At 34.2% G+C, this 144179-nt stretch overlaps 7 protein-coding genes and 1 non-coding gene across 11 annotated transcripts in view; 4 read left to right on the forward strand and 4 right to left on the reverse strand.

The window, feature by feature from the left end:
- LOC132627055 (pathogenesis-related thaumatin-like protein 3.5) overlaps positions 1-3033 on the reverse strand; it is a 4419-nt gene extending 1386 nt beyond the window's left edge. The window contains exons 1-2 of the mRNA XM_060342131.1: positions 2925-3033; positions 527-1193 (exon numbers count right to left, since the gene is read on the reverse strand). Of these exons, the coding sequence (XP_060198114.1) occupies positions 527-1193; positions 2925-2982 (725 nt within the window). The 5' untranslated portion in view covers positions 2983-3033. The remainder of the gene's footprint in view (positions 1-526; positions 1194-2924) is intronic.
- Positions 3034-45770: 42737 nt separating this feature from the next.
- Positions 45771-49599, forward strand: LOC132627056 (pathogenesis-related thaumatin-like protein 3.5). 2 transcript variants are annotated; one of them, XM_060342133.1, is made up of 3 exons: positions 45771-45850; positions 47524-48118; positions 48987-49599. In XM_060342133.1, the coding sequence occupies exons 1-3, from the start codon at positions 45793-45795 to the stop codon at positions 49120-49122; spliced, it is 789 nt and encodes a 262-aa protein (XP_060198116.1). In that variant the 5' UTR covers positions 45771-45792; the 3' UTR covers positions 49123-49599. The 2 variants fall into 2 exon arrangements, with proteins under 2 accessions (XP_060198116.1, XP_060198115.1); XM_060342132.1 differs by lacking the exon at positions 45771-45850 and having other exon boundaries at positions 45864-48118.
- Positions 49600-59909: 10310 nt separating this feature from the next.
- Positions 59910-64431, forward strand: LOC132627057 (uncharacterized). Its single transcript, XM_060342134.1, has 3 exons — positions 59910-60495; positions 61343-63453; positions 63535-64431. The coding sequence occupies exons 2-3, from the start codon at positions 62674-62676 to the stop codon at positions 64327-64329; spliced, it is 1575 nt and encodes a 524-aa protein (XP_060198117.1). The 5' UTR covers positions 59910-60495; positions 61343-62673; the 3' UTR covers positions 64330-64431.
- A 1668-nt stretch (positions 64432-66099) lies between these two features.
- LOC132628857 (uncharacterized) lies at positions 66100-70392 on the reverse strand. Its single transcript, XM_060344615.1, has 3 exons — positions 69631-70392; positions 67042-69587; positions 66100-66994 (listed from the first exon to the last, which is right to left on the reverse strand). The coding sequence occupies exons 1-3, from the start codon at positions 70390-70392 to the stop codon at positions 66100-66102; spliced, it is 4203 nt and encodes a 1400-aa protein (XP_060200598.1).
- Positions 70393-88922: 18530 nt separating this feature from the next.
- LOC132627058 (auxin transporter-like protein 3) lies at positions 88923-93908 on the reverse strand. The gene is made up of 8 exons (XM_060342135.1): positions 93644-93908; positions 93112-93297; positions 92517-92629; positions 92125-92308; positions 91461-91558; positions 90370-90577; positions 89641-89898; positions 88923-89394 (listed from the first exon to the last, which is right to left on the reverse strand). Exons 1-8 carry the CDS (start codon positions 93806-93808, stop codon positions 89200-89202), a joined length of 1407 nt encoding a protein of 468 aa, XP_060198118.1. The 5' UTR covers positions 93809-93908; the 3' UTR covers positions 88923-89199.
- Positions 93909-103784: 9876 nt separating this feature from the next.
- On the reverse strand, positions 103785-110833 carry LOC132627059 (ABC transporter F family member 4-like). Of its 2 annotated transcripts, none has more exons than XM_060342136.1 (3): positions 110679-110833; positions 109720-109796; positions 103785-106182 (listed from the first exon to the last, which is right to left on the reverse strand). In XM_060342136.1, the coding sequence occupies exon 3, from the start codon at positions 106168-106170 to the stop codon at positions 104005-104007; it is 2166 nt and encodes a 721-aa protein (XP_060198119.1). In that variant the 5' UTR covers positions 106171-106182; positions 109720-109796; positions 110679-110833; the 3' UTR covers positions 103785-104004. The 2 variants fall into 2 exon arrangements, with proteins under 2 accessions (XP_060198119.1, XP_060198120.1); XM_060342137.1 differs by having other exon boundaries at positions 103785-106185.
- A 10106-nt stretch (positions 110834-120939) lies between these two features.
- LOC132621864 (RHOMBOID-like protein 8) lies at positions 120940-125057 on the forward strand. 2 transcript variants are annotated; one of them, XM_060336333.1, is made up of 6 exons: positions 120940-121402; positions 122765-122928; positions 123007-123170; positions 123254-123519; positions 123663-123789; positions 124452-125057. In XM_060336333.1, the coding sequence occupies exons 1-6, from the start codon at positions 121083-121085 to the stop codon at positions 124572-124574; spliced, it is 1164 nt and encodes a 387-aa protein (XP_060192316.1). In that variant the 5' UTR covers positions 120940-121082; the 3' UTR covers positions 124575-125057. The 2 variants fall into 2 exon arrangements, with proteins under 2 accessions (XP_060192316.1, XP_060192324.1); XM_060336341.1 differs by having other exon boundaries at positions 124455-125057.
- Positions 125058-125617: 560 nt separating this feature from the next.
- On the forward strand, positions 125618-125690 carry TRNAR-UCU (transfer RNA arginine (anticodon UCU)). The gene has a single exon. It is a non-coding gene; the product is annotated as a tRNA-Arg (tRNA).
- Positions 125691-144179: the final 18489 nt, after the last annotated feature.

The following is a 144179-nucleotide window of genomic DNA, read 5'->3' on the forward strand; positions in this document are numbered from 1 at the left end:
GTAATAAGTCCTCTTTTGCATTTGTATCCCTAATTTTCCACTTCAATTGAAAAAATTAAATATCCTTAACAAAGAAAGGTAACTAGGATGTCTCTTTAGGATTAATGTATGTCCTTTATGTGTTTTCTTAATTATTCTTACGGTATGTATATAACACCTAGTAATCCTATGTCATGATTATAGTTTTCTGTTTTTGTGTATCCTGTTTGTTTGATTTTGATTTCAATTTATCAGTTTTATGTTTTATTGCTTTTGAGAATATGAATCAGTGTCAATGGAATCGCTTTTAATATTATACTAAAAAAACCGAATTGAAAAAATCGAAACCGAACCGAACCGAACTTTAAAAAACCGAAATCGAAAGAACCGAACCGAACTAGTTTGGTTCGGTGTTTGGTGTCCACCTTCAAAAAACCGAACCCGAAATAGCCAAACCGAAGTTTGATAAAGCCGAACCGAAAAGAAATCGTGAAAAGAAAGAGAAAAGTAAATTAAAAATAAGAGAAATGAGTTTATTTCAACATACCTTGAGGTGCAAAAGCCAATAACATAGTCGGTCCCTGAGCATGTAAAAATGCTAGTTGGATCATCATATGCATAACTATAAGCAGCGGGACAAACTTCCTTGAATTTCTTGGAATAAAACGTAGGTTGACAAGTCGTTGGATTTCCATAATTACCCCTACAACAATACTCATCTGTGTTAAAGACATCACAAGCACTCCTACATGCAACAACTTTTCCATTTTTCTTAACAGCAAGTTCCTTGGGGCAATTGTCTCTTAAATCACCATTACAACCAGCAACACTACAATTTCCTTTACCATTAAGTGGTGTAACGCTTATTGGCACGTTAAATCCATCGACAAGACTAACATCGTAAAAATCGAGTGAAGCAAGGGTAAATTCGGCAAGTGAAGCCGGGGTTTTTCCCGTACCCGAACATTTGAGAGATGGACCACAATCACCCGTTTGGCATGACCCCTTACCGTTTTTGTCAAAATTGCAACCTGTTCTACCCCAAATTCTGCCTTGAAAACCAACAGGTGCAGTGAAAATCATGGATTGACCCGGTTTTAGAGTAAATCCACCATCGTTGAAGTTGTCCCCTGGGAAAACACCTGGCCAAATCGTCTCTTTACAATGGTTTATTATGGTGAAAACTCTAGCAGACTCAGAGAATTTTATTACACCTGTCATACAAATTTAGAGTAAGTTGCTATGAAGTCTGGGGTGGACAGGTTTGGCATAATGCAGTAACGACTTTGGCTTAAATCCTGTATTTCTATTAAAAAGTTATTGAATATACATACAAATAATCTATTCGAACCCAGTAAATAAAATGAGTCGTGATTCAGAACCCTTAAATCAAAAATTCTAACTTCGCCTATGTGTGGAGTGATCTCGTTGAAAAAATTGAAAGATTATTGTTTCACGTATTGTTACGTGCACTTTCATAGAGTCGTGGACTCGTGGTTGCATATAATCATCATTTTCTTCGGTTGATTATAAGTTTTGGGATACTGATACACATATAATTATTTAGAATTACTTGTAAAGGATGTATAAAATTTGATAACAAACTAATAGTGTTACATGACATGCGCGAAAAAGATTATAACTATATGGTAAATGAGTATTCAGTTTTGAAACAATTTGAATAAATAAAGAAGAGGAGAAAACCAATGATTGCAACCGAAAGACGGAAAAAGATGGAAATGGGTATAAGCAATTAAGCATGCAGCTAGGTTCGCTAATTTCGAGAAAACGAGATCTCTTGCCCTCTTATAATTTGAATAGAATAAAATGACATTTTCAGAACTATTATGTGTTTTTTTTCCAGATCTGTTATGTATTAAAAAATGAAAATCTCTTCTAAAAAGGTAAAAAATATAAAAATATTTGTAAAGGGCTAAAAAACTATTTCTCTCCGCTAATTTCTATAGAGTTTCTACAAACAACATTCTTTTTTCACAAATTTGATTATCATACTACATATTTTAATATCTATAAGCATTTAACAGTAAACACAATTATTATTATTATATAGTAACTTGAGCTTATTAAATAAATTCATAAAGTTTAAGTTCTGAATCCATCCCGTATAATGAGTTTCGTTCTACCTCATTAGACGTTCCTTTACAATAAAAAAAAAGGGTGCACATTTCTTTAGTGCGTGTTGGAAGATGGTTTGTATAGTGCAACATATATATTCGTTTTTAGCTTTGGTTTTTTAACATTTTAATTTAGTAGAGGTCATGGGCATTAAAAGAATAAGACTAATTGTGGAATACTACTTTTTTAACTTTAACTTCAAATAGCTTATTTTTCCAAACTTCAACCATTTATCTATCAAATACCTTTTGAAAGTTTCTAAACCAAGCTTCACCAGTTCACAGTCCACATGGTACAATCTGATGATGGATTGATTCAAATGTAACACACAATTACATTTTCTTTTGTTAATTCAATAAATGTGTCAGATACTTGAAAAAGAATACGAAGAAAACCAAATAATTATTTTTTGGGTTTGGAAGGGGCAATAAGGGGCAGAAATGGATTTTTGGCCCTTTACAAACTTCTTTTAGTTTTATGACATTTTTACAAGAGATCTTCATTTAAACACATAAGAGATATGAAAGAGACATTTTCTTCTATTCAAATTGTAAGAGGTCAAGAGATCTTATTTCCTCAGGGCAATATAAATTCAGAAATTTTAATAAGAGAATTCAAAAAACTATTATAAGTGACAGAAAGCAATTTCTGAATCACCTTAACTACTGCAATAAAAGTTTCTCTTGTGTTAAGGCCGCAAAGGTACTAAAAAGTTTGTATTACTTACAGGTATAACTTTTTTGGGGAAGGGATTCAATTGAGGTAAAATAAACCGCTTAAGCTAGTAAATAGAAACATGAAAACACTACCTGATAAAAGAAATAAACTGAGCAAAACTCTTTGAAGAAGAACTAGATATGAAGCCATTGTCTTTTCCTTTTCTGTAAAACTTTGTTAGTTTTGCAAAACATACAGCAGTGGGTGAATGAATAAATAAGGTACGTAAAAGGAATGTGTATGAAAAGAGGCAAGTTGAGGTTAAAAATAAAATTAGAAAAAATTCCTTTTCCAAGTCTATGGCTTGAAGATTAATGAGATTCCATTCCATCCTTCAGCATATGGGAAGTACTCACCACTCATCAAGTGCTCCTTTTGCATCAAGTTAATGGACCATAATTAATATAATTATTACTTCCATATCTTGGCCTAATTGTTAATATTAATTAGTTTAACCTGATGCAAAGATAAAATTTCAAGAAATACAACATAGTCATCATCATCATGGGCGGCTGAAGGGTTAAGCATCTCAAGCAGTGCTTTAGGCACCATATTTTTGGGGCCCCATTTTTTTTAATAACAAGTTAATATGTTAAATTTTTCTTTAATTTTTTTTAAACGTTTTAAAGGAGAAAATGATTTTTTTCATTATAAAAAGAAAGGTGAGACCGTTGAACATAATTTGGAAAATGGTATGGTCCTTTCAGTAAATGTGTCCTTTTAGGAATCACTCTAAGTGCACACATTTTTGAACTTCTTATTCAGCCGATCATATAATTGAGCCATTTTTGAATGTCATATAACGGAAGGAGGACAAATTTAATCTAATAAGTGAAAGCAGGACATTTTGAACCCTTTCGAATACGTTAAGGACATTTTTGACCCTTTCCCGTCGAAAAAATTAAATTCACCTCGGCTTGGATTAGTAGTTCCTAAGTTTTCAAAGATGATAATTTTTTCATAAATCATCAAAATGGGTATTCAAACACTTCCTAATCAAGTCTTGAAATTCATGCAATTGTTTCATCTGCGACATTGACTGCTCTTAATCTTGAAATGAGTCAACAATTAGTAGATGTCTTAAAATCTTCTGCAATATGTTCCACTTCATCTGGGATCGCGTCAAGGTTGTATGGTGGAAACTAGGGGGTAGACTAACTACGTCACTAGCTAGAACAACACCCAAAAGTACAAATCAAGAATATATGAATTTTGATAAAAGTTTTAATTTTTGTCTTCGTATATTTTTAACTTAAAGGGCCCAATGGTGTGTTTGATATGGATTTTTTCCAATATTTGCTTGTTTGGTTGGTCAAAATGTATTGGAAAATATTTTTTCTAGGAAATAGATTCTTTAAAAATGAGGAATATAACTTCTAATGGAAGTAAAGAAAACAATTTCGATAACTGACATTGTATAATAATTGTCACCTCCCCATCAACTAACCCCCACCTCTTGACCATGCCCCCACCCCACCACCCCCACCTCCCAAACCCTGAATCCCCACTCTCCTCCTTGCTAGATTACATATAAATGCTCTTTAGATCATTTTTTTTTTTTGCTTATTTACCAAACACGAAAAAATAATTAAGAAACCTACTTATTTTCAATCCATGGAGAATATTTTCCTTCATACCAAAAACACCCTAAGTCTTGACCCAAACAGTCGAAGTAGGCGTTTGGCCATAGCAACCAAAAACTTTTTCCCTTTTTTTTTGGAATTTTGGAGTTGGAGTTGGAGTTGTGTTTGACCATAATTTTTGCAAATAGTATTTTTTTTTTGTTGAAATATACTTGTTTTGGTTGTGAAAAACAACAAGTTTTTCTTGTTTTCAAATTCCAAATACAACTTCAAGTTATATTTGTAATTTTCATGGCCAAACACTAATTTTTGAAAAAAGTGAAAAAAAATTCTGGAAAAAAGTGGATAGTTCTTATGGCCAAACGGGTCCTAAGCCCATTTGCACGAGTCTAACCCGTTTATGAAAATATGGACTTGGACTGTAGATTGAGCCTTAGCCCTTATGAATATAGTCCATGGGCTAGTTCATGGGCCCATCATCTTTACCCATATAATTCATAGGATATTAACAGAGATATATGTAATTAGACCCCTAATTAAAAAAAAAAAAAATATGCTCCTATTCGACTTTCAAAATATAGCAACAAAGATTTCATATAATATGTAAGGATTTCAAAAATCTTTCCTTTCTTCTTATCTTCTCTCGGATTTGTTAAACACAAAACATGAAGCATCATAGTCAGCCGCCGTCGATGAAGTGAAGCTTCAATTTAAAATGTTTGCAAAGTTGGAATCATTTTGACCGGGTGTAATTCCTAAAATCTTGAGAATATTTTGAGGAGCGTATATCTCAAGCTTGAGACGATTTGGTTAGGTTTTAGATCAATTTTAGATTGAATTTCGAAGTTGAAGAAGAACAATCTCATGTACATCATTTATATATCATATGTATATTACTTCTATATTTTATCTATTCCCCATGTATGTCATGTATATAATAATGTACGTTCCATATGACATTCTATAGGATATATACAATATATACATATGACATACAATGATTTACGTATGGCATACACAATATATAATAACATGAAGACAACACCCTATATGCACTAAAACCTGTTTCCTCTCATTTTCACACATTTTTGCCACACCACCAGAAACTACCATAACCATCAGTTATTCCACCCTGACAATGAAAAAAGCATTTTAATACCAAAAAAAAAAAAGAAGCAGTTTTGAATTTGCTAACCTCCATATGCGAGTTTCTAAGTTCAAAGATATCAACCTAAAGCTTCTTCAAATCAACAATTATCTCGTGCACATCATTTATATCATGTATATTGATGAAAATCTATGTGTAATATAGACGATATACACGCCTAGTAGTGATTCTAGACTTGAATCTGACTCCAAACTAGTCTAAATCACTTTCAATCTGACTGAAATTTTGTATACAACATCCTCCAGGTGTTCTCAACCAATTCGAAATAGACCCGGTCAAAACTATATAAAATGAGGGGAATTCTATACTGCATGCCAATTATGGCAAAAAATTTACCCGTTTTAGCCCATCTTTTTTTAATTACCCGCCATAGCCATTTTTTTCCTCTTCAGTTTTTTACTAGTCTTATACATTATTATACACTTTTATACAAGGTTTTTATATTGTCTACAGTAGATGTATAAAGTTATATATTGTTGTATAATATTGTATACTAGTCTTACACATTATTATAAACTTTTATACAAGGTGTATACATTGTCTGCGGTAGGTGTATAAAGTTGTATATTGTTGTATAAAGGTGAATATTCAAGTTGGGCCATGAAATGTTGGGCTGTAAGTTTGTAATTTTAAATATGAGCTACGAATATGTAATTTTGACCCATAAATTATTTATAAGTGAAATTGTCCCAAAAAATTATGGATGAGAAAGTAAACCAATCTTGGTCCTTAGACAGGGAAACAAAAGAGAAGGGCTAGGGCTTCTGTGGTAGGTCATGACCGTCGAGCCCAGTGAAGATGGCGATGGACTTTTTGGCTCATATGCATTGTTCAGTTCTCGATTTTGGAAGAGTTGGCTAATGAATGCCAATTATTTTGGCTACTATTGCCACGTCTAGTCCTTGGTTAATTTGGTGTCAATAGTTGTTAACATCGATATACATGTGTTGATGTCCCTACATATATTTGGTGCTAGGGGTGTGCTTTGTTTATGCTCAGAATGAACAGTCATGTGGATTAGGTAGTTTTTTACCGAGTGATTTAATTTTCTACGTAAAACTTTTTTCAACTATCTGATAATCGAACTAATGAACTAATTCAGACTCGTGTTGTGTGGAAGGGATAAGTATTCCTTATTAAGATTTTTTTTCTATTCACAGAAAAATCGAAAATTATGATTTAAGGGTGAAGGAATTACATTTATGTTTTCGGATCCCATAGAAGGTCTACGTCAACCTGTTACCTTTACTTGAACTCAACCTTGTTTCGTCGTCCGTCAAAAAACAAAGTATTTCTCTAATTAGATCTATTGTCGCAACTGAGTATTGATATGAATGATCTGTTATATGTGCCCTTAATAAAACTATCTTTTTCAATATAACCATGTCAAGCCTGTTTGTATGAATTAAGCTTATGAGCTAGATATTACTCTGCTCGTGAAAAATTGCTTCAAGAGCATATCAAGTTCATTACTTTTGTTTTGTTAATAAAGTCTGTTCCTCTCCGAAGCTGCTACGAAGACCAGAGATGAAGATTGTGTGCAATTGGAAAATATGTATATAAAGTCAGGCATACTTTTGCAGACATATTAGTTGTAAAGGAAAAGACTCCTTATCAAGCTATACAGTATCATCAACAGAACCTTTTAGATGTCTAACTATTCTCCAAATAATTTACAGAAAAAAGAGAAGAAGCTTGCAAAACAATTGTTAGTCGACAAATGCTAAGACAACTGACGGTACTAATATATTATGAACAAACGAAAAAAGAGGCCGCAACAGACAAATAATTAGTGAACTTCAGAGAGAGAGAAACATTTCCGATTTTGCTGTCGATTTAAAAGCTATTAGCTTTGATTTTTTTGTCCTCTTTCTTTTGTTTTTTTTTTTTAATTCGTACCTGATTGCCTTATATAAGTCACAAACAATTAGATATTGTCTATCAAGTAGCTTACATTATGTTTACATGCACTGCAGTTGAAGAACTCGGTAACGTGGCTTGAAGTTCCCCCCTAATTTCTACAACAAATTTTAAAGTAGGGTGTTATGTAATCAATTATTTGTTATATAATTATTAGTACTGTTAATTAATTAGGAGTATTACTACTTTATGGTATCTCGAATACTATCTTATTTCACCTTTATTAAGAGTCAAAAGTTCATTTTAGATTTTGTTTTAATCATTTTATGTAATTAGATATAATCCTAACTATCCTTCGTGTAATCTATAAATAAATTAAAAGGATGGTACTCAGGACATTTCTTGTAATATTAAATCATTTACAATGAAAAACTTTCTTCACCTTTCAAATTTTATGTACCAAAAGTTTAACTTAATACTCAAATTGACAAATTTGCTCTTTAATTAGCTAATGAGTTATAGTTGATTTTTAGTTAGATTTTATTGGATACTGATATGTATAATGAACTAAATCGTCGAATTTTCTATCGGATTGTATGACAAGACTGTTAATAGAAATTTCTCAAAATTATTTTCGCTATTCCATAATCCATGGTGCCGAATCATAAGTGGTGTATCTATCATCTGGGATACATCTTTTTTATATGAAACTAGAAAATTTGCCCGCGCTTTGCGTGGTTTTTAAATAAAATTTTAAAAAAACTAACCCAAAATCAATTTTTATTCTTCGATCAATGTTATATTCTCTATTCGTGTGATTCTTTTTGTCAAGAGTTCTTGTGTTGCTCGAATCTCCTAGCTACTTTTATGTTCTTTTTCTTTGTCATTATCCTTGTTTTGTAGATGTGTTCTTTTGTTTTATTCTCAGTGATATTAAGATGAATGAATGAAAATTTATTTTTCTACAAATTGAAGTTTGACATTTCGAGCAAAACAATATCTCTTCATATAAGAATGTCAAACTTTTATATAACTCATCCTATTGAAATATTAAATTCTAAAAGACAATTTAGTTTACTAACTCACACTTTATACATCTATCACTAGAATTACTTTTCTTTCCTTATCTTGCAATGCATAACTTCATCTACATAAATTTTGATCTAATATAATCTCAGAAAAATATATAATATATAAACCTTCCTTTGCTTATCAGCTTTGGTTTAATCTCCCATAATATCATATAATTATGCAGTAAATGTTGCTATTTTCAAACGTTTAAATCAAATAAATGAGAATTTCAAAACTCACATGAAGTTATTTAAATGAAATAAGGTAATTAAGAAATACTATCGTATGCACAGAAAAAGTCATCTATCTATGCTATTGTTGGGTTAGCAAGACTTGAAGCGTTTGAAATGTCAACGGTTTAGTTTTTAAGGTTGAACGTATCACAAACATACCTGTAAAAGAAAATTTCGAATGATGTGAGGGGTAGTTCCAAAATATCTGAATAGGAAAAGAAACTTGAAGAAAATATTCACACATATACAAAAAGAAAGCTAAATCTAGAGGAAAAATAAATATTTGAAGAAACTTAGAAGGCTTACTCCATAAAGAAGACAATATATGCAATCAAATATTTTCGGAAACAAGTATCCTGACAATCTTTAAAGACCCACCAATGCTTTCAATGTAACTCTATAGTGCCATTTCTCAATTACAAAAATTGTCAATCCGGCGTACCTTTTAATCATCCAACATACGTAGTAAGAATCTTCTAAAGCATCCTAAATTAGAGAAAGAACATCTCAATTATCCACAACACCAAATGCACAAATGCATGTATTTTTAGTCAAAATAGTGAGGGGAAGTTGGATAGAGCTGGTAATTAGTGAATATGAAGATGGTGAAAACATAAATTCTTGAGGATCAAATTTAACCGATAACTTATTTTTGCTTTGATTTCAGGTAATTAAATTGTTTATATACATTAATCTACATTTATTATAGGGGAAAGGCTTACCTGCATTCTTTTCTTTTTTCGGTGCTTTTAGACGTTTGGATTTCTTGACTCTACAAATTCTTTGTAAACAGCAGTGATCCTACTACATCTTGGTGCCAAAAAGAAACAATTGTTACGTTAATAAATCAACAAAAAACTTCATAATTGTCTGCTTTCAGTTTCTTTAGGAATAATTAAGAAAGAGTAATGTGCAATTGATGTAGCATGTAATAAATGAAAGAATGATGGGAAAAAGTTACCAGGGTATAGAACGTGTGTATGGAATTTAATGTTAAATAATGAATGACATAAAGAAGGTGGATTTAAATTATTTTTTCCAAATTTTTTGGACATCAAATAAGGTAAAAAAAATTCAAAAAAATGAGGAAAAAGATAAATAGAAATGGTGGCCATAGAGAGGTGTCACGTAAGATTGTTTATGCCTAGCTTTATATTATATATAGATTCTCTTTGAAACTTGGGATATATGTTAGCTTGAAAATTTGTTATGTTCACTGTAGTTTTGTAACGTTTCATCGGTATTAATATAATCATACCACAAAAAAAAAAGTAATTGTTCTTGAATATTACAAACATCTCAATTATGGGTAAATGACACATAAATAGAGTAAATGTTCAATGAAGAGAGAATATATTTTAAGACATAGATAAAGATAAAATATAAAAAACTCCTCCTTATTTATATTTTCTTCATAGGCGTCGAAGAAAAAGATGACAAATAATTTAAGTCGGATGGAGTAGATGGATATTGAATGTAAATACTATCATTTATTATATGTAAAGGCCTGTTGTTGCTGGTATAGTTATGCTTTTCCCCCATAATTTATTGTAAGGAGCACATAATTCCTCCGTTTTAATTTATTTGTCTGGTTTTGACTTGATATTGAGTTTAATTTTTTTTTTAAAATTTTGTGATTGTTAATTAAAGATATATAGAATGTATCAAAATACTTTTTAATCTTATGATCTTAAACATGTCATGTAAAGTTGACATTAAAGAGTTGTCAATTTTTTTTTTAAACCGGTTAAAAAAGAAAGTAAGAAAAATAAATTGAATCGGAGGGAGTAATACTTGATTTTTGTACTTTTGATCCTGCAAGTGTCGAGACTAAATCAAATAATCCAACCATCAGATTACACATTTTGCCTCACATCACATGTCATTTCCCTTACTTTTTATTCATGTCACTAAAGTTTATGTCCCAAGTGAACCTTATCCACATTGTTTTATAGATTTGCGTATACCCTCATTGAGGTTCTGTTATTCACAAACTTACAAAAGAGAGAGAAGGTGTCATTTGTTGGGTTGAATTATTCTCCTCAATTTGGAAGGTAATATAAACTCACTATTCCGAAAATGGGATAAAGTTACTTAAATATTTGTCCTTTTTCATTTGACCTGATTATGTATTTTTGCTCATCTTTTAAAAAATTAATAGATCGTCCTAAATGATTAATTCAACTTTCAACGTTTTGATTAATAGGAAACGGTAAAATTTTCCTCGTGCTATACAAAATTGAGTAAATTTACCTTTCCTCATATTTTTGGTCTAATTATATTGCTTATGTTGTTAGGAAAAAATTTCGTTTTTATCCTTGTTTTTTATGGAAGCTCCAATTTAAGTGTAATTTTAAACCTTAGTCATTAGAATGGTGACATGGCAAATCGGTAGAACTTCATGTTATATTCAACCTAACTATCTTATTTGATAATTCACAAACTTTATTGAGTTGTCATGATTTCAAGTTTTCACTCATGGTACCTCATCTACACTTATTCCATTTTTCTGTTATATGTACCTCTTATTTATTTATTTCATACTACTCGTGATACCTTTCTCCTTTATATATTTCATTTCACTCACGATAACTCTCTTTTACAATTTCAAAGCTAGATACTGAACAAATACATCTCAAAACGGTGGCATACAATTCATGACAAATGGGTAGGACTTCATGCTATATTTAACATATTTGTCCTGTTAGGTCTCGCTAAAAATACCAAATCGTCTGATCATTTCTCCGTTGAATCGAACCGTAGCTCGTTAAAAATAAAACCTTAGCTCGTAATACGTCGGACTTCTATATCAAGGGAATATATATTATTTGGGGTCAATACATAGATAACCCCTTATACTTGCAAATAAATTTCATTTAGACACTCTGACTAAGGCTTATCACACATAAAAAAGTGTCCTATAAGACACTTTCAGTTCAATTTTTTTCTCTACATGTATTAGGAGTTAAGTTAACCACATAAATTATATCATATCCTTTAAGTATACACATCAGCCTCAATTGGAATAGGTTTGAGGTTTTAACGGCTTATTGAGGCAACTACATATAATTAAAGGATGTGACATAATTTAAGTGTTTAACTTATCTATGTAATGAATGCTAGAGAACAAGCCAAAAAGTTTTTTTCAAAAATTAAATCAAAAGTGTCTAATAAAAGCACACTTATTATGCGTTCAAGTGCTCAATTGAAATACGCCTTAGTTTGAATGTTTAAATAGAATTTAGCGAAAATTTGATAAAGCTGTCTATTTATTAAGCCTACTAGTTTAGTGTACGCACTTTGCACGTGCTCCTTATATGTGAATATAAAATTTAAATAAATAATATACATAATACTAAATAATGTGTACCAGCAGTGGTATAACAATAAAGTTGAAATTGAAAATTGATTCATATTTTTCAAAACCAGAACCATTATAGCACATAACGTTTTTACATCTTTTTGGCATATGATCTCTCATTTTTTATATGTATTTCAATTTTCGGAAAAAGAACAATTATTTTGTGCTAATTACTGAGGAAAAATGGTTATATTTTGTTTTGAAATATGGTATTCATTGAGATGTTCCTTTTTATGTTATTATTTAATTCTTGCATATTTTAAAATATATCAGGGAGGCTTTAGTTGATGCTTAATGATTATGGATCGTAAAATGCATGGTTTGACAATAACACCAAATATGGCGAAGGTTTACTATATAAACACCAAATTAGCATTAGTTTGATAAATTATATTGAGAAGGAAAGAATTTATATAAGTAAATTTTATTTAAATTTAAATTTCTAAATATTAAAAGTTTTTATATAGTTCAAATAAAGAAAGATTTAATAATTAATGTTTAGTTGAATTTTAAAATCCTAAATATTCGAAACAAATTAAATTAGGATTGATGTAAGGTAAAATTATGTATATTTCGAATTCAAATACACACAAGAAAATTGATACAAAAACCAAAAAGGAATTGAAAGTGGGTGAACGGAAGAGAAAATGAAGAATCCTACTTCCGTACCCCAAGAAGAAATGTAATTGATTGATTTTTTAGGCAAGAGACAGTCTTGTTAGATTTTGCATTGATATAGAAAGTTACCAAATAAAAAAGGACACCAACTCCTGAAAGGAAATAAAAAGAACTCCTAATGTAGTTGATTTTGAAGTCCTGAATATTAAAAAAATAATCAAATTTTTATTCCTAAATATTAGAAAATTAATTAAATTACAATTATGTCTCTATTTTTAAAGGGTAAAAGGCCAACAACAATAACCCAAAATTAGAAAATCAACATATGATTGCGCACATTTTGATCAAGAGGTCAATTCAAAAATAAAAGTCGCACTTCTACTACGCATCATGAATTGATAGCGAGTTTGACTAACTGGAAAATACAATTCTCTCCGATGGAGTAAAATTAATGCATCTTAGTCAACAATTGAGCCATATATCCTCCAGTTAAACTATACATACATAACCCCTACTACACATCATCAATTGGCAGCGAATTTGACTAACTTGAAAATATGATTCTCTGCGATCGAAAAAAGAATGAATTTTTAAAAATATTTAACCAATAAAAAAACGAAAAAATATATTCATACTATCTTCACGTTATGGTTCATATAATCTGGAGAACATATAAATGTTAATATATTTAAGTTAATATATTTAACACTTTCATAATAAATAAGAAAATTAATTCCACCAATACTATGTAGTCACAAAGGTCATATATATGAAAGATACGCATGATTTTCAATTAGACAAAAAATCAATTCATAAATCATAACAAAGGGAAACGAAAGATACAAAACAAACAAAAATAAAAATAAATTAAAACAAAAATCCGAACTTTACACAAACCTGACCATGAACGCCTTAAAGCATTGATATTTGAATTATCTTATAGAGTAGATTACTAAAAAGTGGAGTCTCTCTCTACCCTAACTTCTTTGACTCTTTGCGCAGGTAGAATAGTATAAGTTATTGTAATCTATATTATATTAAAAGTGTGAAGGGCCTTAGAAAAGTTGATTGAACTTTTTGCCTTTCATTAAAAGATTCCGCAATAGACAAAATAGTAATTTACTATTTTCTTCAAATTATTATTTAATTATATTCTTGATATTTCACCTAACACTGATAGGAGCCCTTTCAAAATAAAAATTATATTATTTAAAATAGACATTTATTATTCACCTAATATTTAGGACTTCAAAACTATCTAAATCTTGGTTATTAAATTCTAGAAAGTCGTTGTGACATTACATGTAACTTAAAATTTTTCCTAATATTTAGCCTTTCTTTTAGGTATCCTATAAACTATTGATGTCCAAAAAAAAAAAAAAACTCTAAAAAATCAACGTGCACTTATATTTTTGGTATTTTGAATTCAACTAAAAATATGCCACTTTGACATTCCATTTATATAATTTCAAAAATTTAAATCGAAAAAGGAAAAATTGCTTTCAATTACTTTCCATCCAAGACTCCTATTCCTATAATTTTGTTGGCAAGTTTGTGTAAATAAAATAATAAGGTAAAGCCGTAGGACTGAAAGTAACTTTTTTGTTATTTCCATATATTTATTTTAAGGAATAAGAACTGTTATTGAGTACTATTTTCATATTTTGGTGGCAAATAAAATCCTATTAGGGTTAGAAAAGCGCATCTGCAAATAAAATCCTATTAGAGTTAGAAAAGTACATCTGTAAATCTATAAAAGAATTTTATCAATGGGTGAAATAATAGAGAAAGAAAACCTCCATAAGACTATGATCAACAATTTTTTTTTAAATGGTGTTCTTTTTCAATTATACAATTTTTTTATAATTTACATGTGTTAATATTGTATATGGTGGATAGATGTTTAATTAATGATCTGACTGTTTTCTTATTTTTTCATAGATTGGTTGATTCAAGTCACAAATTATATTGCTCCAGCCTGCTGATTCCGTCTACCTTGCTACCTAGCTCGAAGGCAGAAAAGGTTAGAGTTTTTTTGTAGTGTATTCTTTTTCATTGTTACCTTATTTAAATAATTTACATTTGGTTATAGTTGTATGGTTGATTCCATAACCCCCTGTTTGGATGGTGGTTTCCTGTGGTTCATTAATGTATGGTTTTGTATGAAATCATGTTTGTGTCCATTGTTCTTAAAATTATGTGGTATGATGTTGTAAACTCGTGGTTCATCCCACGGTTATATAACTATGAAAAGTCCCAATTTTTGTAACCACGGATTTGGTGGTTTTTCCGTGGTTACGTATTTCATTTTCCCACTATACCCCGCCCTCCACCATCCACCTCACCCCACCCCCACCCTACCACTCACCCCCTCCCCACCCCTGCTCCACTCTCCACCGTCCACCCCACTCCCACCCCCACCCCACCACTCACCCCCACCCCACCACTGCCCCACACTCCATCATCCGCCCCACCCCCACCCCACCCCTACCCTACCACCCACCTCCACCCTTATTCCAAAACCACCCACCTCACACCACCCCACCCCACAACCACTCACCCCACCTTACCACCCACTACCCCCATCCTCATCCCACAACAACCCACCTCACACCACCCACCCCTCCACCACCTACTACCTCTCACCACCACCCAACCGCACCCCTACAACCACTCACCCCCACCCTACCACCCATTACCCCTGCCCTCATCCCACAACCACCCACCTTTCCACCACCCTCGCTCACTACCTACTTATTTTTTAAAGTTTCTATTTTATTCTTTATCTGAATTTTATTAATATATATTGTCTAATTTCTAATTAAGAGTTAATGGTATTTTTGTAAACTTACAAGTTATTATACAGTACCATACAGTTAAACAAAACAATACAAATATTATTAAACCACAACAAACGATACAGTCTATCCAAACATTGTGTTTATTAATACAGTACAATACAATACAACACCATATGACTGTACCATACCATACTGTACATTAATGAACCATGGGAAACAACCATCCAAACAGAGGGTAATAAACAGTCTGCAAACATTGCACATCCAATCATTGTACTTCTTCTAACTGTCACTACCATTCGAGCCTACGCTATTGTCGTTAATCTCTTTGCCAGATTTTTTGTTAGAACAAGGATTAGAAATGTCATGGAGTTTTAAGGTATCCCTATATCTCCATATTAGTCAATGAAATTCTGTTTAGAGATTTTCGCGGATCACTTTAATTTTTGTTTAGATATTTGTAATATATACACCTCTAGGATATTGCTTTTTGTTGAGTTGTCTTCTTTTCTCATTTTTGCTTCATTAACTTCTATACACTTTTATATCTTTGAATAGTATAGTTTTTGGCTTCTATTTATGCCTTTTTGTTTTACAGTTTATAAAGCTTCTTCTTCTATTTGATTCCTTCATATTTATGTCCTTTTATTGAATGATTTTTGATTATTTTTTGTTTATTTTAGCTTATACAGATTTTTTCAGTGATTTGGTTGAATCATGCCACAATGTTAATGCTACAGTATATTTACTGATTGAGGAACAAATAAGGAGAATTGGAGATCGGAAAAAGGAAATGGTGGGCGGAGAGGTAAAAAATAATTGTTTCTATTTAACTATAATTTAAGCTAATAGTGACCCTTTTTCCTGTTATTGCAATCTTTGTAATCTTGAGTTTTTAATGAGTTATTTTCTTAGTAATTTATCTTGGTTAAGATATCATACTTCATCTTATGATAAGTTCAATCTTTTCGTTCTCTCCCCTAATCCAATATACTCATCCTAATTGTTGCTTTTATTTTGTTTGGATAATTTTAATGATAGATCTTTTTAGAAGTGTAAAGTTGCGCCGAGTAAGTTCCAAGCCGACAAGTTTCCATAATAAAATCTATATTTGGTTGTGTATTTATTGTCGTATATTTACATTTTATAGTTGGATCTACATATATCAAATGTTTTTCTTCTTTGTTACTGTTATTTTTGGTAACGCAGGATTTTTAGTTAATTTAGCCTCTCAGGTATATAATTGTTAAGGAATCTTCTTTTTAGAAAAAAAATATTTCCAGTACATAATTACCTAAAAATTATGGCATAAATCAACGAGCAGTAGTATCCTTCTGAAGAAATAAAGGAGAATCCAATAAAACAATCTCCGGTGAGTAAATTGATGTTCCAATAGGGCTAAAATAAGTAACATGGCTATAATGGCGGCACCAGTAGGGTTAGAATTTTTTGCCAAAATAAGTAACATGGCTATAATGGCGGCACCAGTAGTAGGGTTAGAAGTTTTTGCCAAAATAAGTAACATAATTTTTTTTCGGTCAAAGTCTTCTATTACTTGGACTCTGGAATTAACCCAAACAAATTTGTTTATAGAAGGAAATAAATAGATTGTGTCATAAAAGTAAACTCAAAAAAGGAAAAATTCTAGATGAAATAGAATTGGTTACATGCACCTATTAATTTTTTGTAAGTATCAATTGTCAGCACGTATGTTTTTATAAGGTAAAATGATTAAATATTAATTTGAAAAAAATTTGTAAATGACAGTTTTGTCTATTATAGAATCTTTTAATAAAGGGCAAAATGTTCAAACAATATTTTTAAGGCCCTTCATGCTTTTAATATAGTATAGATAAATTATTATTTGCCTTGTCCGTAAACCCATAGGCATAACATGCCTATTTTCGCAACATATGCAGAAACAAGAACAAAAATAAATACGAATCCCGTAGGAAGATACCACTAGCAATTTCAATAGGTGCAGCTTCTATTATCTGTTAGCTAGGTACTTATAATTAGAGGTAGAATTTTTTGTTACATAGAGAAAAGCCTACGAAAAGATGAAATTCTGGAAAGAGCGAGGAGACTACATCTTTTTCGCACTCATGTAAGTGAGTCAAAAAAGAACTTTCTTATTTTCAATTTGCTTTTTGAAGCAACTTTAGTCGGTAAATAAAGAAAAGATATACTTCTATATCACATGAGCCTAGCTGCCAAACTTATTTGACCATATTGTTAGAGATACACAACATCTAGACTTCAAGAATTAGCGGATAACATTGAAGTATTTGTATAGGATTGGGTTTGTATGAGCTGATAGTTTTAATATAAGAGTTTGTATTATATTAACCTATAACCATATAGGAATAGGAAGAGTAGTAGGACTCAATGTCTAGCAAGCATAAATATATATGCATCCTCTGTACACCGTAAAAATTAATGAGAGAATTGCTTTCTCTTTCACTGTTATCATATATTTCTTCATGGTATCAGAGCAGGACCCATCTTACCCGATGTGGGCCCCCAAATTAAATTTCCCACGCACCAGATGTCCAGTCGTGGGCGTGAGGTGGGGTGTTGAAGAATGAAAAAAGTTCCTCATCGATGGTTAATGAGATGGGTGGTCTCCTTATATGGACTTGGGCAATCCTCCCCTCATAAGCTAACTTTTGGAGTTGAGTTAGGCCAATGATCTCCATCTACCCTTCATAATCCACAGCTACACCAAGATCGCCCCTCTATATTCTCCAGACCACTTATCCCCTCTAATACACACCATATGCTCACTCGAGCAAAATCTACGACCTTATCCGACCCCTCTTTTCAGTCACTCTCACTAGCCGCTTCGCTACAGCCCGATACCACCGAACCCAAGACCATAAAAATATCCTTGTCCAAACCACATTAGCTCACTGCCATGCACGACGAGCTGCATGCCTTGCGCTCTAATAATACCTGGCAACTTGTACCCAATATCCTCAAATGAACGTTGTTGGATCACAATAGGCATTTAAGACGAAGTTGAAGGCAGATGGATCGGTTGAAAGATACAAAGCTTGGTTAGTCGCAAAGGGTTTTAACCAAATTAAAGGGGTAGACTTTGATGACAACTTCAGCCCCGTGGTAAAAGCCACAACCATCTGTATTGTTCTTGCAGTTGCTACCACTCTCAACTGGCCTATCAACCAACTAGACGTCAAGAATGCATTCCTACATGGTGATCTCAAGGAAGTAGTGTTCATGGAATAACCTCCGGGATTTATCGATCCCATTTTTCCTAACTATGTATGCAGGTTGAATAAAGCGTTCTACGAATTGAAACAAGCGCCCAAGGCTTGGTTTCACAAATTTAGCTCTCATCTTTTGCACCTTGGTTTCACTTACAGCAAGGCCGATTCTTCCTTTTTCATTTTGCAGTGCTCCCAAGGTACTCTTTTGCTCCAGCTATATGTTGATGACACACTCTTAACGAGCAACAACTCTTCTCTTCTACACGCCTTGATCAGCAACCTACAATCTCAGTTTGCTATGAAAGATATGGAGCCTCTCCATTATTTCCTCGGTATTGAAATTTCATGGTCTTCTCCTTAGCCAACAGAAGTATGCACGTGACATTCTGGAGCGTACCAAAATGGCATGTGCCCATGCTATTAACACACCCCTTGCTCAACAACATAGCCTACATGATATAGATGGTTCGCCAATCGATTCCTCGGAGTTTCAGAGTATAGTTTCCGCCCTTCAGTACCTCATCCTTACTCGACCAGACCTTGCGCATGCTGTGAACCTCCTCTGTCAGTTTATGCAAAACCCAGTCGAACATCATTGGACTGGGGTCAAACGAATGCTTCACTATTTGGTAGGAACCACTAAGTTTGGTCTCCGCATCACTGCTCAATCGTCTCTGAACCTTGTGGGCTTTTCGAACGCGAATTGGGGTGGTTGTCCCCTCACCAGACGCTCCCCGATAGGAATTTGTATTTTGCTTGGTTCTAACTGTGTATCTTGGGCTTCTAAAAAGCAACAAACGTTTGCCAAGTCAAGTGCTGAGGCAGAGTATCGCTCTTTGGCTTCTTTGGCTGCGGAACTCACCTGGATAACATACATTCTGCGGGATATTAACGTCTCATTGCTCATTCCTCTATTACTCTTCTCGGACAACATTTCAGCTCTTCACCTACCCGCAAATCCGGTGCTATATGCTCGTACTAAACACATCGAGATGGACTATCATTTTGTATGAGAAAAGATAGCTCAAGGTTCTATGGTTGCAAAATTTGTTCCCTCACAGCTACAAGTTGCGGATGTGTTCACCAAACCACTGACTAAAGGTCAGTTTCATTTCTTTCGATCCAAGCTCGAACTTGTCCCTCTCTCCACCTCCTGCGTGAGGGGGGATGTTAGAGATACACAACATCTAGACTCTAAGGATTAGCAGATAACATCGAAGTATTTGTATGGGATTGGATTTGTATGAGCTGATAGTTGTAATATAAGAGTTTGTATTATATTAACCTATAACCATATAGGAATAGGAAGAGTAGTAGGACTCAATGTCTAGCAACCATAAATATATATGCATCCTCTGTGTACACTGTAAAAATTAATCAGAGAATTGCTTTCTCTTTCACTGTTATCAAATATTTCTTCACATATCTTACCTTTTTATTTATGATGATGATGATCCATAGGGCCCTTAGAATCCCATCCAGATCACAAGTTGGTGGATTTCCCTGAAAAGGTTTTGATTTGTTACACATAAATCCCCAGGAGACTGATCAAATACTGAAAAGAAAAACAAATAATGCCTTGTTCCAAGTTAAAAGAGAAGATACATAAAACTTCCTCTTAACTTCTCCCAAAAACTCACTTTAGCAATTCAACTTTATAGATGTTTATATACCCGATTCTAAACAACTTTCAAGTGAGTTAAATATCGCCTTAATGACTGACGTGACAAATAAAAAAAATCTCAGTAAATAGCAAGAAATTGAATAGGAAAAACAAGTGGGCACCACTTTGTCTTCTCTGTTCCATTCCTTCCTCTTCGTGCGCACCACTGCAACCCCCAACCCCACCCCCTACCCCCTACCTTCTTCTTGTTCATCTATTTCCTTTCTCACCCCGAGAAATTCTTTTAGCTAATTTAAAGTAGTATATGAGTACGAATTTAAAGAGAAATAGGACAACTGAGTGCAAGAGAACAACAAAAGGGCAAAACACCCAGCCCACAAGACTCACTAGAAATAGGACGTTTTTCAACTAATATCACAAAAAATTAGAGCAACGTTTAAACGGTCAGTGAGCGACATCATAATAGAGCAAACATCAAGTGAGAGCAGCAACGGGAAAAAGAGAGGGAGGAGCGGCTTCGCCGGATCATTTTCTCTCTAGTAGATCCGGCCGGGGAGGACAAAAGTGGGCCTGGTGGCTATGTTAATGGTTGAGTTTCGTGGGAGATGGAGTCTCTGGCAAGGCCTGGCAGTGACGAGGGAAAGCAAACGGGCTGGGATTGTCGTGGGTCTTGATCGGATCTCAAAGAACAGGGAAGGGGAACTTGTGGAGTGTAGTGGTCGTGGTGTTTGGCTGAAGACAGCGGAGGAAACAACCGCTTAAAGAACCTCCACGGAGTAGAACTCGCCGGAGATCTCATCGGAGACAATGGGTAAAACAACAACTTAGAAAAACAAATGACGTGGGGGAAGAAAAAAGAAATGGAAAGTGAATTTGTTTACTATATTATGTGTCATCGGTCTGTCATTGTGATGACGCTTATGTGGCCTGCGTGTATATCACCTCCCGATCATGAAATTGGTATTGCACATGTAAGGCGATATTTAGTTCACTTGAAAGTTGTTTAGGGGTATATGGACCTGTAAAATTAAATTGTTAAAACGAGTTTTGGGAACAAGTTAAGTGGGGATTTTATGTATTTTCTCAAGTTAAAATGATCGATCATACCTCTGAATCAAAACTGTGTGTTTTTCCTTCTCTCATTTTTGTGTGGTAAAAAACAACTTATTGTACCATTTTTTATGCTTTTTGAACTTAACATGATATCGATTTTTGTCTAAATAATGTCATGACAAATAAATAAATAATAATAATTTTAAAAAAAACTGCATACCAACAGGTCGAACAGTCGAAGATTTGATACTTGGCTCAATTTCCAAGACTGAAAAGATACTTGGATTTATTGACAAATCAGTTGGTCTAAACACTTTGCAACCTGAATTCTATCGACCAAAATCTCAAAAGAAATTCATGTAACTATAGCCTATGCAATCTAAACATTATTATTGATCAATAACCTATTTTGGTCGATAACATATAGATTGTCTATCCTAATGATTTTGGTCAATCATTGAGAATTGTTAGGATTGATTTTAGAAGGCTAGATATGAAACTGTAGAATGTTTCGATTAATTTTGAATCAAAGATGTGTTAGTGAAATATGTACCCATCAAGTTATGATGATATGTGGCTAAATTTTAATAATTTGTCGACATTATTAGTCAAGGGAGATCCTTCAGGATAAGTGGGACCGCAAATCTTGTCGGATCGCCAGGATTTGTGACAAGACAAGTTTGCGATCCGCCATGATTTTGCTGCCAAGTACTAACCGCGAAGCTATTTTACAAAACTTTTTAAAATAAGGTCAAAACTTAATGCCCAAGTTTAGGAACCACTTACGTATGCTCGCCATTGAAAAAATTAAAAACAAAGCTGAAATATAAGAAAGTTATTTTATCTAACATATTTTCTTAAATATTTCTCATATTTAAAATAAGGTTGCAATCGACGTCAAAGACTCAAAGTTATTTCAGACTTGTTTGATTAAAAGAGATTTAATTAAAAAGACGAAAAGACCAATGACCTAATAATATGGCCTGCCCAATGTATAAGGTGTTCTGCATTTTTGAAGGTTAGCAAAACTTTCTTCTATTCAAAGACTTGCCTACTAAAATTTTAAAAAGTACTACTTCATATTTTTCTTTTGATTGGGTACAAATTACTTTACTACTATATATAAGGGAGAATTCCCATTTTTTGTAGTTGTTACACCCCGGAAATTTTCCGTTAACGTACAGTGAGTAGACTAACGAAGTGCATGACGTATACGATGTTTTAATAAGTAAGAAATAACGTTTGATGATTTTAAATAAGTTTTCAAAGACATTCGAGGTAGGAGATGAAAGTTGTTAAGGAAAGCAAGGTATATGTCGTGTGTCGGGAAGGATTTACGAGTATCGAATTAATGACGGCTTAATGATGTTTTGGAGAAGAGTTATAATGTCCCTTAGATTGTTAACGAGGTGTTAAACAAGTATCAAGAAGGTTCCATAAGGATTTGAGATCAAACGAGGTGACGAGAACAAAATCGGAGAAGAGACAGATTATACGACCGATTATACGGTTTGTATAATGGTCCGCAGAATCGTCACAGTGAAGGTCCCTCACTGATGGGATTATACGGTCACTTATACGGACTGTATAAAATTATACGGACCGTATAACGTGCCGTATAATGGTCACAGAATGAGTTGTTGATGGGGTGAATTGACGGTCACTTATACGGACCGTATAAAATTATACGGACCGTATAATGGTCACAGAATGAGTTGTTGATGGGGTGAATTGACGGTCACTTATACGGACCGTATAATGTGCCGTATAATTGACACAAAAAGAGATGGTTGCTGAAGCGATTTCACGGTCACTTATACGGACCGTGTAAGTTTATACGGACCGTATAAGTGTCCGTATAATTATGTTGGGACAGATTTTAAGTTTTTAAATAAGAGACCCGAGTTCATTATATTCATTTCATTTTCATTCTCCATAACTCAAGAGTTCTCTAGAACCTTTCACACACTTCATATACAAGAACCCAAGAGAGATTGATGATCAACTTCATCAAACCAACAAAATTAAGTGTGAGAAGCACATTAAAGTTCATCCAAGTCAAGAAATCCATGGGAAGTGGAACTAGGGTTTTGCTCAAGTGGAGTATTTCCACTTAAAGCTCATTCCCACACTATCAAAGGTAAGTTTTATGGTATTTACATGTTATTTAAGGTGTTGAAAAGTTGAAACACTTGGATTGTAGAAGGATATAGGAAATGGGTCATGAAAGTGGGAATAGTGCCATTTTTGAGTAGTGGTTTGGAATGAATCATGAACATTGATATGTTGTGATTGTAATTGCGTTACGAAGGATGTTAAGAGCATGATGGAAACATTATATGAGAATAAATGTAATGTTGTGCTATGATCATGATTATGGATGACCTTGAGAGGAAATTGTGGGGATTGGATAATGTTGAATTTGATAAAAGATATTGATGATGATATTATGAATGTTGCTATTGACGTTTGGGAGTTGATATATGATATGGAGAAAGTAGTATAAATAAAGGAGACGCTGCTCAATTTTCTCTAGCTTTAGTTCAAACACGCTTATGTCATCGATTATCTAATATGAGTATGAACTCTCTTGAAGGTAGAAACGTGAATATTGAAGGGGAGCGTTCAAGCGATAGAGTAGCTAAACGAAAAGGTATGTAAGGCTAACCCATTCCTTCTAAGGCATGAATCTTCCTAATTTTCCATAATCTTCCTAAACGAAGGAAATCTTGAGTCCATGACTACAGAAAGCTACTTACGCGCATGATAAAGAAAGGAGATACGATACGAGCATGTAAATGATGATGCTGAAATTAAGTATGAAGAATCTTAGAGTAATATAAAATGTCCATGAAGCTGATGATGCTAAGTATAGTTCCATTAATGATTTTCCTTGTGTACACTCACCTTAAAATGCTAGTCCCTCCAAGCTGAGATATGACAATTGTGATCACTCCATAATGTAGTCGGGGGTTCACGACCTCATGTCACCCCGACATAGCCATGGTTACCTTCACGTTTTAATGTAAGATTAATGATGAATGTATGATGATGTTAAGTTAAGACAAGACTATGATATGTATATGATATGTATGATAATGATAAGTTTATGTTGACTATATGATGATACGATCCCACCGCGCCTAATTGGCCGGACATGTCACCGCTAAGGCGGGCTGCTTGTTATTCCACCGTGCCCAAATGGTCGGACATGTCGCCGCTAAGGCGGGCTGCTTATGATTCTACCGCGCCTAGAAGGCCGTACATGATCACCACTAGTGGGCGGCATATGATGGTTACCCGGACGCAGGTTAACGATGATGATATATGTGTATGCGCGATATGGTAATGTATGTACTACGATTATGTATATGATATATGTATGAAATGTATCCCTCCTTGGAATTTACGCAGGTTACGACTTCATCTTATGACTTATGATTCCTCTATTATGTTCATTCATGCCTTACATATTCAGTACAATGTTCGTACTAACGTCCGTTTTCTTTGGACGCTGTGTTCATGCCCACAGGTAGACAGGGGGGGGGGGGGGGTGATCCAGACTCGTAGGAGCTATTAGTTGGCTTGAGGGCACTCCATTATTCCGGGGGTGCCATTGCCTTATTCTTTTGTGTATATATGTATATGTATTTTGGGCACGGCGGGGTCCTGTCCCGTCCATATGTCTAGTACTCTAGTAGAGGCTCGTAGATACGCATGTGTGGGTAGTATGGTCTCACGATGTTACTATTGTATTTATATTATTATTTTGATAGCCGAAGGGCTTTTGTGTATAAAAGTAATTATGTTTCCAAATGAAAAATGGTTTTCATGTGATTTGAGTATGAAATTAATGAATGAACGCTCAATGAGTATGATGAGTAATAGAATGAGTGGTGCTCGGTGGTTAGCCCCGGGTACCCGTCATGGCCCCTAGTCGGGTCGTGACAGTAGTCCTCACATGATTTTTTTTTCTCTTTTTACCCCTAATTGAAGTTTTTATGACTTTGTAAATGTTCACATATTTTTGTAGATTTTAAGAACTCTAAGGGCCTTTTTCATGCCACTAAATTGATGATGTCATGGATAAGATTATAGTGGTCCCTACACTCATACATATTTGAGTCTTTTTTTGTGGAAATATTATTAATTTGTTTTAAATAATGTTTTTCCTTAAAAATTTATTATAGACATGTAAAGAATTATCCTGTCATTCAAATTATATCTGAATATAGGCTTAATTGTTGAATTAAAATATTATTCTTATAATATTAAATATTATTTATTGATGTTATTTACTATTTATTATTTTAAATTTTCATTCGTCCGATTATACGTATGTTTTTTATATCCGTAATTTTGTGTCGTACATGCTGGCAAACACAAGTAATTAACAAATATTTCACTTAAAATAGGATTAAGTTTTAAATTAAAATATTAAACACAAATAACTTATATCATTGTTAAATACTTTTACAATGTATCAAAAATGTTAATTATAGCCCTTCCGAGTTCCGTCTCAATCAAAAAATGAATTCCGAAGTACGGTAGTTCAAAGAAAATACTATTTGATCTCCAAACAATAATAATACTAGAAAATTGCAAAAAGTATGTTTTTTAAATATAAAATTATTTTACAAAATTTTGGATAATCAATATTTTATATAATTTAGGACAAAATATTTAAGTTCGACTATTTCAAAAAATAGTTAATTAAATTAAGAAAGAGAAAAAATATTATTTTTAAACATTCATCTTTTGGAAGTAAAAGAAAGCTTAAAATATAAACAATTTAATTTTATTGACTTTTCAGTATTTTTTGTGTGGTTCAATTTGAAAAGAACATCTACAAAAGTATCTTTGCAGTATCAAGGTTTTTAATCATTTATATTTATTTGTAAGTTAACTTTATTGATATCATCATAAGACAATATTTTCGCATTAAATATTTTTTATATTAATTGGGTACTATAATATCTTTTGGTAAAAAATAAGTTTGTCAATATGGGCCAATTCGAAGAGAAAAATGAGATTAAGTTAACATATAAAAAGATTGTTTTGGATCATCAAAGACTTTAATCTTAATTCTTTTTAGTAAAATAGAAATTAGAAGAGCTTTCAATTGTTTTTTTTTTAAATAATATATAAATTAAGCAAATATTTTCAATTAACTTTCAGATATGTTTCTCTACTCTAATATTTTTAGAAGTCTTTCGAAAGTGTCAAACTGATATTACAAAAACAAAGAACCAAAAGCATTAAAAAAAATCAACAAATTGAATTTAAATGTCGGTAAGCCCGGGTCAAATGACACTAGTATAATGAGAGACACCCAAACTATGTCAGAGAAAAAGGAATGTGCAAAAAAGCTGTCGCACCCCACAGAAAAATAGATGGTTTGCCTCTAATGACAGACCTATCTTACCCGTGTTTATCATGTCAAAAAGCTCCAAACACTTAACATGAGATGTGGGGTTTGATTTTGACGAAGATGTAAAGATAGTGTGATTTTTACTTGGCTCTTTTCAACATGTCTCCAAAGAGAATACCTTTTGGCTTCTCGTATTTGGCGTTAGCGTTTACTAATTTCTGCGTCGTACTTCTTTGTCTATTTTGTGATAGTCATTTTGGATGAGAAGTAAGAAAGCAGTGACGAGTCAAAATACTTCTTGTTATATTTCTCCTCTCTGGGTTAGTGCAAACTAAATATCCTGATGAGAATATATAACGAGTAAAGTTGTTGTCATGTGATCAGGAGGTCAGGGGTTCAAGCCGTGAAAACAACCTCTCTCAGAAATGTAGGGTAAGGCTGCCTACAATAGACCCTTACGGTCCGGCCCTTGCCTGGACCCTGCGCATAGCGAGAGCTAAGTACACCGGGCTATCTTTTTTACACTGGGTATGTTTTTTTAGATAATTTGACGAAAAATTTGACAAATATTTCTATCAGTGTGCGCATTTTCAATATTTCATATCACATTTCTAGGCACACCTTCTTATTTACCTATGACGTCATGATGGATAGTAGAGGACTAATGGGAGCGGGTTAAGGACGAGCAAACTTCTAAAACTGACAAGTTTTAAAAAATAGGTGTATACTTTAGATAAATACAATATCGGAAAGTGAGAAGAAAACAAAATAATATGAGATAGAACACAACATCATATGTATTTGCATTTTTTAGGTAATGTTGAGTAGCTCAAGAGATAAGGATTAAGAGACTTTTAGGTTGGCAAGTTCCGAAAGAAGGGGCTGGTGCATAGTACACTTAGGAAAATCCCACAATGGAAAGTGAAAGAAAAATGAAGTTTATACAAATAAGAAATTGTATAAATTCACATTGTACACACGCTTTTGAATTCGATACGGAATAACTAAGAAACAAATATATGTGTGAATTTGTTGGGTCAAACGAATAATACGTATCATCGACTTGATATGAAAAATTAACCCCTAACATGCATAATATATAGGTATATTGACACTAATATCCAACTTTTAAGGATATTTTAACTATTTTAAGCCAAGTACAAAGCTTCATATTTAGCCGTAGTTTGCATAATGAAGTGTTGTAATTTCATTGAAAGGGAGTTAATATTTGATATTTATGAGCAGTAAGAGTTAGTATTTGATATTTATGAGTAAGAAGTTTGCCCAATTTGTTTGTTATACATAGAAATAGAAAAAAAAAAAAAAGACCTTACAACGATATCCTCAGTTGTTTACTGATTCAGGTATTTCCCGCTTCTTTTATTTTCTTCACTCGAGGACGAGCGACGATTCAATTGGTATATGATGTAATGACCCATTTGGTCGTTATAGTCCTTACGGCTTTTTCGCTCTTTCCCGAGCATTGATTAGCTCACTTTCGACCCGAGGGGACCATTGACACGCTTCCCGAGGTGTCTAGATCGGATTCGGGCAGCTTTTCCGTAATATAGGCTTAAAGTGAGAAAGAGTTGACCCAAAGTTGACTTTTGGGTAAGCGGACCTTTTTCAAAAATCTGTCGATTCCGAGAGGTCCGGATGATCGTTTTGAACTTGTATGTATATCTGGTTCGGTTCCCAATGCACTCGGATGCATTTGGGACTTGGGTGGGAAATGGAAATGAGGTATCGGGGGTTGACTCGGGCAACAAGACCTCCATTAGAAATCCCGAGGCCACGAGCGCGTTCATAGCGTATTTTTGTATGGGTCGGTGTATGTGGTTTGTGAGCAGATGGCCTCGGGAATGGTTCGGAATTTCGATTGAGACTTAGAAAAATTGGGGGCCTTCTGGTACATGGTGCCCGCATTGGCGGCACCAGTGTCGTCCCAGCGGCACCGCTGTTGCGGCGTGTTGGCCTCTGGGGCGACACTGTGTATCTCGTCCTAGACAGCTGGGGCGGCCTGGGGGTGCTAACAGCGGCGCCGCTGTTGCGGCCCCGTTACCGTCGTGGTGGTAACAGGCCTGTTATTTCATTAAGTGTGTTTTAAATAAGCCCTTAGTCTATCATTTATTACTATTTCGAAATTAGAGCTTTGGGGACTGTTCTTGGAGATATTTGGAGAAAACTCTTGGAGGTAAATCTTGCTAATCCCTTTACTTTTTCATTAAACTTAATCATCATAGATTCCTCTTTCCCTTAGTAATTCCTTAGTAATGGAAGATAAAAGTGGAGATAAAGAATGTTCTATCTAGGCTTATTAATGGTGAAATTGATGGGGTTTATGCTAGTTTTTGATAAATCTAAGCTTGTTAATCATCTATCTTCTATTTCTAGTGTTGAATTTCGGAATCAAAGAGTTAGGGTTTATACCCAAATTGGGGGTTTTGCTTCAAATCCCAAATTGGGTAAATCTATGAGTTAATTTAGCAACTAGTGGTTGGGTTATGATCACCTAGTGCTTAATTTGATATTTTGCTCCCGAATTTTCCATTTTGACCTTGTGAGCCTGTTTTTCCAAATTCTAGGGTTGGGTTTGACCTAAATTGAATGGTAGCAATATTAGTACCATTCTTCATGATTTCTAATCTAGATTTCAATTATGCCTAGACTATTTTGGTTCTGAGGCTCAGCGGAAGGGCAAGACGATAGAGTGATTTGTTGGTGTTGTTGTTCAGCCATCCAGGTAGGTTATGGCTTACCCATGGTGAGACTTCGTATAGCGAAGCATATATTTAGATGATATTGTCGGAGACAACACGTAAACCTTCGGGCATGAAGTTGGGATGGATATTATCTTAGGTTGGGCCCTGTTGTGTGTGTGGGACTAGCCATCCTGTTGTGTTTTGATTGATTGTTCTATTGTGTTGGCTTGATGCCACGTGTTGTTAGCAGATATTGACATCTGTTGTTGCATCTTGATTATGATGTTGTTGGCGTGCCCACTGTTGGTATTTGTGATTCAGATATATTGTTGGCGTACCCATTGTTGATACTTGTGATTTGGTTATATTGTTGGCGTACCCCTTTGTTGGTGCTTGTGATATTGAGCAGATTATTGATGTTGCCACATGCATTGCACACATTCTCATCCATTTATGATACACTGCTGATACCCTGATGATACTTGATGAAACACTGTGATGAGCTGGGCTCGGTTTTTACTTGAGTGACGTGAGAGGCTGATATCCGATGTTAGTTCCGAAATTGTTGATTGAATGAGTGCATGGACTCCGTGGGTCCCCCAGAGTGGTGCCGGTGAGAACACCCCTGTGGGCAAAGATCCGGGGTCGTACATCCCGTCTGTCTGTTGGGCAAAGATCCGGGACGGGTGGCACTTAGACTTTGCGAATCACTTTGGGTTGTGCTACCAAGATGTGGATATTTTCGTCCGGAGTACATGTGTACACAACATTTGCATGACATTGCATTGCATCCATACATTATAGCATTACATTGCACCATGATTTACTTTGAGATGTTTTAGTGTTGTACTTGTGATGTGGGATTCAGACTTGATATATTCATGACTTGGTACAATTAGGATTAGAGGCTCTACTTAGGTGAAGACGTGTACTTGGATTCGATTATGTTTGATTTATACTTGTTGGTTATCTGTCTATCTGGCTTTATTATCTGAATTGTGTTAACTATGCTTAGTCGGTCGATGATGCCCACTAGTACTGTTGTTTTGTGCTGGCCTGCAGTTGCTGCATTCCTTTATGAATGCAGAGTATCAGGTTGAATCTGCTTCCGTTACACGTGGCAGATAGTCACTTCAGCATTATCTTCGAGTTTTCAGGGTGATAATGTAACACTTCGTACTCTCATACTAAACCGTATCGGTAACATCCCGTAAGTTCGAGTTAGGTCCTAATGGGTAATATTGGTATTATAATGACATGTTAGTTATATGAATCCCTTCGGGATGATTTCGGGCGATAGATAGTCGTTTTGAAGTCAAACCAAAAAGTGAAATCCTTAAGGCCTTCTAAATCTGTTTAAATTTGAGACAATCTTCATTCATTGCCAGTTTTCGAGAATGTGCGTTAGTAATTTGAGAAAAGTTCCTTCTTGAAAGTTGTAGATAATTGAAATACATTTCCAACGGCATACTGCAGAGATCAAACGGACATCCGTAAAAAGAGTTATGGCTATTTTACTGAAGGTGGGAGAGCTGAATCTTCATTCATGGCCAGTTTTCGAGAATGTACGTTAGTAATTTGAGAAAACTTCCTTCTTAAAAGTTGTAGATAATTGAAATAAATTTCCAACCGTATATTGTGGAGATAAAACGGACATCCGTAAAAAGAGTTATGGCCATTTTACTGAAGGGTGGCAGAGGTGAATCTTCACTGGAAATTTCACCCAATGCACGCCCAAGGAGTATTAGACGTACTTTCAAGTCGGGCCGTACATCCTAGGACGTACATTGCCCGTTTTTGGCAGAAAACCCATTTAGAATGGGTATGGTCTTATTTTGTTCCCATTTTTCCTTCTCCCAAACCCTAAGGACGAAATTCTTCTCTCCCAAACTCAAGATACTCTAAGGTAAGCCATTCTAAGTCATTCCAAGTTAATTCTAACATGTACCAATGATTACTAATCAAGAATTCATCATTCCTAACCTAGGGTTTTCAAGAAAAGTCACATAAAGATCAAGATTCTAGCTTTTGGATTTCTTCTTCAAAATTCTAGTCTTTAATTCAAGTTTTTGAGCGATTAAGGTATGTAGAACTTCTATCCACGTGTGGGAATCTCTACGTTCTTCCCCACGCTCCGTTTCTTGATATCCATGAAGTTCAAATCCTAGGGCATTAAACCCAACATATTGGTAGCCCGTATTTATGTATTTATGAACATGAATTTTGTATCTATATTCGTTATTGTATTCCTAATCTTCCATTACGGTTATTAGGAATTCTATCTTATTCCATGAATCATGAATTCTTCCTCATGTGTTCTCATTATGTTTATATGAAGCTTCATGATTTTATCTAGTAAGTTACAAGCATGTTTTCAAGTTAATTATATAAGTAATTATTATTATTATTATTATTATTATTATCATTATTATTATTATTATTATTATTATTATTATTATTACTACTACTATTATTCATGAATCAAGAACATGTTTGCAAGACTATGACAAGTATCTCATGAAACCATGATCTCACAAGCTATCGTGATAATTCACATGTTTTGGGATTTGTTTAGTTAACCGAGAAGGCTCAATAAAGCCTGAAACTACGTAGCCACCGCAGGATAAGAGTTGTTAGCAAGGAGACAACACCTTCATTATGCAGTTTGGATCCTTACATGCTTATTATTATTATTTAAATCTCATATCCCTGGCAAGGTGTGAGTGTTCTGCTGGTAGGACGCAAGTACCAGATCATGTTGTCGGTTATACTATAGCATTCCCCACGTTACAAGCAGTTATATATACATGTATTTCCATTGGTTTACTGTTTTCAAACTTTACTCATGCTCATGTTCAGGTTATATTCAGTTTCAGTTCATGTCCTATACCTATATTGTGCCATGTTCTTCATTTCAGCAGGTTTTACGTACTAGTAATATTCACCATGTACTAACATCCCTTTTTGCTCGGGGGCCTGCACTTCATACACCTGCGCAGTAGGATCACCTCAGTTATCAGCTTATTGGTGAGCCCCACTTCTCTCGGGGTTCAACATGGTCTGCACTAGTATTCAGTTTATGGTAGTCCAGGGCCATGTCCTGGCAGTTAGTATTCAGACATGTTTTAGAGGTTTCATAGACAGATGTTAGTACACTGAGTCAATTGTGCTTTTATGTTTGCAGACTATTACGTTTTCATGATATGTCATGCTATGAGATTACTTCAACACTTTATTTCGCAATTATGCTTTCATGATTCATTTAAATTGCATCATATAGATTATGTTGTTTTGATGTCCATGTTGAAAATCAAGCTATGAGGTTTGCTCGGACACATGCAAGCAAGGCCCGAGTGTCGTGTTGCGCCCAGGCCATGGTTCGGGGCGTGACAAAGCTTTGTATCAGAGCCTAGGTTCAAGTGTCTTTAAGGAGTCTATGAAACCGTGTCCAGTAGGGTCACTTTTATATGTGTGAGGGCCCCATACATATAAATAGTTGACCACCAAGACATTTAGGGTTGTCTCACTTCCTTCATGCTCTAGATCGTGCATTTAGAACAGTATTTTCAGGATGCCTTTCTAATTCGTGTGTGTACGTATTTTCAGAAAATGCATGTGAAAAGAAAATACACCAAGAAGGCCACAGCCACTAGCTAGGGGGCTACTGTAGAAGCAACTCGCGAAGAGACCGTTTCAACTCAGACAGCAGCCCCAACCGCTCCTACAGTTACACCTCCTAGTGATTCGGATGGGGATGTTAAGAATGCTATCAACATGCTCATACAACTGGTAGCAGCTTAGGCCCAACGCCAGAAATCTGGGTCAAGCTCAGGGAATAATAGAGAGTCTTCTAAGACCAAGGATTTTCTCAGAATGAATCCCCAGTCTTTACGGAGACAAAGAAAGATGAGGACCCTCAGGACTACATTGATGCCCTTCAGAAAATTTTCAGGATTATGACAGTTACGGAAATCGAAGCAGCTACTTTTGGAGCTCATCAACTGCAGAGCATTGCTAACACCTGGTATGAATCTTGGGAATTGTCCCGAGGTGAGGATGCACCTGATGCTACATGGGATGAATTCACAAGTGCATTCCTGGACCACTTCATGCCAATAGAAGTTAGAGAAGCTAAGGCTGAGCAATTCCTGAAGCTTAAACATAATGGTAGGTCAGTTCAGGACTACTATTTAGAATTTATTAGTCTGGCCAAGCATGCTACAAATATGGTACTGGACATGAGGGCAAGAGTGAGGAGGTTTGTTGGGGGTCTTGATTCCCATTTGTATGATGGGGCCAATATTGCTGCACAGAATGGGGGGATGACTATCTCCAAGCTGGTTGCATTCGTATAAGGGAACGAGACAAGGCTGAAGGAGGAGGAAGTTTTGCAGAAAGAGAAAGACAAGGAGTTCAACAAGAGGTTCAAGTCTACCGGACAGTTCAGCGGTAATGGAAACAGAAAGTTCTTTAAGAACAGGTCAGCCGGACCTGCTCCGTCTACAGCAAGTGCTCTAGTTTTCAAGTTCAGGAAAGATAACCGTCAGCAGAATTTTAGGTCATCAGGTCCCCAGTCTTAGGCCAGTGTGACTCAGAGTAACTTCACCAATCCGATTTGTGCTAAGTGTGGGAAGAGGCACCCTAGGGAGTGCCACTCTGGATCAAATGTTTGCTATGGGTGCGGCCAGCTGGGCCATGTTCACCGAGATTTCCCTTCAGTTAGACAGGGCACATGAGGTAACTGGACTCAGTCAGTAAATTCGTCAGTTCCTCATAATAACTAGACTCAGGCAGGACATGCACCAGCTAGATCCGGAAACACAAGCGGTGGCCCAAACCGTTTGTATGCTTTGATCGGGCATCAGGATATCGATGCCCGTACTGATATTGTCATAGATATATTCACCGTTTTCAGTTTCGATGTTTATGCTCTTATGGACCTTGGATCCACCTTATGCTATGTCACCCCTTATATTGCTAAGAAATTTGGTATTGAACCCAAAAAGCTAAAAGAACCTTTTGAAGTGTCTACTCCAGTTGGTGAGTCAGTCATAGCCCGACGTGTATATAGGGGTTGTCCAGTCAGAGTCTATCACTATGTTGTTCCAGCTGACCTATCTGAGTTAGAAATGATAGATTTTGATGTAATCATGGGCATGGGCATGGACTGGTTATATTCATGTTATGCGTTAGTGGATTGTAGAACCAAAGCTGTAAATTTCAAGTTTCCTAATGAGCCAGTCTTAGAGTGGAAGGGTGATTCAGTAAGTCCTAAGGGTAGGTTTATTTCTTACCTCAAGGCAAGAAAAATGGTGTCTAAGGGTTATATCTATCATCTCGTTCGGGTTAGGGATTCAGCTTCCCAGACCCCAACTCTTCAGTCAGTCTTTGTTGTTAACGAGTTTCCAGAAGTCTTTCCCGGGGACCTTCCCGAAATTCCTCCTGATAGGGAAATTGATTTCACAATTGACCTACTCCCAGGTACGAAACCTATATCTATTCTACCTTATAGGATGGCTCCAGCTGAATTACGAGAGCTTAAGGCTCAACTCAAAGATCTTCTAGACAAGGGTTTTATCCGACCCAGTGTCTCTCCATGGGGTGCCCCAGTCCTTTTTGTTCGCAAGAAAGATGGTTCTTTGCGTATGTGCATTGACAATCGCCAGCTCAATAAAGTCACGATCAAGAACAAATACCCTCTTCCACGAATAAATGACTTATTTGATCAGCTTCAGGGTGCCCAATGTTACTCCAAGATAGATCTCCAATCACGTTACCATCAACTTAAGGTTAAGGGACAAGATATTTCTAAGACAGCCTTTAGAACCAGATATGGTCATTTCGAATTTTGTGTCATGTTTTTGGTTTGACCAATGCCCCAGCAACATTCATGGACCTCATGAATAGAGTCTTCAAGCCATATCTCGACCTCTTTGTCATTGTTTTCATAGATGATATCCTCATTTACTCCCGTAGTGAGGCCGAGCACGCAGAACACCTTCGTATAGTTCTTCAGATTCTCAAGGACCGTAAGTTATATGCAAAATTCTCTAAGTGTGAGTTCTGGTTCAAGTCAGTAGCCTTCTTAGGTCATGTGATTTCTGGTGAGGGTGTTCAGGTTGACTCTCAGAAGATTGAGGCCGTTATGAATTGGCCTAGACCCACATCAGTTTCAGATATCCGCAGTTTCTTGGGTCTAGCAGGCTATTACCGACGTTTCGTAGAGGGGTTTTCTTGTATTTCAGCACTATTGACCAAGTTGATGAAAAAGGAAGTTAAATTTCAGTGGTCAGATGCCTGTGAGCGCAACTTCGAGGAATTGAAAATGAGACTGACTTCTGCTAGAAGGAACTGAAGGGTTTGTAATTTATTGTGATGCTTTGGGAGTTGGTCTCGGATGTGTCTTAATGCAACATGGTAAGGTTGTAGCTTATGCATCTCGTCAGCTCAAGGTTCACGAAAAGAATTATCCGACTCATGACCTAGAGTTGGCAGCTGTAGTTTTTGCCCTTAAGATATGGCGTCATTATTTGTATGGAGTACATGTTGATATTTTCACATATCATAAGAGCCTGCAGTATATCTTCAAGCAAAGGGAGCTGAATCTTAGGCAAAGAAGATGGCTCGAATTGCTTAAGGATTATGATGTGGATATTCTCTATTATCTGGGGAAAGCGAATGTTGTAGCCGATGCTCTTAGTCGGCGTTATATGGGAAGTTTAGCCCACGTTGATGCAGACAAGAGAGTTATGACAAAAGAAGTTCATCGTTTGGCCAGTCTTGGAGTTCGACTTTTGGACTCCGAGGATGGTGGTGTGGTTGTTCAGAATAGACCTCTTTCCTCTTTGGTCGTTGAAGTCAAGGAGAAACAGTTTAATGATCCCTATTTGTTGTATCTAAAAGAGGGGATTCATAAGCATAAGACGACAGCTTTCGAATAGGGGGGGGGGGGAGATGATGGTACCTTGAGATACCGAGGTAGATTGTGTGTTCCAGATGTAGATGGGCTCAGAGACCAAATCATGTCAGAAGCTCACAACTACAGGTATTCCATTCACCCAGGTTCCACTAAGATGTATCATGATCTTAAAGAGATTTATTGTTGGAACGATATGAAGAAGAATGTGGCAGATTTTATAGCTAAATGTCCTAATAGTCAGCAAGTGAAGGCAGAACACCAGAGGCCTGGTAGCTTGGTTCAGAATATTGATATCCCTGTCTTGAAATGGGAAATGATCAATATGAATTTTGTATCAGTTCTACCTCGTTCAGCTAGGAGGCATGACTCTATTTGGGTGATCGTTGACCGACTTACTAAGTCGGCACACTTTTTACCAGTCAAAACAACAGATTCAGCAGGAGATTACGCCAAGTTGTATGTTAATGAAATTGTCAGATTGCATGGGACCCCAGTGTCCATTATTTCAGATTGTGGTGCTCAGTTCACAGCGAACTTCTGGAAATCCTTTCAGAAAGGATTGGGTACCAAGATGAACTTCAGTACGGCTTTTCATCCGTAGATAGATGGCCAGGCAAAGCGTACTGTTCAGACTCTTGAGGATATGTTGAGAGCATGTGTCCTAGATTTCAAAGGTAATTGGGATGATCACTTACCTCTTATTGAGTTTTCTTATAATAACAGTTATCATGCTAGCATTAGGATGGCACCGTTTGAAGCTCTGTATGGGCGAAGGTGTAGGTCACCGATTGGTTGGTTTGAAGTTGGTGAAGCAGAATTGTTAGGGCCAGATTTGGTTTATCAGGCTATGGAGAAAGTCAAGTTAATTCAAGAGCGTTTGAAAACGGCTCAAAGTCGCCAGAAGTCTTACACAGACGTGAGGCGAAGAGACTTAGAATTTCAAGTTGATGATTGGGTGTTCCTTAAAGTCTCACCCATGAAGGGTGTTATGAGATTTGGCAAGAAAGGCAAACTCAGTCCCAGATATATTGGACCTTACAGAATTCTGCGAAAGGTCAGTCTAGTAGCTTATGAACTTGAGTTGCCACAAGAGTTGGCTGTTGTACATCCAGTGTTTCATGTGTCCATGTTGAGGAAGTGTGTAGGAGACTCGTCGTTGGTTATTCCTGCTGATACTATAACAGTTAAGGATGGTTTGACCTATGAAGAGATCCCGGTAGCAATTCTTGATCGTTAGGTTCGCAAGTTGAGAACTAAGGAAGTGGCCTCAGTAAAAGTGTTATGGAGAAGTCAGAAAATTGAGGAAGCTACATGGGAAGCCGATGAGGATATGAAATCCAAGTACCCATTTTTTTTTAAGAGAAAGCAGAGAACTCTCAAGGTAACTTTCATACCCCATGTCATGTCATGTCCCGTGTTTCACGCTTATGTCATGTATCCAACGCTCATGTCTCATGCTTCAGTATTCATACTTCCATGTAATCACGTCATTTCATGTCCCATGTTTCATGTTATGTTCCTTCATGTTCGTGTATTCAAGCCAGGTCTAGTCCCAATCTTAACTACGACTCATTATTCGAGAACGAATGATCCCAAGAAGGAGATATTGTAACACTTCGTACTCTCATACTAAACCATATCGGTAACATCCCGTAAGTTCGAGTTAGGTCCTAATGGGTAATATTGGTATTATAATTACATGTTAGTTATATGAATCCTTTCAGGATGATTTAGGGCGATAGATAGTCGTTTTGAAGTCAAACCAAAAAGTGAAATCCTTAAGGCCTTCTAAATCTGTCTTAATCTGAGACAATCTTCATTCATTACCAGTTTTAGAGAATGTACGTTAGTAATTTGAGAAACCTTCCTTCTTAAAAGTTGTAGATAATTGAAATACCTTTCCAACGGTATATTACGAAGATCAAACGAACATCCGTACAAAGAGTTATGGTCATTTTACTGAAGGTGGCAGAGCTGAATCTTCATTCATGGCCAATTTTTAAGAATGTACGTTAGTAATTTGAGAAAACTTCCTTCTTTAAAGTTGTATATAATTAAAATACCTTTCCAACGGTATATTGTGGAGCTTAAACGGACATCCGTACAAAGAGTTATAGCCATTTTACTGAAGGGTGGCAGAACTGAATCTTCACTGGAAATTTCACCCAATGCACGCCCAAGGAGTATTAGACGTACTTTCAAGTCGGGCCGTACATCCTAGGACGTACATTGCCCGTTTTTGGCAGAAAACCCATTTAGAATGGGTATGGTCTTATTTTGTTCCCATTTTTCCTTCTCCCAAACCCTAAGGACGAAATTCTTCTCTCCCAAACTCAAGATACTCTAAGGTAAGCCATTCCAAGTTAATTCTAACATGTACCCATGATTACTAATCAAGAATTCATCATTCCTAACCTAGGGTTTTCAAGAAAAGCCACATAAAGATCAAGATTCTAGCTTTCGGAGTTCTTCTTCAAAATTCAAGTCTTTAATTCAAGTTTTGGAGTGATTAAGGTATGTAGAACTTCTATCCACGTGTGGGAATCTCTACGTTCTTCCCCACGCTCCGTTTCTTGATATCCATGAAGTTCAAATCCTAGGGCATTAAACCCAACATACTGGTAGCCCGTATTTATATATTTATGAACATGAATTTTGTATCTATATTCGTTATTATATTTCTAATCTTCCATTACGGTTATTAGGAACCCTATCTTAATCCATGAATCATGAATTCTTCCTCATGTGTTCTCATTATGTTTATATGAAGCTTCATGATTTTATCTAGCAAGTTACAAGCATGATTCGGGGCCCAGACCATGGTTTGGGGCATGACAGAGCATGGTCGTTCGCTGCCTTGAAGACTTTTCTATCATTATGTCCTATTCCTATTCAGAGACATAGATACTTTTATGTATTATTATTCCAGACATGTACTTATTCCCTTTAGATGCTCTTGCATTACTCAGACTAGACCTTGGGGGTATTATTATTTTTCCACACTATTCTCTCTCTATATATATATTATCGTGAGACTTACGTATTTGTTCTATTCCGTTGCTCGGTTTAATTATTTATGTCTTTATCTATTGTTGGGTTGAGGGTTCACTTACCGAGGTGGGAAGGTAAGTGCCCGCACGGCTTAGGCAAATTAGGTCGTGAAAATAATAGAGCAAACATCAAGTGAGAGCAGCAACGGGAAAAAGAGAGGGAGGAACGGCTTCGCCGGAGTCATTTTCTCTCTAGTAGATCCAGCCATGGAGGAACAAAAGTGGGCCTGATGGCTATGTTAATGGCTGAGTTTTGTCGGAGATGGAGTCTCCGGGGAGGCCTGGCAGTAACGAGGGAAAGCAAAAGGGTTGAGACTGTTGTGGGTCTTGATCGGATCTCAAAAAACAGGGAAGGGGAACTTGTGGAGTGTTGCGGTCGTGGTGCTTAGCCGAAGACAGCGGAGGAAACGGTCGCTTAAAGAACCTCCGCGAAGTAGAACTCGCCAGAGATCTCATCGGAGACAATGGATAAAACGGCAACTTAGAAAAAAATGACGTGGGGGAAGAAAAAAGAAATGGAAAGTGAATTTGTTTACTATCTGATGTGTCATCGGTGTGTCATTGCGATGACGCTTATGTGGCATGCGTGTATATCACCTCCCGATCATGAAACTGGTATTGCATGTGTAAGGCGATATTTAATTCACTTGAAAGTTGTTTAGGGGGTATATGGACCCGTAAAGTTAAATTGCTAAAGCGAGTTTTGGGAACAAGTTATGGGGGGATTTTATGTATTTTCTCAAGTTAAAATGATCGATCATACCTCTGATTCAAAACTGTGTGTTTTTCCTTCTCTCCTTTTTTGTGTGAAAAAAAAACAACTTATTGTACCATTTTTTATGCTTTTTGAACTTAACATGATATCGATTTTTGTCTAAATAATGTCATGAAAAATAAATAAATAATAATAATAATTTTAAAAAAAAAAACGGCATGCCAACTGGTCGAACCGTCGAAGATTTGATACTTGGCTCAATTTCAAAGACTTAAAAGATACTTGGATTTATTGACAAATCATTTGGTTTAAACACTTTGCAATCTGAATGCTATCGACCAAAATCTCAAAAGAAATTCATGTAACTATAGCCTATGCAATCTAAACATTATTATTGATCGATAACCTATTTTGGTCAATAACATACAGATTGTCTATCCTAATGATTTTGGTCAATCGTTGAGAATTGTTAGGATTGATATTAGAAGGTTGGATATCAAACTGTAGAATGTTTCGATTAATTCTGAATTAAAGATGTATTAGTGAAATATGTACCCATCAAGTTATGATGATATGCGGCTAAATTTTAATAATTTGTCGGCATTAGTAGTCAAGGGCAATCTTTCAGGATTAGTGGGACTGCAAATCTTGTTGGATCGCCAGGATTTGTGACAAGACAAGTTTGCGATCCGCCATGATTTTGCTGCCAAGTACTAACCGCGAAGCTATTTTACAAAACTTTTTAAAATAAGGTCAAAACTTAATACCCAAGTTTAGGAACCACTTACGTATACTCGCCATTGAAAAAATTAAAAACCAAGCTGAAATATAAGAAAGTTATTTTATCTAACATATTTTCTTAAATATTTCTCATATTTAAAAAAAGGTTAGCAATCGACGTCAAAGACTCAAAGTTATTTCAGACTTGTTAGACTAAAAGAGTTAATTAAATAGACGAAAACACTAATGATCTACTAATATGGCCTGCCCAATGTATAAGGTGTTCTGCATTTTTGAAGGTTAGCAAGACTTTCTTCTATTCAAAGACTTTGCCGACTAAAATTTTAAAAAGTACTACTTCATATTTTTCTTTTTATTGGGTACAAATACAATGAGAGACATGCAATCTATGTCAGAAAAAAAGGAATATGCAAAAAAGTTGTCGCACCCCACAGAAAAATGGAAGGTTTGCCCCTAATGATAGACCTAACTTACCAGTGTTTGTCATGTCAAAAAGCTCCAAACACTTAACATGAGATGTGGGGTTTGATTTTGACGAAGATGTAAAGATAGTGCGATTTTTACTTGGCTCTTTTCAACATGTCTCCAAAGATAATACCTTTTGGCTTTTCGTATTTGGCATTAATTTCTGCGTCGTACTTATTTGTCTATTTTGTGATAGTCATTTTGGATGAGAACTTGAGATGTAAGAAAGCGGTGACGAGTCAAAATACTTCCTATTATATTTCTCCTCTCTGGGTTAGTGCAAACTAAATATCTTGATGAGAATATGTAACGAGTAAAGTTGTTGTCATGTGATCAGGAGGTCAGGGGTTCAAGCCGTGGAAACAGCCTCTCGTAGAAATGTAGGGTAAGACTGCCTACAATAGACCCTTGTGGTCCGGGTCATAATTCCATAAATGGTCAGACTAATGAAACTTAATTTGGTGGTAAAATTAAGTAATCAAATTGGTTACAGAAGTTTTGTTTTTTTTGGTTACTTTTTACAAAGTAATCCTCTATTTTTTATCTTTTGGTTGTGAAGTGTAAAATATCTATAGATTAACTATAATGTTAACGGATCGGATGGTGTTTTGATTAAATTTGTTAACACTACGTACTAATAATAATATCTAACTATTGATTGGAGCAATGATATGAAGTTTTTCTTTGTTTTCTAATTTCACATACGGTGTCTACTATCCGCATTGAGGCCTCGATTAATCCAGAGAATCACGTCGCGTAAGGCCCATTTAAGGGGTAAGCGCTCTCTAATTGGATTTTTTTTCATATCCAAAACCCGAATCCGAGACCTCTGGTTAATAGTGGAGAGACCCTATCCATTTCACTACAACCCTTGTTGGTAATGATATGAAGTTAAAAGTTCATATCCTTATGTGAAAAAATGACTTCTGCAGTCAGATCAAGTTACCTCATGTTTTGCCTCAACTCACCAACCTAAGCTCTAATAAAAACAATTTCTTCAAACAACTTCAATATCCAAGAACCCATTGTCATCAATACAAACTCATAACAATTCAATCCTCTACATTCTTGCATTCATTCAGGCTCGTTTCCTCCGACGATTCATAAGGTTCAATGGGGGTAAATTATTTGGTTATTCACCTCTAGTTTACTAACAAATAATTCAATAGGTCCATTAAGATTATTGTAATTCACATTAAATTCTCAAGAACACTATTCATCATCTTACTCATTTTCTCAAAAATAATAATCATGCGGGTTTTATAAATCAACCTTCCAACCATTACAAAATATTATAAATACTTTTCTACTCATAATAAATGAGTTGAGTTGTTGAATTTACCTAGCTTCTTGAAGCTCAAAAATTCCAAGTTTGGATTTTTTGGTATTTTGAAAAATTTAGGTTGAAATGTGAAATTTATAACTTAAGGTGGAATTAGAATCAACATATAAATGAGTATAATTAACTCAAACACACAAAAATAACTTGCTTTTTTCGGTAGAACCTCTTTGGTGTTCTAATAAAAGAGATAACGAATAGTTTGATTTAGGAGGGAATGAGAGTAAGAGTCTTGGTATATATTTGACTCATATATTTAAGCGGAACACATCAAGTGGGGAGGGTCAATAAATGGTTATAATGAGTACCTTCTTATTTCTTAAAAATTTAACTTAAACTAAAAATTTCACTGTCACCAAAATTAAATGAAAAATCATTTAAATTTGTTGGGTGACTTTCTAAATGAATTATCAATAATTGAATGACTTTTGGGTTATAAAATAAAATTGAGTGTCTTTCTAAAAGAACTACCCTTAGTTGAGTGTATTATCTTCAATGTTAGACTTATCACATTCGTTAGTCACTGGTTTTATCCGGATATTCAACGATTCATAGCCAAATTCATTATAGAGGGAGTTGTGATTGTTTGAAGTTAGACCTTGTTTACACTTATTTTAATCTCAACCCTTTGCATGTTTCCAACTTTTCGTGGCTCCAACGCTTTTATTATATTCTAAATCATTCCTAAAACGTCTTGTATACTTCATATCATGTCCAAGTGATATCACCCATATTCAAAGTCGTCATTAACTCACAAAATGATTTTTTTTTTAATGACATAAGGGGTAGGGGAAGGGGAAAGAGAGAAGGGAATTACAACGTGGGGATTCGAACCATCACCAACAAGGTGAAAGTTTAGGTAGCCAACCAACTGAGCTACTAGATCCTTACAAAATAATATTTTTAATATCCGTTAACGCATTTTAAAATCTTAAACCTTACAAAATATTCAGGGTCAATACAAATCATTTGCAGTATGCGAAAAAATTGACATTATAGATTTAGAATAAAAATTTTAATGTATTTTTTTTTTTTGTTTCAAAGATATGTACTCTAAATATATTAGAAGTTGACAGTATAGGGAGTTACATGATTTATTGAAGTAGGCAAAAGATGGCTATCAAAAGTATACGAACTAAGGGGGCCTCCATTCAGATGGACGCTACAAGGGGAAAGCATATTGGGAAAAGGACATAAAGGATCGTCCGGCCCAAACTAATCCCACCGGATGGCCCATGTTTCTCCAAACCCAAAGAGTAGCCACCACGATCTTTTGTGGCGACTTTGATCGCCACTAAAAGTCCGCTGTAAAAAAAGGGACTATGTGTAGCGGCTTTAGTCACCACTAAAGATCAATTTTTTTGTTTTTGGTAAAAGCCACTGAAGATCAACTATGTATAGAAAATCTACCATACGTATAAAAAATGTATCATTGTTGTATAGAATATGTATCCCTACCCGTATATGTATAGAAAATATATCATAGGTTTTTATAATTGTTGTATAATTTGTGTATAATAAATGTATCATCAACGTATACTCACTAATCATACATATATTATGCATTAGTATGTACATTATACATTGATTATACACTAATGATTCACATATTATACATATTCCATACATAAAATGTATCATCAATGTATACTCACTAATCATACATATATTATACATTAGTATGTACATTATACATTGATTATACACTAATGATTCACATATGTATCGAAAATGTATATCTACAAAAAATGTATCATAGGTTTGTATCATTGTTGTGTAATTTGTGTTTAATAAATGTATCATCAACGTATACTCACTAATCATACATATATTATACATTAGTTATACATTGATTATACACTAATGATTCACATATTATACATATTCCATACATAAGTATAGAAAATGTATCATTGTTGTATAATTTATGTATAAACTGTATCATTCTTGTATAGAAAGTGTATCATCGTCTAGACCATGTATCATACATATATAATATATAAACTATATCATTCTTGTATAGAAAGTGTATATAAACTGTATCATTCTTGTATAGAAAGTGTATATAAACTGTATCATTCTTGTATAGAAAGTGTATATAAACTGTATCATTCTTGTATAAAAAGTGTATATATAATTCCAGCATATGTATATAAACTGTATCATTCTTGTATAGAAAGTGTATATAAATTATATCATAGAAAGTTTATATATAATTCCAACATATGTATATAAACTGTATCATTCTTGTATTGAAAGTGTATCATACGTATAAAAAATATATCATAAATATAAGTATAGAAACCGTATCATCGTTGTATAGAATATGTATAGAAAACGTATCATACGTATACAAACTGTATCATTATGTATAATAAATGTATAATTAACGTATAATTTATGTTTAATAAATGTATAATTAATGTACACTTACTAATTTTATTAGTTTGTAGTTGATATATTTTAGTTTGTAGTTGATATATTTTAGTTTGTTAAGTTTTTGATGATGGTTACTTTAGTTTATTTATTTAGTTCTTCTTTTCAATCCCTAGTAGAAGATAGAAAAATAAACAGAAGTTTGCAGCGAACCTTTAGTGGCGACTTTAAAGTCTCCACAAAAATGTTTTGAGATATTTCTTGAAGGCTCAATTATCGTATAAATATACACATATTATACATGTTTTGGAATATTTTTTGAAAGTTCAATCACTGTATAAGTATAAACATCTTATACATGTTTAGAAACATTTTTTGAAGGCTCAATATGAATTTTAACCTTTAGTGGAGACTTTTTGAATTGCCACTAAAAAAAAAAAAACTTTAGTGGCGACAAAGATTTTTTTTTAAGGCGTTTGGGCTGCTGGGCCGGTCAGCGCTTGGGAATAGTTCGGGCCGGCCGGCCAGCCAGCTCACGGTATTAGGCCCAAATGTGGGATTAGTTGGTCTGTTGGCCATTGTATGTCCTTTTCCCTTCCTTTTACGTACCTTATTTAATCATTCACTCACTGTTGTATGTTTTGCAAAACTAACAAAGTTTTACACAAAAGGAAAAGACAATGGCTTCATATCTAGTTCTTCTTCAAAGAGTTTTGCTCATTTTATGTCTTTTATCAGGTATTGCTTTCATGTTTCTATTTACTAGCTTAAGCGGTTTATTTTACCTCAATTGAATCCCTTTCCTAGAAAATCGTGCCTGTAAGTAGGATAAAACAAAATTTTCAGTATCATTGCGGGCTTGACACAAGAGAAACTTTTCTGTAGTAACAAAGGTGATTCAGAAATTGCTTTCTGTCACATATATGGAGTAATAGTTTTTTGAATTCTCTTATTAAAATTTCTGACTCTGTCACTGCCCCATCTAAACCCAAAAAATAATTATTTGGTTTTCTTCATATTCTTTTTCAAGTATCTGACACATTTATTGAATTAACAAAAGAAAGTGTAATTGTGTGTTACATTTGAATAAGTCCATCATCAGATTGTACCATGTGAACTGTGAAGCTTGGTTTAGAAACTTTCAAAAGGTATTTGATAGATATATGGTTAAAGTTTGGTAAAAGAAGCTATTTGAAGTTAAAATTAAAAAAGGAGTATTCCACAATTAGTCCTATTCTTTTAATGCCCGTGACCTCTACAAAATTAAAATGTTAAAAAACCAAAGAAGCTAAAAACGAATATATATGTTGCACTTTACAAACCATCTTCTAACACGCACTAAAGAAATGTGCAACCTTTTTTTATTGTAAAGGAATGTCTAATGAGGTAGAACGAAAATCATTATACGGAATAGATTCATAACTGAAATTTATGAGTTTATATAACAATCTCAAGTTACTATATAATAATAATAAGTTACTATATAATAATAATTGGGTTTCCTGTTAAATGCTTATAGATATTAAAATATGTAGTATGATAATCAAATTTGTGAAAGAAGAATGTTGTTTGTTGAAACTCTATAGAAATTAGCGGAGAGAAATAGTTTTTTAGCCTTTTATAAATTATTTTTATTTTTATGACCTTTTTAGAAGAGATCTGAAAAAAACACATATTTTTTTACACATAAGAGATTCGAAAAAAACACATATTGTTCTGAAAATGTCATTTTATTCTATTCAAATTAAAAGGGGACAAAGATCTCGTTTCCTTAAAATTAGCGAACCCAGCAGCATGCTTAATTGCTTATACCCATTTCCACCTTTTCCCCTCTTTTGGTTGCAATCATTTGTTTTCTCCTCTTCTTTATTTCTTCAAATATTTCAAAACTGAATTCTCATTTACCATATAGTTATAGTCTTTTTCGCGCATGTCATGTAACACTATTAGTTTGTTATCAAAATTTATACATCCTTTACGAGTAATTCTAAATAATTATATGTGTATCAGTATCCCAAAACTTATAATCAACCGAAGAAAATGATGATTATATGCAACCATGAGTCCACGACTCTATGAAAGTGCACGTAACAATACGTGAAACAATAATCTTTCAATTTTTTCAACGAGATCACTCCACACAGAGGCGAAGTTAGAATTTTTGATTTAAGGGTTCTGAATCACAACTCATTTTACTTACTGGGTTCGAATAGATTATTTGTATGTATATTCAATAACTTTTAATAGAAATACAGGATTTAAGCCAAAGTCGTTACTGCATTATGCCAAACCTGTCCACCCCAGACTTCGTAGCAACTTACTCTAAATTTGTATGACATGTGTAATAAAATTCTCTGAGTCTGCTAGAGTTTTCACCATAATAAACCATTGCAAAGAGACAATTTGGTCAGGTGTTTTCCCAGGGGACAACTTCAACGGTGGTGGATTTACTCTAAAACCAGGCCAATCCATGGTTTTCACTGCACCTGTTGGTTTTCAAGGCAGAATTTGGGGTAGAACAGGTTGCAATTTCGACAAAAACGGTAAGGGGTCATGCCAAACGGGTGATTGTGGTCCATCTCTCAAATGTTCGGGTACCGGAAAAACCCCTGCTTCACTTGCCGAATTTACCCTTGCTTCACTCGATTTTTACGATGTTAGTCTTGTCGATGGATTTAACGTGCCAATATGCGTTACACCACTTAATGGTAAAGGAAATTGTAGTGTTGCTGGTTGTAATGGTGATTTAAGAGACAATTGCCCCAAGGAACTTGCTGTTAAGAAAAATGGAAAAGTTATTGCATGTAGGAGTGCTTGTGATGTCTTTAACACAGATGAGTATTGTTGTAGGGGTAATTATGGAAATCCAACGACTTGTCAACCTACGTTTTATTCCAAGAAATTCAAGGAAGTTTGTCCCACTGCTTATAGTTATGCATATGATGATCCAACTAGCATTTTTACATGCTCAGGGACCGACTATGTTATTGGCTTTTGCACCTCAACGTATGTTAAAATAAATTAATTTCTCTTATTTTTAATTTACTTTTCTCTTTCTTTTCTGAGTATTATTTTTCGCTACATATTCGATATCCACTTTTTAGGCTGACTAATCTGAATTCATACCGAAAAGTCTCACTTGAGGGATAAAATGCTCTTTGCACAAAAAAAAAAAAAAGAAGGTATATTTTTGCATGTCCCTCAAACCAAAGTGTATATACACACACTCACCCTAGCAATATGATCATGTGAATCCGGAAGAACGTGTCAAGACTACTCGTCATAACTAAGAAGCGGAAATTCCAACAAAAAAAAAAAAAAAACAGTTTGTATCCCTACTTTGTTCATTTAAATATCTAGTTGCACTTCTTAAATAAATCCTTTGATTCACGAGTTTATTAATTCTTAAAGCAAGATTCAAGTAAATATACATTGAAGGAGCAATTTATTGTTCGTAATAATCGAAGAGAAAATGGATTAAGAGAATTTTCTTAATCCAGGGTACAAAATTCTCCTTTTATGACACAATCTTCCTTTCCTTTACCTTTTATCCAAATGAAATTTAGGACCCATTTGGCCATAAGAATTATTCACTTTTTTCTGTTTATTTTTTTTCACTTTTTTCAAAAATTATTGTTTGGTCATGAAAATTCCAAATACAATTTCAAGTTGTATTTGAAAAACTTGTTTTTTAAGTTTTTCGCCTTTTTCACAACCACAAGTACATTTCAACAAAAAAAAAAAATTGTAAAAACTATGGCCAAATACAACTCCAACTCCAAAATTCCAAAAAAAATGAAAAAGTTTTTGATTTCTATGGCCAAACACCTGCTTAAAAAGCAAAAGGAGTAAATTTGATATGTTGAAATTGCAGGAAAAAACAAGTATGCTCATACCATGATCACAAGCTGGTCTGCAGTGGATCAAACAATTTAAGATCATCGATAAGCAATTTGTGGATGATAATTCTTGGATTAACCCTCATTGCCAATTTGAAGATCATCTTATAATATGTATAAAGGGAATTCTTTTGATTTTTTTTCTGGGAAAGTTATCTGGGTTTACACTTTTTTTTTTCCCCGTTAAAAACTGTTGTTGCAAAGTTTATGCTATTTCTTTGTTATTAATGTCACACCCCTTTTTTGCGCCCCCGCGCTATAAACGCGCAGGTTTTTATTAGTAAAGGGTTTTTCCATTTGAAGTGACGGTTTTGAAAAGGGATTATTTATTTACTCAGAGTCGCCACTTGGAATTGAGTTTTGGTGTTCCAAGTCACCTTATGAATCCCTAATCAAAAGGAAATGACTCTTTATTATGGTCCGCGAAAACAGAAGATCGGGTAAGGAATTCTGTTGACCGGGGAGAAGGTGTTAGGCATTCCCCGAGTCCCGTGGTTCTAGCACGGTCGCTTTATCGACTTATACTTAGCTTAATCTATTTTGGATAAATTATGTTCCCAAGCCTTGATTTGCTCGTACTTTTATTTATTGAACTTTTTACCCTTTTTTTTTAATTCGGATGCGTAACCACATTCCGGATCTTTTAAGCGTCTCAAAATAAGATGCATAACTGCATTCTTACTCAAAACAAAATTAATTATTAAAAAGAGTTCGGCCAAGGTACGTAACCGCATCCTTGAGTTATTAGGGTGTCTCGAAATAAGATGCGTAGCCGCATTCTTAATCGAAACAAACATCTTAAAACGCGCCTAAAGCTCATCTAGCGTTAAAGACAATTATTTGTCTCTAAAATCCGAAACTTAAAATTATTTGGTTATTATTAATTTATTGTCGCGATCACATCGCGCGCACGTTTACATAATCAAGACAACTTGTAATTTGCGCCTCAAGTTTACTAAAGCTTTTGGATTTGATTTTTTAATAGTTAAATTAGTGGCCAACTGATTACTAAAAAAAAAAAAACTGATTTACGTAACCAAGTTAAACATCTGATTTTTATACCAAAGTTAAACAGCTGACCAACTATATTTAATCCATATTAAAACACGAATCTGAACATCCATCCAACAAACTCAAATAATCATTAAACCCAACACCAAACTCTAAACATATTAAGATCTTCCACAATCTAATCCAACATAAAGACCCAGCAAAACACTTTATATCCAGTAGTTCAAATAAAGGTCCATGAAGGTATTATAACCCCATTTAAACATCAGCATGATCCAAACTTACACAGAAACGAAGATTATGCAAAATCAACGGCTCAAAAATAACTAAGAGGAAAACGAAAATCCAACAGACATATATGAACTAGTAATAATAAAAAATAAAGAGGAAAAGTAAGAAGTGGACCTTAATGGCGTAAAACTTCCTTCATTGTATTGATAACTATTTATATCTCCAAGCATTGGATTACAGAGGAAAAATGCGGACTAAACTTGAAAGCAAACAGGACCATGGACCTTTGTATAGATGAATCTTTGTTTAAGTTACAGGAACTCGATGAAGCTATTGACCCGAATATTTCACCGGCGACATTGAGCGGAACCAGCGGCCAGAAACCCCAAGCAGGACTTCAAACAACAACCTCGACCTCGTTAACTCAGCCCAAAAAACGAGATACGAGACCCGAAATCATAGTGGATTCAAGGTACTCTGTTTTTCATAAACTTTGGATGTTTAAGGGAGATGAAGATGATGAGCTAATGGTGGAGCTCATATGGTGTTGGATGACGGCTGAAAGTTCAGGTGTTGGAAGAGAAGTATAGTGGGCTACTGCTATCAAAAGAGTAGGCAGTCCCCCCCGAAAAAAAAAAAAACAAAGCTGCTCTCTATATTTAACCATGCTCCTCCTGGTTTTTTTTTTTTTTGATTGAATATGATATAGGTCCCTTCGTGGTCCCCACCCCTAACAATAATCCCCCAATTCACGTGTTCCTTTGTGCACAAAAACAGACCCTAAATTCGCGGGCCCCCTTTTTGCTATCCCCTTTTTATGAAAAAATGTTTCCACCAAAAACGTGACCCCCTTTTTCTTATTTCTGTGATAAGGTTTGTTACGGAGCTTTGTCATTATGTGATGAGGTGGTGTAATCCCATTTGCTCATCATTTTTTTTTAATGTAAAAATAAAAATAAATAAATAAAAACAAATATATATATATATATATATATATATATTTAATAACTAATTCTAGATAACTGAAAAGAAAGAAAAAAAAATCTTAAAATAAATAACTGTCTAAGCAAAATTAAAACCTACAAAGCATATTTTTGTAATTTTCTTTCTTTAAAATACAAAACTTATACTCTAAAAATAGCAAATATTTTGTTCTTTTTGATTTTCGCAAATAAGCCTACTAAATAAAAATAGAATAAAATCGACACGTCAAGAATTAAAATTAAAAGAAATATTTAAACACTATAAGGTGAAACACACGGGGAGGGTCAAAAATCACGTGTCTACAATTAATTTCCGGGCACGCGCTTTGCGCCTATATCCCATGCTGATTAGTGTACAATTTTAAAAATCATTTATATTATTAAATAATCTGTTTGGTTATCTAATAAAAGAAAGAAAAAAGTGTCTTATTGTGATTTCTGATTTTGCCTTCAATTACCAAAGTTACTCAATTATCTTCCTTCTTTTGAGGTTAGTTAGCATAATAGTATTAAGCATAAAGAAATTAAATGATAAGGTTGGAATAATAGTCTATTTCTCCTCTATAATTTATTTATTTGAATTTGATATGCAATTGGTAAGATATTTGAAATTAATGTATATTATCATGATGGTAGGTAACGAGTGTCGATATAGATATAGATATTGTGTGTATAAAATCATATATTAGTCTATTAAAAAAAATACATCTTATATCTAAAATTAAATTATATAGTTCTATAAAAAACAATATTGAAATATGTTTAATCTCTATGCATAACTTACATATACCCTTTTTTCGCACAATCCTCCTAGAAAAGAAAGTGTATTTAATTGAGTGACACCGAGCAATTCGTAGGAATGCCCTTATTTTGGGGTGGGCTTTAATTTTTGCCCATTAAATTGGTGTTCTATAATATTTGCCCTTCGCCTAATATCAAGAGGTTTGAGTTCAAACTCCTGTTCAGTCAAAAAAAAATAAAAAATCGCAAGACAGATTTTTTAGCAAGTTAGGCCTATTCGGGCCAAAGTTAGGAAAACTCTGCCTGCTGGCAAAGTTTTGTATGCCTGCAGGTAGAGTTTGCATTCAAAATTCTGCCTTGTGATTTTTTTTTTAATTTTTGACTGAGCAAGAATTCGAACCCGGAATCAAGGGGCTTCTAGCGAAGGGCAAAACTTAAAGACCACCAGTTTAAGAGGCAAAACTTAAAGACCAGTGCTTTTGAAGGGCAATCCTCACAAAAAATGAATGACACCTAGCAATGGACTCTTTATCAGCTTCTAGTGTTAGGCCCCACAATATGCTTGGGAAAAGGACATATAATGGTCGACAGGCCAAACTAATCTCACATTTGGGCCTAATACCGTGAGCTGGCCTGCCGGCCCATCAGCCCAAACGCCTTTAGAAAAAAAAAACTTTTTGTGGCGACTTTGTAGCCACTAAAGATCAACTCTTTTTTTTTTTTTTGGCAATTCAAAAAGTCTCCACTAAAGGTTAAAATTCATATTGAACCCTCAACAAATGTTTCAAAACATGTATAATGTGTATACTTAAACAGTGATTGAGCTTTCAAAAAATATTCCAAAACATGTATAATATGTGTATACTTATACGTTGATTGAGCCTTCAAGAAATATCTCAAAACACTTTTGTGGAGACTTCTAAAGTCGCCACTAAAGGTTCGCTGCAAACTTCCGTTTATTTTTCTATCTTCTACTAGGGATTAAAAAAGAAGAATTAAATAAATAAACTAAAGTAACCATTATCAAAAACTTAACAAAGTAAAATATATCAAATACAAACTAATAAAATTAGTAAGTATACATTAATTATACATTTATTAAACATAAATTATACGTTAATTATACATTTATTATACATAAATTATATGTTAATTATACATTTATTAGACACATATTATACAATAATGATACAGTTTCTATACGTATAATACATTTTCTATACATATACAGTAGTGATACATATTCTATACAACAATGATACGGTTTCTATACGTATATGTATGATATATTTTTTATACGTATGATACACTTTCTATACAAGAATGATACAGTTTATATACACTTTCTATACAAGAATAATACAGTTTATATACATATGCTGGAATTATATATACGCTTTTTATACAAGAATGATACAGTTTATATACACTTTCTGTACAAGAATGATACAGTTTATATACACTTTCTATACAAGAATGATACAGTTTATATATTGTATATGTATGAAACACTTTCTATACAAGACTGATACAGTTTATACATAAATTATACAACAATGATACATTTCTATACTTATGTATGGAATATATATAATATGTGAATCATTAGGGTATAATCAATGTATAACTAATGTATAATATATGTATGATTAGCGAGTATACGTTGATGATACATTTATTATACACAAATTACACAACAATGATACAAACCTATGATACATTTTCTATAGATATACATTTTCGATACATATGTGAACCATTAGTGTATAATCAATGTATAATGTACATACTAATGTATAATATATGTATGATTAGTGAGTATGCGTTGATGATACATATTATGTATGGCATATGTATAATATATGAATCATTAGTGTATAATCAATGTATAATGTACATATTAATGCATAATATATGTATGATTAGTGAGTATACGTTGATGATACATTTATTATATACAAATTACACAACAATTATAAAAACCTATGATATATTTTCTATACGTATACGGTAGGGATACATATTCTATACAACAATGATACAATTTTTTATACGTATGATAGATTTTCTATACATAGTTGATCTTCAGTGGCTTTTACCCAAAAAAATAAAAAATAAAATCTTTAGTGGCGACTAAAGCCGCCACAAATAGTCCTTTTTTTTGCAACGGACTTTTAATGGCGACCAAAGTCACCACAAAAGATCGCGTTGGCTACACTTTGGGTTTGGAGAAACATGAGCCATCCGGTGGGAATAGTTTGGGCCGGATGGCCCTTTATGTCCTTTTCCCTAAAAGGAATGTGTATGAAAAGAGGCAAGTTGAAGTTAAAAATAAAATTAAAAAAATTCCTTTTCCAAGTTTAGGGCTTGAAGATTAATTCCAGTCCATTCCATTCTTCTAACATATGGGAAGTATTCACCACTCATCAAGTGCTCCTTTTGCATCAAGTTAATGGACCATAATTAATGTAATTATTACTTCCTTATTTTGGCCTAATTGTTAATATTAATTAGTTTAACCTGCTGCAAAGATAAAATTTCAAGAAATACAACATAGTCAACATCATCGTGGGCGGCTGAAGGGTTAAGCATCTCAAGCAAGTGCTTTAGGCACCATATTTTTGGGGCCCCATTTTTTTTTTTTAATAACAAGTTAATATGTTAATTTTTCTTTAAATTTTTTAAACGTTTTAAAGGAGAAAATGATTTATTTTTCATTATAAAAAGAAAGGTGAGACCGTTGAACATAATTTGGAAAATGGTATCGTCCTTTCAGTAAATGTGTCTTTTTGGGAATCAATCTAAGTGCACACATTTTTGAACTTGTTATTGAGCCGATCATCTAATTGAGCCATTTTTTAATGTCATATAACGGAAGGAGGACAAATTTAATCTAATAGGTGGAAGGAAGGACAAATTTAATCTAATACGTGGAAGGAGGACATTTCTGTTAGCTTTTGAAACTACTTTATCCTCCATTCCTACAACTAAAAAGCCTTCTGGTTGATCAACATAAATCTCCTCCTACAACAGCCCATTTAAAAACGCCGATTTCACATCTAGATGATACAACTTCCAATTTGATTGGGCTGCCAAAGCAAATAGAAGCCTTAAGTATCATGTCTCGCAACAGATGCAAATGTGTCTCCATAATCCAGACTAGCAACTTGTGCAAAACCTTTCACAACAAGCCTTGCTTTGTACTTATAAACTGAATTATCTGGATTAAGTCTTGGTGGAACCTCCAGTGTTAGAAAAAGGAGATTTTTCTAGATTGTCTTTAATTTAATATTTCCTATTTTGATATTTTGTTTAGTTTGTAAAGGAATGGTGGTCCTTGTTTTGTGGAATATGTCTTGTAAGAAAGGACAACGGAAAAGGTCCAAAAATATCCCTGAACTATTGAAAAAGACTCATAAATACCCTCCTTCCACCTTTTGGTCTAAAAATACCCTTCCATCCACCTTTTAGGTCTAAAAATACCCTTAAGGTTTGTTTTTGGCTCAAATATACCCCTCAAACTAACAAGTTAAAATTAACTCTTTTAAAAAGCCAAATGGCAATTTGTAATTGGTCAATAATAAAATTCCGTAATTTAAAAAAAATCCAAATTTAAAAAAAAAAAATTGCCAATAATAAAATTCCGTAATTTACATTTTTTTTTAAATTGTGTGGAAACTTAAAAATTAAAAACTAAAAAATTAAAAAATATGAACGAAACTGTTTCTTTTTTTTTGCATTTCGTGAATTAATCAACGAAATATGTTTTTTTTTTTTGCATTTCGTGAATAAAAAAACGAAATAGGAAATTATAATTTTTTTTTTGCATTTCGTGTATTAAAAAACGAAATAGGATAAAAAAAAATTATTTTCGTTCATATAAAACGAAATTGGAAAATTGGACAAAATATATTTTCCAATTTTTTTTTTATATGAACAAAAATAATTTTTTTATCCTATTTCATTTTTCAATACACGAAATGCAAAAAAAAATTATAATTTCCTATTTCGTTTTTTTATTCACGAAATGCAAAAAAAAAAAAAAAAAACATATTTCGTTGATTAATTCACGAAATGCAAAAAAAAAATCAGTTTTGTTCATATTTTTTAATTTTTAAATTAAATAATATATGTGTCCAATCACAAAATGCCATTTGGCTTTTTAAAAGAGTTAACTTTAACTTTGTTAGTTTGAGGGGTATATTTGAGCTAAAAACAAACCTTAAGGGTATTTTTAGACCAAAAGGTGGAATGAGGGTATTTATGAGCCTTTTTCAATAGTTCAGGGGTATTTTTGGACCTTTTCCGAAAGGACAATAGTAATTGGGTAAGTAAGGTGTCCTACTAACTTTTGAAGTGTATTACGTAGATATATGTGTGTATGCCTTTTGGAATATGAAATGAATGAAAAAAGTTTCTCCTGAACCTTATTTGTTTTCTCTGTACTTGCGACGAATATCCAATAAAAATCCCCAATTCACCTTTCGGTTCAAGTTTGCTTCTATTGACTGAAGGAACATGAGAATAGCATATTGAACCAACGATTTTTAAATGTCTGGCAGATGGCTTTATTCCACTCCATGCCTCAATAGGAGTCTTTCCATCCATAACTTTCGTCGGCAACCTATTTAACAAATACAATCAGTTGGCTCTGAAAATTTGGAAGAAGATGAAGAATCAGATGGGGAATCCTCACTTGATTCGCCAATTTTGAAGACAAGGTCCCTTTTTGATATATACAAAAGGTGCAATGTTGCAATCTAGGGACCAATTAGCTATCAAGAAGCATCAAGACATAGGAAATATTAAATTAAAGACTATCCAGAAAAATCTCATTTTTCTAACAATTTTGAACCCTTTCTAATACGTTAAGGACATTTTTAACTCTTTTCTGAAGAAAAAATTAAATTCACCTTGGCTTGGATAAGCAATTCCTAAGTTTTTCAAATATAGTAATTTTTTTCATAAATCGTCAAAATGAATATTCAAACACTTCCTAATCAAGTCTTGAAATTCATGCAATTGTTTCATCTGCGATCATTGACTGCTCTTAGTCTTGAAATGAGTCAACAATTAGTAGATACCTTAAAATCGTCTGCAATATGTTCCATTTCATCTGGGATAGCGTCAAGGTTGTATGGTGGAAACTGGTGGGTAGACTAACTACGTCACTAGCTAGAACAACACCCAAAAGTACAAATAAAGAATATATGAATTTTGATACAGGTTTTAATTTTTGTCTTCATATGTTTTTAACTTAAAGGGCCCAATGGTGCGTTTGATATGGATTTTTTCCAATATTTGCTTGTTTGGTTGGTCAAAATGTATTGGAAAATATTTTCTCTAGGAAATAAATTCTTTAAAAATGAGGAATATAACTTCTCTAATGGAAGTAGAGAAAACAATTTCGATAACGGACATTCTATTATAATTACCACCTCCCCACCAACTAACCCCCACCTCTTGACCTCCCCCCCCCCCCCCCCCCCCCAACACCAAAACCCTGAATCCCCACTCTCTCCTTTGCAAGATTACATGTAAATTCTCTTGGGATCATATTTTTTTTGCTTATTTACCAAACACTAAAAAAATAATTAAGAAACCTACTTATTTTCAATTCATGGAGAACATTTTCCTTCCTGCCAAAAACACCCTAAGTCTTGACCCAAACAGTCTAAGTAGGCGTTTGTCCATAGAAACCAAAAACTTTTTAACCTTTTTTGGAATTTTGGAGTTAGAGTTGGAGTTGTGTTTGACCATAGTTTTTGCAAATAGTAATTTTTTTGTTAAAATGTACTTGTTTTGGTTGTGAAAAAAGTGAAGAAAACTTGAAAAACAATTTTTTCTTGTTTTTCAAATTCCAAATACAACTTGAAGATTCATGGCCAAACACTAATTTTTGAAAAAAGTGGAAAAAAGAATTCTGAAAAAAGTGAATAATTCTTATGGCCAAACGGGTCCTAAATCCATTTGCACGAGTCTAACCCGTTTATGAAAATATGGACTTGGACTGTAGATTGAGCCTTAGCCCTTATGAATATAGTCCATGGGCTAGTTCATGGGCCCATCATCTTTACCCATATAATTCATAGGATATTAACAGAGATGTATGTAATTAGACCCCTAATTAAAAAAGATGATACTATTTGACTTTCAAAATATAGCAACAAAGATTTCATATAACATGTAAGGATTTCAAAAATCTTTCCAGTCTTCTTATCTTCTCTCGGATTTTTCAAACACAAAACGTGAAGCATCAGAGTCAGCCGCCGTCGATGAAGTGAAGCTTCAATTTAAAATGTTTGCAAAGTTGGAATCATTTTGACCGGGTGTCATTCCTAAAAGCTTGAGAATATTTTGAGGAGCATATATCTCAAGCTTGAGACGACTTGGTTAGGTTTTAGATCAATTTTAGATTGAATTTCGAAATTGAAGAAGAACAATCTCATGTATATCATTTATATATCATATGTATATTACTTCTATATTTTATCTATGCCACATGTCATGTATATAATAATGTACTTACATATGACATTCTATAGGATATATACAATATATACATATGACATACAATGATGTACATGTGGCATATCCAATATATAATAACATGAAGACAGCACCCTATATGCTACTAAAACCAGTTTCCTCTCATTTTCACACATTTTTGCCACACCACCAGAAACTACCATAACCACCAGTTATCCCACCATGACAATTAAAAAAGCATTTTACTACCATTAAAAAAAAAATTAAAAAAAAAAAAGAAGCAGTTTTGAATTTGCTAAACTATGCGAATTTCTAAGTTCAAAGATATCAACCTAAAGCTTCTTCAAATCAACAATTATCTCGTGCACATTGTTACCAACAAATTTCCGAGTCTTTAGAAAAATAAATAATCAAGACAGGAAAATGGAGTAACAAAATGTAGTATTTGATTTCAAGAATGTTGAGTGTTACAATCTCTATATAATCCTTTGATTCTCCAACAATAACGTAAACTATGTTGAAACTTGAATATGATTTAGATTCAAGGGCTTCAGCAGCTTGATCTTGAATCTTCGTATTTGAATTTGGATTTGGTATTTGCCACGAACAAGTAATTTGATCTTGAACGCCTTGATATTTGCCTTCGTTCTTAATCTTGAACTTGAACTTGAGCTTGAGCTTGAACTTGATGGCTTGAATGCTTGAACTTGTAGCTTGTAGAGAAATATGTAGACTTTGATCCACGAGCTCTCTTCTTGCTTCTTGTTCTTAATTCTCCTTCCTCTTCCTTTTTATGAGTTATGAGGATCCCTATTTATAGCATTTAGGGAGGTGTAGCCTTGTCATTTGATTGGTCAGAGCATATCATCCGTACACTTGACATGATTTCATTGACCCATTAATTTGACTTGGATTGCCACCTCATTTGACATGTGGGGCGGGCTTGTAAAGTGGACTCATCATTTGGAGCCCAATCAAATGGACTAGCCCAATATCTTTAAGATTTGATGATTAATCTAACCATATTAGCAACATTATTTGAACTATTTTCTTAAATTTAATATAGTCCAAATTAATATACTGATTAAAGTCCAATAAAATTTTAAATGACTACAAATGCCCCCTACTTCAAGACTTGTCGTATTTGTTTTTTTTTTTTTTAGACTAGGCTTGAAGTACAATAAAAGATGAAAAACACGTTCAGAGACTTAAGACGTTTATTTTATTTCATTTTTTTTTTTGTGTCTACCGTATCTAGTGGACTACTGGCCCAATTACTTTAATCTTGGGTCTTGCTAACAAAGAATGTAGCTAACACACATGGTAGGTCCTCCTCGTAAGGCCCATCATTCCGCATCCTCAATTCCACCTGTTTTGTTGGACTGCTGGCCCAATTACTTTAATCTTGGGTCTTGCTAACAAAGAATGTAGCTAACACACATGGTAGGTCCTCCTCGTAAGGCCCATCATTCCGCATCCTCAATTCCACCTGTTTTGTTTGCAGCATCTCCCTTTTGGCCATCTTTGGCATCCTTGGAGTGTCAGCAGTCCGCAAAGTGAGGTTGTCCCTTAGAAGCTGCAAAATCAAGGTGCCATCTTTGTGGTTGCCCTCATTGAGGGAATCCAGCTTCATCAAAAAAACTGCTTAGCCAGTGATTGGTAATTTGGAACGTTGGGTGCCTCTTTTTTTTTTTTTTTTTTTTTTTTTTTTTTTTTTTTTAAATACACATTTAAAGAAAGGATTTTTAGTTCCCTTAGAACTCTTCCATCACTTGGACTCCTTGTTCACCAATAAGATGCTTGCTGCTTTTTTTTCCCGTTGCTTCACCCGTATCCTAAATTTTAGGGATACCAAATCCTATTTTTTTGAGGAGACAGTTACTTGCAGCTGATTAACGGATTAAGAGGCTCTTTTGGACACCTATATAAGAAGCCAACCTTCTCAACTCAGAGCACATCACAATTTTCTTTTTTTGCAGATTTTTTTGTTATCGCAGTTATCTTCAAACTTTAGCTCTTCTTCTTCAAGGTTTGTTCCTTCTCTTAGAGCAAAATAATTTATTAGCTTTGCCTTTTTATGTCGGAGAATTCTTGGCTTTATTACCAATTTCATTCCAAACTTGTTTACTCTATGTCACTTTAAGCAGAAAGTACTGTTGCTATTTACTCCTTCCCTTAAGTGAAAGTAGTAAAACTTAGTTTCCAGCATCCATTTTTCTTCATGCTAATCATTTTGCTCTCTATATGGCACTTTGAGCAAGTACCAGGCACTTCTTCATGTTTATCATAAATGATTTCTTTCCCTTCTGAGATAGTACTTTGAGCACAACATGAACCATATTTTTTTTCTTGATTTAGGTTTCTGTAAATTCTTTTTATAGCGACCAGAGGAAAAAAAAAAAAGATACGGCCTCGTATATCTTGGGAGTCATGTCAGCACAAATAACTATGTAACCTTGTATTTGAACTCTTCAATGTAACTTTTTTTTTTTTTTTTATCAGCAGAAGAGAAAATTGGCGTCTATTTTATTTCCAGCGACTTGTCTCCCTTTTCTTGTGCCATATTTATCATATAAGCAGGGCCATAAATTTAAATAGCTCTATGATAATCCTTTGAGAGATTGATTTCATATTACAATCTTATCTCGGCTTTACGCGATATTTATATGACTCGCACCCTATCTCTTGTATACATTTTTTTAACAAATGCATGATCAGTGTGGTCCTTAGAAGAGACCAGTCTTAAGGCGTAGTACAGGGTGAATCTCTTTTTATCAGCGCCTTAAGATTTTGGCTATGATTTTATCTGTGATGATCTCTATTATTCATTTCCTTGTCTTTGAGTTGGATGATGATGACTTCTTTTGCCCTTGCAGCTCAACAAGATGGTGAATTTTAGAGGCTACACTTCCCCCTCATCCAAACTTAAGTATCTTATTATTGAGAGTAATGATGGTGGTGCAGCAGTGCAAACGAAATTAGTGGTTCATACTCCCTTAACTGGATGGTATGCAGGATCGTGGCCACCCCTTCGGAACTCGCTTCATATGTCAAACTGGACTTCAGAATGCAAATCTACTTCAACTCGAACTTCCCAGATGTGGTATCTTCAGGCACCCAACCACCGCAATGCAAATATTGCAAGCGCGCTCCCAAGCTTGGGTCGTCGCATAGTCCGAGGAGAAGTACGCTGGGGAGAGACGGTAGTGTTCGAAGGTGAATATTGTCACATTCCAGGATATTGGGAGTGGGCCGAGGATACACTCAGTAGAAGTCAAGAAGTCTTAAGTGCAGCAGATATCTATGATGCCATTTATGCCTCGCTTTTCACGTATGATCGGAATTCAAATATATTGCAAGCATTTTGCGAGGCTTGGTGCCCCAAGATGAATACACTCCTTACATCCGTCGGGGAACTATCTATTTCTTTGTGGGACTTGCATACACTTGGAGGTTTGCCGATTGGAGGTCATTTCTATGAGGAGGTTATCCCTGAAGCTAAGGAACTCACAGGAGTTGACGCGAAAAATCAGAGATATATTTCACGAGTTTGCGAGTACTTGTTCACTGCTTTTCATTATCTTCAAGAGGGCAGAAGCGATAACCCGAGGGTCTCTTTGAGCAAGTGGATACAATTTTGGTACAAAAGAGCTCTAAAGTACCAACCTGCTCCGCCAAGGAGGGAGAAGAAATCTGCGCGTTTTAAATCAACACACAACCCTACTTGAGCTATACCTGAGGCGTCCCAATGGTCAAGGGAGGAAGAAACTGTATTTCATAAACTTGGAGTGAGGCCTGCAAAGAGAGATGAAACATATCTTGCAGCATTTTTGTCATGTTGGTTGTGTGCTTTCGTGCTTCCTTCCGAAGAGGGTAACTTCATTCGTCCAGGGACTTTTAAGATTGCGACTATGATGGCAGCCAAACGAAAGATTAGCCTTGCAGTGCCGGTTTTAGCAAGTATTTATAGCAATCTTAATAATATTTCCCGTTCGTCGCGACTTGATCTGATCAAAGTCCGCTTTCCAATCCATTATATTTATGGTTGGCTTGCTTATTATTTCAAGACTCATTTTGCGCTTGTAAATGGACCGTCTAATCCACTGATGGTGGCATATTCGGGAGAGGGTGCCGCACGGTACTTCGAAAAAAAAAAGATGCAAGGAAGTGTATCCATCAAGGAGATAATGTAGCTTGGACTTCAACTATGTTAAATAATTCTGAGCCTTACAACTATGTTGATAATAATGATGCACAGGAGCTGGAGCTAAATTATTTTATGAGCGTCCGCTTTGGATATCTCTCCTTGAGGGATGGAAACTCTGTCATTATCGAGCCATATAGTCCACACCGATTCAGTCGTCAATTTGGATTTTATCAAAAAATCCTAGGTGCTTTGGCCAATGATTATCGCAGTGCCTCATTAGCTGAAGGACTCCAATTTTGGCAGATTTGTGTGTTATCCAGGTCTATGTCCTGTGCGACTTTCCCTCCTATTACACCTAATGTGAAGAAACTCTTTGCCGATGATTACAGGACTTGGTGGTCGAAAACCCATGGAAATTTTCTTGATGACTACTTCCAATATTTGGTGGATGCAGCTGGGCCAATCTCTAATGCGCTTTTAGAGGGTACACATCAAGGATGCACCCTTGCAGCCCCAATGGCTGATGATTCTTTCATTCCGGAGGTCATATTGACCGAGAAATGCAAAGGCAAGGGGTCTCAGTCACTCATAAAAGCTCCAACAGAATGTTTGGATGATCAAGGCCACCAAGTTGGCAAAAGCTCATTTCCGCTGAGTAAGGCTGCTCAAGCTTCTAACAAGAGATCGTCTCGAGGCGAGAGTGATAACAGTTATGAAGATCGTTGTTGGAGGAAAGTGAGGTCGCGTTCAGAAAAATTGGAAGATACCGATTTGGCAGTGGCCAAGATTCCTGACAGCGTTGATAGTCCTTCAAGGACCGTGACAACTCTTATTAGAAAGGTATGACTTAAGGCCTTCAGTTTGTCACACATGCCATAATGATTTTTACTAACTATTTGTCCTCTTTTTTTTTTTTTCCAGCCAAATAGTGTTAGAGCATTACGACGGGGAAAGTCAACGGAGAGCGGTGAGTCTGTTTCTGGTCCGGACCTAATAAAATCCTCTTCCACAGCAAAGGCAGAACAGGGGACAACTTCTATTTTTCGTGATAAAATGAAAGAAAAGTTGAGTTCCGACTTGCACAAACGTACATCAGCTGTAGCATCCGTATTTGACGGAAAGAAGGTTGTCTTGAACTATAGAAAGATGTTTATTTCTAATCTTTGGGCTGTGATTCGAGATAAGCTTTCCGGAAGTGATGTAGACAGGGCTTCCTCTCTTGAAGAAGAAATCCAAGTGATTCTCCAGGATATGGATGGAAAGGATGTGGATGTTTCCCCTTTGATGAATTTATTGAAGTCGTTTTTTGAGCTTGCAGCTTCGTACGACCAGGCACGGTCAGACCTACATGATAAGGACATGGAAGCTGCCAAAAAAGAAATATTTATAGCAGCTGGAGAGCATCTTTCAAATGCCATGTTTGAAGAACATGAGAAGGTCGAAAGAGCTTCATCTATCCGTCAATCTCTAGATGAGGTGCGAGAGAAGTTAGAAAAGCTGCGCGCAAAGGAGAAGAAGTTAGAACTCCTCCTAGAAGTCACTGAGAAGGAAGTCGAAGAAGCTAAATTGAGGGCCTTGACTACTGGAAAGAAGTTCGACGCGTGCCATGATGTAGACTTGTCGAATGCCAAGGACTCAATTGACTTAGAGCAGAAGAAGGGGCGCCTAGAAGCTATGCGCCAAGACTTAATCAATTACAAATTGTGTTTAGATTAGTCTATAGAATGTATTTCTATTGCTCTCTTTCTCTTTTTTCTTGCATTTGATTGATTAGTGGATGTTATTATCAGAAATAAAGACTTCGTCTATTTTGTTTTAGACTGCGCATTCTCCTTGATACGTTCTGTGGTTGTTTTTTTTTATTTACTATACAAGAATGATATATCCATCATGACACACTGATACCACCAAATTTCCCTTAAACAGTATTTTTTTTTTTTATATGTCGAAGTTCCCGAGGGTGACGAAGATTTGAATTTAGAGGCCACGCATTCATTTCCTCTTACAATAACGTTGTTCATCAGCTTTGCGTCTTTGTGCCAAAAAAATCATATCTCGATATAGGAATGACGAAATCACGAGCCGTAAAATTCCCCGAAAACTAGACTTCTGAATCTAAGACATATACAAAATTCAAAGTTGGATACTTTCTGAATCGTCCCAGATTATTCCTAGAAGTCTGCCTTAGATATCGGCACGCTGGCAGGTTCAGATTCGCGCGGCCTCACCAAAAAATTCATATCTCGATGTAGCAATGGCGAAATCACGAGCTGTAAAATTCCCCGGAAACTAGACTTATAAATATAGGACATATCCAAAATTCAAAATTGGATACTTTCTGAAGCGTCCCAGATAATTCCTATAAGTCTGCCTTAGATATCGGCAGCTGGCAGGTTCAGATTCGCGCGGCCTCACCAAACAAATCACATCTCGATGTAGGAATGGAGACATCACGAGCCGTAAAATTCCCCGGAAACTAGACTTCTAAATCTAGGACATATCCAAAATTCAAAGTTGGATACCTTTTGAAGCGTCCCAGATAATTCCTATAAGTCTGCCTTAGATATCGGCACGCTGGCAGATTCAGATTCGCGCGGCCTCACCAAAAAAATCATATCTCGATGTAGGAATGGCAAAATCACGAGATGTAAAACTCCCCGGAGACTAGATTTCTATATCTAAGACATATCCAAAATTCAAAGTTTGAAGCCTTCTGAATCGTCCCAGATAAATCCTAGAAGTCTGCCTTAGATATAAGCATGCTGGCAGATCCGGACTTGCGAGGCCTCACCAAAAGAAGAAAAAAAAAAATATATATCTTGGTGTAGGAACTTAAAAATCACGAGGGCTTTGTCCCATTGGAATGGTAACTCCCAAAACTACGATCTTTATAAAAAAATCACGGCCAAGAGCTTTGCAGATCGTTCTTTAAAGTTAGCTCGGATTCTACCCTACTCGACTCCTTAGTTTTGCGCGCTTTGTATAACTTGAGTTTGGTGTTTTCAACTCCTCCACTACTTGGTCTTCCCAAACTCAACTTACAAATGTCATATCCATGCCGAGGACAGAGGCATAATTCACGTTTGATTCATCTACGCAAGCTTATTTTTTTTTAATGGCGTCATTACTTGATAGAATGGATGCGACGTTCACATAATGCCATACTATTTGTTTTTACTCGTGTGACTGAACTTAGAATAATACTCTAAGCACCTACGTACCTCGGTGAGGAGGATCAAGTCATACCGTAGTTCAGAAAAATGATTTTTTTTTTTTTTGTGTCCTAACTTTTGCCTAGGCTGCCCTTTGCGGGATTTTCAACCTAGCGGACATTTTTTTTTTTGTGTCCTAACTTTTGCCTAGGCCGCCTCTTGCGAGATTTTCAACCTAGCGGACATTTTCTTGGGCCGTGCACAATTTATACTATTGCGGGCCAGGAGTTGCATGCAGTTTATGCTCGTGCCTTAAGGAGCGTATTTCTTCTCTTCAAGGATAATATCTCTTCATGAATTTCCCATTGATGGGCCCAATTCGCAAGCCTTCTGAGTCAACAAGCTTATAAGCGCCACTTGAGTATACTTTTTGCACAACATATGGCCCATCCCATTTAGCAAAAAATTTGCCCCCAGATCGATGAGAAGTAATAATTGGCCTTCTTACAACAAGGACTTGATCACCCACTTGGAAGCATCTAAGATGAACCCTTTTATTGAAAGACCAAGATAGACGGGCTTGATAGCATTCCAGGCTTTGTTGAGCTTCTAGCCTCTTTTCATCGAGAGCTTCCAATTCTTCGAGGCGCAATCTAGCATTTTCTTCATCAGTGAGTCCTTCTTGAATAGCAAGCCGCAATGATGGGATTTGACGCTCAAGTGGAAGGACTGTTTCAACTCCATAAACAAGCGAATAAGGAGTCGCCTGCGTTGGTGTGCGATAGGTGGTCCTGTATGCCCAAAGAGCTTCTTCCATTCTTTCATGCCAATCTCTCTTAGATTTGGAGACGACTTTCTTCAACAAGTTGCAGAGTGTCTTGTTAAATGCTTCAGCGAGGCCATTGGCAGCGGCATAATACATAGAAGAATTACGTTGCTTGAAGCCAAAAAGGTCACAGACCTTAGTCATCAACTTGTTATCGAATGGCTTGCCATTATCTGTCAATATATATCGAGGAATGCCGAAACGATAGATAATATTGACTCGGATGAAGTTTGCCACATTCTCCTTCTTTACTTCTTTAAGAGAAACAGCTTCTGCCCATTTCGAGAAGTAATCAATCGCAGCCAAGATGTATAAATGACCGCCAGAAGACTTTGGCAATGGCCCAACAACATCCAAACCCCAAGCTTCAATGGCCATGAAGCCACAGTAGGGTGCAATACTTCTGGTGGTTGATGTATGAAATTAGCATGGAATTGACAAGCTTTACACCTTCGAGCATAATCCAAGCAGTCTTTCACCATAGTTTGCCAATAATACCCCATTCTTTTTATATGAAAATGAAGTTTTGGCCCATATTGATGCGCCCCACATACTCCAGAATGTGCTTCCTGCATGGCTTGAACAGACTCATCTGCCCCCAAACAACGTAAGAGTACTCCATCGAATGATCTTCTGTAGAGTGTATTCTTGTAGTAAAGGAAACGAGGGGCTCGCCATCGGATTTCTGTCTTCCTTCGAAGATTTTCTGGCAGTATCCCATAATACAAGTAATCAATTATTAGTTGCCGCCAATCTTCAATTTCAACCTCTAAAGTGGTGATGGTATGCTCAACTTCTTCTTCACATTCATTTGGTGGTGGTACTACCCATCTCTGGCAAACGACGACTTGCATTTGATTAGGTGATACTAATGCGGAAGCTAGAGCTGCTAATGCATCAGCCTTTTTATTTTCCTTTCTAGGAACATGTTGAATAGTCACTTCTCCTAGCCAACCTATCAATTTCTGAGCATAGTTGCGATATGGCAGCAACTCTGGCTTCTTGACCTCATAACTACCCAAAACTTGATTGATCACCAACTTGGAATCTCCAAAAATTTGTAGCTGTAATTGTTTCATGTCAACAGCCATTTCGAGCCCAAGTATGAGTGCTTGATATTCAGCAACATTATTGGAGCAGTGTTGTGTTAGAGTGAAGGAGTATGGCAAGACCTCCCCTAAGGAAGTGACAAACACTATTCCAGCACCAGCTCCTTCACAATGTGCAGCACCATCAAAGTACATTTTCCAAGGAGGTTGAATTTCCACAAGCATTGAATCTTCATCAGGTAGCTCATCGGATAACTCCCAATCATCTGGAATTGGATGGTTGGCCAAAAAATCGGCTAGCACTTGCCCTTTTACTGCCTTTTGAGAAATATACACAATTTCAAATTGCTGAAATTGGAGGTACCACCTTGCTAAACGATCACTTAGGACGGGTTTGGACATGACAAACTTGATAGGATTTGCTTTCGAGACGAGTCGCACCACATGAGCTTGGAAGTAATGCTTCATCTTTTGAATTGAGAATACAAGTGCCAGACATAACTTCTCTATGGGTGAATAATTTATCTCGTTCGGTGTCATCATTCTACTCAAGTAATAAAGTGCATTTTCTTTCCTTTCATCGTTTTCTTGGGCTAGAAGTGCTCCTACTGACCTTTCTTGTGTCGCGATATATAATATCAACGGTTTTCCAGGTATGGGAGCTACAAGTACTGGAGGCTTTATCAAATAAGATTTGATGCTCTCGAAAGCATTCGCACAGGCTTGGTCCCATTCAAAAGGAATATCTTTCTTCATAAGACAACTGAATGGCTGACATCTCCCAGCCAGATTTGAGATGAACCTCCTAAGGTATGCCAACTTTCCTTGCAGGCTTTTTAACTCATGGATATCTCTAGGTTCGGGCATCTTCAGAATAACATCGACCTTAACTTGATCAATTTCGATCCCTCGCTGTCGGACGATAAATCCAATGAACTTTCCAGAAGAAACTCCAAAGGCGCATTTCAAAGGATTCATTTTGAGCTGGTATCGTCGAAGTCGTTCGAACACCAATCTCAAGTCCTTCAAGTGGTCATTTTTCTCCCTTGATTTCACCACCAAGTCATCAACATAACACTCGGCGTTTTTATGTAGCATGTCATCAAAGATGTTCTGCATGGCACGTTGATAAGTAGCACCGGCATTCTTTAAACCAAAAGGCATCACCTTGTAGCAATATATACCTTTAGGAGTGCGGAAGGCAGTAAGTTCTTCATCCTTTGGTGCCATGCGAATCTGATTGTACCCAAACGAACCATCCATGAAAGACATTGCCTCATATCCAGTCGTGGCATCAATCATAAGATCGGGGATTGGAAGAGAAAATTCATCCTTAGGGCATGCATTGTTAAGATCCCTAAAGTCAACACAAACTCGAATTTGGCCATTCTTCTTTCTTACAGGTACGATGCTCGAAATCCATGTGGGATACTTAACTTCACGAATGAAACCTGCTTCAATGAGTTTGTTCACTTCAGTTTCAATCAAGGGAACTAGTTCAGATCTGAAGCGACGTTGAGCTTGCTTAACAGGACGAGCACCTCGTTTTACGGCGAGACGATGGACTGCAACTTTGGGATCTAATCCTGGCATCTCCTTGTAACTCCAAGCGAAAACATCTTTGAACTCCATAAGTAGATCAACATATTTGTTTTCTTCATCAACATTCAGTGAGGCACTTACATATGTAGGCCTTGGGTCTTCACCAGTTCCAAGATTAACTTCCTTTAATGCATCAACAGTCGTCTTTACCCCTTCCTCAAACTCAGGCGGTGCATCTTCAGCGTCTTCATCTTCTTGGGGGTAACCATCATTGAAAGATATGTGATGACATGCATGAATATCCACAAACTTTTCCTCAACTCTTGGATGAAGCGTAGTGCTTTGTTCATCCCAGATTGCGATGTGATATGATGATCCTACACTTTCCTCGTCTTCATCACGCCCCTTGGTATGGCATCACATTATCCACTTTAAACTCCTTCGAGACACGGTTCTCCAAGTAGAATTTCGCATCTGCAAAGTGTGCTTCTGTCTCAGCAAAAGGCTCATCATCAGCAACTATCTTCTTTTGAACCCCATCTTCAAGGTATTTAAAGCACTGATGGTAGGTAGATGGAACCACTTTATTTTCGTGTATCCATGGCCTTCCTAACAAAATATTATATGAGGTCTTTGCGTCAATCACGTGCATCCATGCGTTTGAACACATACCTCCCATATTTATTTCCAGCTTGACAGCGCCTATAGCTCTTTGCCCCCCTTGATTAAATCCATGAATCATCAAACGTCTTTCAGACAATTCATCTACCGAGATTCCAAGCTCTTTCACAATGCGGATTAGGAGAATGTTGACTCCAGACCCATCATCAATCATAATTCTGTTAACTTTATGCCCACGCACGAAACCAACCATATATAAAGGACGATTATGCAGTGTTTGGCCTAACAAAAGATCATCATTAGTGAATGTGATTTTTGCATCACAAGTGTCCACTTCTTCAGAGTGAGTCTCGATGAGGTTTTCACACAATGGAAGTGACGGCAATGTCACATCTCCCTTTTTCATCTCTTCTTCATCAATATTGCAACATGAGGCCTTAGCATCATAGTGAGAAATTTTTATGTGAAACCAGCTTGGCAAGAATTCCTCTAATGTTATTGGACAACGTGGCCTTTGATAGTAAGCCTCCTCGTTTGTTGATTTCTTCACATTCTTCTGTACCCCTTGCTTGTTGGGTCTTTTCATCATCTTTCCTCTTGTCACTTGATTATTTGGCTCTCTTCGTGAGCTCGTTTTGCAGCGTCTCCGCCGAGTCACTAAAGTCCATCCATCATTATCAGTTTGATCAAAATGAGATTGAATTTCTTCAAAAAAAATTCTCCTTCACTATTACATCATGCATTATAGGAAGGCAACATGGCATGTTGACATTGATGGGATCGAAGTCACCAAATTTAATCGTCTTTGGTGGTGACACGATCAGAATATCTCCACATTCACATACTTCAGCAAAGTTGCAAAGAACTATGGGATCCAGCGAGCCAAACGTGACTCAGACTTGATTTGAACTTTCCTTCTCATCTTCAAGCAACATCTTACCTTCCCGGGCCAAATCCATGACCTTTTCTTTGAAGATGAAACACTTTTCAATAGGGTGACCCATCAACCGATGATACTTGCAGTAATTTGGATCATTAGTCCTCCCAACTTCATTTGGCCTCTTCATTCCGGGTAACTCAATAAGCTTCAATGCAAGAAGTTCTTCAAATATTGCTGGAACATCTGAGTCTAGGAATGGATACTCTTTTTCTTGCATTTCCTTCAAAGTTAACTTTTTGCCACCATTATTTTGGAAAGATGTAGTCTTCACACTTTGCTTCTTGCTTAGCTTTGTGGTGACCTTTAATGGTGCAGAATTAACATTCATCGACTCTTTGCTTTCAGACTTTGGCACAAACCTACCCCCTCTCTTTACTTCTAGTTTGTCTTTCCCTTTACGAGGCTCATAAACTGGTGGCCCTTGATTTCCGTTTGAGGACATGCTTAATTCCATATCGTGAGCACGTGTAGCCAATTCTTCAAAGGACTTGGGCTTGATTCCCTGTAGGATATAAATAAGTCCCCAGTGCATTCCTTGGATACACATTTCAATAGCAGAAGCCTCACTAAGTCTGTCTTTGCAATTAAGGCTAGCATTTCTCCATCGACTGATGAAATCAATAACGGGCTCATCTTTCCATTGACGCATATTTGTAAGTTCAACCATGCTTACAATACGCCTCATGCAATAGAAGCGATTGAGAAATTCATATTCAAGTTGCTCCCAACTATCAATAGAACCAGCATCGAGATCCGTATACCAGTCAAATGCATTCCCTTGCAAGGAGCGCACAAACTGCTTAACAAGATAATCCCCATAAGTTTCAGCATTATTGCAAGTTTCCACGAAGTGAGCAACGTGTTGCTTTGGATTTCCTTTACCATCAAATTGTTGAAATTTTGGAGGCTGATAACCTGCAGGCATCTTTAACCCATCGATCCTTGAAGTGTATGGCTTGGCGTATGTAATCGAAGACTTAGCAGTAACATCATACTTGTCTTTAATTGTTCCCATAATGAAGTCCTTCAGTCGATGAATTGGGATTAATCCTTCAGAGGATACTTGTAGTTCCTCAGCAACATGCACTTGTTTTGTAGACAGGTCTTCTTTTTCTTGTACCATAGGATGCTTCCAGGTGCATGACTTGAATCCCCCTCCATTACGCTATCAAATCTGTCTGTCAACTTGACAATTCGATTATCTTGGTCTTGCACATATTTCGTCAAGTCACCAATCGCCTTCGTCAAACTCGCGAGTTGTTCTTCAACAGTTGAGGTATTAGTCATCATTGCTTGGATGGATGTTGTAGATGATGGAGCAAAACATGGATTTTCCCTCAAAATGAAATTTGAAAGGAAAAGATTTCGTGGAGTGATTGAGGCAGATCTGGTGATCAAGGCATCATCTTCATCTTGGATGATGAGATTCTTAGTTTGGAGTGGGCTAAGATGAGCCAACGTCTTTTCAACGATCTCAGCGATATTCTCTCCTTCTTCCAATCCATCCGGAAAGACTCTTGCCCTCTTTGAGGATTGAAGTTCAAAGACAGGAACTGATGCGGACAGCACTTGAGATGCTTGTTGTCCTAATAAGTTTGCTTTGTTCCTAGTGACAGGTCCCAAACTTCCCATTGTAGTTTCCAATATGTTTTCCACCTCAGAGGAAAACTTGGAATCAGTACCCTTAATAGCAGTAGACTTGGAGTTGATCTTCTTGGATGCCATTTCAGTGTTCTTGCGATTTGATGATTAATGTGAAGAGATGAGAGGTAGAGAAGGTCCCACTGGGCGTGCCAAAATTTGTAACCAACAAATTTCCGAGTCTTTAGAAAAATAAATAATCAAGACAGGAAAATGGAGTAACAAAATGTAGTATTTGATTTCAAGAATGTTGAGTGTTACAATCTCTATATAATCCTCTGACTCTCCAACAATAACGTAAACTATGTTGAAACTTGAATATGATTTAGATTCAAGGGCTTCAGCAGCTTGATCTTGAATCTTCGTATTTGAATTTGGATTTGGTATTTGCCACGAACAAGTAATTTGATCTTGAACGCCTTGATATTTGCCTTCGTTCTTAATCTTGAACTTGAACTTGAGCTTGAGCTTGAACTTGATGGCTTGGATGCTTGAACTTGTAGCTTGTAGAGAAATATGTAGACTTTGATCCACGGGCTCTCTTCTTGCTTCTTGTTCTTAATTCTCCTTCCTCCTCCTTTTTATGAGTTATGAGGATCCCTATTTATAGCTTTTAGGGAGGTGTAGCCTTGTCATTTGATTGGTCAGAGCATATCATCCGTACACTTGGCATGATTTCATTGACCTATTAATTTGACTTGGATTGCCACCTCATTTGACATGTGGGGCGGGCTTGCATTTCAAGATGGGCTTGGACTTTGGGCTATTAAAGTGGACTCATCATTTGGAGCCCAATCAAATGGACTAGCCCAATATCTTTAAGATTAGATGATTAATCCAACCATATTAGCAACATTATTTGAACTATTTTCTTAAATTTAATATAGTCCAAATTAATATACTAATTAAAATCCAATAAAATTTTAAATGACTACACACATCATTTATATCATGTATATTGATGAAAATCTATGTGTAATATACACGATATACACGCCTAGTAGTGATTCCAGGCTTGAATCTGACTCCAAACTATTCTAAATCACTTTCAACCTGACTGAAATTTTGTATACAATATCAGCCGGGTGTTCTCAACCAATTCGAAATAGACCCACTCAAAACTATATGAAAAAATTTCTAGATAAGAAAGTAGAACCAATCTTGGTCCTCAGTCTCGACCTGTGGTAGGTCACGACCGTCGAGCCCAGTGAAGATGGCGATGGACTTTTTGGCTCATATGCATTGTTCAGTTCTCCATTTTGGAAGAGTTGGCTAATGAATGCCAATTATTTTGGCTACTATTGCCACGTCCAGTCCATGGTTAATTTGGTGTCAATAGTTGTTATAACCGATATACACGTGCTGATGTCCCTACATATATTTGGTGCTAGGGGTGTGCTTTGTTTTTCTACGTCAAACTTCTTTCAACCATCTGATATTCGAACCTACTAACTAATTCAGACTCGTGTTGTTTGGGGGTATTTAAGGGAAAAGTATTCCTTATTAAGATTTTTTTTCCCTATTCACAGAGTTTAAAATCGAAAATTATGATTAAGGGTGAAGGGATTACATTTATGTTTTCGTATCTCATAGAAGGTCTACGTCAACTTGTTACCTTTACTTGAACTCAACTTTGTTTCATCGTCCGTCAAGAAACAAAGTATTTCTCTAATTTGATCTATTTGTCGCAACTGAGTATTGATATGTATGATCTGTTACATATGTCCTTAATAAAACTATCTTTTTCAATATAACCATGTCAAGCTTGTTTGTATGAATTAAGCATATGAGATAGATATTACTCTGCTTGTGAAAAAATTGCTTCAAGAGCTTATCAAGTTCATTACTTTTGTTTTGTTAATAAAGTCTGTTCCTCTCCAAAGCTGCTACGAAGACCAGAGATGAAGATTGTGTGCAATTGGAAAATATGTATATAAAGTCAGGCATATTTTTGCAAACATATTAGTTGTAAAGGAATAGACTGCTTATCAAGCTATACACTATCATCAACAAAGCCTTTTAGATGTATAACTATTCTCCAAATAATTTACAGAAAAAAAGAGAAGAAGCTAGCAAACAATTGTTAGTCGACAAATGCTAAGACAACTGACGGTACTAATATATCATGAACAAACGAAAAAAAGGCCACAACAGACAAGTTATTAGTGAACTTCAGAGATAGAGAAATATCGATATCTATAATTAGTTCGTTTCTCTTCTATTTTTCTATTTAGAAAGAGATGTATAGAACTTTTCCGATTTTACGGTCGATTTAAAAGCTATTTGCTTTGATTTTTTATCCTCTTTCTTTTGTTTTTTTTCTTTTTAATTCGTACCTGATTGCCTTATATAAGTCACAAACAATTAGATATTTTCTGTCAAGTAGCTTACATTACGTTTACATGCACTGCAGTTGAAGAACTAGGTAGCGTGGCTTGAAGTTCCACCCTAACTTCTACAACAAATTTTAAAGTAGGGTGTTATGTAATCAATTATTTGTTATATAATTATTAGTACTGTTAATTAGGAGTATTACTACTTTATGGTATCTCGAATACTATCTTATTTCACCTTTATTAAGAGTCAAAAGTTCATTTTAGATTATGTTTTAATCATTTTATGTAGTTAGATATAATCCTAACTATCCTTCGAGAAATCTATAAATAAATTAAAAGGATGGTACTCAGGACATTTCTTGTAATATTAAATCATTTACAATGCCAAACTTTCTTCATCTTTCAAATTTTATATACCAAAAGTTTAGCTTAATACTCAAATTGACAAATTTGCTCTTTAATTAGCTAATGAGTTAGTTGATTTTTAGTTAGATTTTATTGGATACTGATATGTATAATGAACTAAATCATCGAATTTTCTATCGGATTGTATGACAAGACTGTTAATAGAAATTTCTCAAAACTATTTTCGCTATTCCATATTCCATGGTGCCGAATCATAAGTGGGGTATGTACCATCTGGGATACATCTTTTTTATATGAAATTGTCTTTGAAACTTGGGATATATGTTAGCTTGAAAATTTGTTATGATCACTGTAGTTTTGTAACGTTTTATCGGTATCAATAATCATACCACAAAAAAAAAAAAAAATGATGGATAAATGACACAGAAATAGAGTAAATGTTCAATGAAGAGAGAATATATCTTAAGACACAGATAAAGATAAAATAAAAAACTCTTCCTAATTAATATTTTCTTCAGAGGCGTAGAAGAAAAAAGACGACAAATAATTTAAGTTGGAGGGAGCAGATGGATATTGAATGTAATATCATTTATTAGGATACTAGTGTGTACCTACCCGCGCTTCGCGCAGTTGTAAAAAGAATATAAAATATAAAGATATTAATGGTGCAATTCTATAAAAGAAACAAGCTCCCGCTATGCGCGGGGTCCGGGGAAGGGCCGGACCACAAGGGTCTATTGTACGTAGTCTTACCTTGCATTTCTGCAAGAGGCTGTTTCCACGGCTCGAACCCGTGACCTCCTAGTCACATGACAACAACTTTACCAGTTACGCCAAGACTCCCCTTCTGTTGTAAAAAGAATATAAAATATAAAGATATTAATGGTGCAATTCTATAAAAGAAACAATGTTTATTAAGCAAACATATCTTCATGATTTTACCACTTTTTTCATGATTCTCTAGTTAATTTATATATAGTCGTTTGATAGAAAGAATATGTGAGAGAAATCAAGGTCGAATATGAAACTAGCTACTCATTTAAATTAATACATATTTTAACTTGAATAAGAAAACATAAAAGGGGTGTGTGTGTGTGTGTGGGGGGGGGGGGGTAATGAAGAAGAGGGAAAAAAGAAAAAAGATAACGTGGAAAATCTGGAAATGCAAATCCGAGAGGTAGTCTAATTTTGTTTAATCCTTTATAATCGATCTAGTATGGCTAAGATATACAAAAACAAAAGTGCCCATTCATGTGTGTATGTGTATACACAAATTACTTGAACTTATGTGAGTGCTAATATTAATATACAAAATGTTGGATATGTAGATCTGTCCTGGTTACTTGTGTCCTAACATACTGACTGAAGCATCTTAGTTACACTTTAAATTTGGACTCTTTAATATAAGCAATTTTCTTTGATAGAGACTTTCAAACAAATAAAAATGAAAAATGGCAACTATTATTCATGCAAAAGTAATGATAATAAAAGTACTGATAAACTAATTTTTGTAGACATTTTTTCCAACATTCCTATTATGTGATAGAACTCCAATAATCACCTACCAAATAAGGAAAAAAGAAAGAATTATTTACCTAGCTAAACAATGAACAAAGAGGAGATCAAGCCAATAAAAAAAAGAGTAAATAAATAACTATTATGACCAAATTAAGCCATTTACATATCCCAATTATATATAAAAAAAAATAAAAAAATTTGATACGTTACATGTGGTGAAAAGGAGATCATCAATTATTTTTGCCAAAGTCAATTTTAAAGAACACTAATCTTAGGCTATTTAGATTAAGCGAAGGAAAAACATTACGAAAAAGGATATTCATATCAAGTGGCCAGTGATGTTATGCACTTGTCTTTATCCTCAAATCTCTCTCGGTTATCTTCTAGTCGTCTTTCATTTTTCCATCACTTGATCTTCTCCTCGTCCTTGCAAGAAACAGTACATCCCAAAAAAAAATTAATGCACTACGAATAAGAGTGGTAACTAAACAAAGTAAAATCATACATGTTAGGTTCTTGCTTAGAATCAATATATGAGAAGAAAAACTAATTTACTGAATGAAAATCTTAGAAAATAAAACCATACAAGACGTGTTTGTTATTAAGTACTTTTTAGACAATAAAAAAGGCACAAGGACACAACAAATAGAGAGTAGCATGCCATGACAAAAAGATGAATAAGAAGACATATATATAACACAAAATAGAATATCAAGAGACAGAGGAATAAATCACTGTAAGTACCCCTAATTAATATTAAGAATTAATACATATAAAAACTCATTGAAATTAAAACCCTTCGTGGGATTGACACTTAAAGACGGCTTTTCACTTCTGCTTAGGAGTGGCTCCACAAATGTAACGTGAGCAGAGTCGTGCGGTAAAACGCCGTTCGTCTTTATTGAAAACGAATTTAGTGTAGCAATAAATATGTTGTCATGGGCTGAATTGGAGGGTACGTGGGCTGACTTTTGCCAAATGAATATTTAATTTACTAAGCTTTTTAAATCTAATTAATTAGTAGATTATGTAGAGAAATGGAGAAAAAAATGCCAATAAAGGAGAAAAAGATACACATCAATGGAGACCATAGAGAGGTGCTACATAGGATTGTCTATGCCTAGCTTTATATTATATACTAGGAAAACAACCCGCGCTTCGCGCGGTCATGAGAAAAATAAAATTGAGTTTATTAAAGAAAATACTTCGATTTATTTCTCATCTTAAATATACTAATTCTCACCAATAAAAATACTTAAATAATCATTAGTCATTTATTGAGAAGCTAAACTTTGCAGAATAAAATACAAAATTTATTAGCAACAAAAAAAAAATTAGAAAGACCAACTCCTCATACTCTTTAAGGTGAAATTTAAAACCTTTATGTTGAAATCGTTTTTTATTTCATGTCAAATTGTGTCGAAATCTTATTCTTGAAGGATGTATACCTAGTATTTGAAATAAACACAAATAAAATATAAATATATAAATATATAAAATAAGAAATTGATTAAACTATACTTGTGTTTTTCACAAACTTTAAACTAATCAAATGTTGGAGTTATGTTCACCTCGTCCAGTAAAGTTTCTTTTCTTGATTGAATTAATCATACATGTTTTGCTACCATAAAAAAATTAAAAAGAAAGCTTCTTTTCCTTTTGCTTGTAAATATTGGCGTGTTGTACAATAATGACTGAGGCTAATCTGCATCATCACAAGAGTTGACACTCTCTCCATTTTAACCATGGATAGTTAGCTTCCCTAATTGTCGAAAAGAGTGAACGCATTAAATAATAGCCTTTTCCTCTTATTTTAGTAACGTAAAAGATCTTCGTGAATACAAAAAGTACCACAATTTAGAAAGAATGACTTTTGAAATTCTTAAAATAATATAAAGGAAAAAGTTGAAAACAATCAAAAAATGAGAGAAGATAAATGTGTTGTAAAATAAAGAAAAGAAATAATCATTAAAAGTATATTGCACGATATGTTACAAAGTACAGTTTTTAGTAAATCTCTAATAAGTATAGATTTTGCATGAGTTTATGTGCAAATCTATATATAATATAAAGCTAGGCATACACAAGGTGATGTGGCACCTCTCTATGGCCACCATTCATATTTTTTTTTTCTCCTTTTTTTGCCTTTTTTCCCCCATTTATTTGCTATTTTTAAAAAAGCTAAAGAGTTGCTCCTTTAACTCTCTTAAGTATCTCATAATTATGTTAAATGTGCTACATTTAGCTCTCTCTATACCACTCGGTTATAATGTTTTAATTCCCTATTCAATTCTATCATAAAATATCAAGAATGAAGAGCATTTTGCGATTTGTAACGTTTTTGATCACTTCTTTCACAGTTTAATTTATCATAATTACCAACAAAGTTATTGCGCATGTTAATGAAGAACTGAAAAGGCATCTAGGTAGCATATATCATTCCTATCCTCATTTCATAATTTGTGCACAAAAAGTTTTCTCCCCTTTTTCTGCCTTTATTTTTTCATTGTTAATGTTTTTGTCCTCCATTTTCTTCTTGGTATTCCCATATTCGACTGATCTACAACCCATACTATGTGAGCCTTTTCATATCCTGATAGGTTTCGTTTTTGTAAATATAATTTTTTTTTTGGACCTTTTTATGAACGGAAATGATTGTAGGTTGGTTGAAGGATAAATCACACGAGATAGTAACAATTTGCAAAACGGAGATAAGAGTGTTTTGAGGTGTTTTTTTTGGTGATGCACCTTGTGGTAGAATCTCTTCCAATTGTAGGTTGAGTCGGAAGGTAAATCACATGAGACAGTGAAAATCGTTCGAGATAGTTTTTTGTGATGCATATTGTTTTTTTCCTTAATCTCTTTTATTGCGTTCATTTTTAAATGACTTTGAATTTTTGTTAGGTAGCGCAATTATCAGACGGAAAGGAAATAACTCCACAAGATCTCGACAAGAAAAATAAAAAAATAATATACATATATATTGTTACTCTTTTAATATGTTGCAAGCTTGTAGTTATAGTTCTAATTGATTTTTAATATAACTCTGTCTTTTGCTAGGCTTAAAATGCTTATTTTGAATTGATGAATGATTGTACTAAGTTCTGTTGGATTTGATTATTTTTACGTTGTTTCTTTTTAAACGTAAACCTACATTTTAATCATCTTTCAAGCCAAAAAAGTACAAGTTGATTTGAGGGATTTTTACATTGTTTAAAATTAAATTAAAAAAGAAGAGAGAAATACATTATAGAAGTATTATTATCTCTACATGCTCCCAAAATAAATGACATATTAGAAAATGTAATTAGTTTTCTTGCTGCAAAAAAAGGATATTTTTTATATCCATATATAAACAGTAAAGAAAAAATAAATAAAGAACGAAAACGAGATCCAACTTCCTCGAATCTGCTAAAGGGCTTTTGACGGGTTTTAACTTTTGGATAGGTTGTCTCAACAATTTTGCTTTACATCTGCTATACTTCGCCATGTGGTAGGGGCTATGTATTTATCAAGTTGTGTTTTCTCTTGATTTCATTCTATTGAGTTTATAGAGAAAATGTATTGTAATGATTGGAGGAACTAACCAAGATGGTGAGTTTTGGGATTTTCGAATTAATTAGTAAAAGTAGAATAAGGAATTGATTTGGTTAATCAATGAAGCGTATCAATTTTCAAATTTCCAGAGGGATTTAAGTGTAAGAATATAAGAAGAAAAAAAAAAGGAAAATAAAATTTTACAATGTATATTGTGATTTACAACATGTAATATGTTTTGTTAAATATTTAAATATCTAAATTTATTTTTAAGATTAAAATTTGTGTATGCGAACATACAATTGCTTAGATTATAAATCCTTTATAGAAACAGCATTATATCTGGATGAAAAGTGTAATCTAATCTAAAATAGTGACTGATGCCACTGGACCATAACAAATGTTGTAGAATTATTTTATTGGACACATAAGATGATAAAATTATGATCTTTGAGATTCCAAAATTATAAGGCTATTTTGTGGGAGAATATAAGAAAATGAAGTATAAAAAAATAAAACAAATCTAGAATCGCATATGAAATTATAAGAGCAAGGTCACTCGAGAAAGGTTCTCATCAATAGTAACTATTGAGAAACATTGAATCAATGCAATTTACAAGCACGTAATTGTTATTGACTGAATGACAAGTAAATGTGTGCGAGAGAGAGTCTAAGATTTTTCAAAAAGTAGTTTTTTTTTTTTAAATTTTTAAATCAAGCATAAACCATGAAAGTAAAAATAAAAACTTAATCAAGAGTTAGATAAATCTTGAAATTTTACATAAGATTAGTAAAAGGAAAAGGGAAAATTTGCTTGATTTAGCTCAAAATGTGTAAAAGTCTGAGGAAAGAAGTAACTAAAAACAATTTTTGACCTAACCATTTAGATAAAATTAAATATGAAACAGACATGATTAAATGTTAAGTATTATTTTCAATCTTTGGGGAAAAAATCAAAGATTATGTTGTTAATATTACCGCGCGAAGCGCGGACATATCCACTAGTTTTACTATAACCTTTCTACTTTCTAGAATCAGTTTTAAATAAATTTCCTATATATTATAAGTTGCAAATAATCGAACAAAATCAGAACTGCATAAATTAATATAACCAAAGAACTATTGTTGAAGGTATTGACTAAAAAAAGTAAAAGACTGTCACGTCCTAATAAAATTATAAATTTATAATACTTCTGTAATTTGAACAAATGACGCTATTTTATCATTTTGGAACAACAATCTCAACTTTTCAATTACAAGTGGTATGACTATTGGCAGAAAAATTGCCTTTAAGCCTTTCACCACCATGAAAGCTATCTACAACACCCTACCTAAGATGTAAACTCAGAACGTTTTTACATGAAGAAGCAATCTCAGTGGTTCAGACTCCAACACCGGAGACCAAAACTATTTAAGAGTAAAAAGAGGAGTCATCTCAAATAAAAAGCAATAATTGTAAAGAGAAAACATGGTTGGACATACCCAGCTCCTAAGTTAAGATGTAAATCACCAAACATCCTAAAAATCTGACTAAAACAACACTCAAATGCACATTGAAAATTTAAATAGAAGTTTAAATATTTTGGCATGGAATATAGCATGTTATCATTGAATACCATCTCTTACTATCCCACAAATAAGTCTCGCGTAGCTCAAGACGAATTAGAAAGTGAATCCCTTGCTTAAAGAATTGCTTTAGAAATATTTCTTTCCTGCAATTGATAATCACTTCTAGGCTTCTAGCAACTATTAGCATCAGGATGTGTATCATTTATTTTACAATAAAGTTTTACAATGCCTCTATTTATAGGATAACAATGGAATACAAATGATGCTATGAACATGACTATTAATTATTTAGGGGTTATGAAAATAATAAGTTATGGGAGTAATGGAAATTAAATAAAGACCATTATATTTTTACATTAAAGAATATATGAGCGGAGGAGTACTAATTGACACATTTATTCTTGCACAATAAAAAAATAGAGAAATAGGGAAAATTATCAACAAAAAATAAAATCAAAAATAAGATCCTTGGCCAAAGAGAAGTGCGACATCATCCTTCTATTGCCTAGCTTTATAATAAATATAGTAAAGATTTTAGCAAATGAAAAGATTTAGAATATGATAATAACAATAAAAAGTGTTTTTGGGCTGATTCAACCAAAAACGTTACCTGGGCATTGGTTGAATCATAAAGATCATCATTTACTACTACCACTACTACATGGGTTTATTGCTACATTTACTTGGAAGCCATTTTTTAATTCATTAGTTAGTAGAAAAAACTAATAAAAATCTAAAAAAAAAAGGAGAAAAAAAATAAATGTCAATAGAGGTCATAGAGAGGTGTCACATAAGATTGTTTATGCCTAGCTTTATATTATATATAGATTTATATTATATGTAAAGGCCTGTTGTTGCTGGTATAGTTATGTTTTTTCCCCATAATTTATTGTAAGGAGCCCATACTTTTCTCTGTTTTAATTTGTTTATCTGGTTTTGACTTGACATTGAGTTTAAGAAAGTAAAAAAAAAAATTGAATCTTGTGGTTGTTAATTAAAGATACGTAAAATGTACCAAAATACCTTTTAATCTTATGGTCTTAAATATGTCACGTGCATGAGGTTGAAATTAAAGAGTTGTCAAAAAAAAAAATTAAATGGGCTAAAAAAAAAAGTAAGACAAACAAATAGAATCGAGAGAGTAATACTTGATTTTTGTGCTTTTGATCTTGCAAGTGTCAAGACTAAATCAAAATAATCCAACCACCAGATTACACATTTTGCCTCACATTACATGTCATTTCCCTTAATGTCACTAAAGTTTATGTCCCAAGTGAACCTTATCGACGTTGTTTTATAGATTGCATGTACCCTCATTGAGGTTCTGTTATTCACAAGCTAACAGTCAAGACAATGACGCAAAGAGAGAGAAGGTGTCTGTTGGGTTGAATTAATCTCCTCAATTTGGAAGGTAATATAAACTCACTCTTCCGAAAATGGAATAAAGTTACTTAAAATATTGTCCTTTTTCATTTGACTTGATTATGTATTTTAGTTCACCTTGAAAAAATTGATAGATCGTCCTAAATGGTTAATTCAACGTTTTGATTAATAGGAAACAGGGCCAAATTTTCCTTGTGGTATCCAAAATTGAGTAAATTTACCTTCCATTATATTTTTGGTCCAATATTGCTTATGTTGTTAGGAAAAAGTTTCGTATCCTTGATTTTTTAAGGAAGCTTTAATTCAAGGTTAGTTTTAAACCTTAGCCATTAGAATGGTGGGATGACAAATCGATAGGACTTCATGTTATGTTTAACCTAATCATCTTATTAAATAATTCACAAACTCTACCGAGTTGTCATGATTTCAATTTTTAACTCATGGAATCTCATCTACACTTATTCCCTTTTTCTTTATATGTACCTCTTATTTATTTATTTATTTCATATCACTCAAGATGCCTTTCTCCTTTATAGATTTTATTTCACTCATAATAATTCTCTTTTACAATTTCAAAGCTACGTAAGTGACAAATACATCTTAGAACGGTGACATACAATTCATGATAAATGGGTAGGATTTCATGCTATATTTAATATATTTGTCTTGTTAGGTTACTGTGAACCATGCCAAATCGTTTTATCATTTCTTCGTTGAATCGGACCGTAGCTCGTTCAAATTAAAACCTAGCTTGTAAAATGTCCGACTTCTATATCATGGACATATATATTATTTGGGATTAATACATAGATAACCCCTTATAGTTGTCAATAAATTCCATTAAACACTCGAACTAATGCTTGTTCCAATTGAGCACTTGAGCACATAATAAAGTGTTCTCGTAAGACACTTTCAGTTTAAATTTTAAGATTTTTTTTGCATGTGTTCTCAAGTGTTTATTAAGTAGTTAAGTTAACCATATAAAATATAATATCCTTTAAGTATACACATCAGCCTCAATTGGAATAGGTCCGTGGTTTTAACGGCTTATTGAGGCAAATGCATATAATTAAAGAAGGCGACATATTTTAAGTGTTTAACTTATCTATGTAATGAACGCTACAGAACACAAAAAAAAAAAAAAAAAAAAATCCTTCAAAAATTGAACCGAAAGTGTTTGTATACGAGCATCTTATTATATGTCAAAGTGCTTAATTGGAATAAGTCTTAGTTCGAGTGTCTAAATAAGATTTTGTGAATTTTTTTAAAAGGTGTCTAAATGGAATTTGGTTAAAATTTTAAAACGTTGTCTATGTATCAAGCCTATTATTTGCCTCATCCATAAACCCATAGGCATAACCGGGCGTGGAACCAGAGGGGTGGGGGGGGGGGGGTCAATTGAACCCCCTTCGTCGAAAAATTATAATATGTAGATAGGGCAAAAATGATTTTTTGACATAAGTTGTTGAATCCCCTTAGCACTAGATTTTTTTTTTAATCCCTTTACTTTAATTCCGTCATTGAACATAACATGCTTATTTTAGCAACATATGCAAAAACAAAAACAAAAATGAATACGAATCCCATATGAAGATACCAATAGCAACTTCAATAGGTGCAGCTTCTGTTATCTGTTAGCTAGGTACTAATTAAAGGTAGAAATTTTCTTTTGTTATGTGGAGAAAAGCCTTCGAAAAGATGAAACTCTGGAAAGAGCGAGGAGACTTTACATCTTTTCAATCTCATGCAGAGAACGAAAATAGTATTATCAATTTGCTTTTTGAAGCAACTTTAGTGGGTAAATAAAGAAAAGATATACTCCGTATATCACCTGAGCCCTAGTTACCAAACTTATTTGACCATATCTTACCTTTTTATTTATGATGATCCATAGGGCCCCTAGAATCCCATCCAGATCACAATTTGGTGGTTTTTCTTAAAGGTTTTGATTTGTTACACATAAATCCCCATGAATCTGATCAATTACTAAATAGAAAAACAAATGGTATCTTGTTCCAAGTTAAAATGATCGATCATACCTTTGAATCAAAACTATCTTTTTTCCCTTCTCCTTTTTGTATGACAAAAAAAAAAAAAAAATCTTATTGTAGAACCATTTTTCTGCTTCTTGAACTTAACATGATATCGAGTTTTGTCTAAATAATGTAAAAAAAAAAAAAAAAGGGCATGCCAACAGTTCGAACCGTCGAAGATTTGATACTTGGCTCAATTTCAAAGAATTAAAAGATACATGGATTAATTGACAAATCATTTGGTTTGAACACTTTGCAATCTATATGCTATCGATCAAAATTTCAAAAGAAATTCATGTAACTATAGAGTATAGCCTATATATGCAATCTAAATATTAGGATTGATCGATAACATATAGATTGCATAGGGTTTGGATTGGTCCATAACATATAGTCTAGATTATCTATCCTAATGATTTTGGTGAAAAAAATTGAAGAATATCATTATTAGATTTTTTAGATTTTGTGGAGCCTGAAAAAAAAACTTGTTGAAGAATATTACAAAATGGTCTATTGTTTTTGAAGGCTCAAAGTTAAATCAATCATTCGAAATTATTGGGATTGATATTAGAAGGTTGGATATCAAACGTTAGAGTTGATTTCGATTAATTTTGAAGTAAAAATGTGTTAATGAAATATCTACCCATCAAGTTATGATAGTCTGTCAGGATTTGTGGCTAAATTTTAATCATATTACTTGTCGGGTCCGAATCCCCTCCAGTACTAGTTTCCCCCGGTGCCTCCAGTACTCTTCTTGATATAGGACACGTGTTGATTATAAAAACTCCACCTACTTCTAATTCCACAGTACTTGCTTTCAATGTTAATCAAACAATACCATCCCGTTACATCAGCAACAACTAATTTGTAACATGCTAAAAGTAGATTTATTTTTTAAAATTCCTATACAGTGTAAAGTAGCAAAATTTTTCTTCTCATTCTTTTTCTATTTTTAGTGTAGCTAATTATCATCAGTTTTCAAGATATTCCTACAATAGTTGATGATAATCAACTTTATTTAGAAGATATCTTTTGAATTTTCAGCCAAGCTCAGCAATTGGTTCAATTTACGTTTACAAACCAAATAGGGTGGATTTAGAAGAAGAGTGTTAAGAAGACAGAAGAAGAAGAGGGACAATATGCAATTTATTAGGATGGAACCACTGTAAATTTTCTGGTAAAACACGAGTGATTTTATTAGATATGCAGAAGAAGGGCGGTGTGTTTGTAAAGTGATAAAAGTGAAGGGAAGTAATTTGGTCCATTGAAGTTTTTAAGTGACACGTGTCCTTAATCAAGAGGTGCATCGGAGGAACTGGAGGCAACTGGTACTGGAGGGGATCCTACTCCTTAGTTGTCAAGGCGATCCTTCAGGATTAGTGGGACCACAAATCCTGATGGATCGCCAGGATTTGTGACAAAACAAGTTTTACCATCAATTAGAAATCTTGATGATCCACCCCGATTCAAGTTCTAACTGCAGAGCTATTTTTACATAACTTTTTAAATAAAGTCAAAACTTAAATAGTGGTATTAAAGATCTTAATCAGCACACTTACGTATACTTGCCATTGAAAAAAAAAAACTGAAGTATAAGAAAGTTATTTAGTTAACATATTTTCTTAAATCATTCTTATATTTAAATAAGGTTTTGGCAATCGACATCAAAGATTCAAATTTATTTCAGACTTGTTGGATTAAAAGGGAGTTAATTAAAAAGACGAAAAGAATAGTGACTTACTAGTATGGCCTGCCTAGTGTAAAAGGTATTCTGCAATTTGAAGGTTAGCAAGACTTTCTTCTATTCGAGGACAATAACTTTCTTGCAAGACACCGTTTGAATAGGCTTGTGACTTTTGACTTATAAGCCAAAAGTCATAAGTTATAAATTCTAAATTATAAATTTTTGCTTATTTTTGTTATTTTAACTTAAAAACAAGTGCTTAAAACTTTTTTTTTTAATTTTACCTGAACACTACCTAAGTGCTTAAAAGCTATTTTGATTTAAAAGCACCTAAAAATGTACCAACTACTTAGGAGAAATCATATTTTCTTTTTATTGGGTACAAATACAATGAGAGACATGCAATCTATTTCAGAAAAAAAGGAATTTGCAAAAAAGTTGTCGAACCCCGCTGAAAATAGAAGGTTTGGCCCTTAATGATAGACCTATCTTACCAGTGTTTGTCATGTCAAAAAGCTCCAGACACTTAGTACATGAGATGTGGGGTTTGATTTTGACGAAGATGTAAAGATAGTGCGATTTTTACTTGGCTCTTGTCAACATGTCTCCAAAGATAATACCTTTTGGCTTTTCGTATTTGGCATTAGCGTTATAGTAATTTCTGCATCGTACTTATTTGTCTATTTTGTGATAGTCATTTTGGATGAGAAGTAAGAAAGCAGTGACGAATCAAAATACTTCCTGTTGTATTTCTCCTCTCTTGATTAGTGCAAACTAAATATCTTGATGAGAATATATAACGAGTAAAATTGATATCATGAGATCAAGAGGTTAGGGGTTCAAGCCGTGAAAACAGCCTCTTGCAGAAATGTAGGGTAAGGCTCAGTGGCGGATGTAGATAGAGCCGAGGGGGTTCATCCGAACCCCCTTCGGCGAAAAATTACACTGTATATATAAGGTGAAAATTATTTTTTATGTATATATAGTAGACGTTGAACCCCCTTAGCTTCTTCATTTATGGCTTCTTTATATTTTTGAACCCCCTTGACATAAATCCTGGCTCCGCCACTGGTAAGGCTGCGTACAATAGGCCCTTGTGGTCTCGCCCTTGCTTGGACCCTGCGCATAGCGAGAACTTAGTGCACCGTGCTACTCTTTTTTACACTGATTATGTTGTTTTAGATAATTTGATGATAAATTTTGACAAATATTTCTATCAGTGTGCGCATTTTCATATCACATTTTTAGGCACACCTTCTTATTTGCCTACGACGTCATGACAGATAGAGGACTAATGAGAGCGGGTCAAGGACAAGCAAGCTTCTAAAACTGACAAGTTTAAAAAAAATAGGTGCATATCTTAGATAAATACAATATCAGAAAGAGAGAAAGAAAATAAAATAATAGAAGATAGAACACAACATCAGATGTATTTGCATTTTTGGGGTGATGTTGAATAGCTCAAGAGAGAAGAATTAAGAGACTTTTAGTTTGGCAAGTTCCGAAAGAAGGGGCCGGTGCATAGAACACTTCGGCAAATCCCACGATAGAAAGTGAGAGAAAAATGATGTTTATATAAATAAGATATGGTATAAATTCATATTGTACACACACTTATGAATTTGATACGGAATAACCCAAGAAACAAATATATATGTGAATTTGTTGGGTCAAACGAAAAATACGTATCATCGATTTGATATGACAAATTAACCTCTAACATGCATAATATATAGGGATATTGGCACTAATATACAACTTTTAAGAATATTTTAACTATTTTAAGCCACGTACGTACAACGCTTCATATATAACCGCAGTTTGCATAATGAAGTGCTGTAATTTCATTGAAAGGGAGTTAATATTTGATATTTATGAGCAGTAAGAGTTAGTATTTGATATTTATGAGTAAGAAGTTTGCCCAATTTATTTGTTATATATATATATATATATATATATATATATATATATAAAAGACCTTACAACTAAATAAGGATTTAAATTAAGCTCCTTTGTATCAAATGTCAAAGACCGTGAAGGTACAAAATTTCCTTCCATTTAGCCTTTTGATAGAGAGGGTGCGCAATATGACCACTGTAAATAAAAAGCAAAGGAGGAAGAAAAAGATCGTATATATTACCAAATAATCCACATCACATAAAGCCCCGAAAAACAAATTATGGAATTACATTTTTCTTCGGAAGAAAAATGGAAACAGAAAAAAGAAAAGCCACTAGCACTCAAGTTAATAAAGGACTCTTACAAGAAAATAAAATGATAATTAAAGTGAGGCGGGAAAAAGTGGTGGCAACATCCAAATCTTTTTACACACTTCATATGTATCTTAGTTTTCTCTAAAATTCCTTACTTTAATAGTAATATATCCTACTCAAGCCTTATGTGGAGGGCATTGATAACACTTAGTGAAGAGGCCAAAAGTGTTAATTTGATGTACAAAATTGACCATGCTTGCCCACCCTCCAAATCCAAAACCAACAATGAAGACCCATGCCACCACAAATATGTTGGTACAATACAAGCCAACCCACCTTCCCAAGAATGATGGTGGTTGCTCCACAGCATTCTGTTCAAATCAACAAGCAAAGCGCATCACAATAATTGACACCGAAAAAGTAATAATAATTCATGTTGTTCGGACTTTCAGAAATGCTGCCGCATCTGTATTGGATCCTCCAAAACTACACTACTTTTGAAGAATTCGACACGCAACAGTCGTCATTTTTGAAGAGTTCGACCAACATAGATAGTACTTGTTAGGGAAGAAGGAAAAAAATAATATAAGTAGTATACTAGTTAGTGGTTTTTGTACCTCTCTAGCTGATGGGGAAGCAAAAGTAAGCATGTGTGCTAAGGCAGGAATAATGTAGACAGTGAAGCTAACTAGGAGAGATCCAACAGAGGAGTTGATGGGCCCAAAGAAGGGGAAAATAATTGCCAAGAACCATATTGGAATAACCACTGGGAGTCTTGATATTGCTCTCTTGAACAAGCTCTTTGTCTCATGAATTCCAATGAACTTCTCCCACACAAAGTACAGCGGGGTACATGCAAATCCAAATGTAATAAACTGCACCCAAAAACAAAAAAGTAAACATTCAGTAATTACGGCGATTTTATCTGATCCAGCGTAAGATATGTATTAACTATAAATTAAAAAAAATCAAGGTTTTCACAAAGCACTTTTACAAAATTTTGAAACTTTATGTTGCAACCGACATGGTGGTTGTAGCTCTTTTGAGACGGATTCACCCAAACTCAATATTTTTTTTACGCATAGCATATATATATATATCGACCAATACATATAGCAACTCTTTACAATATCGGTAAAATTCCTTCCCCATGCATTATGCATAGTGATATAGTCACATACAATGAAGGGTAGCTAATCAGTTGAACATCTTTCGCCAGAAAATTATATGTGTACACCAAAAAAAATTATTGAGTTTGTTGGTCAAAAAATACTTTTTATATATATGTAGATCTTGAATAATTTAATACCCAATTGAAACTTAAGAGAAAAAATAATTGAAGTGACCTGATGAATAAGCATGAGAATGACAGCAGAGTCTCTAAATCTAGTCTTTGGTAACAAAGCCAAAGCATTGGAGTGGGTGAGAAGTGCATCTCCAAATGCCCAATACACCGCACTTGCTGATGGTAGTGTCAGTGTTAGCACATATATTGTTGCTATCAAATATATCAGCTTGAACTTCTGTGGCTTCCACATTGCATGCATTATTTCCCTACAAATATTCACACATACAAAAAATTACTACTAAATTCATTCCGATATTGTAATAAAATGGAAGTATTCTGTAATTTTCTGGATTTCTTAATATAATGAAAATTGGAAAATAACTGATTATTTATAAGTTCCCTGATCCTCACATGTTCAGCCAAAATGTTTGGGATTATTCTGAAGATTTTGAGTCCAAATAACCAATTTCTAGCTGTAATCTCATCACTAACCTGGTATATATGAAGAAATAACAATATTTTTCAGTAAAATGTATTTAAATGTTCTTTCTATTATTAGCTGTCTAATGGGCGTTCCTCTAGTTATATTTATTAGGTTGGAGGAAAATATATTTGTTTTGGAGTGTATGGTTTTCATTCTTGGTGAATAATAAGCTAATTTAAAAATACTCTTCTCCCTAATTTGTTCTCCTTTTTTAACACTCACTTTTTCAACAAAGTTTGATCCTCTTAAGAATAAACATGTATATATAGGGAAATCGAGGCGATTCAGAATTTAAATTTGATGAATTTAAAATTTGTAGTCTCCGACCTATAATCGATTATACTTTTATAATTACAAGTCCAGAATTTAACTTTGAAGTTTTTGATAATTCTTCACATAAATATTTACACTCTTATGTAAAAGTATTAGTTAGGTTAATACAAACCTATACATAGGGAGGATAAAGAAAAGTTGGCACCAGGTTTTCAGGTAGCATGTTCCCACTAGTGGAAAAGGGATATCGAGCTAACTGCTAAGTAATTACTAAGCATGTGTTATTCTCTGCTGAGACAAACAAATGAGTATCTAGGGGTAATATGGATATATTAAAATATTTATCCACTTGTAATTTGCTAAACATATTATAATACATATTAAATCCTTACACTGTGACAGCATGTCCACCAAAGGTGTAAAGAATGTTTGTAGCACCAGTGAAGTAGAGAACCATTGTGGTTGGTCCTGAGTGCTTCACTCCCTCAACCTTTGTCACAATCAATAAAATATTAATTAATTTGAAGAAAAGAAATTACTAATCAAATGGTATTGTAGGTTCTAGTATTAAAAGTTAAATCAAGCCAAAACTAAACTCTAGTAGTAGGACTTTGCATAGGATTTTTTATTTTAATAAAAGCAAAAACCTTTATACTACTTTTTCCGTCTCAAATCCAATCTCTTGTAATTTTGCAAAAGAGGAAGTAATGTATACTAAAAAGATAAGAATTAGTGACAGAACAAATTCTGTAGTTAAAAGCAAAATATGTCTTTAGTTCTATCAAGCAACAGATTAGCGACATATTAATAAAAAAATTATTTGTTACGTGCAACTTAACGATAAAGTTTGTAGCTAATTCAATATTTTTGCCGAATGTATCTAAAAGCCATACTTCTTTTTTTTTTGTGAGAAAAGTTCTAAAATGACTGCACTTGTTTGCTCTTAAATATGGTCAATATTTTGCCTGCAGACACTCAAATTCAAATAGGATATAAGAAGTATGGATTTTTTTTTATTTACAAAATATAAATAAGGGAAAGAAGTTATTGATTCACCTGTCCATTGAGAAGAGAAGCAATGGTAAGATACCATGCAGTGTAAGTTGTCATAATTAGGCCTACAAAAGACCAAATTCTGTAGTTGTGGAATGAAGGAATGAACACAGTTGTGGCACAACACGCTCCAAATATATATGTCCAAGTTCTCTTATCAAGATTGTCATTAATATAATATATGTTACTGCAACAACCAAACAAACAAAAAAGATTAAATAAGAATTTTATAGGAGTATTATTTATTTTATTAAGAAAAACTTGAAATCTTTTATTTATTGACGTACTTATTTAAAATCATGGGTACTAATCTTATGATATTGTTAATATATTAGTTAAAAAAAACACATGAAAAATACTACTGAGTCAAAGATTCTTTTTGTTGAAGTGAATACCTTGCACATGCAATTAGCTGAATGACTGATCCGAATAGAAGAAAAGTGCAGTTAAAAAAGAGGCCAATATTTCTCCAATGCTTTCCTAGTAATCCGTCAAGAACTTCAAACCACTGCAAATTTCAGATATTAAAAAAAAAAAAAAGGAAGAATAAAATGAGAAGATATAAATTAAGGAGCTAGGAAGGACAGCGGGCAAAGGTAAAGAAGAGATAATTCTCTTTAAATAACGGACGCGAATCTAAATTAATCATATCCGTGAATTCGAATACGTGTACGTTTATACATAAAAGTAACAACGAATTTTCATCTGATCTGGCTGATTCTTCTCTCCTTGTCGAGACACAAAGAAATCTAAATAAAGTATCAGAAGAGTACACAAAACTTAGGACTATATGAAACTTTCTTTTGTGACTTTAAAATGGAGTACTATGTATAGTCCTACTATCATACAATGAGTAACGTAAATCTTTTTTCCTTTCACTTTCTCCTTAATTAAACTGCACAAGAAAAAGATTAGATCTTGAAAGAACCAAAACATGATCCAATTTAAGTACTAAATTAAGAGTTAAGAAGGAAGGAAAATAATTGGTACCTGAATGACATGGTTTCTGAAGTCAACTTTTTCTCTTTCTTTTCTAGTTCTGTACTCAACGTAGAGCACACTTATAAGATAAGCAGTCCAGCTTCCCATCAACCCATAGAAGAGTTGGAATATAATTCCAGACATCATTCCCAGTTGTGAAAATGAATATGGCAGTGTAAGTAGCACTTGAGCAACCTAATATCATCATTTTTCATCATCCAAACAAAACAAAATTAAGAAATTCGAATAAACCCCTTCACTATTCTTCTAAGAAGATCTTCCAAAGATTTTACATAGTAGTTTTTACGGGTCCAATCGAACCCAATATTTTTAACATGGAACATAAATTATACATGTGAAAACTACTGAAATTCAGTGGATATTAACTTCTGAACCCATAATTTCAACTGCAAGTTCAGTTCTAAGAACCTTAAAAATAAACTCATTGAATTTAAATCTTGAATTCGGCACTAAATCATAAATGATAAAGCAATAATAAGGATATAAATATATAAATTTTAAAAAGGAGAAAAAAAATAACCTGGTTAGAAGAACAACTAAACCATGCATCATAAACAGAGCCACCATGCCAGAAAAAATTGGATACTTTGTTTCTCATAGAATTATTGGAATTGGCCTCTTCTCCTTCTCTCTCCATTTCCAAATAGTTACCAGCAATAACTGTCTCAACTTTCTCAGAAGCCATAGCTAATTCACTTTGTAGTGAGAGTTTTTGAAGTAAAGAAGAAGAAGAATGAAATGAGATTTGCACAAGTGATTAATTAAGTATGTATAAATAGAAAGGAGAAGGTGATATTTTCTTTTTGAAAAAAAAAATCCCTTTATTTATAGTAGTAGTTTTTTAATCATTTTTGTTATAAGTTTCTACTTGTATTGGAGCAATGATAGAGTTACCCGTGAATGGACCTGACATAGAAGCCTTTACTTTGTGTCTCCTATATTAGGCCAACTAGCTATGGATTGAGATTGAACAATTGCTATTTCAATGTATCTTAGCTGAAAAAGAAAAAAGAAAACTAACAGAAAAAAGCAAAAGAAGAAAAATATACATGGACCTTTTTTTCTTCTTTTTTGAGAATGATCGATGGGAGTAACCATGAATTTGTAAAAGAATGAGTTAGTTAGAATTCGACCATTGCCGCTTTTTTTTTTTAAGTAGTCATTTGTATTCGGTATTTACTGGTCCGACTAATTCAAATTTTCATTATGTATTACTCGTTAAAGGGGAAGTGTTGCATATGAAGTCCTTCTTCGTTCCGACAGCTTGAATTCGAAATCTCATCTAGTTTAGACAAGGTTAAAGTGGGTTAATCTCAAGAAGCTCACTAGTGGCTTATTAATTAATGCAATAATTCAGTTTATGTATGATCTAACATCTTAATTACAACATTTTACAACCCCACTCCACCACTGAAGCGACGGCCAACGAGTAGGAAGTCACAATCATCCCCTACGTATAGACTAAAATGTTTTAAAATATTACTTATAATTACATAGATCTTGCTTGAAATTTCATTTCATAACATTAATTTTTCATATAGTTTATAATATTATATGTTTATCTCCCTTATTTTGAATTTGCTGTAACAATCTCTATTACAGTACCTATTATTTATTTTTAAGAATTACAACTCGACTGATTTGTCTGTTCTAATATATTCACTATTTAATTATTTTTTAACATCTTTTTAATGACGTGTTTTATACACCAAACAATATACCTCTTAAATAACACATGATAAAGATAAAAAGAATGCGTCTGATTGTGTGAGCAATTGGTTCACATTTAATCTTTCTCATCTTCATCTCAAACGAAGTTTTTGCACGGCACCCTTCAAACGCACGGGTCTTTAATTTTTTCCTTTTATATTTGTGGTATTTAATTTTTGCTTCTGCTCTTTATTTAATGAAATTATCCGGACCTGCTTCGCTTGACATAAGTTCTATAATATTTTTATCTTCGGAAATTAAACTTTTGCTTCGCTCTGCACAAGTTCTGTAGCAATTAAGTTACTCGACATAAGTTGTGTAGCATTTTCAGATTATGTTAAGTGTTGAAAATTTTGACTTTTCTGGCGTAACTTGTGTGGATGTTATGATACATATGCCGAAGCTAAATATAAACTATGACGAGCGAAATCTAAAATTATGTTCTTTTTTATTAGATTATGTTGAGTGTTGAATGTTTGTCTTGTCCGATATAATTTGTGGGATGTTATGATACATATGTCGAAGCTAAACATAAACTATGTCTTGCGAAAGCTAAGCTATACCGTGTCAAAAATGCTGAAGGACAAAAACTAAAGATCACAAATTTAAGGGGCGAAAATTGAAGACCACCCCGAAATAGGGGCATGTGTGAATGACTCTATCAAACTACTATAGCCATCAGTTCTTCTATCCACGCAATTATATTTTATTTTATTTTTTAAATAGAACCCCTTTTAATTTTTGAAGAGGGAACTTTGAGTTTTCGCCAAAAAAAAAAAAAAAAGGATAAAACAACAAAGACAAAAAAAAAATGAATTTGAAAAGTAAAAAGCAGGATTTTTTTATTTTTTTTTGGTCTCCCCCAATGTCCGGTATGGTATTCGCATTAGAGATCGATTATATCCGGATTCACACCGCGTAGGCTCCTAGGGGGGCACTCCCTACCAAGAATTTTTCCATATCAAGGACTCGAACCCGAGACTTCTGGTTAAGGGAGGAGTAGTCTCATCCGCTTCACCACATCCTTTGATGGTAAAAGCAGGAACATATGAAATCAAAGCAAGATCATCTGGCAAATTTGCTATAAAGAGGACGAGATCTTGGGGCAAAGAATGGAAGTGGAAAGATGACTAGCGGTAAGCTCCGCGAGATTTCAAATTAAAAAGATGTTCAATGAATTAATTAAATAAAAGAGTCTATTAGAAAAGTAATTTAGTCATACTATAATTCTTTCACATTAATAAATTATTCTTTTAAAAAATAAAAAAATATTATAGTCAAATAAAATAAGTAAAATAAATATAATATTATAAATCGTAAGAGAAGTAGTTGTTTATTGTTTAAAAAAATCAATAAGTTAATGTTACGAAATGAAACCTCGTGGAGGCCTGTAATAATCCCTAAATATTACTAAGAAAACTTTTGAAAAGTATATATAGGCATTAGGGCTGTTCACGATCAAAATCAAACCGAAAATTTAACCAAACCAAATAAAAAAATTGACATTTAGTTTGGTTTGGTTTGATTTGATTTGATTTTAAATTTTAAAAACTGATAATCTTTGATTTGATTATGGTTCTATTAAAAAATAACCGAACCAAACCGATGAATTATATACATAAATTTTATAATTATTATATGTATAATATTAGTTTTTCATAAATAATTATAAAAAATTTATACCTTTTAATCATTAATTTGATTTTTGATCTACTTATTTCACATAATTGTTTAAGGCCATGTTTTTAAGAATATATTCAAGCCATGTCTTTAAGTCTTTTAACTCTTATAAGTGTTAAGTGTAAACCTACTAACATAAACTCACGTTAGAGTCTAATAAATTTGTAGCTTTTCTTTGTCAGCCATTTGATTTTTGGTTGTTTTTTTTTTTTTTTCAAATTTATACCCTTCTTTTTTTTTGTCTGAATGAGTCCTAAACTTCTAATATTTTCATATGAAAAGGACAGAGGTTGTAGATTTGGAGGTTCCTATAAAAGATACTTCAGTAACATCAGCATTTGCTGCAACTCAAATACATGGTAATGCCCGGATTCTTCTTCCGTCGGCAATCCTCCTAAAAAGCAGAAAAGAACAACTCCTTGTAGTCGAGACCCTAGCCTTGGGGATAATGATAGAAAAACATCTGAAGTTTGGGATCATTACATAAAGTTTTTTAATAAAATGAGAGAATTGAGGGCAAAATGCAAGTACTGCCCCAAAGTTTGGGATCATTACAGAAAGTTTTTTTATTTCATATATTTTCATTTTAATTTTAGGTAGTCTTTATGTTTAATTAATACAGTATGTATGTTTGGAACAAAAACTAAAAGCTTCTATGCTCTACTTTATTTCCAAGTATGTGTATTAAGATGACAAAAATGGTGCAACAACTACTAAGTTAGTTTTTAGCTCTATATGTAATAGTTTAACAATTTTGGGTAATTTGAGTACTATACTATCACTAATAGTGAAAATGTTTCTATGTTGTATGTTCCATCTTAAACTATAAATAAAAGTTATCGTTTGAACAAAAAAAAAAAACATATCTTTTTCAACTTTTTAATATTTTACTGATAAGTCTCATGGCTACTGGTTATAAACCGAAAAATCGAACCAAACCGAACCAAACTGACAATAACCAAACCGGTGGTTATTATTTTATTTGGTTTTATTATTGTTTTATACATTTAAAAACCGACTAAATTGGTTTGGCTATGGTTTTAATCAATAACTGACTCAAACCGAACCATGAACGCCCCTAGTAGGCATATATATATATATATATAATTCCCCCCCCCCCCCTCAACAAAGGTAAAAAGAGATTTTAACAAATTCTTCTCTATTATTTTCACATAACGCCTCCTCCATATAAATCTTCACTTTCAAGGATTGAATATAGTAGTAATTATCAGATGATCTTTTTGGTCTTAAAATTATACAGTGCAAATATGATAAAAGCAATACACATGCACACAAACACATCTTCCTCATAATATATAGTGGCGGAGCCAGAATTTTCGTCTAAGGGATTTAAATATATAAAGAAGTAAATACACAGGTTCAACATCTACTATATATATATATATATATATATATATATAAATTAACCTTGTAAATATAGTGTAATTTTTTCGCCGAGGATGAACCTCCTAGAGACTACTTAGCTCCGCCATTGATAATATAACATTAAAGGTGACAGAAAAATTATTTATAGTTATCGATTAGGAGCCCGTTTGGATTGGCTTATAAGTTGCTTATAAGTTGTTTTCAGCTTTTTTAAGTGTTTGGCTGGCCAGCTTAAAGTCATTTTGTGCTTAAAATAAGTTTAAAAAAATAATTGAACCCATTTGACTTAGCTTATCTAAAGCAGCTTATAAGCTGAAAACAACTTATAAGCTAAAAAAAATAAGTTAGACTACCCAACTTATTTTTTTTAGCTTATAAGCTGTTTTCAGCTTATAGGCATAAGCCCATCCAAACAGACTCTAGAATCTTATGTATAATATTTTTGCATTTTTTTAATCTCTTTCCCCGCACTCCTTTCTGCTAAACCAAGCTTGCTATATATATCTAAAATTTAGGAGATGATTTTCAAAGAAATACTTCTGCGTCTCAATTTATGTGAACCTATTTAACTGGACACGGAGTTAAAGAAAAAAAAATAGAAGACTTTTAAACTTGTGGTGCTGAATAAGTCACATATATTTTATGTAGCTATAAATCATTACATAAAGGTACAATATTTCTAAATATAGAAAAAAATCATTCTTTTTAGTACAGACTAATAAAAAAATAGGTTCATATAAATTAAAACGGATGAAGTATAAGTTAATTGTGATCCCCCACCCCAACCCCCCCCCCCCCCAACCACAGCCCGCCAAACCCCAACCAAAACCAACAATAACCCCAGCTATTTGTGGGCCAAGTGGTAGGAGTATGGGCCTAAGCTCTCATGATCGCACGAGCGGGCTGGCCCACCCAAAGTAGCATCTTTTTCAAGAAGCCCATTTTTATATTGATTGATCGTATGAATATACACTGGCAGATTCCACTTTTTTCTTAATGTCAAAAAGGGAAAAAAGAAGAAAACTAATTTCATCCTTTGCATTAGAAGAAGGGACGTTTTTGTGGGGGTTATGGGTTCCTCACCTTTTAAAAGTATCTTAATTTCAAGTGAAATAATTAGGAAATCAGAAAAGAAAAGTGGGAATTAATTATTAACTTAAATTTTTTGAATAACAAATATATTGAAATGAAAGATGAAATTAGCATACGCGTCATCGTAGTCTACAAATTGCTTGTATGCTCAATGTTTGGGTTTTTATTAATTTCCTTAAATCGACTGCAAATATAGGTTCCAAAATTTACTCCCTTGAAGTTGATTGATTGTGAATATTCCACTAGCAGTTTATTAGATAAATTTCATATTTTTTTTTTTTTATGAACGCACATACCTTTTTTTGGTTCCTCGTGAGTTTATTTTACTATATCTCAAGTTTGAGTTTCGCTATCCTAATGAGTAGTGCTTGCATGTATTTAGTGTTTTTTTTTAGTCAATATAAGCACTTTTGGCACACTTTAGTATCTGTTTGTAACTAAAAAGTTTTAGGTATAACATTTGTTATGGAATAAATGACAACTAGTTATTAGAAACATGAAAAACTTTAATTAACATTTACGAGATATTAGGTGGAGTATATAACTCGAGTTGTGTAGATTACTGCTAGTACTCCTTATAACCATCTTAAAAAGTTTGAATTCACCATAGTAAATTTGGTAAAGTTAATGCCTCTATTTAATTATACTGTTAGTTATAATTGTTGGGTAGATTGGGCCCTGGGGCGGGGGGTGGGGGGGGGGGTGTTGTGGTGTTAATATTTTGATATTGGAAAGGGGAAGATTATATTAAGCAAAGAATGGAGTGCATCATTGCATAGAGGAGTGGTATTAGTGCTTAAAATGATTAATGCCACACGTGTGACAACTGGCTTAAGAAAAGACTAAAGGGCTTTGGACTTTTATTAGGACAAGGTAATCTTTTTCCCTTTGGATGCGTAACTACTTTTGGCTCCCTAAATGATGTTAAGCTAATCATGCTCACGGGAAGCAATGAGCAGTCCAATTAGTTTTAATGGAATCTCATTTTGTAATAGTTATAGAACTTAGAACATGGAGTTAAAAGCAAACTTTTCTTTTCTAAAGTTACTCAATTTCATGTAAAAGGAAATTAATGGGGATGGTGGCGTGGGTGGGGGGTGTTCGGGGGAGGGGCGTGGGGGAGGGAATAAAGTTAAAGAATTGTTAAGAAATAAGGGGGTGATAGGGTGTACATGGATCGGGTTGGTTCGAATTTTTTAAACACCAAAACAAACCAATTGCGTCGGGTTTTTAAATTTATACATCAAACCAAACCAATAAAATTCGGATTTTTCAACCTCGGGTTTTTCGGGTTATTCGGTTTTCTCGGGTTATTCGGGGTTTTTTTTCGGAATAGTCTTGATACAAAACATATAACTTTTACTTCAAATATTTCTTCAGTCCTAGTTAGATACAACTATGTAATTAAGGTGTTTCAAAAGAAAATAACACAAAATGTGAGATGAGTGATGACATTGTATTAAAATATTTAACAAAAGATAATAAAATCGGTTAAAATAAATATTGTTAATTAATAAGCCATAAGGAAAATGACCATAATCTAAAAATACTAAGTCATGCTAAAATAAGTACGGCTAATAAGTATTAATTACATGACAAGAAAAAAAAACTTAAGTTATGTATTTTCACTCTTTAAACCAATTATGCAAAACTAAAGAATAGATATCCAACATTATTGTCATTTCTATGGGTAAATTGAAATTCTTTTGTTAGTATTAGTGTTGAGTTGGTTTTGGTTTGGACTTTATATGAGTTACTAACATCAATATAAAACTTATTCACATTCAAAATCCTAAGTTCAAGCTTGAATAATATGATAATAAATGAAAAACTACGAAAATAATTAAGAAATATTTATAAATTACATTACAAATAAATATTTTTATGTATAAAATATTTTAAAATTTGAATACATGTAATGTCGGGTTGGTTTGGTTCGGTTTGTCTTTTTTTAGCTAAAACCAAACCAAACTAATTATGGTCGGGTTTTATTTTCCAACACCAAACCAAGTCAAACCAAATCACTAATCGGGTTTTTTTCTCGGTTTGACTCGGTTTATCGATTTGGTGCGGTTTATCGGTTTACTTTGTACACCCCTAGCCACTGGTGATAACCTTTCCTGATTAGAAATCATTCTCATAAATTTTTGTAAAGTGAATGAATTTATTGGATTTATTTGTTAATGGTTTTTCGTTCCTTTTTACTGTACGTCCTAGAGCAATTTGGTTCTATTAAACCAACAAGTGCATTACGTGATACTTGATTCTACGTAATTGTTATGATGATGGTCTACGAAAATTATTGAACTATAAATTACAGTAAAATAAATATCACATTAAGGCTTGTTAGGTTCACAAGTTGAATTTTGTGTGTTGAGTATGATAAATTGTTTCAACTGAGCATGCATCTTTTCAAATCAGTACGTTTCAATTATATCATGAATCTCATAACTTACAAGTAGAGATGGGTGTTACGTACGAGCAAAAGGGTCAGAGGTAAAGCATTCTTATTGAATTAAAATCCTTACTCTTGTAAAATCGGAGCCCCCGCCTCTCATTATTTCTCTTATATATTTGAAATATTAAAACGTACTTGACAAGTACGTAGAGATCTTCGTGGGACCGTGGAGGGAGTCTCAATCCATCTTTTATAGGATTCCTTATCACGCCACACATGGAGATCTTTCCATTGATAGATCAGAGGGTCCTCCCTTGAACAAATTCTGAAAGGTTAGGTTACTACCTGCTTCTACGGAAGAGGTTTACTTTGTACCGCCCGGAGGTCATATAGATCGGAATCCAGAGCGATAAGAACAAAAGGGTTGGTGTGGCCACAGCTACAACTACTGGCGCTTCAAAAGCCTTGATCATGAGCCATATAATTATCACTATAAATAAGAACCATAATTCCAACAGTAGTGATTAATATTGACATAATAGAAGTAAGTGGGTCGATCAAGTATCCGAAGTCTAAAGAAAAATCATTATTTTGGATCCAAGACCATACATATTGATAAAAAAGAACTGCTATTTATTTGCTGAATAGACAGGGAGATTTTAAAATTTGTTTCATATATTTCACAGTAAATCGCATTTTTGCTATTAAAGTGGAGGTGCAAGTTGATTATTATGTTATCTAAATTAAGTTTAGTATTCGAGATAACTTTATAGTAATTGATAGTGAATTAAGAATATTGAGTGGGTTTGCTCGGTTGGGGGAACCCAGTAGCCCCTTAATTGGGTGGGTGATAAAGATGTTGGAACCAAAAGCTATAGGTTCAATCTTCTTTAAAAATAACAACAACAAAGTTCAAACTTATCTTGACATTACAATTCGGAAGTTCTTTTTCTTCAACTTGTAAGTTGTAAAATATAGTTTTAATACTACCCAACTTCCATTTTAGTGCATTTTGTGTATCCAAAACATTGTTTTTATAAGTAGCTGACTCTATATATGTTGCCTTTGTTAGATTAGTACATCGCTTAGATATTAAAGGGGATGAATAGTTTTTTGACAAAGTTTCAATTTATTAAAATTTCGCCGAAGTATACACCCAACTGTTAAACTTAAATACAGTTGAAAATGGGCTATATTCCCTATTTTAGACGGTTGACTAGTGCAGCTATATTCACAGAGGACTGCATGAGCAGAAGCAATTATGCAAAGATTCTAAAAACAGTAGTCTTTGGTAAAAATCCAGTTATGCAAGTTCTCGCTGAAATTATAACTTACCAGGCAAAGGGTGTCCTAAAGATATCCTAAAATTTTAACAACCGAACATTGGAAAACATTTCTCAGAAAATACATTCTTCCATGCCGAACACACCTAAAGAAGAAAATCTCGCTCTTTTGGCAATTATCAGATGTCACGAAATCGTATCCAAACAGCAAAAAAATTGTTATTTGTTGAAATTCAGGAAATTATGCTTATGGGACATAAAGTTGCACTTTTATTTGTTTGATCAATACACTGAAGCTATATTTATAATAACAAAATTTGGCATACAAGTACAGACAAGTTATGACTTGTGCATAACTGAATAAATGTCTCTTTGTTCAACCAACAGGATGGAGGTTTTGTTCTAATTGTTAAATTTTAAATATTTATCTTTTCTGTTCCTTTTCTCAATATGAGCTTAGCATAAGTATAGTTCTCATGCTTCTAATTTATTATCACCAGTTTAGCATCTTTCTGGACACAGTATATCTAGACAGAATAGATATGGGCTTGATCTAAGTTTGTCAAGGTTCTGTAACAGCAGGTTCTGATATTAGAGGCTAACAACAACACAGTAAAATTTATGAAATACTTTAGAAGGGATGCATCTTCTTTGGTAGTAGCCTGTCATTGAAGCAAGCTGAACAATGTATTATTGAAATACGATTTCCTGTCACTATCTGCTATCTCTTATACTTCGATTATCGTATAAATTAGCTGCATTTACTGTTACTTTTCTTCACAATGCTTATCTTTACTATTTTTTTCATGACTTCTTTACTTTCTTCAATTTTTGTCTAATTTTTTTGTCATGCTTCCTCTTGAGCCGAGAGTCTTTAAGAAACAGCCTCCCTATCTCTCAAGATAGGAGAGTAAGGTCTGCATATACTCTACCCTCCCAGGCTCCACTTGTGAGATTACACTTGGTATGTTATTGTGCTTAATTGGAAATCTTGCAGATGTACAAATAACAATTTCGAGCATACACCAGCGTACGTATGGGCACTACCGTATACATGTTAACGCAAATTGAAGCTGCAAATTTGACAAACTAGAACTAAGAGGGGAGGTAGATTGAATGAGAAACAAAAATCAATGTTTCTTTCATTATTGCCTCTGAGGCAAACCATAACAAGAAATCGATAGAATATGGCACAATACATATTAACTTATGTCACTATGTTCTTTTATATCCGCAACAGAAGATTACACTCCCTCAATATGAAGCCGAAAAGAAACGGGTTCAAAAAAAATGAAGAACCAAAAACTCAATAGAATAAAGCTGGTGGCAACATCAATCATCAACCTCTTCCCTGATTTCCCTTACAAGTTCTGCCTTGTACTCATCAAATGTATCAGGGAACTTTTCAACAGTTCCATTCTCAACTATCCAAATTTCACTTCTTTCTTCATCATCACAAACTCTGGATATGAGCCTCGAGTCGTGACTGACTAACACAACTCCACCAGTGAATTCATCAAGGGCATCTGCCAAAGCATCGATACTCTGCATATCCAAATGGTTTGTTGGCTCATCTAATAGCAAAATGTGAGGCTTCGACATGGAAATAGATGCAAACACAACTCTAGCCTTTTGTCCTCCGGACAGCTTTAAAATAGGGGTAAGATGGTTATGGCTGGGAAGTCCAAATTTTCCTAGCTTTGCACGAACAGCTTCTTGCTTACTAGGTCCTGACTGATCTGGGTGAAGACGAAGCAGGTACTGGACAGGTGTTTCATCCATTGTGAGAAGATCAACAAAATGCTGCGAGTAACGTCCAATCCTCAACTTTTGACTCCTGCGGACTTCACCTTCCGAAGGAACTAAATCACCTGCCAAGAGGTTAAGCAAGGTTGATTTGCCTGCTCCATTGGGCCCAACAATAGCAACTCGAGTCCCCATATCAATTCCAACATCAACATTAGACAGCCTGAAGTCTGGTCGATTAGGGTAACTGAAGCTGACCTCAATTAGCTGCAGAAGTGGAGGCGTCAGTTCAGTAGGCTCAGGGAAGTGGAACTCCACGGTGTAGTCCCTCCACTTCTGAGGGGCTTCAGGTGGAGTTTCATCTTCAACAACCCTATCCTTGCTCTTTTTCTTTGATTCTTTGGCAGCTACAAATTTGGCTCGGTCTTTTACCTTCTCCTGTTGTGCTCGATTTCCAGATCTCTTGGCAGCTTTTAACTGCTTATCATAAATCTCAAACTTCTTGTTCATCTCTTTGCGCCGTTGTTCGTATCCACTTTCAAAATCATCAAAGTTACCCCGATAGAAGTGCAGTTTCATGTCATGGAGATGAATAACCTCACCGCAAACAGTGTTGAGAAAGTCTCGATCGTGTGAAACAACCACCAGAGTTTTCTTCCATCTGCACAGGTACTCCTCTAACCATAGAACAGCCCGAAGGTCAAGATGATTAGTAGGTTCATCCAACAGCAATAGAGTAGGCTGAACAAAAAGAGCCCGTGCTAGAGAAATTCTCATCCTCCAACCACCACTAAAGGACCGGGTAGCACGACTCTGCATTTCCTTGGTAAAACCCAGTCCAGCAAGAATTTTCGATGCTTGGGCCTCAGCAGCATCTGATCCCATCAGCTGCAGCTTTTCATACAGCTCAGAAAGTTTCTCTACAAGGTCATCCCCATCAGCATCATCTTCATTCTCACCAACAGATGCAGCAGCATTCTGTAAAGATGCAGCCTCTTCCCGGAGTTTGATGAGTTCCTCGTTAGCTGAAACAACAGCTTCAAGGGCAGACTTATCATCACCAACTACTTCCTGTTCAACCAAAAGTACATCAATGTTCTTTGGTACAGGGATCTTCCTCCAAGCGAGGAGCTTTAGTAGGGTGGACTTTCCCATTCCATTAGGACCAACTAAACCATATCTCTTCCCATGAGAAATCTTAACTGATGTGTTCTTTAGAAGTTCTTTCCCACGAGCAGCTACAGAGAAATTCTCTATAGTTATATCCTTGACATTTGCATCAGCATCATCTTGACCTTCAAGGACAGATGTCCTGCTACCAATAACAACAGTAAAAGCATCATGATCATCCCTAAGGGCCTCCTTTTTGGCCATCTCAGCTGCCTGAACAGCAAGCATGTCCTTCTTTTCTCGTTTCTTTAGCTCTTTATAACTTATGGAAGTATCGATTGGACCTGCTTCATTCCTTCTATGCCTTCTCTGGTCTTCCTCTTCTTCAAGGAGATGCTCATCTTCCTCATCATCAGAGGGAGGAAGATCAATACCATCAGTGTAACCTGATGTTTTTGGAGCTGCTTTAGGCTTGGCCTTACTAGCACCAGTACCTTTGTTGGGCTTCTCAGGTTTCTGGTCCATGCCGGCAAGCATGGCAGAGACAGAAAGCTTATCCTTTTTCCCTTCCTTGGAACTATCTTTGCTGCTTCCCTTACTCTTCCCACTTACACCAGCCTCATCTGTTTTTTTCTTCCCCATTGTATTTAAAATCTGCTGTAACCAAAGAGAGCAATTAAAAATGGTGAACAAATAGATTGTTGGTGCAACAGTTACCTCAACAACAACAACAACAACATACCCAGTGTAATCCCACAGGTGGGGTCTAGGAAGCGTAGATTGTACGCAGACGGCAGTCCTTACCCCTACCTCGTGGAGGTAGAGAGGCTGTTTCCGAAAGACCCTTGGCTCAAGGAACACATATCAAAGCAGATTTAAAAGAAGAAAACAGAAGTGACTAAGATATCTTAAATAACAGGGAAGCAATATAAAGCATGCAGAGAAAAGGAACAGCAACCTCAGCCTCCTGACCAAGAAACAACAAATTCAGAATAGTAACGAAGAGGCTTTGCACAAAAGACCAAGCACATTATAGCAAGAAATTAGAAAAGCAGCATAAACAGCAAAGAAAGTAGCATAAAATTACATTGAGTGAAGTAAGAGACAGAAGAGGAATAAAAAAAAAACATTATTACTGCAGTGTATTTGAATGAACCAGAAAAACATGAAAAGCTTAAGGTCATTTTACTGACTCAAACACTGGAAAATATGTTACAGGAAAAGAAGGGACACAATGACATATTTTATCATTCCAAAAGCAAAGGGATTGTTGTGACACCTTACATCAAAAACCAATCAACTAAGAACTGTACAGGACATCTGTTTCCCACATTACATTAACCAACAAAGAAGAGAAAAGGTTTTGGTATAATATTTCAATTATACCCTTGCACATTCCCTTATAGTAAATAAAATAAGACAAATGTTAAAACCAATTACAAACATTAAGGGCCCATTTGGCCATAAATACCAAAAACGTTTTCACTTTTTTTTGGAATTTTTGAAGTTGGAGTTGGAGTTGTGTTTGGCCATAGTTTTTGAAATTGTAGTTTTTGGTGAAATGTAGTGTAAAAAAGTGAAAAAAGTTGAAATTTTTTGAAAAACAAGTTTTTTTTGTTTTTAGTATTCCGGAATACAACTCCGGAAAAAAGTGAATAATTTTTATGGAAAACGCCAAAAGTAAAAAAAGTGAAAAAAAATTCCGGAAAAAAGTGAATAATTTTTATGGCCGCCCACTAAGTTCGTTTATTCTTTCTCAAAAAAAAAAAAAATTAAGTATGTTCATTTATTCCATATTGAATTTTAGCTCTTTTTCTCTAGAGTTTTAAAAATAATGTGCCTTTTTTATCCTGAAAAAGAAGCACCAAGGCTTCCAATCCACTAAGCCCAGAAAGAAATTAATGTTAATAACTACTCCATATGTTACATTTTTATATGGAGTAATGTTGTTACTTGGCGAGTCAAAAGAGTTTTCTTTTACCACGTTCATTTCAAAATTTAGATTATTAACTATTTTAAGTTTTCAAATGTGTAATTATTTCAAAAGATCTGAAGAATCTATATTTAACTTCATAATAAATTAATTTTACCCTTGTATATCAAATCTCATCAGATAAAGTTCAACAGAGTAATAATTCCTTTTTATGAATGGGAACTCACCGATTAATGAGCACATAATTAAGAAATCAAATGCTTATTTGTGGCCTGTTTTAGCGCACGGCCTTCAGCCCAGTAAAGTCTAAATTAACAATCTCAAGCCCCAGTCCTTTCCAAAATTTGAGGATCAAAAGACCAAAACCTCTTACATGTCAGACTCGGACCCTAAGTCCCTAACATTCAAATTATATGTTGGTTTCTTCCTTCAGATCTAATTCATTGAAATCCCAGCACTCTTTATCCTCTACGACCTTTGCTCATATTCATGTCGAACTCCTCGGCGATCTCCCGTTTCTGGCGAATTGATTCTAAGCTTCCTCTCTCTCTGTATATATCTATGTGTGTGTAATCATGTATACATCCCTGTTTTCCAGTTTTTTCTACATTTTTTTAAAACTGAATGGTAATTCTTCTTTGTGAATTAGTTCTTAGTTATATGATTATGAATTTGATTTTGATTCACCATGGCTGCTCCTACTGATTGAGGAAAAGCATCTGCATTAATCTGTGTTTGGGTGTTACTAATCAGTTTTTTCTTCTTCTGAAAAGGTAATAATCAGCTTTCTTCCCTTTTTTTTTTTTTTTTTTTTTTTTTGGGAGGTACTAATCAACTTTCTTGAACTATCAAATTCTGTCAAAGCAAGTACAAAATATGAATAGCGCCACTAAGATGAGTTTTCATTTTTAAATTAGAATATAAATATTGCTTTATGCTAGATTTTTTCTCTTTTTGGTTTTTTTCCTGTGGAGCGTTCAAAAGATGAGGTAAATTTTTACTATTGCCATTTTTAGCTATGTTGCTCAGACTCGGTGTCGGATACGGGTACGGATCTAGAGGTCAGATTCGGCATAATCTAAATTTTAAGATTCGGGGGTACGGATCCAGGTGCGGATACGGGTGCGGGGATTCGGCTAAAATAATTCAAAATTATAAGAAAAATAACTAAATCTATGCCTAGAAATAAAAAACAAAAATAATTTTTTATAGTTATGTTTCATTTATAATTAAATATTAATTTTTAATTAACTTGAAACTCTTCTAGATACAATAAGTGTCCACTCTTCAAGAGCTCTCCGTTTCTTTCAATTTGGCCTCAAATTTTTTCTCAGATTGGTCCATGGATTTGGTCAAAGTATCCAATGTTGTTTGACCAGATCCGACATGAATCCGGCGTCGGTGTCGGTGTCAGTGTCGTTGTCGTGTCGGACACGGGTGCGGCAGCAAAAGTGAAGGGTCCGAGCAACATAGATTTTTAGCTGCTGAGTTCAGAACTATGAGTTGGGTTCTAAGAGAAACAGAATAAAGTCACAAAATGGTTCTGCTTTTCCCCGTTGGCAAGTTTTTCTTGGTTTGTTTAATTTGTTTGTTTTCCCTTTTTGTTTTATACGTGGATATGTTACTACAGAAGATCTTTTTATCATGGTATTCTGATTTCTGGGTTTTAAGTTCTTAGGATGAAAGTGCTTTTAGGGTATTTATCGACTCCTATTATCTGAGCGATGGAACTCAATCAAGGTCATAAATTTTCAAGTGATCCACTCAAGGAACTAAATTTTTTTAAAATTTAATCTGGGCATTTCTAATAGATTGATACAAAGTCTATTCTATAAAAATAGTCTAACTATGATTAATATATTTAAGTGGAATGGATAAAGAGGCTTCTTCAATCATATGCTAAAATTGAGAAACAAACATAACAAATACCTATTATAGATTACTTAAAAAAAAACACACACATAGACCATAACTGGAACAGATAGGTGATAAGCTCAAATAACAAACTGCTTTGGAGTGCTCTTCAGAAAGGAAAAATAACTCTGCATTGGACCATGAGTCTAGACCAAATAACAAAGATCAAGCTATCACCCGTACAGTCAGTATACTTTTGATCATATACAGCTTCCAAATATTTTCAGAATCTATTTCTTTGTCAACTGGACAAATTCCATTTACAACTTCTCCAAGACCGTTCAAATGAAGTTACAATTGATGGATGCAATGACACCAACTTAAAAAGAAATAGAGTTTCTTACCTTATGAAAATGAAATCGCTAACCAAAATTCCAATCGAAAGCTCAAATCACCCCTCCTGCCAACTTCGCCAAAGAATCTGCACTCACAAAACAAGAAAAAAGAAGGTTGTACATACATCGTGTATATTTCATGTATACTATTGACATATACAGTATCCAGTATAAAATATATGCTAGCTCATTGTGTGAAGACTACCATTTAGAACAATAGGAAAAGGTGATCCAAAATTTTAAGTGTTATATGCTACAATATATAAATGTATATTTCATGGATAATATTAACACTCAGTGTATGCAATACAATATAAAATGTGCATTGTATACATGCACTGCACATTTAAAATACAGCTTTGGCAGCTGAACAATTGTCATCTCTAAATCAAAAACTGAATACCAGCTTTCTCAATTCAAGAGAGAATCCATATCAACCCAGGAAAATAATAATCAGCTTTCAATAAGATTTTTCTACAACAAAAACAGAACCCCAATAATAAAATAGCAATAAACCTAAAAGTTCAATTCTTTTAAGGATATCAAATAGGCGGAACAAAGACCAAGCAATTTCAACTACCTAGTTTCTTTCCAGACCCAAATAAAAAATGGGAAGGTTTCAATATTCAAGAGACTAGTATACGTCTAAGGGAAGAAACAAACACAAAAAATAGTTCTTTTCTTGTTCTGAGTAATGAAAAGCTTGTAATATTGGCAAAAACAGAAATAAACATGTCTTCAAAACCTAAAACCCACTTCCAAAATACAACCAAGAAATTGATTTGCAGACCCATCTCAGGTCTATTTGATTTGAGGATAAATCAAACTTGCTAGACTAAAAATAACGTAAATTGAAACAGCAGAATAAAACCCTAGAATGCAGCAAAATAAAAATTAGCAAGAAAGTATTAAGAAAAGGGGCAAGAAATTTAGAGTAGCTGTGAGGTTTTATTAGATCACATACATACCTGATGAACAGGAAAAGAGAAAAAAAGAAGGGGGGCTTCTTCACTTGTTGATAGAAAGGAGGTGCCTGATTGTAGAGTCATCAAAAGCTGGCGGAATCTGGAGGAATTGGGTTATAAGTATATATATTTTTCTCTCTTTTTTCTTCTTTGGAACTTGGGGCACTACATATATAGAACGGAAAAGGGCCAAAATTATCCCCGAACTTCGAAAAAAGGTTTATTGATACCCTTTGTTATACTTTAGGGTCAATTATATCTTTATCGTTATACTATGGGGTCAATTATACTCTTATGTCTAACGGCTGCCACGTGGCATCATCCCAGCCCTTCAAAATTATTTTACCCTCAAATAATTTTTTACCCACTAAAATAACTCAATCCGACCCGAATTATTATTTTTTCCCAGCAAAACTAATAGGGATAATTTTTCCAGGAAAAAAATTAAAAAATTCCGTATTAGTTTGGCTTGAAAAAAAAATAATTCGGGCCGGGTAGAGTTATTTTAACGGGTAAAAAAATTATTTGAGGGTAAAATAATTTTGAAGGGCTAGGATGATGCCACGTGGCAGCCGTTAGATATAAGAGTATAATTGACCCCATAGTATAACGGTAAGGGTATAATTAGCCCTAAAATATAACGAAGGGTATAAATGAACTATTTCCCAAAGTTCAGGGGTAATTTTGACCCTTTTCCGTGTATAGAAAAAACATACAAGGTCCAATATATCCTCAATTTAACTGAATCCCTATCAGCTTTATTAGTTAAGAATAATCTTTAAGGGTCAAATATGTCCTCTAAATAGCGAGATTGAGCCAATTTGCCCTTCGTTAATAATATCACGAAGAATACTCTGATTTTTAGGCTGACAATCCTCTTCTAACTCCACTGTCTTTTATAACCATATTTTTCTACTAAGAAAATCAACTCTCGAGGATGGTCGTTATCCAAAAATTATGATTTAGACAATAGCTAAGCTTTTCATGCAAGTTCCAATGTTTTTTATCTCTATAATAACATGTCGAGAATTATGTCGTCCTTAATTTAGGACACAAGTGTAGTGTTGAAAATACGTGAGGTCAGTGAAGTGGGTTAAGTACGAGGTTCCATGTTTAATTCTTAATAAAGACAAAACACTAGGTGATTTCTTCACATATGTTCTAATTTTAGGGAACAGAGTTACCTGATACTTGTTGTTGATGGAAGGTGTGCAGGTATCCTGTGGATTTGGTCGAGGTACGCGTAAGTTGATACGGACGCCGCGGTTGATTATAAAAAATAAAAATAAAAATACCTGAAACGATTATTTTTAAAAAAAAATTGAAGAACAAAAATGTATTTATAAACGGGAATAAGCCAAATATGCGCTTGAAGTATTTGTAATCGAACAAAGTATACCCCTTCGTTAGTAGTTGCATCTGATAGACTTAACAATTGAGCAACGGAATTTTGGGCAGCACTAGTTTTCACTCCTAAGCAGTATAGCCATATGCCGAACATGTTGAGCAAGTCTAGCAACTCAAAAACAAGTGTTGTAATGAACATGGTAATGCTTTATGAGTTAGAGCCCGTTTGGATTGCCTTATAAGTTGGTCAAATCAGTTTATAAGTCATTTTTAACTTATTGGGAAAATACATAACCCCCCCCCCCCCCCAACGTATAGCCAGATTAATTATGATGCATCCAACCTTTGCGGGCGACCTATTACCCCCAATCTTAATTTTTCAGTATTTTAGTACCATTTTCTGACTGACGTGACAAAAAAAAAAATGAAGTCCAGTTGCACACTCTTCGCCACATTGGTGTCACGCTGCTGCCACGTCACTGCCACTTTTCCTTCTTTTTTTTTCATTTGATTTTTCTTTTATTAATTATATTTACACTAATTAACTATTAAACCATTAATTTTATCTTCTTCATCACTAAACTCTTCTTCTTCATCACTAAACCCTTTTTCTTCTTCTTCATTTCAAGAAATCCATCAATCCATTTTCTTCCTCCATTAGCACACACACATTCAACTCATTTTCTTCCTCCATTAACACACACACACACACATGCAACCCATTTTCTTCCTCTATTAACAACACACATTCAACTCATTTTCTTCCTCCATTAACACACACATTCAACCCATTTTCTTTCTCCATTAACACACACATTCAATTTAATCATCAATCATAAAGAGCTTATTTTCAAGAAACATTCAACCAATTTTCTTCAACCCATTTTCTTCCTCCATTAAAACTCATTTTCTTCCTCCATTAACACACACATTCAATGTAATCATCAATCATAAAGAGCTTATTTTCAAGAAACATTCAACCCATTTTCTTCCTCCATTAAAACCCATTTTCTTCCTCCATTAACACACACATTCATTTGAAGGCAAGTCAAACACCAAAATATTTTTAACCATTTTCTTCAACCCATTTTTAATATTTTTTGTACCTCCTGTTGCTGCTGCGGAGGAGGAGGAGGAGGCGGCGATGTGGCGGCGGCGGTGGTTGAGGAGAAAGAAGAAGAAAGAAAAAAAGGAGAAAGAAGAAGAAAGAGAAAAATAAATTGCATTTAACAATTGAAATGTGGAAGAGAAGGAGGGAAGGTGTCTTCAATGTCTTCTTTCTCAATTTTAAGCATCTGAGTTGCAACATATCATTTTTTTTTTTCAATTCAGTCGCCATAATTTATTTATTTTTTGCCACGTCAGTCGAAAATGACACTAAAATACTGAAAAATTCAGACTGGAGAGTAATAGGTCGCCCGCAAAGATTGAATGCGTCATAATTAATCTGGCTATATGTTGGGGGGGGGGGGGGTTATGTATTTTCCCTAACTTATTTGGATATTTGACAAAAATAGAAAATAATTTAAATTAAGTTAAAAAGTGCTTAAAATAAGTCAAAACCAAAAATTTGCTCAACCCTAATTTTATTTTATTTTTTTGCTTAAAACTCATTTTGGTTTGACCAACAATTTTACCCTTTTATTCCTTATATTTTATGTTAATTTCAATACTACCTTTAGTTCTAAAAACCCTTTAAGCACTTTTATCAAAACACGTAACTGCTTATTTATAAAATAACTTTCAGCACTTAAAAAGTACTTTAAGCACTCAGGGGCGGATCTATGTGCGTTTTGGTGGTGCTCCGGTACCCATTGAACCCGACTTAGATTAGGTATAGTTATATAAGAAATATATGATATTTGGGTATAAATATTAAAAAAGCACCTTGGAAACCAATAACATAGTTGGGTGCTTTAGTTTTCAGGCCGAAACCATAAAGGTTTGTGCGGCTGGGACTTGTGTTCGAACCCTTCCTTAGCATTTTACCATTTTGGTTAATGATAACATTAAAATGAGGCACCGACGACCTTTAAATCCTAGGTCCGCCACTGTAAGCACTTATGCTGAAAATTCATTTTTTTCAGCTAATCCAAACGTGCTCTTAATGTGATAACAAAGCTGGATAATAGATGCAGTGACAATAGATCATATGGTTAGTAATCAGGATATTTTACAAGATGAAGTACTATTGAGAAATGCAAGGAATGTGCAACTGTCAACTGAAGATTCAACTAGAGCATCACATGTTGGAAATTACAAATTGACAGGAGGTATACGGAATGTCTTTTGTGGTTTGCTTTTCTTTGAACCGAGGTTTTTTTTTTGAAGCAGCCTCTCTACCTCCATGGTAGAACTAAGGTCGACATACATCTATTCTTTCCAGACCCTTTGTGAGATTACACTGGGTATGTTGTGTTATTTAGTTACCCAATTTGATAAGAGAACTATTGTGTTAAATTCTATTCAAAAATTCTTATTTTTCAGAATCTCTTATTAAGAAAGTGAAGGAAATTAGTAAAGAAAAAGAAGGATCATATGTACTTAGCTCACAGGCAGAAGGAAGGAAAAGCGAAAGACTGATGACAGTAGCAAGATCACAAGGACATTTATGGCACAAGAGAATGTGACATGTTTCGGTTAATGTATTAAACCTGAGTGAGAGCGGTCGAAAATAACCATTGTGTTATAAAACTACATAATTGGAAATAAACAAGAGAAGCAAACTAATAACTTTGTAGAAAGGAGGGAGAGATTATATTTCACTTCTTGTTGATATCTCATAACAAATTGAGAACTTAACCATCTATTTATAGAGATGGTAAATCTCTTGATGAAGTCATCAATGACAACACCAAGAGTTAAAATCAAACTTGTGTTGCTTCATTTTCTTCATTTCATACATGCCACCAAATGTACATGTACCTACTCTTATTTAGGACATGTGGAAAACCTAAATTATATGGACATTCACATATATATTTTATAACACTCCCCCTTGGATGTCCATTGATAGATAATATGCCTCGTTAAAACCTTACTAGAAAAAACCCAGTGGGAAAAATTCTAGTGAAGGAAAAAGAGTACATATTTCTAATAGTATACATTTTGGTTGCCTCATTAAAAACCTTACAAGAAAAACCCAGTGGGACAAAACCTTGTATGGAAAAAAGAGAACAGCGTGTATTAACTCCCCTGATGAGAACTTCAGTCCAAGTATTTGAGTCTTCGCATTCCAATCTTGTGCACCATCTTCTCGAAAGTTGCGGTTGGTAGAGATTTGGTGAACAAATCAGCTATATCATCACTTGAACAAATCTGTTGCATGTTGATATCACTATTCTTTTGGAGCTCGTGTGTGAAGAACAACTTTGGTGAAATGTGATTTGTCCTATCTCCTTTTATGAATCCTCCTTTCAATTGGACAATACATGATGCATCATCTTCATATAAGATTGTGGGTATTTTATCACATTTCAAACCACACTTTTCTCGAATGAGATGTATCATTGACCTCAGCCACACAACTTCACGGCTCGCTTCATGAATAGCTATTATCTCAGCATGATTTGATGAGGTAGCCACAATAGACTGCTTTGTAGATCGCCAAGATATGGCAGCGCCACCACAGATGAATACATAGCCTGTTTGAGATCTAGCTTTGTGTGGGTCAGATAAATACCCTGCATCGGCATAACCAACAAGATCGGGACTGCAGTTAAAATAAGCCCAAATCGATAGTCCCCTTTAGATACCTCAATATGTGTTTAATTCTGTTCCAGTGTCTCCTTGTAGGAGCACAACTATGTCTCGCTAACACATTAACTGAAAATGCTATGTCAGGCCTTGTGGTATTGGAAAGATACATTAGTGCACCAATTGCACTAAGATATAGTACTTCTGGACCAAGAATTTCCTCATTCTTTTCTTGAGGTCGGGATGGATCTTTATTCGCATCAAGTGATCGAACAACCATCGGAGTACTTAATGGATGTGCTTTATCCATATAAAATCGTTTCAACACTCTCTCTGTATAGGCAGATTGATGGACAAAAATCCCATTTGTCAAATGTTCAATTTGCAAACCAAGGCATAATTTTGTCTTTCCAAGATCTTTCATCTCAAATTCCTTCTTTAAATAATCAATTGCCTTTTTGAGCTCTGCAGGAGTTCCAATAAGGTTTATGTCGTCAACATATACAGCAAGAACAACAAACTCTGATATTACTTTCTTTATAAAAACACATGGGCAAATTGCATCATTTTTATAGCCTTCTTTTAAAAAATATTCACTAAGGCGGTTATACCACATGCGCATGGATTGCTTTAAACCATTAATAGATGACGTGCCTCGTTAAAACCTTATTAGGAAAAAACCCTATGGGAAAAAGTCCTAATGAAGGAAAAAGAGTACATATATCTAGTAATACGCTTTGAGAGCTGCCTCATTAAAAACCTTGCCAGGAAAACCCAAATGGGACAAAACCTTGGTCAAGGGAAAAAAAGTACAGTGCGTATTTGCTCCCCCTGATTAAAGCATCACATAATTCTTGACGATGATGTGACAAATCTTGTATACCAACTTATTATATCTTGAGATTGACAGAGCTTTTATCAGATCTGTCAAATGATCATTTGACGAACTGGTTGATGATCTGCATCTTCCTTTCTCAGATAGAGTTGCATCATCGCCGTATAATATTGTTGCAATCATGACAAATACATCATGACTTGCTTCATAATCTGTTGTTGTGTTTCTATGATTTGACTGTCATGACAATAATCCTTCATGGAAATAGATAACACATCTGGATTGAATTCTTATGTCGATCAGATGAATGCCCTGTATGTCCAAAGCACTTGACAGTATTGGTTAGGACAAATACATTCATGTCAGGGCTTTCATTTGCAATATGCAGTTGATCTATTTCAATAACTCCATGTTGGAGTAAATTATATCATGCCTATAGTTATAGCAAGATATATAAATGCATCAACTGCACAAATATATGGTACTTCAGGACCATTTCAATTTTCTCATTTCAGCAGATATAATCAAGTGCTTTTGGAAACTCTTTAAGAGCTCCAATAATATTCAAGTCATCAACTTGCATAATAATATGAAAGGTTCTGATTATCATATAGAGACAAGGGTAAACATGATCTTATTGGTACCCTTCGTCAATAAATATTCATTAAGGCGATTTCAGTACATCAACCTTGATTCATTTAATCCATTTAAGGATTTATAAACAAGTTTCCCAAGAATTTGTATATGCTTCAGGCATTTTGAATCCTTCAGAAATTTTCATATAAATTTTGTCAAGTAATTCATATAGGATGTGAAAACATCTATTTCTATTTAAATGATATGACATCTTCTGGTGTCTGGACAGCAGGTCAAATAAGCTTTATGCTTACCAAGATGCGTCATTTCACTTGATAATAATTTCTAAGTCAGCATGCTTTAATAGACGTAGAATTTAGATCCTCACAATCTTTTACAATATTGCGCTATATTGTATCAAAATATTGTCGACAAGGTATCATGTTGTATCGGTTCGCAATTCGACATAACTTACTGAGATCTCATCACTTCATTATTTTCAGGTACCTGAACCTCGCATAAGGTTTCATGAAGTGTTATGTCGTCGGCTCTTCAAGAGCACTTTGCCTCCTTATTATGATCATTTGCTCCTCCTTTTTTTTCAAGGATTATTATATTTGGAACCGATTGGTCTACCATGCTCCATGCATGTTGTAGACTCTATCCTTTAGGGACATTAGAAGCATTTTGCAGATGAAATATGAAATAGTTGGGTCAGCAAATGCTTCCAGCATTTGACTTGAATTATCTGAGGATTATACTGATGATAATTCACAACATATTTCTTAGCTGCTTATTCTCTCCCCCTTATTTTAGTGACATATGTCCCCATTTTCTTTGGGAAAATCCATCTGTGTGTATCATGGTATATCCATTAATCATGTACCACACATCAAATGTTAAAAGATGAAAATATCTAGTTCCTGACCCTGAACCAAATATGAGGGGAGAATTTATCAAAATTTATTATCTGAAGCATACAAGTGCTGTTGTATGCAATATATCATATCTCAGACTAACATCTGAAACTCTGTTCTCATAAGCAATGGTTTAGCTGTATTATGGAGGCATCTAATGCCAAACCAACTTAGATATAAACCAGCATTATCAAGATGATTGTCTTGATTACATATTCTGAAAATTGTGCTTCCAACTCAATCATTTTGAGCAAGCAACTTCATAAATGTCAAACTGCCAGTTGACAATAAACATACATGTGACCGTCTCATAGATGCATCTATTTAAGACATCACATTACAGGTGAAGGGGCCCACATTCACCTTTTATATTTTTCAGAATTTTGGGGATTCAGTCCCAATATTAGCTGGTGTAATCAACTTATCATGAGAACAAGCAACACAAACAAATTCTTGAAGAATCTTCTAGTTCTTCAATATGTTTTTAATACTCAATTAGCACATCAGATTTAAATCAGGACGATCAAAATGGTCTTGTCAACTGATAAAATTATTTGTACCCGTAAACTTCAAGTTTACCATGACGAGTGCTATTTCTTTTGATAAACTTCTGGTTTACTATTGCATGAAATTGTATATCAATAAACTTCTGGTTTATTGTGGTATGTGATCTCATCATGCTCGGGTAACATTTCACTTGTGTATTTCTTAACCATAGTAACTTGAAGATATTTAATATTCCGATCATTTGTAGTCTCAATATGATAACCATTTTTATTGTTAGTAAACTTCAGGTCTACTACAGTGTTCCGACCGTACCAATTACGGTCTACGATGAATGGTATTATCATATATAACATCTTCAAGAGACTTCAATTTATTTATCATAATCAGATATTATTTGGACATTGCTAGTGCCATGATATTTGTAAATAAATAATTAGCTCTTCTGGAGCCTTTGATCATTAATTTCTATTACCAAATATTTCTTAAATACTTCTGGTACCATGAAAGCAAATTTTGATACTACTTGTGTCACGAAATAAACATTGAATTCTAAACTTCAATATTTCAAACATCTCCTTCAGGGAGATTCATCATTAACTGAGTATTTTGTATCTAAGTTCAAACACATAATAATCAAATGCACGTTTGTATTTATAAGATTTGCTACATATTATCACATTCACTTCAGGAAATGGATATGTATTTGTAACATTTATCAAAAGTTCTCATTCTTCAGGAATAGAACAAAATCATCTCTACGTGTTCTGAGCATATCAAATTATGATAGCTTAATACCTCTTTTAAGATGTTGCTACTTCAGGAGCAAATCAAGGTATCCACATAACGTAGAGTATTTTTCTCTAACATATCTTCAATTGTAATCACAATATGCTTATGATAATATTATCACTTCATGTGACATAGGCATAAATTAAAAATTATCACAAAAAACATGATTAAGATAATTTAAATATTACATAACTGGATCATTACAAACTAAACTTCCGTGTTGTCCAGTAGTTAAAATTCCATGATTAACAAGAATAGATACAGATAGTAGCTATATTCAAAAAGCATTTGTGCAACTTATTGTAATAAGAAAATATTGAAGTCATTGACATATATAATAACATAATCAATAAATCTACCAGACTTATTTGAGGTATATATAGCCATAAATTTACGTGACAGAAAAGTACTTACATCTCAATTACTTTCCTTTGAGGTTGAGTAATAAAGCTACGAATTCAAAGTGCAAACCTTCCTCATCAAAGGTTTTCGTAGACAGAGTGTTCGGATCAGTATCATACCCCAATCAAAAGAGCAACTCGTCAATCTATTGGAATCCAATTAATAGTGGTAGAGTCTCGTGCTGATAACGTGTTATAAAACTACATAATTGGAAATAAACAAGAGAAGCAAACTAATAACTTTGTAGAAAGGAGGGAGAGATTGTATTTCACTTCTTGTTGATATCTCATAACAAATTGAGAACTTAACCATCTATTTATAGAGATGGTAAATCTCTTGATGAAGTCATCAATGACAACACCAAGAGTTAAAATCAAACTTGTGTTGCTTCATTTTCTTCATTTCATACATGCCACCAAATGTACATGTACCTACTCTTATTTAGGACATGTGGAAAACCTAAATTATATGGACATTCACATATATATTTTATAACACATTGTGAAATATGCTGATTAATTGGCAAGAGAAGTTAGGAGTCATTTGCCTATTAGTAGCACTAAGGCAGTGAGTGAGTGTTTTTTATATTAAGTTTTATTTTTATATATGCACTCAGCTAGTGTTAGTATAAATATCCAAGCTAGGATTGATTACTGGTACAACACATTACAAAATGTACTATGGATTGTCTGGCTGTGGTGTTGGAGCAATTAATCCCAACATAAAATCACACATAAGATATTACACTGTTTGATTGATTGCATAAGAAAAAATAATTGATGCATAACAAGCACAACGTCTGGTTGGTGATATTAAATAATATCCGTATTAAGTTATTCAGGAATTTATTTATTAGTTTATGCAAATAGAATGTGAAACTAAAATACTTTTATTAGTAATGTGAAATTAAACTATTAAAAAACAAAAATAACCCTTTTAAAATAAGCAATCCCTCTATAACAATCACGTTATTGTTAATCTCTTCTAACGATCCTTTTATTATTAATTACCATATGAATAATTCCTACATTATAATTCATACATTTTCTAATTAAACCAAACTTAATCAATGAGAATTGTAGTTGGATGAATAAGATTCCTCACCCCATCTCGAATTGCTTAACATAAAAAAACCATTTTTTTTTTTTTTTTTTGATCTTTACATTTTCCCGTTTGGCATTGTTCCCGCCAACAACCCCCCAGTCCCAATTCACAATGCTTCAACAGCTCATCACATAGATCATCCCCAACTTCCCACCGCCTCTCAACTTTAAATTCAAAATAATCCAGCTCTAATTTCTTTTTCTCTACATATTCTGAAGCAACTATTACTCAATAATGGGAGAGAATTCAAAATTCCAAACCCAAATTGAAATGAAGCAAGCAATAGCGGGGAGATATTCCAGAGAACTAACTGCGGATGAGTTAGTTAAAGAAGAACAAGTTCCATTTCCACTTTTTAGGCGTTTATCTCAGAAGAGAGCTAACACATGGATCATTTCTCTCTTTGTGATCCTTCACTTAGGCGCTTTTATAGCTACAATGCTTGTTAATGATTGTTGGGAGAATTCTCATGGCGATTGTGCCCTTAAACCTCTTCGTAGGTTCTCTTTTCAGCCACTCTCCGAGAATCCCTTGCTCGGTCCCTCTGCTTCTGCGTTAGTTCCCTTTTATTTCTTGAATATTGTGGAATTCGGATTCGCTACAATGAGTTAGTTTGGATTTTACTGTTTTTAAAGTTTTCGGTGCTTCGTTTGAGATGAATGAGTGTTGAATCAACTGTGATTTTATTAGGTAAGAATTTCGATGCGTCTGTTTCTTGACAATTGTGAAATTCGGATTCGCTTTAGTGAGTTATTTTAGGTTTCACTGTTTTAAGGGAAAATTTGACTCGTAGTTTGAAATGAATGAATATTGAATCAACTGTGTGATTTTGTTAGACATATTATGGATTTGAGCCTGTGAAGAGAAAGGTTGATATCAATATAATCATTGCTTGAATTTGATTTGGCATACTTGTACATCTGCATTTCTTGTCTTATATTCTTGGAAATTGTGAAATTCGGATTCGTGAGTTATTTTAGATTTTACTGTTATAAAGGAAACTTCACATGTTACTGTTTATAAATTTCAAATGAAAGGTTCCAATAAGTCGTTTGAAATGAATGTATATGACTGGTTTAAGCGTTTGAATTTGATAGTCGGAATACTTTATAGTTTTTTTTTTTTATAGGAGAAAGGTTGATATCAGTATAATTGTTGCTTGAATTTGATTTGGTATACTTGTACATCTACATTTTTGTGGGTATTATGATGCTTATTGAGATCTGTATTGTAGCTGATGATCTTAGAGAAATATGATGATTATAAGCTACTGTTTCAGCGGGGTTTATTGCAAGACATTATGAATTCTATTAAAGAGATTGCCAAATCTTCTTTTTCTTAGACAGAGTGGTTTAACTGGGCAAATTAACTTAATGTTGATTGATCCTTGTCTTCTGAAAGTTTATTATATAGCGGCAGGTGCTTTACTCTTATAGTTTCGAATCTAAGTCTTATATATTAGTATCATGCATCCACTGATATCAGCATCCTCAAAAGGTGTTTTACCATTTTATAGCATGAAGTACACAAGCACTTTGCATATCTACCCATATAATGAACTGTTTCTGAAATAATTCTTGGTTCTTTGGGGAACCTCTGGCTTCTGCCTGTTGCAGTTCTTCAGGCCTTAGAGAATCAATTAATCCACGTTACATGTTCGATAACATATTGATTTTTAGATCCCTCTCAAACAAGTTAAACATTACCCGCTTTTCTATCTGCCTTGAAAATTTCAGTACCTACTTTATTCTTGAGGTTATTTACTAAGGCATCTTATTCTCAATGTTGATATTAACATGTCATTTTTCCAACTGTGCATCAAAGAACTATTGAGCTTCCACTGTGTCTTGCACCATGATATTATGTTGAGGAAGTTCTGCTTCCAGTAACACATATGCAATCTTTTTCTGATGTAGGTTGGATGAAATTGGAGCGCTTCGGAAGACTTTGTTGATTGATAATCATCAATTGTGGCGTATCTTCACAAGCCCATGGTTTCATGCGGGGCTTTTCCATCTGATCATCAACTTGTCCTCAGTTATCTTTGTGGGAATTCACTTGGAGCAAGAATTTGGACCATGTAAGAATATTCTATAATATATCCTTTCATTGAGAAAGTTGTTTATTGGATTTTTGATTGATGTTCCTATTTCTGCAGTAAGGATTGGAGTTATCTACATACTCTCAGCAATCGCTGGTAGTCTAGTTGCTTCACTTTTCGTTCAAGATCGGCCATCAGTTTGTTCCTCTGGTGCATTATTTGGATTGCTTGGTACACTGCTCTCTGGCCTCATTAGGAATTGGAAATCTTATACCAAAAAGGTCCTGATATATTACAGCTTTTATTCCTCTATTCTCAGCTGTCATATAGTATGGAATGTAATCTCCCCACTTTTTCATTGCAGTTTGCAGGGCTAGTGGCTACCATGACATTCCTGATGACTAATCTTGTCCTTGGACTGATACCTTACATCAATAATTTTGCCAATATTGGAGGATTTATGTCAGGATTCCTTCTGGGGTTTGTGCTCTTGTTCAAACCTCAACAAGAGAAACTAGTTCGAAATAAGGGAGGCTTGTTTGACTTTGATGCCAAGCACTTTGTCAAACGTAGGAACACTTTGGACAAGCCTGTTCAGAGGGGTGCTGCTCTTGTTATCTTTGCTTTTTTGTGAGTTCCATCTCTGTATGATGCTTGTATGGTTTAACTCTTGCTCCATTTTTCGTTGCATACAATTTCACCATGAACTATTACTTAGGCTAGTTATAATTGTCTAAAGGTAATGACTTGATTTGCTGTCACTCCAAATGCAGGCTTGCAGGAATTATACCAGCAGTTCTGCATAGCATTAACATACACGAGTACTGTAGCTGGTGTCACTACATTGACTGCATACCATCCAAATTGTGGAGCTGCACTGACAAGGCATTTCACTGTGAGGTATGTTGGAATACTTGATCCTATTATGAGAAGGGAAAAGTAACTTTTGTCAGAGAAGAAATAGGATATGCAAAAGTAAACATTAAGTTAAGTAACATCAAAACGTTCGACTGAAATGAGAAGCAGATCAAGTGGTGGCAAAATAATCTTCATTTTACATCTATTCTTTCGTATCATCTTTGATATAACTGTTGTTTCAAGCAATTATAACATCACACACATCTTGAGAGTAGCGCTGTGGATATATTGGTGGGTGTATTAACAGTAATAAAGATTCTTGGTTCTTCACTTTTAAAGACTGTCCTTCCACATGATTATTGGTCTAAACGTTGCTGATGCTTTGAATAAGGTAATTTGCAAGGCTGATATTTTGCCAGAACAAAGTGGGTTTTGAGTAACCCTCGGACCATCTTTTGATCTTTCATTTAACCTATGGCATCGTTTGTTTACTCTTCGCGATGGTTATTTTTTGACTAGCTAGCAAGAAATTCGTCTTTCATAGTAGTGATAATCCTCTTCTTCCTGCTCTCATTGTTATTATTACTTCTGCCACCACAAATCAAGCTCAAATTTGGAGGCACTTTTCATTCTTTTGCTATGTAACTAGCATCTCAGAAGACAATTAATATATTGGCGATTAATTCTTGTATTGCATACTGCAGAAGATGGTCAACTCGGAACATCTGACTTTGAGTTGTCCAAATACTGGAAGATTCAGAGTTTTTCCTTTCACCAACATTTCCGAGGCAAGGTTTCAGGACATATGCAATCTGATATGCTCCTAGGAGAACATGGTTGAGTTCTGGTGACTAACTCTTCACTGGATATACTTGTATTCGGTGTAAAATACTGTGCTTCAGAGTTCTTAATCCAATTCTTGTGCATAACATTGGCATCAATCATGTCGCTATGAAGGATTTAGCTGTTGATATGTGGATAACCCTGTTTCTCTTCCTTTTAAAGCTTCTTTTTCTTAGTGCTTGTGTGTCTTTCCTTTTATGATTTGCATGGATCCGAAGGAACTGCTTGTATAGCTCACAGTTTCAACAAGATGAAACTTTTCTGTTATTTTGACAGATTTATGTCTAAATACATGTGGAGCAAATCATGTTGCTCAAAGGAATATGGATTCAGTTCTTTCTTTTTTATTTTAAAGTTCAATAGTTGCTAAGTGTATTATGTATATTTTCTCCCTTTGACATGTGTACTAGGAAACCTGAGAATGTTCGTTTTGATACAACTATGTTAGCAAAGAAGTTGACAACCAAATTCTAGAATATTCTCTGGCATTTCTTCTTCCTCTTTCTTTTTCTCCCTTTACCCCTCCTCCCATTTAAGGGTTTATATTCTGAATAGATGGGAAGAGAATGGACAGAAAAATAAAAGAAGTAACATGTTTTCTTACTTCTCTTTTCCTTTGTTTGGTACATTGGTTTTGCAGGAAAAGGAATGGAGTATCTTTACATAAATAAATGAAACAGAAAGGAAGAATATTCCCTAGCGCTAGTTATAGTCAATGTAAACCTTCTTGTGTTTTTCTAATGTTCCTTACAATTATAAATTTATTAAACTTTACACTGATTTATTGATATAAGATGTAGTAGAATACAGAAAAAGAACCTTGAAACCGTAATAATAAAATTAAGGATTAAATGAGATCTCCTTTTGAGTTTTGAATACAAGGTTGGGTACTCGATGGAACATTTTTCACTTTCACCTAATTCTCCACACCTCAAAGAGTCAATAAGAAGAAAAACATAAAGTAAACACTGCAACTTCTGTTTTGTTTGATTTAAATATCATTTAAATGGATGGCTTCCCAAGCGTGGCGCCCATGGCCTAATGGATAAGGCGCTTGACTTCTAATCAAGCGATTGTGGGTTCGAGTCCCACTGGGCGTGCGTGCCTTTTTTTTTCCCCTTATATAAACTTTTCTAGTCCCACTGGGCGTGTGAGTGTGTGTGTGTTTTTTATATAATATAAACTTTTAGTATTCTTTTCTCTCGGTTACACAGGATACAAAATCTTTTAAAAAATTACATAACTGTTTTAAGAAATTTGCACAAATGCAATTTATTATATCTTCTTAATAGAATTATATAGCGAATATCTAGAGCTACTTTTACGGTGGCTACATATTTCCAATTTTAGATTTAATCGTTAACCAAGTGTCAATTAATAAAGGAAAAATTTTAGAGACCTCCCCTCACGTTTTGCTTCGTTTCACTGGTCTCCTCTCATGTTTGCAATATTATGACTATCTCCCTTATTTGTGCTAACCCTTGAGGACCATGCTTTCATTTGTCTTCCCTTGGGTTTTGCTAGGTTCAGATTCGAGGGTGAATCCTTTTGAAGAAGGGGAGCATGATATGATCCTAGGAAGCTCAGGGACGATTATGAAGGTTAAAACCCGCGTTAGAGCTTTGGATGTGCATTTCCATGCCACACACCCTTGGAAGAGGAGAATGTGGCCTTTGAAGGCTATTGAAGAGCAAGCCACAAGGGTGTGGATGATTGCTTGGAAGAGACATGGAGATGAAGGCCCATTGATTGAAGTCACACAAAATGGCTAGAAGTGAAAATGACTATAAGTGCAATTTGTGGCTAGGAGTGCAAACTTGAGGCTAGGATTGCAATTCAAGTGAAGAAGGGCCCATGTGAAGTTATTTCCGCAAAGGCCACTTTTGGGTCTTTGTTGTAATAGGGCCTACACTACTAAAAAAGGGGAAAACCAACATTTTTTAATGAAACCGACGGGAAACCGACCCTTTGCGGTCCGTCGGTTTACATAGCCTCGCTTTATGGAAACCGACGGACCACGTCGGTTTTTTCCGACGGACTGCGTCGGTTACGTGGTCCGTCGGGTTTTATCCAATAATTTTAAAAAATTAAAAAAATCGACGGACTGAGTTGGTTTTTTTAATTTCTGATTTTTGATCTTATATAAAACAATATATATTTTATGAAAAAACCGACGCACTGCGTCGGTTTTTTATTTAAATTTTTTTATTTTAAATAAAAAAACCGACACAGTGCGTCGATTTTTTCATAAAATTTAAGAATTAATTTCCAGAAAACCGACGGACTGAGTCGGTTTTCTGGAAAATTTCCAAAATTAATTTCCAGAAAACCGACAGACTGCGTCGGTTTTCTGGAAAATTTCCTGCATGCAATTCATGCATCTTCTGCAGCCACACCTGCACAGAAACCGGTACCAAAAGCTGTTCAAAACTAGCATTAAAATGCTCCAAATCAATTCTAAAAGAGCTACAACTCATAAAATCACCTTAAGTAATAATAAAACACATCAAACACTATCTAAACACATCATATACGATCTAAATAGACCTTCAAAGTTCATAAATATTTAAATGTCCAACCAAAAGTACCAGTAACTAGTTTTAACATAAGTTCATTATTAAATCCAAACTGCTACAACTGATCATCCGGTGTCCGGGCTACGTAATCACCGCCATCATCATCTTCTGGGTCGGAGGGGGCGGGATAAGGGGGCACACCAAATTGTCCACATGCAATGTGGCTTTTAACTTGTGCCATGAGCGTATCAAAGCTCGCTTTCATGGTGTTACTTTCCTCAACTTTTTTTGCCTCAGTCTCAGCTAATTTCCTATTAAGTTCAGCAATTTGCTGCGCCATAGCTGCGACCTGAACACCATCAACTCCCTCGGCTTGTCGAGAAGACCCTTCACCTCGCAATCCTGACCGAAGGCGACTTAAGTTGTTCCTTGGGCCTAGATCGTACGCTCTAGAAATATATTATAACGTAAGAATTCTAACCTAAAAAATAACTTAAGAAAACACAATCCCAACCACTTCTAACTTTGAATTCTCAATAACAATTTTAACTTTAATAATTTATAAATTCTAACTTTAATATAATTTTGAAAAGCACAATCTCAACCACTTCTAACTTTGAATTCTCAATAACAATTTTAACTTTAATAATTTATAAATTCTAACTTTAATATAATTTTGAAAAGCACAATCCCAACCAATTCTAACTTTGAATTCTCAATAACAATTCTAACTTTAATAATTTATGGATTCTAACTTTGATTCTAAAAATTGAAAAGTAAATCTAGTCAAATAAAGTCTACATTTTAGTTTTGAGGTTATAGAAATATTATAACTTAATAATTCTAACATAACTTAATAATTCTAACTTTGAAAAGCACAATTCCAACCAATTCTAAAAATTGAAAAGTAAATCTAGAGAAATAAAATCTACATTTTAGTATTGAGGTTATATAAATACTATAACTTAATAATTCTAACTTTGAAAAGCACAATCTCTACCAATTCTAATTTGGAATGATCAATAACAATTCTAATAACTTATGGAATTCTAACAAAAAGCACAATCCAACAAAAAAAAAAAAAACTAGTCAAATAATTAAAGTATACATTTTTGCACATATTCAACATCAATAATATTACAAAGAATGATAACTAAGCTAACACAAATACATTGACAAAGAACATGAAATATAGCACAATCTCAAGCCAAAAAAAAAAAAAATGACAACTAAACTAGTCAAATAAAGTTTACATTTTTTTCACAAATTCAACATTAATAACAGTGCAAATGATGTTTAACAAAGCTAAATAGATTAGCATTAGGCCTAAAATCTACAAATAAAACTAAAATTGAAAGAATTTTAAAAGTCCTAATTTAAGAGAAACTAACCTCAATTAATTAACTTCAAAACGGGTCTGGGGTTGGTGGGGACGGGCTGCGCAAGCGGCGGAGATGGGCGGCGGGGAAATGGCCGGCGGGGCTGGGCGGAGGGGAGGAGGCGGCGGGTAGCTAGGGTTTGAGGGGAATGGGAGTTTAATTGGGAAGAGGAGAAGAAATGGGTATGAAAACCCGTCTGGAAAGTTTTTAAAGAAAAACCGACGGACAAAACCGACCATGTCCGTTGGTTTTTCCCGCAAGTTTGACCACATTTGACTCAAAAAAAAAAAAAAAAAAAAGGAAACCGACCTTGTCCGTCGGTTTCCTAAAAACAATTGTTTATTATTTTTTTTAAAAACAAATTGAATTGCATATTATTTAAAATATTTTTAAAAATAAAACCGACGTCGTCCGTCAGTTTTATATTAATTTTTTTTTTTAATAAAACCTACGTGGGACGTCAGTTTTTATTTTGCGGATATATATTTTCAAAATTCTGCCAAAAAAACCGACGTCGTCCGTCGGTTTTCTAATTAAAATAATTTAAAAAAATTAGAAATGTAAAAAACTGACGCAGGGAGTCGGTTGTCCGTCGGTTTTTTAAACCGACGCAGTGCGTCGATTTTTTGTCCGTCGATTTTTGGCAGTTTTTTAGTAGTGCTAGTAGTTAATTGTCAAATGTGGCTAGTAGTTAATTGTGGCTATGCATGTAAAACCAAAACTATATAAGTTTGTCTTAGCCTATTTTCATTCCTTAGCTTAAGATTTATGATGAAACTCTTTTGAGTGTAGTTCTCCTTCTATGGAATTTAGGTTAAGCTAGGATTAGTTAGTTAGGTAGTAGGTGGATTCCCTTAACTCTTACCTTGAATCTGTTACACCTCGGAAATTTTCCGTTAATATACACTGAATAGACTAACGAAGGGCACGGCGTATATGATGTTTTAATAAGTAAGAAATAACATTTGATGATTCTGAATGAGATGTCAAAGACATTTGAGGTAGGAGACGAGAGTTGTTAAGGACAGCAAGGTATATGTTGTGTGTCGGGCAGGATTTACGAGTATCGAATTAATGATGGCTTAATGATATTTTGGAGAAGATTTATAATGTCCTTTAGATTGTTAACGATGTGTTAAACAAGTATCAAGAAGGTTCCATAAGGATTTGAGATCAAGCGAAGTGACGAGGACAAATCGGAGAAGAGATAGATTATACGACCAATTATACGGTCCGTATAATGGTCCGCAGAATCATCACAGTGAAGGTCCATCACTGATGGGATTATACGGTCACTTATACGGACCGTATAAAATTATACGGACCGTATAAAGTGTCATATAATCGTCACAGAATGAGTTGTTGCTGGGATGATTTTACGGTCACTTATACGGACCGCATAAATTTATACGGACCGTATAAGTGTCCGTATAATTGAGTCGGGACAGAATTTTAAGTTTTAAATAAGAGGACCCAAGTTCATTATTTTTATTTCCCACCTTCTCATTCATTTTCCACCACTCAAGAGCTCTCTAGAACTTTCCACACTCTTCATCTACAAGAATTCAAGTGAAACTAAGGATCAGCTTCATCAAACCAACAAAATTAAGTGTAAGAAACACATTAAAGTTCATCCAAGCCAAGGAATATCAATGGAAGTGAACTAGGGTTTTGGTGCAAGAAAAGTATTTCAACTCAAGGCTTATTCCTACACCATCTAAGGTAAGTTTCATGGTATCTTCATGTTGTTTAAGGTATTGAAAAGTTGAAACACTTGAATTGTAGAAGGATATAGAAAATGGGTCATGAATATGGGAATAGTGTCATTTTTGAGTAGTAGTTTGGAGTGAATCATGAATATTGATATGTTGTGATTATAAGTATACTATAAGTGACATTTAGAACATGGGGTAAGTATTATATGTGAGAAAATGCAATAGTGAACTATGACCACGATTATGGAGGAATTGAAGTGAAATTATGAAATGTAGATAATGTAGATGAATGATGATTGTTGCTTGTTATATTGTGAATGTTGTTATGGATGTTTGGGAGTTGATATATGATATGGAGAAAGTAGTAGAAACAAAGGAGATGTTGTTGACACCCAATTTTGTCCTGCCTCTCCTCCAAAATGTCTATTTACGCTTCTAATGTTTTGGTAACTTAAGAAATAATTATTTATACTTTACTACAATTATTAACTTTTATTAATACTGACGTTTCATTATCCTGTTGTAGCCACTACTGTTATTATCTTTTGTTTTATTACCGTTACTACTACCACTATTATCATTATTATTATTATTATTATTATTATTATTATTATTATTATTATTATTATTATTATTATTATTGTTACCAGTATTATTATAATTCGCATTTTTATCATTTCAGCATTTTTACCAGCTTATGCACACGCATTGCATTTATTTTGCACAATTTAATAATAGCGTTTATTTACTGTTGAACTTTTAAAATATTATCGCACGGCTATTTACGATGTCATATAATTTTATCTGAGTACTGATAAATACATACTTTTATATTGAATAATATTTTGGCACACTTTATTACCTAGTTAATGGAAGAAGGTCTTTTATGTAATTGTTAAAAGCCCAAAATAGCATGAGGAGAAAATATTTTAGTCTAAAAGGCCATTAACCCACTAACAATATTCAACTCAGCCCACGACCCACCATTCATTAAATCTGCCTACCCGACCAGCCCACTTTTTGCTCACCAGCCCATTATCCCATTCGGTTGATCCAGCCCACACCCGCAAACCGACCCGGCCCATCGTTTAAATCATTTATCCTAATACTAATCAAGAACCCTAGCCGCACCCCCCCCCTCCGATTCTCTCTCTTCCCTTTCCCTCTCTCTCTCTCTCCTCGCAAAAATAGTGAAAATCGCAGTCCATTTCTCCTTCCCCAGACCGTGCATGGTCGATTTGGGAAGGGAAATTAATGCCATGTACCTCCCCCCCCCCCCCCCCCGGTCCGGATTCAACCACGAAAAGAGGTTAATTTTTTGTTCTCTTCTTCTTTCTTTTCTGTTCGCGATCTGAAAGGGTTTTAATGGATTTTTTTCCATTTGTGAAACTTGAAATCTTTTTCTATCAGTTCTTTTATTTTCGGGTACAAGGTTTTAATGTGTTTTGTCCATTTCCCTTCTTTTTCTGATCTAGGGGGTTGGAATACCTACAAAAAATTTGAACGTTGTTGACCGACCACCCCACCCAAGATTTCAAATCCCAGCCCCAAAACCTAATCTAAACCCTATAAATATTCGCTTCTTAACCAGTTGAGAAAAAAGGTCTTTTGGGAGCCGCCTGGAAAATCCCTGAAATTAGAGTTTTTGGAGTTGTTTCAAACCCCCTGAAAATAGAAGCTTTAGTTGCCCGCAAAAATCCCCTAAAAATATATATATCAGTTTGCAGTAGTCATATATTTCTGGTTATCGATAAAAAATATACTAAATCATTTCTGTCTGCTTTTCCCTGGGTATTGGTTCGAATCTATACGAACTCGGAGTTCGTAGTGTTCGAGTGGACATCGAAACCCCCAGCACCCACTTCACTGCACCCAAAAAAAGGTCAGTGAACTTCATTCCTTTCATTTATTTTTCAGTTCTTGCATGTAATGTGTTTATGTGCTTAGTCTGCTGTTTAGTTTAATTGTCGTTAGGGTATGCTTAAAATGCTTATATGATGTAGTTTACTGTTTCATCCGGTTGTTTGTTGTTAGTTTACTTTCGTTCTGTTTTAGTTCAGTTTAAGACGTGTCGAATGCTTCTGATTAGTGTTTTATTTGTCTTATACTTCTAACATGCCTGTTTTAGTTTAAGTCTATTCATGCTTAATCCTATTTTTTTTAGAACTTGTTTTGGTTTCGTGCTTGGACAACTGGATGAATGATTTAAGTATGGGACTGATTGGACTTTGCTGGTTGCTTATGGGTTCAACTGTTTTAGTTTGGATTAGGCACTTGCTATTTGACTAAGTGTATGTTAGTTTAAGTTAAGCATTAGCCTGTCTCCTGTTGCCATTGTTGTAATCCAAATCTAGTCAAGTTGTTAGCATATGAGGTAACTCTAATGTGATTTAGTCCATGATTTATTGATAAATCACAAGTTAGTTGAAATATGTAAAGAATTTCTATCCATTACATGCCTGTTATGATATTTCTAAGCCATTTGCAGTTTCGGATACTACATGCCTGTTATGATATTTCTTCTTTTTACTCACTATTGTTTCAATGTAGTTGGTTTAGTTGCTAATTTCATAGCTGTTAGATTTAGGTTAGGTAATCCTCATGCTCTTTAGATTCTGCTTTTCTTCTCTGTTTTTCATTAGATTTCATTTTGCAAGATAATGTGTGGTTCATTTCTGCCCCTTGCCTTAATTTAGATTTATTAGGTGAAACATGACCCTATTCTCAGTTCTGTGTATTTTTTACTTGGTATAGATTAGCTAAAGCTGATTTGAATTAGGGAACTAGTTTGTCCTTTTCTATTTATATGAAAACGAGTCCTGCTGTTAATATGTGGTGTCCTGTTTCCTGATATAAGGCTGGTATCACTTGGCTGTGCTAATTCGGTATTATAACCTCCAGAATATGTTTTGAAGGTTTTTAAAGGATTTTAAAGCCAGTTTCTAATATCTGAAAATTTATCCATACCCTGTTAAAACTAACAAATTATGTGATGTACTTGGATGATAAATATATTAGTTGCATTCCAAATGATCTGTCCTAAATACGAACTGCAATGTTGGCAGAGCCTTTTTTATGAAAAGAGAATTTTGTCTGAATTGATTTTCCTTTGTTGCCTGGTTTACCTTGGTTTATAATGGTATAATCGGTTCATATCCTTAAGCTTTAAAAGTAAAGTATTACTAGTTTGAGCCTTCAAAATAGTTATTCCTGAACTTGCTATCCCCTGTTTGACTTCTTCATGGTTGGTTGTTATGTTCAAGTCTTTTTTTTTTCTCTTTGTTATTTTGATCCAATGTGTCTGGCATGTGTATATATGAGGTATACTTAGATATACATAGTATATACACAACCTACTGATCTATTTTGAGTTTACATTTTATATGCTTGACCTTATTCCTTGATTATATACTAATCCTTTTCCTTTTCATTTTATGCATGATCATCGCATACGGGTCCAAGGGACTCGTTCTTCTTCCGCATTCTTCTCGTGTCCAGCCCCCTGTCCGCAGCAAAATAGAAAGACATAAAAATTTTCTGAGCCAAAGCCCAATAGCAGCAATGATCGCAACAGCTTTAAAAAAATGAGCCGAGCCCATTCCCGATTGCAACAGTATTTACTAAAATGGGCTGAGCCCATTTAAATTATATCTACTCCTCTATTTTATTTTTTGTGCATTTAATTTGTATTGTATGACTAACATTTTGTTTTGTTAATCTAGATGAACCTTAGTGAAATTAAGGGGTTTAGTTTTAGTAATGGGTAGTTAATTTAAGGAAAACCAACAATTAATTCCATAAGATTCATTTTTCTTCTTTTTATGTTAGAATTATTTATAATATCTATAATATTTATTAAAATCATTGATTTTCACTAATGAGAACACATGTTTTGAATTAGAGAATTACTTTTTGTTTCTTTATCATTTTAAAAATTTGAAATACCGTGAATATGTAAAACATGAATTTAGGTATCGCAAGTTTGACTTAATCACGCGTTTTTTAAGTATAGTTAAATAAAGAGAAAGAAAACTCACTTCCTTTTGCATCCTATTTATAATATGCCTAGACTTTTCTACATTGTCATATTCATATAACATAATTTATCCAAAGTTCAAATTTGCTAAATCCTTTCTTAAAAGCTATCACTTATATGCAAATTGTTGTATTTTCTGCAAGTCTTATTTTAAATAGCATTATTATTTAAAGCCTTAGCAATATTTATAAGTTTTATTTTAAAATAGCATTTGAAGTCTCCTTTTATTGCCAATTATTATATTTTTACAAGTCTTATTTTAAATAGAATTTTTATTTAAAGCCTTAGCAATATTTATAAGTATTATTTTAAATAGCATTATTATATTTTCCTTTACAACCTTAGCAACATTTACAAACCATTTTTTTTAAATTTAAATACTATAGTTGCATCTTTAGCCTTAATTAATTAACCTAAGTTTGGACGGTAAACTATAATTAATGGATTCTAAATGATGCCTAACCCCTTCCCTTTAGGATAATCTAGAACCCTTACCTAGAATCACGCTGATTAAGCAGACCATTAATAGAGGTTTAGTTTAACTTTACCTTAGTTAATAAATTAGGTGTCATAATTCACCATTAAATTAATTAGGTGGCGACTCCTTAAAATAAAACAAATAGGAATTACCAATATGCTGTACTCCGATTTGACCCGTTTAAATGGGGTATAACAGATGCTGTCCAAATTTCTCTAGCTTTAGTTCAAACACGCTTATGTTATCGATTATCTAATATGAGTATGAACTCTCTTGAAGGTAGAAACGTGAATATTGGAGAGGAACGTTCAAGCGATAGAGTAGCTAAACGAAAAGGTATGTGAGGCTAGTCCCTTCCTTCTAAGGCATGAATCTTATGACATGATTTTCCCTCCTTCTCCATGAATTTCCTATATTCCGGAAAAGTAAGAGTCTATGTTCATGAATAGCCTTATGAGTTAAGAATAAGAGATACTATGAACATGATAATGATGAGCTAAAGTCCAAAGATTCTAGAGTTCACGAATATGATGTTTCTACAAAGCTAATGATGTTAACTACGATCCATTGATGTTGTTCATTGTATACACTCACCTTATATGCTAATTCCTTCAAGGTGAGACAAAATGCTTATGAATGCTCCATAACGGAATCGGGGGTTCACGACCTTATATCACCCCGATCAAGTATAGTTGTCCTTGAGTTCCCAAGCATGCATTATGATAATAGTATGATAAGATTATGATAAGTCTATGAGATGTACATGATGATATCACACCGCGCCTATATGGCCGGGCAGACACCGCTTAGGCGGGCAGCGTATACACCATGTCTAGATGGCATGGGCAGACACCACTAGTGGGCGGTATGAGATGGTACCCCGGACGCGGGAGGCCTGGACGCAGGCTAATGATTATCACATCGTACCTATATGATCGGGCAGCTTATACATATATGCATACATGATATGATGATGATTATGGAGTAAGCCAGCATGCATTATTTCTTTTATAATTGATAGTCAGTTACAGGTTGCTCCTCATTTGATGCTTCCCTATTTCATTGATGTATTGTTATTGTTGATGCCTTACATACTCAGTGCAATGTTCGTATTGATGTCCGTTTTCTTTGGACGCTGTATTCATGCCCACAGGTAGACAGGGAGGTGATCCAGACTCGTAGGAGCTACTAGCAGACTTGTGAGCACTCCATTGTTCCGGAGGTGCCATTGACTTATTCTTTTGTGTGTGTGTATATATATATATTGGGCACGACGGGGTCCTGTCTCGTCCATATGTCTAGTACTCTAGTAGAGGCTCGTAGATACGTATGTGTGGGTAGTATGGTCTCACGATGTTCTTATTGCATATATATATATATATATATAATTTTGATAGCCGAAGGGCTTATGTATATAAAGGTAAGCACGTTTCAAATGAAAATGGTTTTCCTATGAGCACAAGAGTAATGAAGAAACGTATAATGAGTATGATGAGTAATAGAACGAGTGGTGCTCGGTGGTTAGCCTCGGGAACCCTCATGGCCCCTAGTCGGGTCGTGATAGAATCCCTCTTGGATAATCTAGGATTAGATTTCCATGTATGAGTTTGAGTCTCTTCTTCCTTGGAATGAATTCATCTTAGATTGCTAATTAATAGGTGTAGGTTTCCTTTCCTATGTTGATTAGTCACAATCGTAGTTGATTAATTCCCTTTTTTCTTCTAAATCTCATTTGCATTTCTTCCATTCTTATCTCTAAATTTCTACCTATCTTAATTTTCGCATTTGTTGCTTGATTCGATGTTTATACCAAGCCGAATATTATCAATATTATATATTAAAAATATAACTGTCTTATTGCAAGCAAAATCCAATTCGTCAGCAGGGCAGTCTCAACAAGATTTGGGGGCCTAAAGCCAAACTTCATACCCTAATTATGTCTTTTTTAAAGAGAAAGATCGTCCTATATATTATTATTTTAAGTCTAGTTTTTTAGTTTTTTTAGACGTGAAGTCATTAGTTACTGTTTTATAGTCTTCAAGATCAATGCAAAGTTGTTAACAATTTTTTCAAATCAATTTATTCGAAAAAAAAATCAATTGACAATTTAGCTAATCGATCACGCGACTAAAAAAATTCTTCTCTTTTTTTCTTTTATAAATATTCTGCACTCCTCTGTCTCAATTTATGTGACACAATTTGAATTTCAAGAGCCCAACTTCTTCATTTTTATCGTGATTCAGACATATAATCTTTTAAATTTTTTGAAAAATAATTTACATATTTAGAAACTACACAAAAGTATCATAAATCACAATAATTTTTTAAACAAATTAGCATAAAACTTAATTAAAAATGGGGCCGCAAAAATTTGGGGGCCCAAAGCCATTGCCTTAGTTGCCTTTTTTTTTCTTTTTCTTTTTACGAGGATTGCCCTTCATTTGGGGTGGTCTTTAATTTTTGTCCTTCGCATAATACCCCGTGGTTCTGGGTTCGAACCCCATCTCAGTAAAAATAAAATAAAATTCGCAAGGCAGATGTTTGGATTCGCAAGGCAGTCTTAAGGAAAATTCTGCTCATGCAAAAGTCTGCCTTAAGGTAAAACTCTACCTTGCGATTTTTTTTTTTTTTTTAAATTGATTGAGCGGGGGTTCGAACCCGAAACCAAGGAATTTTTAGCGAAGGGCAAAAATTAAAGATCACCCCGAGCGAAGGGCAATCCTGCAAATTGCCCTAGTTGCTTTGGCCTTGGGCCGGCCCTGTTCGTCAATATAGAGACCTTTACCTTTTAATCCCAATTCATCAAATCCAGTCCATCAGAATTGAGACGGTATTTTATAAATACATAATTATCTTGAATATAATAACCATTTCTTTCTTTTCCGATCGCCTGGAAGGGACAAAAGAAAGAATACTACTTATTTCCTAAAAGCAGAAACATGAGGAGCACTTGACATACTTACTTACAAAAAAGATTACAAGTAAATTACCTTTATTTGCTGAAAACAACTCAATAAAAAATAATTATTTTTTTGCAGAAAATATGATGAGAACACTGGAGAAAGGTGAAGAGGAATAGGAAAAGAGAACCCTTGCTGAGAAGACTGAAGAGCACTTTGCATATTTTGTTTCCAGTTAATTGAAAATGAGATATGAATAAAATAATAGTTAATCCAAAGAGCATGATCTTAGGGAGGAAAAATCAGTTCATAAATGTTATTTTTTCATATAAGAAATAGAATAAAAGAATTGTTACAAAAAAATTAAAATAAGAAAGGTAGCTGTAATATTACAAATGTGACGGGAGGTCAGTGAAATGAAGCACAATGTGAAGGGAGGTCAGTGAAATGAAGCACAATGTGAAGGGAGGTCTCTGAAAATTTTCCCATTAATAAAAGATGAAAAATTTACAGTGTATAACTACCTCTAAGACTTATTTATTAGTAATAGCTACCTTTTTTTAAAATTATTTTTGGTAGCTTAATTATTTATCAAATTGCCATCTATAACTTGTTTTTGTAACTGCAGTGTATTTCCCTAAAAATAAGGTACCTCTCTCTCACTTACCCAAAATCTCTTTTTTTTTCCAAATATTTTTCTCTCACATCTTCAATTCACAACTGTATTTTACTCCCATTATTCTTCATCATAATTAGCACAATTTCTTCTTCTTCCTTATCAGTTACCCAATCTCTACAAGTAACTAATTTTCATTATGTTATTTGTTGTATTTCTCTTCAATTGTTCATAAATTTCCTCGTCTTTACCTTCACTTTTCATTCATTTTTTTTTATTTTTTTTTAAATATTTTCAGCCATTGTTAGAGTATCTTCAACAGGCTGTAACTCTCCATTTTAATGGCGAATATTGATACTCCAAGCAAAAATTCACCAGTGGCAACAAGAAAAGCAGTGGAGGATCTCTAGCCAATGGCCGAAGCTTAGCCATAACAATTCGTTTGCTAAATCTCCATGGATACGCCGAAATAAGAGGAAAATCTTTCTTATGTTTGTTAATCATGTGGTGTTGTTTATCTTATGAGTGATGAAGAATAGTATTGATTATATCAATATGACATTGTAGCATCATCTAGGAGCAAGAGAATAGGTTGTTGTTGTTGTAGAAACACCATTGATGAGAGTTGTGGAGCTTCATGCCCACCAAGTGTTTGATAAAATGTTTCAGTATATTTCAGTGTACTTCTGTGTATCAACAAACAATATATCTAATTTTTCAGTATATTTCAGTGTATTATTTCGCTGTATTTAAATGTATTTATCTTTTTTTTTTTTTGGTGTAGAGCCTATTTTTATTCCACTTTGTTTTCATGATTTTTGTATTTCGCTGTATTTCAATGTATTTCTACATTTTGTATTTCTAATTTATGAAATAGTTTCTGATATATTTCATTGTATTCTATTGTATATACGCATACCACAACTTTATATTTCTTAAACAATCAACCATATTTCATTGTATTCCAGCGTGCATTTTTCTATATTTGGAAGTTTTCAGATCTTTAGTGATTTTTGAATTCAAAAAGTTTTGATTGTGATAAAAGTTGAGAGAGATTCGTGAGCTGTTATGGAATGCGTGAAATATGGTTGATTTAATTTAACTTACTATTTAAAAAGAAAAAGAAGAATATGTTAAAAAAATACAACCTATTTTTACTCAACCCGATTTTATATTTCCGTGTATTTCATTGTATTTCAAAAAATCTGTTCCACAAATAACTCCTGATTTCACTGGAGCGTGTTTATTGTTCACTGTATTTCTCTATATTTCAAAAAAACAAAAATACACGCGTTTTTAAAGAAAAGTAGCTACGCTTGGTAATTTTGCATTTTATAGTTATATCTAGTTAGAAACTAATAAAAGATAGTTATTTATGTAAGTTTCACGTAAAAGATCGGGTTGTTTTATGCCAACTGCTGGCCGAGTTGTCATGGAGTGTCAAATTCTCTATAATCGAATTATGAATTCTCCTCATTGGGCTTTGGATTAAATAAGTTGTAAAAGTTAGAAGGTCTCGTATTGCATGATAGTTTGGCCCATATATGTTTTATATTGATTTCAAATTATCCGTAATCTCTATACTATCAAGAACTTGGAATTGCCCGACTGACAAGTACACGCAAACACCTTGCTAGTCCAATGTGTGTGGATATATACTCTTTTTTTGGTGGAAAATTTGTTTGAAGAAATTGCACGTTTTGTCCTTCAAATGTGATGATCTTTAATTTTTGTCCTTTAACAATCGAATTTATATATAGTAGGCGTTTGGATATGCAATTTCGTCTCAGAGATGAATTCCGAATCATTCAAAAAGGCATGATTTGGAATTTCAAATTTTCTAAATGTAAAAGTTGACCCATAAGTTTATATTTTATAAAAAAAGATCCATAAGTTGGTAAACATATTTACCAATCATGTTTACTAGTCATTTATATCAAAAATTAAAAAATCTACAAGCTGGTAGTATATTTATAACAAAGTTACTCTTACCAACCATGTTGGAGGATTACATTAAAGAGTAGTTACATTACAACTCATGTTCAATTTTCCATTTTGTTGAACTAAAATTTTATCAATTGATGTTGTATTGTTTAGAAAGGCCTCTAGTAGCGTATTCATTTTGTTATGAACTATGACTTGCTGATTTGGTAAGATTGTATAAGCATTGAAAAAGTTTTGATTGTTTTCACAAGTTGTGGGGTTTTTATATCCATAAGAAAAAACATAACTTAATAAATCCAAATTGCATGTCCAAACATGATTTCATCTCATGATTTCAAATCATGTCCAAACGGCTCCTTAGTGGGGCATAAGTTCTTTAAGGGCACGAGACATAACTTGTGGTATATTATGATGCAAAAATATAAACTTATGCCCCATTTTTTTTGCACAGATTGGCCTTCAAAGGCACTGGTCTTTAATTTTTGCCCTTCGCTTAAAAGAGTGACTGAAAAATACCTCGAGGTTCCGGGTTCGAACCCCCGTTCAGGGGGAAAAAAAAGCAATTTCGCAGGGCAAAGTTTCGTAGCAAGGTAGGCCTATTCTGAGTTAGGCCCGAATAAGCCTACTTAGCTACGAAACTCTGTTTTTCGATTTTTTTATTTTTTTTTGCTGAGTCGGAGTTTGAACCCAAAACTTCAGGGTATTTTAAGCGAAGGGCAAAAATTAAAGACCATCCCAAGTAAAGGTAATCGTGCAAATTTTCCCTGATGCCCCGCAATAAGGTCATTTGTAACGAGGGCAAAAAATTGAAGACCAACACAAAATAAGGGCCACAAGTGCCAATGACCCATTTTGTTTTGGTTCGGAGGAATGTCAAGTGGCCAAAGTTAGTGAGTTTTGGATAAACAATTTAGTACTTATTAAGTGGATGTTAAACTCAAAAATATGGTCCGGTTAAAGTTCCGGAATTTTCTACCAAACTCATAAACAGGCTTGTAACTCCACCCTGTCTTAAAACGACAAAATTTTCTAGTACATATATGTGATGACATCATCACTTCTCTTGCACTTATTCTTCATCATTTCACAAAAAATCCTCATTAAGTCTTAACGTTTAAAAAATAAAAAAATAAAAAAATAAAAAAAAAGAGGGGTGGGGGGTGGGGTAGGGGGGCAGACAAAGGAAGAAAATTCAAATTTTCTACTATATTAGAAGAGTGGGTTGGATCCTCGTCCACCCACTCTTCTAATATAGTTAAAAATTTAAAAAAAATTAAGGTGGGATCCGCGTGAAGAGGTAAGAGACAATTGCATAATAAAAATAAAAAATAGGACATTTAAATAATGATAATAAGTTCAGAAAATGGTAAAGGTGCACTTAGACAAAATTTAAAGAAGAGAAATTCATGAAAAAAGAAATAACGATTTAAATTGAACATAAAAACGGCTAAAGAAGTCATAAAATCAAAAAATTTAAAACTTATACCCACATACGTCTCACACAAAAAATAAAGAATGACATCAAGAAGACGAAATATAAACGGTCAAGAAACGTATACACATATTTTTTTAAAATGATGAAGTTGGTCTATACTTAAAAATTTAAGACTACAACATATGCTAACACATGAAAGCGCTTTTCAGTGTTGTTGAGTATGACACTCGGTAGGAGAAGGTGTATTTCAAATCTTTTAATTGGAGAACCAAACCATGAAAGTCATATATGGGAGAAGCGGACTAAGTAAAATAATTTATTGATATTTTTAATTAATTGAATTTTATAATACTTTCTATAATAAAAAATTCATAATTATATTACTAAAAGGTACTCTCTCTGTCCTAATTTATGTAACATAGTTTGATTAGGCACGAAGTTTAAAAAGGAAAGGAAAAATCTTTGAAAGTTGTGGTCTAAAACAAGTCATAGATATTTGTGTGGATTTAAATTATTTCATTAAAGGTAAAAGGAGAAATTTTAAGTTAAATTATTTTTAAGCATAAAATATATCATTCTTTTTAAGATAAAAAAAATATGATACTATTTTTTGTGTTGGGCCTGTACTAACACGGGCTTTCATCGTCTAGAAATAAGAAGGAAGATGAAGGAAAACCAACTGACAAAGAAAAGTAGATTCTTGACGTTTTCTCAATCCACTCTAAACAAGAAAGCAACAAAAAAAAAATCAAACTTTTCCCTTGCTTCCTTGATGCTATGTTTGGTCAAAGTGAAATCAGACATGTCAAAAGCTAAAGTTGAACTGTAAAGTATTTCTCTTCTTTGGTAAGAAGGTAAAAGACAGTTAAATATTGAGAGGCTTGCATTTGACTCTTTTAGGGACCCGTTTGGCTATCAAATTTTTCACTTTTTTCCGGAAAACGTTTTCACTTTATTTAAAAGTTAACGTTTGGCCATGAAAATTTTAAATACAATTTGAAGTTGTATTTGAAATTTAAAAAACACAAAAAAAATTGTTTTAACTTTTTTTTCCTTCACTTTTAATACATTCAAACAACCAAATATTCTTCACAAAAACTATAAGCAAACACAACTCCAACTCCAAAATACCAAATAAAGTGAAAAATATTCTATTTTCATTGCCCTAACGCTTACTTAATCTATTCCAAGCCAAAGTGATAAAGTTTATCACTTTTAAATTTCTTTTAGGCGCATTAAATAATCATACGTTTGCACCTTTGTGTTAATAGGCAGCCCAAAAAGGGCCAGCCGAAAAAATGAAGTTGAAATATGAGTGGTCAAAGCTTTCTCCAATAATAATTGCGCCTACAAAATAATGCCTTACGCCGTCTATTTCATTTGATGTGATATTTATTAATTTAATTTTTGAAATATAATATATTTAATATTTAAAGATAATTTAATTTTAAAGTTTTCTTCCACAAAATGTCATGACATATTTTAAAATATAAATTTTAATCTTTTTTTACTAAAACTTTGTGTCCAGGTGAACTACGCAACATAAATTAAACATACGAAAATTACTTTATTTAAAAGGGCGTTATGGTGTAACTGGCAACTGGTCCATCCTGTACTTGATTTAATTGAATAGAAAAATGCTAAAATTGCCAACCCCTAAAATGCCATAATTATTTTTTATTTTTAATTAACTATGTGGGCCAAAAATTTTGGTTTCAAATTCTAGTAGTACAATCCTTTGGGCCCAAAAGAGCATATCTGTGTCCAGAACCATTTATTACCTCACAAAAAGTCCATTAGCTCATTCAAACATTCCCCAACATAAATTATAGGAGAGTGGTTTGGTTCTTGATAGCTCTATAATTAGCTAGTATTTTTGGGATAAATCAATCTTAATGACACCAAGTGGTATGGCCACAGGTGTCTTGACATTCCTTAACCATTTGGGTTTATTATATTTAATGACGAAAGAGAAAGAAAGAAAAAAATAAATCATAATCCTATAGTCTTAATCAAATTACATGAAAAGATGGCAAAATAAATTGGCCACGTCGAATAATGGTTATGTGACTATAACTAAATAACCATGCCGACATGAATGGCTTGACATCTAATGGATTTGAGACAAACTCTTTCAAGTAGTAGTGTTGGTACATGTGCTTTTCCAATTTAAATTCGAGAAAATGCTACCTATCATAATTTGTATGCAATACTTTTTATTTCTCGTCACATTTTTCATATGTACAAACATGTCTGTGAACGTTGTTCTATAAGAGTGGATGATATAGTTTCAACAATTCAACCGTTCTCGTAAGTAGAACTGGGAGTATTCACGGTTTGGTTAAAAGCCGATTCAAATCGAAAATCAAAATTAAATCGACTAAATAAACCGATATTTACTTGGGTTATGTCTGGTTTTGAATTTTTAAAAATCGATAAAATTTGATTTGGTTTTGGTTTTACTAAAATCAAACCGAAGAAAAAACCGAACTGAACCGACAAATTTTATACATAATTACATATATACAATATATTATTTTAAAAAATATTTTTAAATAATTTATATAGTT

This window comes from Lycium barbarum, chromosome 2, assembly GCF_019175385.1.
Source record: "Lycium barbarum isolate Lr01 chromosome 2, ASM1917538v2, whole genome shotgun sequence".
Lineage (NCBI taxonomy): Eukaryota > Viridiplantae > Streptophyta > Magnoliopsida > Solanales > Solanaceae > Lycium > Lycium barbarum.

What these genes read in the sequence shown, in the direction of transcription:
- LOC132627056 (XM_060342132.1), top strand. Translation starts at nt 47,445, where the DNA reads ATGACATGTGTAATAAAATTCTCTGAGTCTGCTAGAGTTTTCACCATA. An exon ending in ATTGGCTTTTGCACCTCAAC is followed by an intron (nt 48,119 to 48,986) that starts GTATGTTAAAAT and finishes TTGAAATTGCAG; the next exon opens with GAAAAAACAAGTATGCTCAT.
- LOC132627057 (XM_060342134.1), top strand. Translation starts at nt 62,674, where the DNA reads ATGTTAAATAATTCTGAGCCTTACAACTATGTTGATAATAATGATGCA. An exon ending in TGACAACTCTTATTAGAAAG is followed by an intron (nt 63,454 to 63,534) that starts GTATGACTTAAG and finishes TTTTTTTTCCAG; the next exon opens with CCAAATAGTGTTAGAGCATT.
- LOC132628857 (XM_060344615.1), bottom strand. Translation starts at nt 70,392, where the DNA reads ATGATGAAAAGACCCAACAAGCAAGGGGTACAGAAGAATGTGAAGAAA. An exon ending in AATTCTACTTGGAGAACCGT is followed by an intron (nt 69,588 to 69,630) that starts GTCTCGAAGGAG and finishes TGCCATACCAAG; the next exon opens with GGGCGTGATGAAGACGAGGA. An exon ending in TGCTTGGATTATGCTCGAAG is followed by an intron (nt 66,995 to 67,041) that starts GTGTAAAGCTTG and finishes ATCAACCACCAG; the next exon opens with AAGTATTGCACCCTACTGTG.
- LOC132627058 (XM_060342135.1), bottom strand. Translation starts at nt 93,808, where the DNA reads ATGGCTTCTGAGAAAGTTGAGACAGTTATTGCTGGTAACTATTTGGAA. An exon ending in TCAGAAACCATGTCATTCAG is followed by an intron (nt 92,630 to 93,111) that starts GTACCAATTATT and finishes TGAAATTTGCAG; the next exon opens with TGGTTTGAAGTTCTTGACGG. An exon ending in TTCTCATGCTTATTCATCAG is followed by an intron (nt 89,899 to 90,369) that starts GTCACTTCAATT and finishes TTTTGGGTGCAG; the next exon opens with TTTATTACATTTGGATTTGC.
- LOC132627059 (XM_060342136.1), bottom strand. Translation starts at nt 106,170, where the DNA reads ATGGGGAAGAAAAAAACAGATGAGGCTGGTGTAAGTGGGAAGAGTAAG.
- LOC132621864 (XM_060336333.1), top strand. Translation starts at nt 121,083, where the DNA reads ATGGGAGAGAATTCAAAATTCCAAACCCAAATTGAAATGAAGCAAGCA. An exon ending in GGAGCAAGAATTTGGACCAT is followed by an intron (nt 122,929 to 123,006) that starts GTAAGAATATTC and finishes CTATTTCTGCAG; the next exon opens with TAAGGATTGGAGTTATCTAC. An exon ending in GGAAATCTTATACCAAAAAG is followed by an intron (nt 123,171 to 123,253) that starts GTCCTGATATAT and finishes TTTTCATTGCAG; the next exon opens with TTTGCAGGGCTAGTGGCTAC.